The 101,875-nt window shown below is 39.6% G+C and overlaps 3 protein-coding genes and 2 pseudogenes across 6 annotated transcripts; 4 read left to right on the top strand and 1 right to left on the bottom strand.

Moving 5' to 3' along the window:
• The first annotated feature begins 10,661 nt into the window (after window positions 1-10,661).
• On the top strand, window positions 10,662-11,974 carry LOC308703603 (chemokine XC receptor 1-like; annotated as a pseudogene). The gene is made up of 2 exons: window positions 10,662-10,763; window positions 10,951-11,974. The product of its transcript is annotated as a chemokine XC receptor 1-like (transcript).
• A 10,394-nt stretch (window positions 11,975-22,368) lies between these two features.
• Window positions 22,369-24,128, top strand: LOC308703605 (chemokine XC receptor 1-like). Its single transcript, XM_081387261.1, has one exon. It carries the CDS (start codon window positions 22,371-22,373, stop codon window positions 23,370-23,372), a length of 1,002 nt encoding a protein of 333 aa, XP_081243387.1. The 5' UTR covers window positions 22,369-22,370; the 3' UTR covers window positions 23,373-24,128.
• Window positions 24,129-31,972: 7,844 nt separating this feature from the next.
• LOC308702742 (chemokine XC receptor 1-like) lies at window positions 31,973-35,060 on the top strand (annotated as a pseudogene). The gene is made up of 2 exons: window positions 31,973-32,108; window positions 34,256-35,060. The product of its transcript is annotated as a chemokine XC receptor 1-like (transcript).
• Window positions 35,061-39,188: 4,128 nt separating this feature from the next.
• On the bottom strand, window positions 39,189-79,906 carry map7b (microtubule-associated protein 7b). 2 transcript variants are annotated; one of them, XM_081387250.1, is made up of 19 exons: window positions 79,767-79,906; window positions 58,459-58,584; window positions 58,235-58,309; window positions 54,462-54,625; window positions 53,482-53,596; window positions 51,603-51,713; window positions 51,360-51,461; window positions 49,664-49,780; window positions 47,866-48,023; window positions 47,607-47,749; window positions 46,905-47,149; window positions 46,664-46,814; window positions 45,879-46,050; window positions 43,666-43,770; window positions 43,542-43,583; window positions 43,377-43,431; window positions 43,139-43,277; window positions 41,063-41,292; window positions 39,189-40,962 (listed from the first exon to the last, which is right to left on the bottom strand). In XM_081387250.1, exons 1-18 carry the CDS (start codon window positions 79,810-79,812, stop codon window positions 41,076-41,078), a joined length of 2,283 nt encoding a protein of 760 aa, XP_081243376.1. In that variant the 5' UTR covers window positions 79,813-79,906; the 3' UTR covers window positions 39,189-40,962; window positions 41,063-41,075. The 2 variants fall into 2 exon arrangements, with proteins under 2 accessions (XP_081243376.1, XP_081243377.1); XM_081387251.1 differs by lacking the exon at window positions 51,360-51,461 and having other exon boundaries at window positions 79,767-79,856.
• A 5,036-nt stretch (window positions 79,907-84,942) lies between these two features.
• On the top strand, window positions 84,943-97,880 carry ppp1r14c (protein phosphatase 1, regulatory (inhibitor) subunit 14C). Its single transcript, XM_081387268.1, has 4 exons — window positions 84,943-85,259; window positions 94,089-94,172; window positions 95,641-95,673; window positions 96,681-97,880. Exons 1-4 carry the CDS (start codon window positions 85,023-85,025, stop codon window positions 96,753-96,755), a joined length of 429 nt encoding a protein of 142 aa, XP_081243394.1. The 5' UTR covers window positions 84,943-85,022; the 3' UTR covers window positions 96,756-97,880.
• The last annotated feature ends 3,995 nt before the right edge of the window (window positions 97,881-101,875 follow it).

The raw sequence follows: 101,875 nt of genomic DNA, 5'->3' as shown, positions 1-101,875 counted from the left end.
AAACAAAGAATTTAATGATCCAATGACTGACTTTTTTTAATGCTCCAATCAGCAACTGCACACACACGCCACTTTAAAGTTAAATCAAAGTGCTACTGCAAGGTTTGCTGATGCTTCCAAACAAAACATGTTTGCAGCATATGCTACCTGAACCTCAGTGGCAGTTATTTCATCAGTTCATTCTGAAGCAGCACGATGGCAAAGAGGTTTAGTGCAGCAGAGACCCTGGATATTAAAGGGATACTTCAGGATTTAGCATTAAGCTTTGTATTAGTAGAAAACTAAAAGGGTGCTTTCCACCCTCATATCCCCCTGAGACAAGAGATTTATGTATTTTTTGTCTGGAAAAAAAAAAATCGGAGGATTTTCTGGCCAGAGGCTAAAGACTACAGCCAGTAGAAGGCATTGTTCCGCATGTTTTCAGCCCGCCCATAGAGGGTGGGATCTCGCTCACAGAATGTACACACAGTCAGCCGTCTTTCTTTGGAAGCTAAGCTAGCAGGCTTTTGTTCTGTGAAGAAAGCTGAGTATTAGGGGTTACCCATAGACTGTAAAAAATAGGGGTTACCATCCTCTTTTTCCCGGACTTGTCCGGCGGGCGAGATCATTCAAAAAGTCCGGGATTCGGCTTTTGCTTTCTGCGGTCGCCATTCATTGTTTACATGCACACCTTTTGTTTCAGTCTAACAGAATTCATTCCGATTGGTGAATCTGAATGTAGTGTTTACATGAACGCTAAACAAGTGATCGGTTGATGTGCGTTTTACCATTGCTAAGAAAATTCCCGCTCCTCCATGAGAGATGCGAGACCCGGCGCGTCTCAGTAATGACGCCACCGGCCTCGCGCCGTTCTCCCGCGGCCGTCAGCCTCGTCCTGCTCGCCACAGTAAACATGATGAATGGCAACTGTAGAACGCAAAAGCCGAATCCCGGACATTTTCGGCGATCTCGAAATCCCTGGCAAACTCATCACGGAGTCACAATAGTAGCCTAGCCTTGTTGTTTTCAACTGCGCTCTCTTACCGGTAGGCGTGGCCTCCTAGTGCATTCTGGGAGTTGTTGTCTTTCATCCACATAAGCCAAAAATACATTTTCTGACTTTTCTCAGTCTAGAAAGCTCCAAATTAAAAAATTTCTTCACATTTCTTCTACATAAATAACCTATTTTAAATACACATTCATCTTTCCAGATGTGAAGTATCCCTTTAACAGGTTAAAATCGTTATAACAATGGTTTATAGAGTTTAGCCTATATTCAGCCATTGAGTACTACAGCCATCTAGTGGCTATTAATATTATTGCTTTTTTTTGTTATTTTTATACCAACCTGTCACCACAGTATTAGGTTTTTGCTGTCTGAATGGAAGGAAGAGTACATGGAGGAATGGGAGAAAGAGTACATGGAGGAATGTGAGGAAGAGTCCATGGGGAAATGGGAGGAAGAGTCCACTGGGGAATGTGAGCCCCAACCCCCACCCCCAAATCATTCTTGTCGGTTATTGGCTGGAACACTGTTTGTTATGTTTCGTGGTCCAGGCTGGGCCAGTTTGTTTTTGTTGCCATTTGTGGAGGCTGGGCTGTCTACAGAGACCGTGTGTCTTTACAGTGTGTTCAGGGGACAGGACAGATAGCGGATAGTGAGGAGATGTTTGCTGTATGTGACAAAAAAAATTTGGTCTAAAAAACGTGTGACATCGCTTAGAGCACCTTTAATGTTTCAGTTGGTTCTCCACAGAAAACATCTACAAACAGTAAAGAACTGAAACTGGACAAATCTGATCTCTAACTGAAGTTTGTGATGTTGTACATGACTGATGAGGAAACACTGAATCCGGTCTTCAATGAATCCGGTCTACAATGAAAACTCTGACAACTATGACTCAGAATACGACGAGTTGTTGTGTCGCAAAGATGAAGTGGTGAAAGTTGGATCCATTCTCAGTCCACTCTTTTTCTCATTAGTGGTTGTGTTAAGCTGCATCCGTAACGGCCTTGTTGTTCTTAACTCTCATGACCATTCAGCGTTACATGGCAGTGGTTCATCCTCGCTCTATGGTGTTTTAAGCCCCCAATGGCTCCTTAGAGGCAGCTAACCCTACCCTCAACCTTAAACCTACCCATCCCCTCGCTGCCTGGAAGGCGCCGTAGGGGGCATAAAACACCAAACACTTTCATCCTCTGTCTGACTGGGAGAAATGCGAGGCTTTTCAGTCGCTCCCTTTATCGTTTGGATCCTGAGTGGAGCGGTTTCACTGCTCGTTTCACTTCATACCAAAAAATGAAATCCACATTATTCACATCATTGACATCATTTGTGGTATGTTATTTGATAGCCACTGAAAATTTCCAGATACCCGTTTGGGGGCATGTTTACATGTTCATCTCAACCTCAGAGAGATCATCAGCTTCACACTGGCAACATATAAAACACTGGTGGATCTAAACATCACATTGTTCCACATGCAAAAGTTTAATCTAGGCCAGCAAAATGTCAGAATGAACTTAAATTATTTTATTTATGTAATAATACAATTTGTTTTATTTAAATCAGTATTGATTAAAGGCAGTAAAACAGTTGCAATGGTATATAAATACTTCACAATTTACAAATGTTTTGCATTATTACTATAATGAGAAATTGTGAGGATGTGCTTAATTTAAACAAAATGTGAAAAAAATATTATTATTTTTTTGCATTTAATTGTAAGCTAAATATATCATGGATATGTTCCTGATAAATTGCATGAGATTTAAATCACCCAACCACATTAGGAAGAAAATAAAGATCAAGTAGGCCTATACTGTATGAAAGCTTTGCTTCGCACGGACTGCGCAGAGGGCCGTACGTTGGAGTGGAATGAGACGTAATTCAAGAGGCAAAAATCTGTTCAAGCTTTACAAAGAGGGCAGAAAATAAGTTCTCTTCATTTGAACATTAATTATAAAACTAAGCGGAGAGTTCAGCCACTCAATTGCTGGCATAACGAGAGCAAAACTACGAGGTTTCGCCATAAATCTACCCAAACACAACAAACATCATTCTCTCGTCACACATTCCTTATGGTTAGCACTTCACAGGAGCTTCCACGACAGCGACGACACTTTTCTTCAAGTACTAAATGTGCCTTCACAGTCACCGTGACTCCCCAAATGACGGAAGATGTGGTTCCTGGAGCGTACCACTTCACTTACAGGAGCTGATTAAGGAAGGAGAAGCCAAGAGATCGGTCTCAGCTGCGAGGACACGTTTCGTTTTTGCCATTTTAGGTGTCTAAGTGTCAGATGAAGGGAAGTACAGTGAGGGGTCTCCCTCGGACTCTATTTCCTGTGTTGCAGGTTGCACTTCCACAATTATAAATGTTCATATTAAGGTTTTACTAAGGTTTTTATCATATTAAGGCAAAATAAGGTTTAAGGGGACCATGGTATGTCACCCAAAAAAATAAAAAATAAAATCAGTGTTGTGTCCAGACTGACTGACCTGAGAGAAGTGTTTACTGTACTGGGTCCTCCTCCGGTCCCCTCACGTTATGCGTGCTGCCATTCTCTCCGAAAGCCAAAATGGGAACCTTCCTCTCCTCCTCTTCCTCATTTTCCACTTCCTCTCCATCTCCATCCTGACGGAATAGTTTGTTCGCCATGGGAAGCTCTATGACCTCCTCGAAGGCTTCTGTGACACCGCCGTTTTCTCTGAGTTGGGCAGTCACGCTTGCAGTGAAGAAAAAGTCACAGATTACAAACTGTTTTTTTTTTTTTTTTTATAGATCAAGTTCAAGTTTCTCTGATTAAGCATATTGTTGAATTAACTGCTTCTGCTTGTATTCTCATTTGTAAGTAGCTTTGGATAAAAGTATTTACTTAATGAATAAATGCAAACCGTTTTCATAATGTCTGTTAATGAATTATCAAAAGCTTATAAAAAAATAAAGTTGCACTTCCTCCTGTCACCAGTAGAGGACAGTAGAGCTGCAGATCAACATTAGTGTCAGACCATTTTCTACTAAATACAGGTGGTTGGGGCATGCACCTCTGGAAGATTTTCTTTTAAAATAACCCCATGCCTTCTGGCCAGTTTTGTGGATAGAAATGGACATTTTGAGACATAAAAATATGACATTCCATCAACAGATTCAAGGCATGATTATTGCAGTATGAACCTTGAACTGGTCACAAACAGAAACCTTTATTTCTTCACTTAGAAATAAAGGAGAATTGTTTTCACTGAATTCTTTTTTTTCCCTATGAACAGCTATGAACAGAGGCGCGCCTGGAAAAACCAAGATAATTTTTTATTTAAATGTGCTTTTTAAAACTAAAACAAAAAAAATGAATTATAATATATGTTATAATTAATCTGTTTTTGATTTTAAACAAGTACATTTCCACGACGAACAGCTCTCTCTCTCTCTCTCTCTCTCTCTCTCTCTCTCTCTCTCGTGACAATGAGTGAAAAAAATTCTGTACTATTTGAGTACTAGTAGCCTATAGGCCTACTATTAACCAATAATCAGATAACAAGATGGGAGGGGCTAGACAGACACGAGCACATGGCCCAAAATAACAAAACACCTATGTGCAGCACAAGACAGGACAGGCATGTGACATTACCCCCTCCCTACGGAGCGGCTACCAGACGCTCCATTAGACCAGGGCGGGACGGACAGACCAGGGCGGGACGGGAGGGACAGACCAGGGCGGGAAAAGGGGAATGGACCGTTCAGAAGGCCAGGGAGGCACACAAAGTTCGGGAGTCCAGGGCGGAGCAGACAGTCCATCTGGTGGCCAGGGCGAAGACGACAGTCCATCTGGCGGCCAGGGCGGAGACTCTCTCTCGGGCGGCCAGGGCGGAGACTCTCCCTCGGGCGGCCAGGGCGGAGACTCTCCCTCGGGCGGCCAGGGCGGAGACTCTCCCTCGGGCGGCCAGGGCGGAGACTCTCCCTCGGGCGGCCAGGGCGGAGACTCTCCCTCGGGCGGCCAGGGCGGAGACTCTCCCTCGGGCGGCCAGGGCGGAGACTCTCCCTCGGGCGGCCAGGGAACAGGCACCGGCTCAGGAACAGACACCACCGGCTCAGGAACCGACACCACCGGCTCAGGAACAGACACCACCGGCTCAGGAACAGACACCACCGGCTCAGGAACAGACACCACCGGCTCAGGAACAGACACCACCGGCTCAGGAACAGACACCACTGGTTCAGGAACAGATACCAGCGGCCCAGGAACAGACGCCACCGGCTCAGACACCACCGGCTCAGGAAGAGAAACCACCGGCTCAGACACCACCGGTTCAGGAACAGATATCAGCGGCCCAGGAACAGACGCCATTGGCTCAGGCACCACCGGTTCAGGAACAGATACCACCGGCTCAGGCTCAGGAACAGGCACCACCGGCTCAGGAACAGATACCAGCGGCCCAGGAACAGACGCCACCGGCTCAGACACCACCAGTCCAGGAACAGACACCACCGGCTCAGAAAGAGACACCACCGGCTCAGGAAGAGATATCAGCGGCTCAGGCTCAGGAACAGGCACCACCGGCTCGGGCACTGGAACTGGCACCACCGGCTCGGGCACTGGAACTGGCACCACCGGCTCGGGCACTGGAACTGGCACGGGCACTGGAACTGGCACCACCGGCTCAGGCTCAGGCACTGGAACTGGCACCACCGGCTCAGGCTCAGGCACTGGAACTGGCACCAACGGCTCAGGCTCAGGCACTGGAACTGGCACCAACGGCTCAGGCACTGGAACTGGCACCACTGGCTCGGGCACTGGAACTGGCACCACTGGCTCGGGCACTGGAACTGGCACCACCGGCTCAGGCTCAGGCACTGGAACTGGCACCAACGGCTCAGGCACTGGAACTGGCACCACCGGCTCGGGCACTGGAACTGGCACCACCGGCTCGGGCACTGGAACTGGCACCACCGACTCGGGCACTGGAACTGGCACCACCGACTCGGGCACTGGAACTGGCACGGGCACTGGAACTGGCACCACCGGCTCGGGCACTGGAACTGGCACCACCGACTCGGGCACTGGAACTGGCACCACCGACTCGGGCACTGGAACTGGCACCACCGGCTCGGGCACTGGAACTGGCACCACTGGAACTGGCACCACCGGCTCGGGCACTGGAACTGGCACCACCGGCTCGGGCACTGGAACTGGCACCACCGGCTCGGGCACTGGAACTGGCACCACTGGAACTGGCACCACCGGCTCGGGCACTGGAACTGGCACCACCGGCTCGGGCACTGGAACTGGCACCACCGGCTCGGGCACTGGAACTGGCACCACCGACTCGGGCACTGGAACTGGCACCACCGACTCGGGCACTGGAACTGGCACGGGCACCACCGGCTCGAGCACTGGAACTGGCACCACCGGCTCGGGCACTGGAACTGGCAACACCGGCTCGGGCACTGGAACTGGCACCACTGGAACTGGCACCACTGGCTCGGGCACTGGAACTGGCACCACCGACTCGGGCACTGGAACTGGCACGGGCACTGGAACTGGCACCACCGGCTCGGGCACTGGAACTGGCACCACCGACTCGGGCACTGGAACTGGCACCACCGACTCGGGCACTGGAACTGGCACCACCGGCTCGGGCACTGGAACTGGCACCACCGGCTCGGGCACTGGAACTGGCACCACCGGCTCGGGCACTGGAACTGGCACCACCGGCTCGGGCACTGGAACTGGCACCACCGGCTCGGGCACTGGAACTGGCACGGGCACTGGCACCACCGGCTCAGGCTCAGGCACTGGAACTGGCACCACCGGCTCAGGCTCAGGCACTGGAACTGGCACCAACGGCTGAGGCACTGGAACTGGCACCACCGGCTCAGGCACTGGAACTGGCACCACCGGCTCGGCAGACGTGACGTGAACAGGCTCGGCGGCAACCATCTTGTCCGCAGACACTGGATCCGGCTCGGCAGCGGCCATCTTGTCCGAAGACACAGGCTCAGCGGCGGCCATCCTGTCCGGAGACACAGGCTCGGCAGACGTGACGTGAACAGTTCTGGGAAACTCTAGGATCTTGTATAGTATTTCAAAGTAATTCAACAGAGTCACAGCTGCTCTGTCTACCTCAGACTGCACGGGGACCTCCGAGACTGGGACCACCGGAACTGGGACCACCGGACTCGGGATCACCGGAACTGGGACCACCGGACTCGGGATCACCAGAACTGGGACCACCGGACTCGGGACCACCGGAACTGGGACCACCGGACTCGGGACCACCGGAACAGGAACCACCGGAACAGGCATGGAGGAAGTCTTCCTTCTCCTCCTCCGTTTCGGGACCACCGAAACTGGGACCACTGGACTCGGGACCACCGGGACTGGGACCACCGGAACAGTCACGGAGGGGTTCTTCCTTCCTCTCCTCCGTTTCGGGACGAGCGGTGAAGGCTTGCCTTTCTGCTGACCGCCGTCTACCATGGTCCCCTCCTCCTCCAGAGTCCTTTGAGCGCACCTGGCGAAATATTCGAACAAGGAAATTGAAGATTCCTTATCCTCTCCAGAGAAAATTTCACTCCGCTGAATCCACATTATTTGGCTGGTTCGTTCTGTCACGGAATGGATGAATGTGAGACGAGGATTCAAATGCAGAGGAATTTATTAAACGGCAGCCAAGGTACAAACTCAAAAACTAAGATTGCAAAACGGGAAGGAAACACCAGGAACAAGCAACTAGGACAACGAACCAGCACAAGACTACAAACACAAGGAGGCTAAATAGGGGAACAAACAAAGGAGGGTAACGAGACAGACAGGTGGGACAAATAAACCAATAATCAGATAACAAGATGGGAGGGGCTAGACAATAGACACGAGCACATGGCCCAAAATAACAAAACACCCATGTGCAGCACAAGACAGGACAGGCATGTGACACTATATGGTAAAAAACAAACAAAAAAAACAACAACAACAAAAACACACACCTTTATGAAGGAAATTAAACAAGAAACAAATGCAATGTCTCTTTGGTTCTGCCAGATGGCCTGGAGAAAGATTCCTGAATTCTACGTGTGACAGATCGGCTGTTCGTTATGTGACCCTGAAAGAAAAATTGCAACTTCATGTAATTTCGTCAAGTACAACAAACTAAATCACGTTTTAAAAACTTCACTGAAGTGATTACAAAATTGGTAATCTTAGAGTATGGTTAGAGAGCAACTTTGTAACAGAGCAAACCTCAGCCAAACCTGAACTGCCTTAATATAGAGAGCACATAAACTGCCCTCCAAGTGACAATAATACACTCACAATACATTCCAAATATGATCAAAAACTGAAGATTTGTTCTTTGCATACAGACAGGATTTATATTCATTATGCAAAAAGGCACGGCCATAAAGCATTACTTAATTTCTAGGGATAGTTCACCCAAAAATGAAAATTCTGTCATCATTTACTCTCCCTCAAGTTGTTCCAAACCTGTATGACTTCCTTTCTTCTACTGAACACAAAAGAAGATATTTTAAAGAAGGTTGGTAATTAAACAGTTGCTGGTCCCCATTGACATCCATAGTATTTTTATTTCCTACTATGGAAGTTAATGGGGTCCATCAGTCGTTTGGTTACCGACTTTCTTCAAAATATCTTCTTTTGTGTTCAGCAGAAGAAAGAAAGTCATACAGGTTTGGAACAACTTGAGGGAGAGTAAATGATGACAGAATTTTCGTTTTTGGGTGAACTATCCCTTTAAAGCTGAGACCATTGGTGAGGAATCAGGTAAAGTTAGTCTCCTTGATACTTGCCTATTTTCATTGTGCATTAACCTCACCTGCACAAATAGTTGATTTTATGGTAGTGTAAGATATAAACACAGTAAATCACAGAAACGTTTTGGAATATTATGTTAACATTTATGAAAAACACCTCCTGACTCATGAAATATCCAAAATGGTCTGAACTAATAAACGGTCCGTAAAGCACAAACGAGTAGCGCAGTTTCGTTCTGCTTTCATTTTTTTTTTTTTACCATTCGCTGCTGGGCAAATGTTGCGGTCGCGCCAGCGCGACCTATAACAAAATTTGGTCTTACCGGCAGAAAAAAATTAGCCTGGTTCTACCAGACCCTCGTACATTTAATTTGTACAAAGAGTCTGGCCCCTCTCCATTGACAAGCGTTAACTTCATTGAAGGTGGGTACTCTGTTGAAGCAGAGAATGTCTAATGTTGCATTTATAATACAAAATGTACTTACCCAACAGCAGATTTTTAGTAATTCGGCAACACAACAATGCACCCTCAAATCCTGCTCGCCTCGTGGTTGTAGAAAAACGGGAAAATGGCTGCGTTATCGCTTTATCGCGAGATAATATATCATATTGTGGGATTTTGCAATATCGCGAGATTTGCTACAACATCTCGGTGGCACAGTTTTGATGTGTAAAGCACGTCAGTGTACGTCTTTTTTTTTTTTAGAACCTCTTAAAAACTACTTGGGGCACTTAAAGGTATAGCGGAGGATTTTTTTACTTCCGGGTGGAATGCCTATACTATTGGTCCTCCTAATTGTCAATCATTCTGGTGAATCAATCAAACTTTTCAAAAATTGGAGAGGGCGGGTCTTATCTAAAATTCAGAAAGATCCTCCGCTATACCTTTAAATTAATTATTGCAGTATTAACCAAGGTGTAAGCATAATTGCTTTTGCATATTTCATAAGGATTTCTTAGAGGGTCATGATGGACTTTAAATGCACATGTAAAGGACGTCACCTACTGGACATCCACTTAAAACGACTAAAATGCAGTGGCTTTGCAATCACTTAACCACACTGGGCACTTTGTAAATATATTTACTTTGTATACAAATCATGTATTTCATAAAGATAATTCCTGTTTTTTTTTCTGTCTTGCTTGACTAGACGTGTAAAAGACGTCAGTGGACGTCTTCACAACCTTTTAAAAACTACTTGGGCAGTTAAATTAATTATTGCAGTATTAACCATGCAAGGACTAAGCACAGCTTTTGCATATTTCACAAGGATTTCATAGAGGGTCATGATGGACTATAAATGCACGTGTAAAAGACGTCGCCAGATCCTCTCACCCAATACACTATATATTAAACTACATGTAGCTAAAAGTCAAAATAACAATTATACATGCAACCCCATAGAACTGTAGACATGTACAAATGTATCTGAATGCATTTTTAGGAAATGTTCTGTGTTACATATTTTTACCGATTTATGCCGTCCTACAGCGACTATTTTTGGCCAGGGACACGACGTTGCCGTCGGACCGATGTTTGCTGGGTAGTCAGTGGTCCAATACTATATATACTGACTATAGACCCGCCCACAAGTTTGGTTAAGCGAAAAACAGCTGTTCGTCTTAGAAATTTGCTTTTTAAAACTAAAAACAGATTAATAATAATAGTTATAAACAGATTAATTATTATATATGTTATAATTAATCTGTTTTTGATTTTAAACAAGCACATTTCCACGACGAACAGCTCTCACTCTCTCTTGAATGACAATTTGAGTGAAAAAAAAATGTGTGTACTATTTGAGTACTATATGAGTAGGCCAACTATTAGAAAGAGGAAGAGTCTCCCCATCCGGTAACCTATAAATTCAGAAAAGTTCACACCTCTTCCACATTTGATCTGCTCAGCTGTCTTGACGATATACTCAACACAAAAAATAAAGGGGGCAATGCTTTTATTTCCTATCAAATAAGTTTGATTCCATTTAGTTAGAGAAGAGACAGTGGAAAGAGCAGGTAAGGACTAAATGTAAGGCTGTATTTAGTGTTTTCTCACTGGAATAAATTTAGCTAAATTGATTCATATGATTTTCTTCTGTTCTTTTGTCCTAATGAAAAGACATATTTTATTAATGTTTGAGTGTATTTTCCACAGAAAACAGTAAAGAACTGAACCTGGACAAATCCAATCTGACTGAAGTAGTTTGTGATGTTGCAGAACAACATGACTGAAGAGGAAACATTGGATCCTGACTACTATGATACTGACTATGGAGACGAGATGTGTCGCAAAGATGAAGTGGTGAAAGTTGGATCCATTCTCATTCCGCTCTTCTTCTCATTAGTGGTTGTGTTAAGCTGCATTGGTAACATCCTTGTTCTGGTCATTCTGGCACTTTATGAGAGTCTCAAATCCCTGACCAACGTGTTCATCCTCAATTTGGCTCTGTCAGATCTGCTGTTCACTTTTGGACTTCCATTCTGGGCCTCGTACTTCATCTGGGGTTGGACATTTGGAGATATTGGCTGTAAAGCGGTGAAGTTTCTGTTCTATGTTGGCTTTTACAGCAGCGTGTTGTTCTTAACTCTCATGACCATTCAGCGTTACATGGCAGTGGTTCATCCTCTGTCTGACTGGGAGAAATGCAGAGGCTTTTCAGTCGCTCCCTTTATCGTTTGGATCCTGAGCGGAGCGGTTTCACTGCTCGGATCATGTAATAGCAACGTTATACAACATTTAAATAGTACATACTGTGAATATGACAGTGTTGAAATGAAATCTGGAATTGCTTATTTTCAAAATTCTTTTTTCTTCTTTGCATTTCTCATCATGGGTTTTTGCTATGGCAGAATGCTTCGGACAATTACAAAATCTCGGACCAATAAGAGACACAAGACCGTTAGACTAATATTCTGTATTGCACTGGTGTTTTTTATTGGTTGGGCTCCATATAACATTGTTATGTTCTTAAAATCTTTGACCGATCATAAAATCCATCCATTTACAGACTGTACAGTAAGCATTAGACTCGAATATACATATTATGCTTGCAGAATGTTAGCTTTTACACACTGTTGCTTGAACCCTGTGTTTTACGTTTTTATTGGTGTAAAGTTCAGGAATCATCTAAAACTGATTCTGCAGAAGATCTTTAAAAAAAAAAAAAAACTCGATTTCAGTCAAGCCAGATTGGCAAAAAAATATATCGCAGGGTTCAATGTACTAAGAGAAAACTCAAGTACTTTTAGCGAATGCTCTGAACCAACAATGAGTTCTAAGATGATGTGAATGTGTGAATGATGTACATGCACTCTTAAAAATAAAGGTTCCAACAGTAGGTTTTTGCACACATGCCATAGAAGAACCATTTTTGGTTCCCCAAAATACTTTTCTGTGATCAGTCAGTACTTACAAGAACCTTTTTCTCTTAGTGTGAGGAATGTTTTAGTAACCTAAAGAACCTTTTTCCATTTTAAAGGACCTTTCAATGGAAAGGTTCCACTGATGTTAAAGGTTCTTCATGGAACCGAAAAAAAAAAATTAAAGGTGGTATCAGTGATTTCAGGCCCAAAAATATTTTTATCACATTCATCTAATCTTTCCTAACGATCCGCTAGCTGCCCGCCCCATAAGCATGCCGTCAAAAAAACGCGTCTCTGTAGGCAGCCTAGGCTCTGAGATCTGCACACAAAAACAAATGGTTTAGCCAAACACTCAAAACCAAAACAAATAGTGTTCCAACCAATCACTGACAGGGGGAGGGTGTTGTGAGGTTTTGTGCTTGTGCACGGCTGCACGCGAAGTCAGAGCTGAAGAAAAAGCTGGCTCAAAACCTCACAACACCCTCCCCCTGTCGGTGCTGCCTACAGAGACGCGTTTTTTTGACGGCATGCTTATGGGGCGGGCAGCTAGCGGATCGTTAGGAAAGATTAGATGAATGTGATAAAATATTTTTAGGCCTGAAATCACTGATACCACCTTTAAGAGTGTAAAGATTAATTTCACAGCTACTGCCAACATCATTACAATTGTTTAATATGCATGATTAAAATTCAAAAAATGAATTAAATGTTGCCACATGGCAGGAAAATTCCTCTCTCTATCAAGCAGCAAAAGCCTTCAGTTTTGAGAAAATCATGTTTTAAATTCTATGTTCTTCCTTTTTGTGGTTGAAGTTTTCATTTCATTCAAGGTCATATAAAAATATAACTGGAAGTACGTAATGGAAGAACCAATGACATATGTTATATTTTCCTTCAAGTGTTGTCATTAAAGCAGAAATTATTTTCTTAAGAACTTAAATTATATCTTTATACATTTCATTTACTGTATGTGTTTACATTTTTTTTTACTGTATTTGTGTTTACATTACATTATTTCTTTTATGTTTTTGTCACTGCTTGTATGGTATAAATTAAATGAATAATATACAGTAAAAGTACAGAATGAGTCCAGTTTGTGAAGCATCTACCCCTCACTCTTAAAAATAAAGGTCCTTTATTGGCATCTATAGTGACATGAAACCTTTCCATTACACAAAAGGTTCTTTATAGTGGAAACACTTTTTTAAAACTTTTAAAATGTTCTTAACACTGTGAAACAATGGTCCAAGAACTGTTCACTGAATTACTATCAAATTATGCACAGCAAAAATATGCAACAGGTTTCACATCCACTCTCAGGTTCATTACCGCAAATTCTGTTTATTGAACATGTTTTTTCTTTTCTCCAGCAAAGAAATAATAGGGAAAATGTGTCTAAAATCTAAAATAAAGCATGCAGTCAGTGTCACTGGTTGGTTCTACAATGAGACTGGGAGGAAGAGTCCACAGGGGAATGGGAGGAAGAGTCCATGGGGGAATGAGAGGAAGAGTCCATGGGGGATGGGAGGAAGAGTCCACAGGGGGATGAGAGGAAGAGTCCATGAGGGAATGGCAAGAAGAGTCCACAGGAGAATGGGAGGAAGAGTCCATGGGGCAATAGTAGGAAGAGTCCACAGGGGAATGGGAGGAAGAGTCCACAGGAGAATGGGAGGAAGAGTCCACAGAAGAATGGGAGGAAGAGTCCATTGATGAATGGCAGGAAGAGTCCATGGGGCAATGAGAGGAAGGGTCCATGGGGCATTGGGAGGAAGAGTCCACAGGTGAATGGGAGGAAGGGTCCATGGGGCAATGGGAGGAAGAGTCCTAGGGGCAATGGGAGGAAGAGTCACAGGCTCAGCATAAAACCAAAACACCAAAAGTTCAGGAGGGTGGTGGAGTGGAGGCGGTCTTGGGGAGGGATGGAGGGCCATGTGGTTTGGCATTGTTATTTTCCAACATCCAACATTTTATGTTTTTGTACTGTATTGAACTGTCCAACTAAAATACATTTTTGATGAAAAGGATGAGGATGAAAGAGGAAGGTGTCATGGTTCATGAATTCATTGTTTCCTTCTTGTCGCGTTTTATGTTGTTATATGTGTGGGTGTGTGTGGATGGGCGTTACTGACCCATTCAGCTTAATCAGTCTCCAGCTGATTTCACTCACTCACGCCAGCTGCAGCCAATCTACTCTCCTTCTACGCTCACTGTTTTCTCATCTCACTTGTCAGATCGTTGTATGAAGTCCTCTGTGTGTTTGGTCCTGTTCCTGCTCGGCGTTCCAGTTCGTGTTCCGTGTTCCTGTTCGGTGTTCCTGTGGATTAGTTCGTGTCAGAGTTTGTCTTCACCTTCACCAGCGCACTTCATCTCTGCACTCATCTGTCCATCTGACCATCGAAGTCCCTGCGTCACAATCCTGTTCTCCGATACATATTTTTGACTTTCTTCTTTCACCAACTAATAAACACAGTTACTTTCAGCATTGCTTCCGTGTTTCTGTCATGACAGAACAATCTGACGCGCAAATGGAAGCAGCGAGTAATCCGTCAACATCACTGGAAGCCTTTGTCAGTAGCAGCATCAGCCGATTGGATTCTCAGGAGAGAAATATCAACGATACGGCTCGTGCGGTCCAGGCTTTTGTGACGCAGGTGTCCGAGCTCACCCAGCGATTCCAACAACTATGAGTTCCCACTGCGCCACCCACACCGGCCGTTCCCCTCACACCACCAGAGACCCTCTCCCAGTCGGAGCCATGCCTACCTACTCCGGAACCTTATTCAGGTGAACCGAATTTCTGCAGAGCGTTTTTAACACGTTGCAGCATGCATTTTTCTCTTCAACCCAGAATTTTCAACAATGAGCAAGCCATGGTTGCCTTCGTGCTCACACTGCTGACTGGGAGAGCGGCGCTTTGGGGGACGGCGGTGTGGGAGAAACAGGACGCTTGCTGTACCTCGTTCCAGACACTCTCTACAGAAATGAAAAGAGTTTTCGATCGGGCCGTCGCCGGGAGAGAAGCGGCCAGAATGCTTGCAGACCTTCGTCAAGGAGAGAGATCGGTTTCCGATTTTTCGATCCGAGTTCAAGACCCTGGCGGCAGGGTGTCAATGGAACGAGGAGGCGTAGTGGGACATGTTCCTGCATGGGCTGGCTGACCGCGTCCAGAGGGAAATCTACGCCCTGGACCTTCCAACTTCACTCAATGGACTCATTGAGTTGGCCTTGAGGGTAGATGCTCGTCTGTCCCGAGTCGAGCGACGGAGCCTGCCCATCCGGAGTTTTGGATGAGCTGAGAGTCAACGGTCCAGCGGCACGGACGCGGTCAGCCCTGTCTACGATCCCGAGCCCATGCAGGTAGGGCAAGCTCGGCTTTTCTGGGAGAGGAAGGAAAGACGGAGATCCCAGGGCCTTTGCCTTTACTGCGGGGGGGCAGGTCATTACGCCTACAACTGCCCGGTAAAAGGGCCAAGCCCGATAGTAAGTATGAGGCTACTATCGGGTGGGATCTCCGCCCAAAAGATCTCATCCACATCTATGCTCCTCTGAGACTGAGATGGTCAACTCACGATCACGTCTGTCAAGCACTTCTGGACTCCGGGGCTGAGGGTAACTTCATGGATCACACTTTTGCACTTAGACTTCAAGTTACACTCAGACCCCCCACGCAAGAGATCGCTGTACACGCCCTCAACGGACAAGTATTACCCACCATCTCGTTAGCCACAGAAAACATCACTCTCGTCATATCAGGCAACCACACTGAAACCATCTCCTTTTATGTCCTGGACTCCCCCCTGACACCCATTGTTCTTGGTCACCCCTGGCTTAACCGTCACAAACCTCGAGTGGACTGGCAACTTAAGACTATCTCAGCTTGGAGCAGTAAATGTCATGAGTCTTGTCTAGTGTCTGCCTGTCCGTCTGTTTCTGTCTCTGTGTTTCAGGAGGAGACGATGGATTTATCTAACGTGCCTGCAGAGTATCGCGACCTGAAGGAGGTGTTCAGTAAGTCTCGTGCTGCTTCTCTTCCTCCGCATCGTCCCTATGACTGTGCTATAGATTTACTGCCAGGTAAGTCTCCACCTAAGGGCAAGATCTATTCGCTTTCTGCTCCAGAAAGGGAGGCTATGGAGAAATATATTTCTGATTCTCTAGCAACGGGGTTCAATCGCCATTCCTCTTCTCCAGCGGGGGCGGGGTTCTTTTTTGTGGGGAAGAAGGACGGATCTCTGCGACTTTGTATTGATTACCAGGGGCTGAACAATATAACGGTAAAGAATACTTATCCTTTGCCGTTGATGTCTTCGGCTTTTGAGAGGTTGCAGGGAGCGTCGATCTTCATGAAATTGGACTTACGTAATGCTTATCGTTTGGTCCGCATTAGGAAAGGGGATGAATGGAAAACCGCTTTTAACACCCCCAGGGGGCACTTTGAATATTTGGTCATGCCGTTCGGGCTGTCCAACTCCCCAGCGGTTTTCCAGGCACTCGTCAACGACGTGCTGCGAGACATGATCGACCAGTTCATATATGTTTACCTGGATGACATATTGATTTTTTCCTCGTCTCTCCAGGAACACGTTCAGCACGTCCGACGAGTGCTTCAGAGGTTGCTAGAGAATGGACTTTTTGTCAAGGTGGAGAAATGCGCTTTTCATGCACAGTCTGTTCCTTTCCTAGGGTACATTGTTTCGGCTGAGGGAATACGTATGGATCCTGAGAAGATTAGGGCTGTGGTAGATTGGCCAAGTCTAGATTCCCGTAAGGCCCTACAGAGGTTTCTGGGATTCGCCAATTTCTACCGGTGTTTTATTCGCAACTTCAGCCAACTAGCCTGCCTCTGACCGCTTTGACCTCCCCCAGAACCACGTTCAGGTGGTCAGACACAGCCGAGGCTGTGTTTGCCAAACTGAAAGGTTGCTTTGTTTCAGCCCCCATCTTAATTACCCCTGATCCTTTACGTCAGTTCGTGGTGGAGGTCGACGCGTCAGAGGTGGGGGTAGGTGCAGTTCTATCCCAACGCTCTCCCACAGACGACAGGATGCATCCCTACGCGTTTTTGTCTCATCGTTTATCCCCTGCCGGACGTAATTATGACATTGGTAACAGAGAGTTGTTGGCAGTCAAGTTAGCATTGGAAGAGTGGCGCCACTGGTTAGAAGGGTCGGGGGTACCTTTTATCGTCTGGACTGATCACAAGAATCTGGAATACATTAGAACCACCAAAAGATTGAACTCCAGGCAGGCTCGGTGGGCACTTTTTTTCGGTCGTTTTGATTTTACTCTCTCGTACCGCCCGGGTTCCAAAAACATCAAACCCGATTCTTTATCGCGCATTTTTGACCGTTCTGAACGCCCGTCTACTCCCGAGTGCATTTTACCCAAGACCCTATTTGTCTCCACACTCACATGGGAGGTCGAATCAAAGGTCAAGACGGCCTTAAAAGGGGTAACGCCTCCGCCCGGTTGCCCACCGAACCGTTTATTTGTGCCGGAGGGATTACGGTCTGACGTCATTCAGTGGGGTCATTGTTCCAATGTGGCTTGTCATCCAGGAGTTAATCATACTAAGTTTTTAGTTAAGCAACGATTCTGGTGGCCACTTATGGCTCGTGATGTTCATAGTTTTTGTTTTGGCTTGCTCAGTTTGTGCCACTGGTAAGACGTCTAATCGTTCCCCAGATGGGTTACTTCAACCACTGCAACCACTGTCCCTTCGAGACCCTGGTCCCACATAGCAATAGATTTTGTTACCGCCCTCCCACCCTCTCAGGGTTACACGGTAGTTTTGACCGTGGTGGACCGGTTCTCGAAGGCGGCTCATTTCATTCCCTTGCCCAAATTACCCTCAGCCAAGGAGACAGCGTTGACCGTCGTTAAACACGTCTTTCGCTTACATGGCCTCCTGACGGACGTGGTTTCCGACAGAGGACCCCAATTTGTGTCCAAATTTTGGCAAGAATTCTGTAAGTTATTGGGAGCAACAGTCAGTCTGTCCTCAGGGTTTCACCCCCAGAGCAATGGCCAAACTGAGAGAGCCAACCAAGATTTGGAGAGAACGTTGCAATGTTTGGTTTCCAAGAATCCTTCCTCATGGAGCCAACAATTATCTATGGTGGAGTACGCCCACAACACGTTACCAGTATCATCCACAGGCCTATCTCCGTTTGAGTATAGGGTAGGATACCAGCCACCAATTTTTCCCAGTCTGGAATCTGAAGTTGCGGTTCCCTCCGCTCACGCCTTCGTCCAGAGGTGTCACCGCACTTGGACTAGAGCCCGTGAGACTCTACTCCAAGTGGGGGCGCGCACCAAGGCTAAAGCCGATCGCCACCGGTCTAAGCCTCCCGTATACGTCGCTGGTCAAAAAGTGTGGCTTTCAACAAAGAATATTCCTCTCCGCTCCGTTTCTAATAAACTTGCTCCCAAATTCATTGGCCCATTTACTGTCACCAAGATCATTAGTCCGGTGGCAATCCGCCTCAATCTTCCTCCGGCGTACAGGAGAATTCATCCGGTGTTCCATGTATCTAAAGTAAAGCCCGTGTTTCGTTCTCGCATAAATCCGCCAGTCCCGGTCCCCCCCCCCCCGCCGCGACTCGTAGACGGGGAACCATCATATTCGGTCAATCGTAATCTGGACGCAAGGCGGAGGGGACACGGATTCCAGTACTTGATGGACAAGTCCTGCTAGAGACATCCTGGATCACTCCCTTATCGATGATTACAATCAACAGGTAAGGAGGCGTTCCTAGAAGGGAGGGTACTGTCACGGTTCATGAATTCATTGTTTCCTTCTTGTCTCGTGTTATGTTGTTATATGTGTGTGGGTGTGTGTGGATGGGCGTGACCGACCCATTCAGCTTTATCAGTCTCCAGCTGATTTCACTCACTCACGCCAGCTGCAGCCAATCTACTCTCCTTCTACGCTCACTGTTTTCTCATCTCACTTGTCAGATCGTTGTATGAAGTACTCTGTGTGTTTGGTCCTGTTCCTGCTCGGCGTTCCAGTTCGTGTTCCGTGTTCCTGTTCGGTGTTCCTGTGGATTAGTTCGTGTCAGAGTTTGTCTTCACCTTCACCAGCGCACTTCATCTCTACACTCATCTGACCATCGAAGTCCCTGCGTCACAATCCTGTTCTCCAGGACATATTTTTGACTTTCTTCTTTCACCAACTAATAAACACTTTTGTAACGCGTTACTCCCAACATTAACCCTTCAGAGTGGATAAGATAAAAGACCTTCGAGAGGAACAATAACATGTATATTTACTATACAGTATTGTGTGATTATACAATAATAACAACACTAGAAACAACTGCTTTTGTGTGATTATACAATAATAACAACACTAGAAACAACCGCGTTACTCCCAACATTAACCCTTCAGAGTGGATAAGATAAAAGACCTTCGAGAGGAACAATAACATGTATATTTACTATACAGTATTGTGTGATTATACAATAATAACAACACTAGAAACAACTGCTTTTGTGTGATTATACAATAATAACAACACTAGAAACAACTGCTTTTGTGTGATTATACAATAATAACAACACTAGAAACAACTGCTTTTCTGAACTCTGAGTTCGTGTCAGAGTTTGTCTTCACCTTCACCAGCGCACTTCATCTCTACACTCATCTGACCATCGAAGTCCCTGCGTCACAATCCTGTTCTCCAGGACATATTTTTGACTTTCTTCTTTCACCAACTAATAAACACTTTTGTAACGCGTTACTCCCAACATTAACCCTTCAGAGTGGATAAGATAAAAGACCTTCGAGAGGAACAATAACATGTATATTTACTATACAGTATTGTGTGATTATACAATAATAACAACACTAGAAACAACTGTATTGAAATGTAAACAAGCATCAGTGTTCGCGTTCTTTCACACGTTCCTTTAACTTAAACTGTATTCTTTTAACTCAAATCAAAGAGTTCTTTGGAACAGCGTCTGTTGTTGCCATAGAAACTAGACATATAAAAGAAGAACGAACAGAAGTTTCAATAGTTCAGTCAACAATTCCAAGGCGTCAACAGCCAGTCACGCGCAGTATAATATATCAGAACATTTATTCCGAATAAAGGCTGCTTCAGACTGAAGTCAACCTGTATGTGTTACAGCTGGAAGTTTAGTAAATCTGTGATGAAAGTCTTGAAAGTGCTAAAAGAAGCTGATATACTTGGACTTTTGTGAGAATCCGGGAAGATCATTTCCACTTGTTGTTATTATCGTAAAACTTAAAATAATAGCCAAGTCCCAAATAGATGCCTGGTGTGGCTACAGGTTTGGATAAATAAAGGCCGGTCTCAAATAGAAGCCCGGTCTGTTTTTTAGTTTCGGGTTGTATTTAATCTTCTAAAACCCGTCAGATCGTCTGTTTAAGCCAGTTCTATGGAGCAGATTGCACAATCAAGAGATCCCTGCGCATCTGGGTGGGAGCTGTTAGCGCAAGCAAGGCAGGCAGAGTTCTGTTTCTGGCAACTAGTTCATAGGGTCGATGGATATTACCGGTAACTTGTATTGTTCAGCCCATGGCTGTCACATCGTTTCGTTTTTTTATGCTGCCAATAATCTAAAGGGCGTCGCACACCGGACGCGCACTTTGTCAGTTTATGGCAAGCAATATAGTTATGTTTAAGGATATTATGGAATTAAGATCATGTCTGTACTATATTATGATTGTACTGTACAATTAAATACAATTGTTGCTTAGTCTGCAGTCTGAATTCACTTTACCAGATCGTCCGTTAACTGAATGAATTGAGAATATCACCTGAAAATCCGATAACATCAGCAATTTGCATTCAAGCAGCTGATTTCTGTAAATGAATGTAAAACTGAATGTATATTGCAGCACAGGGTGAAGTCAGTATACACATTAATGACGATTTGAGACAATGTACACTAATAGAGAATAATGTGTTCGAATTTGAAAGACGTGGCACTGCGCTTCTCGTCCGGTGTGCAAATCCCTTTAGACATACGGAAATATAGTAGGCTAATTCTGACATTAACTGATCTGTTAAACACAAACACAGATTTGGTAACCTCCTACTGTCATGCTTTCCGTCTATCAGCCTATGCTATTTGGATCTTTATCTCTAGGCCTACACTCAATGAACAACATCTCAACACTAAATCTTTTTAGGTATTTATATATCTCAACACTAAATTAAAGGCCTGTCTCATATAGGAGCCTGTCTCAAATACAAGACGGTTCAGTTCGGCGAGTATTTTGATTGACCTTTCCGCCACTGAGGGCATGATTCAGAGCCAAGATAATTTTTTATTGGACCACTGACTATAGCCCCGCCCACATGTTTGGTTACGCGAAAAAGAGCTGTTCATCGTAGAAATGTGCTTTTTAAAACTAAAACTAAAAACAGATTAATTATAATATATGTTATACTTAATCTGTTTTTGATTTTAAACAAGCACATTTCCACGATGAACAGCTCTCTCTCTCTCTCTCTCTAGTCTATAGTCAGTGGTCCAATAAAAAAAAATAATAATAAATAATAATAATAATAATAATAATAATAATAATAATATATATATATATATATATATATATTTTTTTTTTTTTTTTTTTTTTGGACCACTGACTATAGACTAGAGAGAGAGAGAGAGAGAGAGCTGTTCATCGTGGAAATGTGCTTTTAAAAAAAACTAAAAACAGATTAATTATAATATATATAAACAGATTCATTATTATATATGTTATAATTAATCTGTTTTTGATTTTAAACAACATTTCCACGACGAACAGCTCTCTCTCACTTGAGTGACTATTTGAGTGAAAAAAATTTCTGTACTATTTGAGTACTATATGAGTAGGCCTACTATTAGAAAGAGGAAGAGTCTACCCATCCGGTAACCTATAAATTCAGAAAAGTTCACACCTCTTCCACATTTGATCTGCTCAGCTGTCTTGACGATATACTCAACACAAAAAATAAAGGGGGCAATGCTTTTATTTCCTATCAAATAAGTTTGATTCCATTTAGTTAGAGAAGAGACAGTGGAAAGAGCAGGTAAGGACTAAATGTAAGGCTGTATTTAGTATTTTCTCACTGGAATAAATTTAGCTAAATTGATTTATATGATTTTCTTCTGTTCTTTTGTCCTAATGAAAAGACATATTTTATTAATGTTTGAGTGTATTTTCCACAGAAAACAGTAAAGAACTGAACCTGGACAAATCTAATCTAACTGGAGTGGTTTGTGATGTTGCAGAACAACATGACTGAAGAGGAAACATTGGATCCTGGCTACTATGATACTGACTATGGAGACGAGATGTGTCGCAAAGATGAAGTGGTGAAAGTTGGATCCATTCTCATTCCGCTCTTCTTCTCATTAGTGGTTGTGTTAAGCTGCATTGGTAACATCCTTGTTCTGGTCATTCTGGCACTTTATGAGAGTCTCAAATCCCTGACCAACGTGTTCATCCTCAATTTGGCTCTGTCAGATCTGCTGTTCACTTTTGGACTTCCATTCTGGGCCTCATACTTCATCTGGGGTTGGACATTTGGAGATATTGGCTGTAAAGCGGTGAAGTTTCTGTTCTATGTTGGCTTTTACAGCAGCGTGTTGTTCTTAACTGTCATGACCATTCAGCGTTACATGGCTGTGGTTCATCCTCTGTCTGACTGGGAGAAATGCAGAGGCTTTTCAGTCGCTCCCTTTATCGTTTGGATCCTGAGCGGAGCGGTTTCACTGCTCGGATCATGTAATAGCAACGTTATACAACATTTAAATAGTACATACTGTGAATATGACAGTGTTGAAATGAAATCTGCAATTGCTTATTTTCAAAATGCTTTTTTCTTCTTTGCATTTCTTATCATGGGTTTTTGCTATGCCAGAATGCTTCAAACAATTACAAAATCTCGGACCAATAAGAGACACAAGACCGTTAGACTAATATTCTGCATTGCACTGGTGTTTTTTATTGGTTGGGCTCCATATAACATTGTTATGTTCTTAAAATCTTTGACCGATCATAAAATCCATCCATTTACAGACTGTACAGTAAGCATTAGACTCGACTATACATATTATGCTTGCAGAATGTTAGCTTTTTCACACTGTTGCTTGAACCCTGTGTTTTACGTTTTTATTGGCGTAAAGTTCAGGAATCATCTAAAACTGATTCTGCAGAAGATCTTTAAAAAAAAAAAAAAACTCGATTTCAGTCAAACCAGATTGGCAAAAAATATATCGCAGGGTTCAATGTACTAAGAGAAAACTCAAGTACTTTTAGCGAATGCTCTGAACCAACAATGAGTTCTAAGATGATGTGAACGTGTGAATGATGTACATGCACTCTTAAAAATAAAGGTTCCAACAGTAGGTTTTTGCACACATGCCATAGAAGAACCAGTTTTGGTTCCCCAAAATACTTTCTGTGATCAGTCAGTACAAGAACCCTTTTCTCTTAGTGTGAGGAATGTTTTAGTAACCTTTTTTCCATTATAAAGGACCTTTCAATGGAAAGGTTCAACTGATGTTAAAGGTTCTTCATGGAACCGATGAAAAAAGCAAAAATTTTAAGAGTGTAAAGATTCATTGCACAGCTACTGCCAACATCATTGCAATTGTTTAATATGCATGATTAAAATTCAAAAAATGAATTAAATGTTGCCACTTGTCAGGAAAATTCCACTCTCTAACAAGCAGGAAAAGCCTTCAGTTTTGAGAAAATCATGTTTTAAATTCTATGTTCTTCCTTTTTGTGGTTGAAGTTTTCATTTCATTTAAGGTCATATAAAAATATAACTGTAAGTACGTAATGGAAGAACCAATGACAAATGTTACATTTTCCTTCAAGTGTCGTCATTAAAGCAGAAATTATTTTCATATGAAATTCATTTATATCTATATACCTTTTATTTACTATAAGTGTTTAAATTTTTTTTTACTGTATTTGTGTTTACATTACATTATTTCTTTCATGTTTTTGTCACTGCTTGTATGGTATAAATTAAATGAATAATGTACAGTAAAAGTACAGAATGAGTCCAGTTTGTGAAGCATCTGCCCCTCTTAAAAATAAAGGTCCTTTATTGGCATCTATAGTGACATGAAACCTTTCAATTACACAAAAGATTCTATATAGTGGAAAAACTTTTTTTAGACTTTTAAAATGTTCTTAACACTGTGAAACAATGGTCCAAGAACTGTTCACTTGAATTACTATCAAATTATGCACAGCAAAAAATATGCAACAGGTTTCACATCCACTCTCAGGTTCATTACTGCAAATTCTGTTTATTGAACATGTTGTTTCTTTTCTCCAGCAAAGAAATGATAAGGAAAATGTGTCTAAAATCTAAAATAAAGCATGCAGTCAGTGTCACAGGTTGGTTCCACAATGAGTCTGGGAGGAAGAGTCCCCAGGGGAATGGGAGGAAGAGTCCATGGGGGAATGAGAGGAAGAGTCCATGGGGGAATGGCAAGTAGAGTCCACAGGAGAATAGGAGGAAGAGTCCATTGGTGAATGAGAGAAAGAGTCCATGGGGGGATGGGAAGTGTGGGAACAGGAAAAAAACACCTCAGCAACATTAGCACATAATCAGTACACTCTACAACATGAACACACAAGACTTGCAACAGGGTAGGGGATTGGGGGGTGGAGGTAACCCAGCACAGGCAAGCAGCCATCCGGTCCTGCAGCCATTCTCGGCGCTGGTCACAGACCCGCCTGTCAGACTGGGGGTACATAGCAGCGAAGGCGAGGGATTGGGGGTGGGGGGGTGATTGCATATCTGTATATATATGTAGGAGTTCGTGTATGTGTAGGCCTGGAGAGTCGCTACGCCTGGCATCGTGATCTAGGTGCCTCAGTCCGCAGGATTGTCTTAGCGATACACAGCAGTTGCCATGGAGACAACCTTGATCAGGTCCAAGACAGAGTCAACAGCAGGTGTCTGTGGGGAGTGGGGGAAGGAACGCAAGAGTATCTCACTGCAGTGCTCTTCCAGGGGAGTTGTTGTTCCAACAGCGGCCTTGGCCAAGGCCAGTGCTGGTTGAGGGGGGCCGAAAGCAGATAAGTTTGGGATTGTTTGGTCTTGGGGCGAGTAGCCGCATTCCAATTTACACGACTATTCTCCTGGGTAGGGTTGCACCAGCCGTTCGTAAGTTCTTTCTTAAATTGGAACGTAAAGTCCACACTAGAGGCTTAGGAACTACTAGCTAGTTTGTAACTAACTCTGAACTTAATTCCGTTGCACCATTTGTTCGTAAGGCAGAACGTAGCTAGTAGGTCGTAAGCTCTCCGTAAAGTAATGCGTAGTCGCATAATATGACGTTTAGCCTTGGTTATCCAATAGCAGCCTTCAAATACGTGAGCAGATGTTGTGTTGAAATGCTGTGAATTTCAGTTTATCCTTCATTCTTTTGCCTCACGTTACAAAACGGTAAAAATAAGTTTCCATTAAATACGATACTTGATCATGAATGGCATAAGTGTTTTTATATGTAACATTCAGAAACTGTATTTGAAATGAAATGAATAAGGATCAATAAATAAATATTGATACAAAAAGCATAAGAAATTACGTTTATTGATTATGACTGATATTTGACATGCACACCATGGACCGATGCACACAGCGACGTGCTGTTTAGGATGGGTTAGTGTTAAAGATAGATAGCCTCTAACAAAGTAATCTTTTCACATAATGTTCTCTCTCTTAAAATGTAAGCGAGTGTAAATGTGTCACGTATCGGATGAATATGAGACGAGGATTCAAATGCAGAGGAATTTATTGATGACATGCAGACAGGGTAACAAACTCAAAAAAACCACAAAGCTCCAGGAAACGCAACAAGGACAACGAACCAGCACAAGACTACAAACACAAGGAGACTAAATAGAGGAACAAACAAAGGAGGGAAACGAGAAAGACAGGTGGGACAAATTAACCAATAATTAGATAACAAGATGGGAGGGGCTAGACAATAGACAGGAGAGCACATGGCACAAAACAACAAACACCCATGTGCAGCACAAGACAGGACAGACATGTGACATTACCCCCTCCTTAAGGAGCGGCTACCAGACGCTCCACTAGGGACGGGATGGACAGACCAGGGAGGGATGGGAGGGACGGGAGGGACAGACCAGGGTGGAACAGGAAAGACAGACCAGGGTGGGGCTGGGGAAATGGACAGTTCGGGAGGCCAGGGCGGAAATATCAGTCCATCTGGCGGCCAGGGCGGAGACTTTCCCTCGGGCGGCCAGGGCGGAGACGACCCTTCAAGCGGCCACGGCGGAGACTCTCCCTCGGGTGGCCAGGGCGGAGTAGATCGTGCAGGCAGCCAGGGCTGAGACGACCCGTCGGGCGGCCATGGTGGAGACGACCCCTCAGGCGGCCATGGCGGAGACGACCCCTCAGGCGGCCATGGCAGAGACGACCCCTCAGGCGGCCATGGCGGAGACGACCCCTCAGGCGGCCACGGCGGAGACGACCTTTCGGGTGGCCACGGCGGAGACGACCCCTCGGGCGGCCACGGCGGAGACGACCCCTCGGGCGGCCAAGGAACAGGCACCGGCTCAGGAACAGGAACAAACACCACCGGTTCAGGAACAGGAACAGACACCACCGGCTCAGGAACTGGAACAGACACCACCGGCTCAGGAACTGGAACAGACACCACCGGCTCAGGAACTGGAACAGACACCACCGGCTCAGGAACTGGAACTGGCACCGACAGCTCAGGCACTGGAACTGGCACCAACGGCTCAGGCACTGGAACTGGCACCAACGGCTCAGGCACTGGAACTGGCACCACCGACTCAGGCACTGGAACTGGCACCACCGGAACTGGCACCACCGGCTCAGGCACTGGAACTGGCACCACCGGAACTGGCACCACCGGCTCAGGTACTGGAACTGGCACCACCGGAACTGGCACCACCGGCTCAGGTACTGGAACTGGCACCACCGGCTCAGGCACTGGAACTGGCACCACCGGCTCAGGCACTGGAACTGGCACCACCGGCTCAGGCACTGGAACTGGCACCACCGGCTCAGGCACTGGAACTGGCACCACCGGCTCAGGCACTGGAACAGACACCACCGGCTCAGGAACTGGAACAGACACCACCGACTCAGGAACTGGAACAGACACCACCGACTCAGGAACTGGAACAGACACCACCGACTCAGGAACTGGAACAGACACCACCGACTCAGGAACTGGAACAGACACCACCGACTCAGGAACTGGAACAGACACCACCGACTCAGGAACTGGAACAGACACCACCGACTCAGGAACTGGAACAGACACCACCGACTCAGGAACTGGAACAGACACCACCGACTCAGGAACTGGAACAGACACCACCGACTCAGGAACTGGAACAGACACCACCGACTCAGGAACTGGAACAGACACCACCGACTCAGGAACTGGAACAGACACCACCGACTCAGGAACTGGAACAGACACCACCGACTCAGGAACTGGAACAGACACCACCGGAACTGGCACTGGAACTGGCACCACCGGAACTGGCACCACCGGCTCAGGCACTGGAACTGGCACCACCGGCTCAGGTACTGGAACTGGCATCACTGGAACTGGCACTGGAACTGGCACCACCGGCTCAGGCACTGGAACTGGCACCACCGGAACTGGCACCACCGGCTCAGGCACTGGAACAGACACCTCAGGCTCAGGAACAGACACCACCGGTTCAGGAACAGACACCACCGGCTCAGGTTCAGGAACAGACACCACCGGCTCAGAAACAGGAACAGACACCATCGGCTCGGGCACTGGAACTGGCACCACCGGCTCGGGCACTGAAACTGGCACCACCGGCTCGGGCACTGGAACTTGCACCACTGGCTCCGACTCAGGAACGGACATTGGCTCCGACTCAGGAACGGACACTGGCTCTGACTCAGGAACGGACAATGTGGGTCCGAAAGGCATCTCCAGGATTCTGGCCAGACGCTCGAAGTAATCTGACAATGTCCCAGACGCCACCGGCTCGGGCACTGGAACTGGTCCCACCGGCTCGGGCACTGGAACTGGCACCACCGGCTCGGACACTGGAACTGGCACCACCGGCTCGGGCACTGGAACCACCACCACCGGCTCGGGCACTGGAACGGACACTGGCTCCGACTCAGGAACGGACACTGGCTCCGACTCAGGAACGGACACTGGCTCCGACTCAGGAACGGACACTGGCTCCGACTCAGGAACGGACACTGGCTCCGACTCAGGAACGGACACTGGCTCCGACTCAGGAACGGACACTGGCTCCGACTCAGGAACGGACACTGGCTCCGACTCAGGAACGGACACTGGCTCCGACTCAGGAACGGACACTGGCTCCGACTCAGGAACGGACACTGGCTCCGACTCAGGAACGGACATTGTGGGTCCGAAAGGCATCTCCAGGATTCTGGCCAGACGCTCGAAGTAATCTGACAATGTCCCAGAGGTCACCAGAATGGGTCTCAGGGGTTCATGCTCAGCAGGACTGACGTGGAGTTCAGGCTTGGGTGGACTGATGTGAAAAGACGACTCGTTGGGACTGACGTGCACCATCTCTGTCTGGGCAGACGTGACGTGAACCGTCTCTGGCTGGGCCGAGGTGACGTGAACCGTCTCTGGCTGGGCAGACGTGACGTAAACCGTCTCTGGCTGGACAGACGTGACGTGAACCGTCTCTGGCTGGGCCGTCTCTGGCTGGGCAGACGTGACGTGAACCGTCTCTGGCTGGGCAGACGTGACGTGAACCGTCTCTGGCTGCGCAGACGTGACGTGAACCGTCTCTGGCTGGGCAGACGTGACGTGAACCGTCTCTGGCTGGGCAGACGTGACGTGAACCGTCTCTGGCTGGGCAGACGTGACGTGAACCGTCTCTGGCTGGGCAGACGTGACGTGAACCGTCTCTGGCTGGGCAGACGTGACGTGAACCGTCTCTGGCTGAACCTGAGCCGACCTTCTCCTCCTCCGTCTCTTCGGACGGTTGCATGCAGACTCCAAAACCGTCGATGAAGTCCCTACGATGAATGGAACCAGTGGCGAAGACCTTATACTGGACGAGATCAGTGGTGAGGGATCTGTGCTGGACGGTCCCCGTAGTGATGTCCTTCTAATGGGCGAACCCGACGGTAGATGAACCTCTGGGTTGATGAGAGACCGATGTGAAGAGTGATGCTGGAACTCTCCTCTATCACCTCCTCTCCTACAGCCTCCGCGGGTCCCAGAAAATCTGGCCAATCGGGTTCCCTCAAACCGCTGAAAATCAGCAGGGATCTTAACACTATTAACAGTCACAGTACGGATCTCACCGCCTCCCGACCGAGGGCCGACTGCCCTGATCTCCTCATTCCTCTGAGCACACATGGAAAAATACTTAAATAAGGAGATCCCATTCTCCCTCTCCGCAGGACAAAGTTCGCTCCGCTGAATCCACATGATGGCTGGATCGTTCTGTCACGTATCGGATGAATATGAGACGAGGATTCAAATGCAGAGGAATTTATTGATGACATGCAGACAGGGTAACAAACTCAAAAAACCACAAAGCTCCAGGAAACGCAACAAGGACAACGAACCAGCACAAGACTACAAACACAAGGAGACTAAATAGAGGAACAAACAAAGGAGGGAAACGAGAAAGACAGGTGGGACAAATTAACCAATAATTAGATAACAAGATGGGAGGGGCTAGACAATAGACAGGAGAGCACATGGCACAAAACAACAAACACCCATGTGCAGCACAAGACAGGACAGACATGTAACAAAATGTCTGCATTATCATATATGTATTAAGAATTGAAGTCTGTCAAGTAAAAGAATAGCTTATTGATGCAGTTCAGTGTGTTTGATATTTTATTCCATCCGTTACTCCTGATCGGAGGCTGCCGTAAATATTTAGTTTAAACGTAAAGTTACGCTTCAACTAAGTTTAATGGTGCAACACAAAAATATTTAGAAGTGCGTAAGTCGTAACTTAGTGTCCATTTACGTCAAAACTAGGCTAAGTTATAACTTACGCACAGCTGGTGCAACCGGCCCCTGGTCTATGCTGGTCTCTGAAACGATCCATTTGCCTTTGCAAAGCTGTTAGCTTCTCCGTGATGTTATCCATATTGTGGATCATAGTCCCAGTCTGAGTGCTGACAGCTCTGTCCACTGCTTCAATCATGACGGGCAGCCTTGTGAGGCTTCGGACAGCTGTCACCGTCTTCTTAATTCCTCGATAAATCAGGGCAATGCCTAATCCAATCAGTAGAAGACCTGTTATCATGGTTCCGAATAGGTAGATATCTTCAATGTTCTCCACGGAAAGAGCCGCCAGACACACGACCCGCCACCTCTCCCACGCGTCCATCGTGTAGCCAGCTGCGAACGTTCCGGCAGGGCAGTCAGGTTCCCCCGAACCCAAGCTTCTAGTCAAGAAGATGGTGTCAATTGTGTTGAGAGACCAGTTGATCAAATCCATGATTTCTTAGTTTGGAGAGCAGTGCGGAGAGAGTCTCTCAAAGTACAAGACAGTAGACTAGACGAGACGAGAGGAGCAAAGCAGGAGAGGTAAGGGGAGGAGAGGGAGAGAAAATGTGACCGTCTTCGTTGAGAGCCAAAGAGAGGAGTCCACAGGTGAATGAGAGGAAGAGTCCATGGGCCAATGAGAGGAAGGGTCCATGGGGCAATGGGAGGAAGAGTCCACAGGTGAATGAGAGGAAGAGTCCATGGGGCAATGGGAGGAAGAGTCCACAGAAGAGTCCAACATAAAACCAAAACACCAAAAGTTCAGGAGGGTGGAGGAGTGGAGGCGGTCTTGGGGAGGGATGGAGGGCCAGGCCCGTGAATGAATGAATGAATGAATGAATGACATGTTGGGCCTGGGCCGTGGAGTGTGGGTGGCACTAGCAGTGCAGGGAGCCAGGGCGACACCGCAGTTCAGGGGTCCATGGCGGATCGGCCTCCGCTGCCAAGGAGCTTGGCCATTACGGCTGGGGATATATGGATATAGTTTGTTTATAAGCTGTGTAATTAAAAAAACTTAATCAAAACATAAAATAAATTAAAACAAATTAATTAATTAAAACTACATCCATAAAATGATCCCATGACGGGAACTCCTAAAAGGTTTTATATATGAAGCACCTGACAGAAGCCTGCTTTTCTTCTGAGTGTATTATATTTGTTGTATGCCTGTAATTACGAATGGGTTAAAGATGAATTGTTACTTCAGTTGTAAAGATTTCAAAGCCACTTGAGCTTCCTCTGTGTATATGAGATGAAAGGATCTAGAGGCTGAGGTTTGAGGGAGGATGTATGTCGACAGAACAATCATGCTTGCTTTTTTTAATACACTGATAAGATACATTCTTCTAACTTGGCTATTTTAGGTGATCTAAGGAACATTTCACATCACAATCATCACATGATGATATGTACGTCTTGAGACATACTGCTTCATGTGACCATGGATGTACAAAGTTCATGAAATTCCAGTTAATTTTATACTAGATATTGTTGTGGTAATGTGCTGTTCTGATCATCATTGTGCACTACAAGGTCCATATCATCAAGAATTCAGGTAAGTCATGCGAGTCATTTGACTAGGTTACTCGAATTAAACTGACTTGTATAACTTATCTTTTTCCTCTTATGAAAACGCAGAAAGAAAAGAAATTCAGTGTAACACCATTTCTTTGTAATTATTTCAAAAATGTACATGCAGTTTCTTGGTAAAAATAGTTTCCAAGTAGTTTTTATTTATTTTTTTAGCATACAACGAGCAAAAAAAATTAACCTGGACAAATTGGATCTTGTCAGTTTGTGATTGCAGGACGAACATGACTGATGAGAATACAACGGACAGTGACTACTATGACTTGTACTATGAAGACCAGATGTGTAAGAAAGATGAAGTGGTGAAAGTTGGATCCATTCTCATCCCGCTCTTCTTCTCATTAGTGGTTGTGTTAAGCTGTATTGGTAACATCCTTGTTCTGGTCATTCTGGCTCTCTACAAGAACATCAAATCCCTGACCAACATGTTTATCCTCAATTTGGCTCTATCAAATCTGCTGTTCACTTTTGGACTTCCATTCTGGGCCTCGTACTTCATCTGGGGTTGGACATTTGGAGATATTGGCTGTAAAGCGGTGAAGTTTCTGTTCTATGTTGGCTTTTACAGCAGCGTGTTGTTCTTAACTCTCATGACCATTCAGCGTTACATGGCAGTGGTTCATCCTCTGTCTGACTGGGAGAAATGCAGAGGCTTTTCAGTCGCTCCCTTCATCGTTTGGATCCTGAGCGGAGCGGTTTCACTGCTTGGTTCACTTCATAGCAAAGTTATACCACATTTTAATAATGCATACTGTGAATATGGCAGTGTTGAAATGAAATCTGGCATTGCTTATTTTCAAAATGCTTTCTTCTGCATTGCATTTCTAATCATGGGTTTTTGCTATGGCAAAATGCTTCGGACAATAACAAAAAAACAGACCAATAAGAGTCGCAAGACCGTTAGACTAACATTTGTTATTGTGCTCGTGTTTTTTATTGGTTGGGCTCCATATAACATTGTTATGTTCTTGAAATCTTTGACTGATCAGAATATACATCCATTCACAGACTGTACAGTAAGCATTAGACTCGACTATGCATATTATGCTTGCCGGATGTTAGCTTTTACACACTGTTGCTTAAACCCAGCCTTTTTAGTTTTTGTAGATGCAAGGTTCCGTAATAACTTGCGAGCAATTCCAAGGAGGGTCTTATGTAAAGATTTAAGTCTATGAATAATGTGCTTTGTTTTACTTGGCAAGATAATACTTCAGAAAACTACGTCATCAGAAAACAAGCATTGAAGAAGATTGAAGAATCTGGCTGCAGATTGGATCAAATCATCATTATCGTTATGAAACATTAAACAAAACCTTGTTTTTTTGTGTGTAAAAGCATGTTTTGAGTTCATGCCAGCTTGAATACACAAAAGAAAAATATGTTCTGAATAAAGTGTTTGTGAATTTCTCAAATACTACCACGTACTACCACCATTACTGTAAAAGAAAACTCATGAGAACTGTATGTGAAAAGGCAGATTACGCAGTTTTGTTTTTGTGCAATGAAATGACCAAAATGTAGTTATGACTGGAAAATGACATTTTCTTCTTTCACGTGACAAAGTGTAAATCAATGTGGTCTGTGGAAGGAAGCACAGCATCATCATTGACCTACATAAACAGGAAAATGGAAGATTTGAGATCATAAACTCATTTTTTATGCATTTACTTTTTTATGTTCATAACAAACAATACTGCAGCCTATACCCTGTACATGTGATCCCTGCAACTAATCATCTTCATAAAAACAACATACTTCAACAACTTTTTAAATGAACATAATCATGACATAAATGCATGATTTGAAAAACAATTACAAAAAAGCAGCTGTCAAGCATTTTTATCAACTATTTACTGACATTAATCATGCAAATTCAATCCTGCTGTTGATTCAAAAGCAATAGCTAGAACTATGCGGCCTTTGAATTATGCCGTTTTACTTCTTAACATGGAAATAAAGTGAATAATACGAACACCATTATAAACCTAATAATTTCGAAATATAAACCAAAAGTTTCGAAACGCCCATTAACTGGCAACTACCCTAAAATGTCTTACTAAGGAATTGCTGCAACACTGAAAAAAGCAACAATTAACTTTCATTGCGTAAGTGATACTTTAATTTCATGTTAGAGGTAAAGGGGAATGACTGAGTTTTTCAGTAGAGACACACATTTAACCCTCCCATTCATCATAATAATGCTCAAATATCCCCGTTCAGTTAGCCAGGAGTCATTAGTACTAACAGGACTGAAATTAAGGTAAGAAATATTATTATAATAAGATAAGATTATTCTTTATTATATCTTGTATATCTTTTTTTTATTAAGTAAACAACTACAATGAATTCTAACAACAAAATTAACATTATCAAACAGAGAACATCATGACTGAAGACTATACATCTACTGAGTATGATATAGAAGACCAACTATGTCGCAAAGAGGAGGTAGTGAAAGTCGGATACATTGTTATTTCAGTTTTTTTCACTCTTCTGGTTGTGTTTAGTTGCATTGGTAACCTGCTGGTTCTGGTTATCCTGGTGCTATACGAGAAGTTTAGATCCCTGATAAACATCCTGATCCTCAATTTGGCTCTGTCAGATCTGCTGTTCACTTTTGGACTTCCATTCTGGGCCTCGTACTTCATCTGGGGTTGGACGTTTGGAGAGATTGGCTGTAAAGCGGTGAAGTTTCTGTTCTACATGGGCTTTTACAGCAGTGTGTTGTTCTTAACTCTCATGACCATTCAGCGTTACATGGCAGTGGTTCATCCTCTGTCTGACTGGGAGAAATATAGAGGCTTTTCAGTCGCTCCCTTCATCATTTGGATCCTGAGCGGAACGGCTGCACTGTTAGTCTCACTCCGAAGCAAAGTCTTGGAACACGATAATAATATTTACTGTGAATTTGACAGTATTAGAGCAAAACATGTCTCTGTTTATTTACAAAGCATTTTTTTCTTGATTGCATTTTGCATCATGGGATTTTGCCATTTCAGAATGTTTATGACAATTGTGCAGGCCCGAACAAGGCTACGAAACAAGACTATCAAACTAATATTCTGCATCAGCCTGGTGTTCTTCATCGGTTGGGCTCCGTACAACATTGTGATGTTCTTGAGAATTTTGCAGGATTATGGTTTAACTCCATTTACAGTCTGTAGGGTATCCATTCATCTTGATTATGCATTTTACGCTTGCCGACTGTTGGCTTTCTCACACTGCTGCTTAAACCCAGTGCTTTATGTTTTAATTGGAGAAAAATTCCAGAAACATTTACGGATGATAGTGAAGAAAATGTGTCCAGAATAAAGCAATTCTGCTCTACCCTGACAAGAATTTCATATTTATTTTCTGTTTATTGTGTTTGTTAAAAGCAAGAATTCTAACAATGTACATTACATCATACACTACAGTTCAAAAGTTCCAAGAGATCAAGGAAATTTATTATTTTATTCATCAAGGATGCATTAAACACATCAAAAGTGACAGTAAAGAAAGACATTTATAAAGTTACAAAATACTTTGGTTTCAAATAAGGACTGTTTTTTTTTTTTTTTTTTATTTTACTCAAAGAATCCTGAACAAATGTCCACAAAAACATCAAGCAGCTGTTTTCAACATTTCTGAAGGATATTAGAATGAGGTTACACTTTATTTCAATGGTCCACTTTAGACGTTTTATTGACTATAAGTAACTTTGCAACTACATGTCAACTAACTCTAGGTGTTAGGATTCAGGTTAGTAAAATATGTTGACACAGTTGCAAAATTACTTGAGTCAGTAGAATGTCTTTTCAGCGGAGATCAAAATAAAGAGTTAGCGGATTTACAGAAATGGAGCAAGTGGTAAGTATTTGTGATGATTATGAAGGCCAGTATGTAAGGAAAAGCTGATAAAGACAAAAGCTAAGTTTACATTTCACTCTTCACGTCACCGTTACTTTTGTACATGAGCAGCTTTCTCTACCATGAACGAGATAGGTGAATAAAAGTGTAAATCTGAGATAGTAGACATATATTTCTCTAGGTTGTTTAGTTTCTTTAACTTTATATCGCACCTCTGTGCTGCAGTACTGGGGGTTTCCTCAATATGTCATAGGCTACTCCAGGATTCTCCCCTTCTCCTGCCGTCAGGACGCTTAAAGTAGCTTAATGGACGATAAAATTAAAGCAGACTGACTCTGCATATAAACGTAACGCGCAAAGTTTAACGCTAAGCATTTCCCAGTGAAATAGGCTACTGGCATAAAGTTGGCCTCATTCACACATTTAGGGACCGTCTCTAAAGTTACATACGACGTGGGTCTCCAGGTTTCAATAGCATTTGTATAAGGACCAAGGGGGTAATGTTTCAGAAAAAACTGAAGCTTCCCCGGGGGCCGCCATTGATTAGCAGACCAACACCTGCTGTTAGCATTCCATTGACTCCCATTCATTTTGCCCTCACTTTGACAGCGAATAACTTTACATCTGAGGCGTTTAAAGACTCCATTTGTCCATTATTTATTTCTAAAGAAACATGAAAATGTATAAAAGGCTCCATTACCTTGTATCTTATGTTATGGCCCCATAGAAGCAGTTTTTGTAAAAAATAGGCTAAGCGTCATAACCACCCGACTCTCTGTCGCACAGTAGAGAAATTACCGTATGGACAGGAGGAGAAGCTCGCGCGCAATCGGGGGGACGTAGAGGCAAAATTACAAAATTATTAATCAGAATACTTAGCAAAAGTTTAAATTAAACTAAAAATAAATAAATTAAAACAAATGAATGAATTCAAACTACAGTCATAAAATTATTCCATGATGGGAACTTTTAGGAAAACCTAAAAAGGGTTTTATATATGAAGCACCTGACAGAAGCCTGCTTTTCTTCTAAGTGTATTATATTTGTTGCATGCCTGTAATTACAAATGGGTTTAAGTGGAACAGTTACTTCAGTTGTAAAGATCACAAAGCCACTTCAGCATCCTCTTTGCATGTGGGATGAAAGGACCTGTAGAAACTTTATTGCAGCGTTAATACTTTAATTATATTAAGGACTAAAGAAATATATTTATATATTTGAGTTGATGATGTTCCTAAATCCGAACCGCTGAAGATGCAGTGGCTGAGTTTGTTTTCGAAGGGAATATTCCCCACGATCAACGTCAATGCTTTCATGTTTGCGCGAATCATTTCACCAGACTGCTTTACAAACTAGGGTCAGTATAAAGCTGGATTTGCTAAGAAGCTGCTCCTGAAAAAAGGATCGGTACCAACTATTCGTGTTCCTGCTGAACCTCCAGAAGAACAAGTGAGTGTAACGTTTTATTGACCTTTATATTCATCTTTATATTAATCTTTGCAAATAGCTTGCACGCTTCACGATGAATGTGGCTATTTTTACACATTTAGGGTACATTATGGCATGTTTTCTATGTATGACGTTATCAATATAATTCATAATCCCACGTTTTTAATGAACGACGCGTTGTGGTTATTGTGTTACAAACGGTGTGCGCACAGAACAGAGGGGCGGGGTGAGCAAAGCTCATTATCATTTAAAGACACATGCACTGAAACGGCGTGCTGAAAACAGAGCTGTTTTTGACCAGGTAAAATTAGTGTTTTCTTACAATACTAATGAGAATTTTTAATTAAAGTATATTACAAACTTTTAATTTAGACCCTAAAGAATCATATTAGCTTGTACAAAAATGACATTATATGACCCCTTTAACACATTGATAATATTCAATGTTTAAACTTAGTTATTCTAGCTAGTTGATCAGAGTGATCCAAGTCTGTTCTGATCACAATTGTGCTGTACAAGGGCAATATCATCATGAATTTAGGCAAGTCGTGTACTGTTTTAGCAAAGTCCTAGATGTCACGTATAGCAGGCAGATTAAAATTGGAAGAGTTGGATCTTGTTGCAGCGTTAATACTTTATATTCAGGACTAAATATATTTATATATTTTCAAATATAGTATTCAAATATAGAGAAAGAAAGATTTTATTAAAGGTGGTCTAGGTCTAAGCAATGTTGGGTGAAGTCACTTCTTGTTGACGTTCAAAGTATTGTTAAACGAAATGGAGGCTAGCTCGACCCTCCCTCCCGTGCTTCCTGAAAGTCATGAACCATTTAGAAAAACCAAACTGGATTTACCCACCTGTCCAGCGAAAACAGAGCCACCTGAATTTCGGATTGGAAGCCCTTCTGCCGGCGGAGTTCTCGCCACATCTCGCTTTTCCGATGTAAATTCGGGACTTTGCGCATTCCCTCTCCTTTTCCCTCTTCTTTGTTATTTGTCCATTGGAACGTCGTCGCTTTGGTCGTGTGTTGGCCATATCAAAATATAAATTTTTAACGTTAGTCGTCGTCGTTGTCTAGGACATCTCTCCTCTAACTAACTTCCCTCTTCATGCTTCTCTCTCCTCCACTCCACAACCCCCCCCCCCACCCCCTCACCCCCTCATGTGCACGTGCACTAACCCCCCAACCCCCACCCCCAAATCATTCTTGTCGGTTATTGTCTGGAACACTGTTTGTTATGTTTCGTGGTCCAGGCTGGGCCAGTTTGTTTTTGTTGCCGTTTGTGGAGCCTGGGCTGTCTAACAGAGACCGTGTTTTTTTTTTTCCAATGTGTTCAGGGGACAGGCAGCTAGCGGATAGTGAGGAGATGTTTGCTGTATGTGACAAAAAAAAACGTTTTGGCCTAAAAAACGTGCAACATCGCTTAGAGCACCTTTAATGTTTCAGTTGGTTCTCACAGAAAACATCTACAAACAGTAAAGAACTGAAACTGGACAAATCTGATCTCTAACTAAAGTTTGTGATGTTGTACATGACTGATGAGGAAACACTGAATCCGGTCTACAATGAACACTCTGACAACTATGACTCAGAATACGACGAGTTGTTGTGTTGCAAAGATGAAGAGGTGAAAGTTGGATCCATTCTCAGTCCACTCTTTTTCTCATTGGTGGTTGTGTTAAGCTGCATCCATAACGGCCTTGTTGTTCTTAACTCTCATGACCATTCAGCGTTACATGGCAGTGGTTCATCCTCTGTCTGACTGGGAGAAATGCAGAGGCTTTTCAGTCACTCCCTTTATCGTTTGGATCCTGAGTGGAGCGGTTTCACTGCTCGTTTCACTTCATACCAAAAAATTAAATATTCCACATCATTGACATCATCTGTGGTATGTTATTTGATAGCCAATGAAAATTTCCAGATACCCGTTTGGGGGCATGTTTACATGTTTATCTTAACCTCAGAGATCATCAGCTTCACACTAGCACCATATTAAACACTGGTGGATCTAAACATCACATTGTTCCACATGCAAAAGTTTCATCTAGGCCAGCAAAATGTCAGAATCATACAACCACAGTCCTAATTTACTGTGACAACTTAATTTGTAACACTAGGAACACAAAGCAGTCTTAAGTCACATCCAGATAAAAAGTTTTATTGATTTTCATCATTTGTACATGCATATAGACCGACTTGGTAGGGAGAAAACGCTTCAGTTCTTTAAAGTGGTACTCAGTGCTGTTGATTAGGTCTAGGGCACATGGGTGCTTTATGAGAAGTGCTCTATAAATAATAAGCCTTCACTGAGAAATCTGTCCCTGACGTCTCAGTAAACAAGTTGTGCTTGTTTTAAACCTTCACCCACCATTCTGCTAACAGATTTTGTGCAACATTCATGTATACTTTTTTAGTGTTTGCATATCAAGATTTACAGTTTCTTCATTTCAAGATATTTAATTGATCCCTGCTGCTTCTTTTTTTTTTTTGCATGGTGTCCACTGACCATCCACTGATACTGATCACAACAAAAACAGAGATAGTCTTTTGTTGTTTACAAGATAAATCGCTTCATAATATGTCCTACATAGGATACTTGGTTTTCCATGAGCCCTATGACGTATTGATTGATTATCTGTATCTCATAGGGCCGGGATGGAAACAGCTACATGATGCAGCAGCACTTACAGGGCTGTACCGACAGCATGTGTTACGAGCCTATTGATGAACAGAGGATTTAAAAAAAAAAAAAAACTAAAACAACTCAGCCCTTTAACAACAGCTCTACAAACAAATCCTCAAAACTTCACTTCATCTGATAAGGCAGAGGAAAGACATAGGTAGCAGCATTTCAGATTTATTTATTACGTTATGATTACATTCGAAAGATCTCTTGATTTTAAAGATTAGCTTGTATGGGTTCTACCGATTAAATAGACGTAACCTCTATATTACAAGTTGCTTTCGGGTGTCTGTGATTAATGCTAAACAAAACAACATGGCAAGCAAACCATCAGCTGGGTGAATCTCACAAAATCATATCCAGGTCACATTTCAACCTAAAATCTAATGGGGGGGAAAAGTAATACAATTTGTTTTATTTAAATCAGTATTGATTAAAGGCAGTAGAACAGTTACAATGGTATATAAATACTTCACAATTTACAAATGTTTTGCATTATTACTATAATGAGAAATTGTGAGGATGTGCTTAATTTTAATGAAATGTGAAAAAAAAATTCCATTTAATTTTAAGTTAAATATATCATGGATATGTTTCTGAAAAGTTGCATGAGATTTAAATCACCCAACCACATTAGGAAGAAAATAAAGATCAAGTATGAAAGCTTTGCTTCGCTCGGACTGCGCAGAGGGCCGTACGTTGGAGTGGAATGAGACGTAATTCAAGAGGCAAAAATCTGTTCAAGCTTTCCAAAGAGGGCAGAAAATAAGTTCTCTTCATTTGAACATTAATTATAAAACTAAGCGGAGAGTTCAGCCACTCAATTGCTGGCATAACGAGAGCAAAACTACGAGGTTTCGCCATAAATCTACCCAAACACAACAAACATCATTCTCTCGTCACACATTCCTTATGGTTAGCACTTCACAGGAGCTTCCACGACAGCGACGACACTTTTCTTCAAGTACTAAATGTGCCTTCACAGTCACCGTGACTCCCCAAATGACGGAAGATGTGGTTCCTGGAGCGTACCACTTCAGTTTGGGGAGACAGGAGCTGATTAGAGGAAGGAGAAGCCAAGAGATCGGTCTCAGCTGCGAGGACACGTTTCGTTTTTGCCATTTTAGGTGTCTAAGTGTCAGATGAAGGGAAGTACAGTGAGGGGTCTCCCTCGGACTCTATTTCCTGTGTTGCAGGTTGCACTTCCACAATTATAAATGTTCATATATCTATAATGGGGGAAAAATTTCAAAATAAGGTTTAAGGGGACCATGGTATGTCACCCAAAAAAATAAAAATAAAATCAGTGTTGTGTCCAGACTGACTGACCTGAGAGAAGTGTTTACTGTGCCGGGTCCTCCTCCGGTCCACTCACGTTATGCGTGCTGCCATTCTCTCTGAAAGCCAAAATGGGAACCTTCCTCTTCTCCTCCTCTTCCTCATTTTCCACTTCCTCTCCATCTCCATCCTGACGGGATAGTTTGTTCGCCATAGGAAGCTCTATGACCTCCTCGAAGGCTTCTGTGACACCGCCGTTTTCTCTGAGTTGGGCAGTCACGCTTGCAGTGAAGAAAAAGTCTCAGATTACAAACTGTTTTTTTTATAGATCAAGTTCAAGTTTCTCTGATTAAGCATATTGTTGAATTAACTGCTTCTGCTTGTATTCTTATTTGTAAGTAGCTTTGGATAAAAGTGTTTACTTAATGAATAAATGCAGTTTTCATACTGTCTGTTAATGCATTATCAACAGCTTATAAAAAAATAAAGTTGGACTTCCTCCTGTCACCAGTTGAGGACAGTATATGGAAGTAAAATAATGTCAAATGTTTTTGAAACAAAAAGCCTGTTGAATTGCACTACTTGAAAAAAAAATAGGCATTGCATTAACCATGCTTGCATTTTAATGCATTGTATTTTTAGGGCTTGCATTTTTATGGGCTGAAATTCAACATGGTTGAATATTTAAGCTGTGAATATTTCAATTAAAAACATTTCAAACACATTTTCATTATTAAGAATTCAATAATCCATATTCACCTTTCATATTTCACTTCCAAAATATTCAAACTGTTTAAAAATACAACCTATAATATTCAACAGGCAATTTTCGGTCCATTTTATTTCGCTTCGCTTCCACAAATTCAGTGGTTCAAATTCGACAGTAAATTCAACGGAACTGCAGGAAAAGCAGTAGATTACCGAGATACTATCCATCTGCTGTTAGTCAACCTCACCAGCAGGTGGTGCAAAAGCTTGTGTTGTTGACGAAGACCAGCAACAGTTAGAGCAAGCCATTCATTCATAAAATGAAAATGATTATCTGTGTCAGTATATTTGCGGAAAAGATGATAAAGACACAAAAGCTGTGTTTGTTTCATTCAATAACTTCATTGTTACTTTCCCTGTGTAGCCTACATGTCATCAGCTTTCTCTACATGAACAGGATTATAATCGGTTTCCCTCAATACCTCACACTCGAGGATTCCCCTTCTGTCGGGACAAAACGCTTAACGTAGTTTATGGACTAATACAGTGATATAAAAGACCAAACAGTTTTTAACAGTTTGAATATTTTGGAAGTGAAATATGAAAGGTGAATATGGATTATTGAATTTTTAATAATGAAAATGTGTTTGAAATGTTTTTAATTGAAATATTCACAGCTTAAATATTCAACCATGTTGAATTTCAGCCTATAAAAACGCAAGCCCTAAAAATACAATGCATTAAAATGCAAGCATGGTTAATGCAATGCCTATTTTTTTCAAGTAGTGCAATTCAACAGGCTTTTTGTTTCAAAAACATTTGACATTATTTTACTTCCATAATAGTAGAGCTGCAGATCAACATGAGTGTCAGACCATTTTCTACATTTAACTAGAAACATTTTTCCAAAGTGACTTTGAAATGAGGACAATTCAAAGCAATTTCAATAGTAAACTAGAATAGCACATACCTAATGTACAGTAAGCATCGCAATGTGGGATTTTTCTATTGCTTTCTTAATATAAAGACAAATTAAGGTGCTTATTTAATATAGATAGATAGATAGATAGATAGATAGATAGACAGACAGACAGACAGATCAACAAAAACAATGACAGATAAAACGATAGATAGATAGATATTATTTTAATAAACTATTTTGTATTAATAATTAATAAAATAAAATAAAATAAATATTTATTATTATTATTATTATTATTAATTATTAACTAACTATTATTATTATTAAGAAATACATAGAATTATTTTTTTAATTATGTTTTGTTTATTACATTTTTGGACAGAATGGGAAATTTTGCAAGTTGGAATGAAACTGAATATGTGTTTCAAATCACGTTAACTACTAGGCCTTGCCTTTTTTATGTTTGTTATTATGATTAATTGTGAAAGAAATCTCACCTGTGACCTGAAGTGGGCCGTATGGGTGTGATGAAGCTGGGGTCAGAGAGTCCGTTACTGTCACTGCGTCCGGTCTCAGAGGTCTCCGGAGCCTGAGGGGTCGACACACTCACTGAGGGACTGCTGGATATTGAAATCACTAACAGACAAGAGAGAGGGACATTAATGATGTCAGATTAAGAGGAAAAGGTAAGGTCAGGGAGGAAACACTATGGTGCACATGTACATCACAGCTCACCTGAATCCTGTCCGCTCTGCTGGCTGACATCGCCATTTCTCTGTGGGGTGGCTTTCTTCAAAACATAAGATGTGTAAAACAGAAAGTGTGTTAGAGAAAAAGCCAGCACTTTGAATGAAAGGCAACAATGCCAAAAAAGCAGCAGCAATTGCTTTACATCTTTACCTGATCAGATCGGCGTGTGCGTTTCATAATTTCCTCAAGGCGCTGTGACAGACAAGAACACAATCAGGTAACTTAAAATCCTGTAATTACCTTAAAAGCCACTCAATATAATGAACTTGTTTACCTTCTTCCTCTCCATTCTCTCAGCCTCCTCTTTCTGGAAGTGTTTCTCTCTCTCCAGACGCAAACGCTCTGCCTCTTCTCTCTGGCGAGCCTCCTCTTCTTCTTTCTGAACATACAGGGCCACACAAAACACACTGGCATTTGAAACTGCACGTACAGTATATGCATTATTCAGCATGCATTAACTTTAGGGCTGTCAAACTTAACATGTTTTTGAGATTAATTAATTGAAAAATGTTGGTTAGTTCACATATTACAAAAAAAAGTGGCTTTAGAAAATGCCAATATATTGTTTGTACACCTTTAATTTGACTATATTCATATGTATTAAAATAATTCATATTATGCATTATATATGTATTTTATATTTTAAAAAAAATATTAGAGGCAACTTATATACATACACTACTTTTCAAATGTTTGTGGTCGGTAAGTTTCTTTAATGTTTTTGAAAGTCTCTTACGCTCAGAACAGCTGCATTGATTTGATCAAAAACAACAGTAATATTATCAGGGCTCTCAAGTCTCACGCATTGGGCGTGAGACACACGCAATTCAACCAGTTCACACGCTCACACGCCACACCGTGTATTTCTCACGCTGAAAAGGCAATGCCAACCAAGTTGTCCTGCGAGTTTTATATATAACGTTGTATACGAGGCACAGGCACACAAAGTGAAGTTTCCTGCCGCCAGCATGTATCTCGCAATCCCAGATTGCGTTTGTTACAAGGCAACACAGATGCGCGAACACACGGAAGTTGATGGAACATTGTCGGCCACCGTACGTTCGTTACCAGGTAACCAACAACATCGCATGAACACACGTCGTGATGGAGAAGGTAAGTTGGAAGAAAGCTCGTCTAACATTTTTAGGCTAGAACATTTAATATATAGCCCATCATATACATTATTATTGATGCAGTCAAAAACTCTACAACTACTCTGCAACCAGGCCAGAAGCTTTGGCTCAGTTTGGCTAGCTTACGTTATCTGAAACTAAGGGAATGTTAGTGGGTATGGGAAGGAATGAAGATGTATTTCTTAATTTTATTTTAAATACATTTAAATTTGTTTATTTTATTTTATTTTAAATTATATATTATACTGTATTAATAGTCTTTCTAGTTACATTAAGGCTACATGTATTAAAGCAGAGTGCTCTGGGTAATATTTTATATCCTGTCAAAACATACATTAATCATTGCCATTGCATTTGTATTTTTCAAACACAAAACACATTTCATAAGCTGGAGTGTGTACACTTGTGTACACACACACACACACACACACACACACACACCTTAATAATACTCTAATATGTCATTTGTTCAACATGTCCCATGCACCACACAATAAATAATTATACCATTTCGACTAGACACATTCAAAATGCAAAAAGATTTGTTTTTCCAAACTGTTTGGAGCAATTTGTTATATTTTTTTAATTTTTGTATAACTTATTTGTAATTTTGAAATATAACATTAAAGAGTATATTTGATGTGATGAATTGCTCTGTCATTTATCAGATTTACCAATTGTTATAATTTCAATTTGGGCTGGTTAATTATGAACAATAGGTAAAATTGGGGGGCGGGGACATATGGGGGCGGGGCTTCATTGGGGCTCCTCCCCTAACCGCATGTGATCTCACTCCAAGCTTTTGGTAAAACTTGAGAGCCCTGTATTATGAAATATTATAACAAATTAAAATAACTCTTTTCTATGTGAATATATTGTAAAATGTAATTTAATCCTGTGATCAAAGCTGAATTTTCAGCATCATTACTCCAGTCTTCAGTGTCACATGATCCTTCAGAAATCATTATAATATGCTGATTTGCTGCTCAAGAAATATTTCTGGCCATTATCAATATTGAAAACAGCTGTGCAGCTTAATATTTTTTTGTTGTATATTTTTATTCAAGATTCCTTGATTAACAGAAAGAAAAATTTTAAACATAAATGCATTTACTGTTACTTTTGGTCAATTTAATGCATCTTTTAAAAAAAGAAATCTTATTGGCCACCAACTTTTGAGCAGCAGTGTATATAAATAAATAAATTCCACCAAAATCAATCAATGTTGAATTATCTATTTTCAGCCCTAATGTTGATATGTTATCTTAATAAAGCACATATTGAGTGTTGTGCATTTATTCATCGGTTTGGTGTGATTAATGAATGAGATTGTTGTGTGTATATGTTTGTGTACCTGTCTCTGCAGGCGTTCAGCTTCCTCTCTCTCCCTCTGAGCCTTCTCCTCCTCTAATCGCTTCTCCTCCTCCTCCTCTAGTCTCTTCTTCTCTTCTGCCTGCCGCTGCGCCTCCTCCTCTCTCTTGGCTCGCTCCTCTGCCTTCCTCCGGGCCATCTCCTCCCTGCTGCGCCTGCACGCACACAGGCACATGATCATTCAAAAGATTCTTTCAAAATAAACGAATGTATAGTGCTTTGGTTGTGTTCAGTGTACATTTAGACAACACTGTAGATTACACAACCCTGCAACATATTTGTTGAATGAATTATTACTAAAGCTTTCTCTCAAGCACATCACAGCTTCCCCCAAAATATGATGCATTTCATAGCATTTTTGATTTCAACATCCATTTGTAAGGTGAAGAAGAAAAACTGATACATGATTCCTCTCTTCCTCTGAGCCAGGTTACAACTATCTAATTTTCTCATGCATGACATTATTTTATGCCTAATCCTGATTTCCTGACCCAGATGTTTCCTGCTACATCTGTGGGTGAAGTAAAACTGATACATATGTATCATATCGTATGTGTGTGTGTTTATTCATGATGGTACGTTTTTATTGACATTTTTTATTTTTGAACTCCGCATCATAAAATTAGATAATATGATCAGGATTTTTTTTTTTGTGCAACTCAGCAGAAATATTTGTCAAAATGCAGGGCTGTTTTTGCAACTAGTTTTAGAGTAGCTTCCCCAACAGTGGATATAATAACAGTGCTCATGAATATCTCTCACACGCACCTTTCAGCCTCTTCTTGCTGTCTCTTCTCCTCCTCTTCTCTTTCTCTCTGTTCTCTGGCCTGCCGTCGTTTCTCAGCCAGCAGACGAGATGCCTCCTCGGGATCTGTTGTGCCTGCAGAGGGCCGTGCTGTTGGAGAACTTCCAGAACCTTCTACAAAGAGAAAGAGCCACAGGAATATAATATATAATGCTAGTTCAATCGAACTTGATGGTTCATGTATGGTTGCGCAGTATTACAGACCAGCAGAAGGCTCTGGTTTAGTTGCAGGAGCCTCTGGTTCAATTTTAGGAGGTTCAGCATCCTCTTTTTTGCCCCCCTCTCGTTCTGGGGTAACTTTCGGGCTCTCTGATGTCACTCTGTTGGGCCTGAGATTGCCTGGCAATAAGGAGGGGTTACTAGGAGACAGTGGAATTGATGCTGGGGGAGGAGGAGACCTGGACTTTTTGGGGTTAAACGTCTTCTGAGAGGGTTTAGCAGTGGAGGCCCTGAGGAACAGACCAAAAAAAAAAAAAAAAAAAAAAAAGTATTTAATCAGTGAGGGAAAAGTTTTGGTCCTTTTCATTCTGTCCAGCAAAACTCGCAGCAAATATTATATATATATATATATATATATATATATATATATATATATATATATATATATATATATATATATATATATATATATATATATATATATATATGTGTCTAATACAAGTAATTATAGAAATCAGAAAATGGCTTTAACATAGGATGATTATGAAGTTTTGTAATTATTTTAGTTTTTAATTTACTAACCCTGGTTGACTGTTTACCCAACAACACATCCAAAAATCAAAACAAATTGTGCAAATATTTCCACAAATTTTCAGTATAAAAACCCCTCTTGGTTGTGAAAATTAGATGCATCTTCAGACAGAATGACATATACTCTTATTCCTCATCTTATAAAGGTGCTTATACCTGTTGGGGGATGGATTGGTGACCCTGCTGCGATCACTGACTGGAGAGGGAGATCTCTTGGGTGTGAACAGGCTCAGACTTGGAGTGGGATATGACAGGTTACTCCATGACTTCCTCACATAGTCCTTATCCTTCCTGTCAATCTATACACAGAGGCACGAATCTATACACAGTACTTCCATACTACATTATACAAAGATCAACACGTTGCAATTGCCCTACACAGACTCTTAAGTACATATTTACACCAATACCATACCAGGATATTCTGGGTGGTCTTTCTGCGAGAGCTGCCGTCCGAAGGGATGAACCCTGCTCTGATTGGTCTCTCAAAATTAAGGCCTGCTTTGATTGGTCGCTCGGCGCTGCGTGACTGGATGGACTTGAAGGACATGGTGCTCATTGGGTGACAGGAGGCTGAGCGAGGACAAACGGGGGTCACTGTACCACGATCAAGTTTAACCAACCAGGGTGTATTATGAAAAAATTAAATTGATCCATTATGGACAAGAGGAGTGACAGCAAGTAGGGTGCGCAAAAGAAAAAGGTTAAAAAAGGGATGAATGAGTGGTGGAAAAGTGGAAAGGGAAGAAGAAGAAAGTGTGTATTAGTATCTACAAAGCTCTAGAGTCTAGACAGAAATTAGGCAATGCTGATCATCACTGATGGAGGACAATCTGAGAGCATGTTCGTAATGGCATACTACCATTCAATTTTTGCAGTATGCATTATGTATACTGTTTAATTTGTACATTTACTGTATGCAAAGCATTGCATTTGTCTAAATGTGAACTTAAATTGGAATAAAGCTGCAAAATAACATTGTTAATTTCTAAACAGGACGGCTAACAAATTATTAGGTTGACAACAACGTAGCATACTTTTTGTTTTTGCACTGCAAAGTGTTTCACACACTATTATGAAAACAGCAGGCAGTGAAAAGTATGGCACAGCATGCAGTAGGGTAGTATTTCATTCTGAATGCAGACAATTCAATTCCTCATAGTCAAATGATGATGCAGTTGCCCATTTTAGAAGCCTTTAATTTAATCAGTTGATAACAGAATCCCCAAACAGAGAAAAAAAAACCCCAAACAATTAGCAAGAAAAAGACAGAACATATAAATACACACAAGAGATTAGCATCAGCTCTATTTGTGCACGCACACACACACACACACACACACCAGTTTTAGATGCAGGGTGCAGTAACTGGGCAAAGCTGTTGCAGAGAGAAGTCTGTCTAAAAGAGGTGTTTTGTTTTAAGACATGGGCCTTGCCAGAAACAGCTCACAGTTCTCCAAACTCTTTCTCTGCTCTCTTTCTTTGTAAATGTGTTTTCATACTGAACATCTTGAAATTTAGCTATTGTAGAAGTAAAAGCTACTTTGAAAATGCATCTTGTCAAGCTATAAGCTTCTCATACTTTCTAGCTATTCTACAAGTTACTATCAAAAAGTTTAGTTAACACTGAAGCTATTTACGTTTTCTTAGAAGCATAACAGTAACTCAGATGTTAAAAAAAAAAATAGTATAGCTTTTATATGACAAAAAACAATGTATTTTATAATATTTTTTCTCTTTTCTAGTCACACCTCATCAAAACTTCTCAGAAGACAGCTTGAAAAGCTATACTATTTTTAAAACATGGTTAAATAAGAAACCATTCTACCTCAACACTGGTCAGGTCTGACAGAACGCTTCACTAGCTAGGGTGTAAAATTAACACTTGCCACCAGACAAATGCAGGCACCTTTTGTGCAGTGTCAGATCATTTTGCTCTTGTACTAACCAACATGACAGGAAACCAGTAAGATGTCTCTTAGCTTAACATTTAACAAGAATTTAAAGCAACACATGCACAATTCAATTTCAGGTTTGTAGCATGTTATTTTATACATTTGAATTTAATTTAAAATTAAAAAGGTTGCTGGTTAAATTGGCCATTCACCAGCTGATAGGCAAAAAAGTTAATTTCCCACCCTATCTGTGACCAAAATTAACAATAAAATAAGTGTATTAGATTGTTTCATGCTGTGCAAGTGTTTGTGTTCTACCTGCTTCTCCAGACAAAGACATGGCGCTGCGACTCCTGGCCAGGTAGGAGTGTGTTGGTGTCTGTAGTCGCGTGATCATTGTATTCTCCCATGGGGTAAGAGGCATGCGACGCGTACCTGGACAACACACACATGCACATTCTCAACAAAAGTCCTAAATAAGCAGCTTAAACATGCATAAGTAAAGCACTTGACACACATGAATCCCATCACATGCATTCATAACTTCATATGCCCAGATTAGGCTACCCATTTGCATCATCTGCTGGTGACAGTGAATCATGCATGTTTTAAAATGTTTTGAGTTAAGCGAGACCAACCAATCAAGGAAAAACAGAGTTAGTAACCCTAAACATAACCACCAGTGGAAAGACAACATGAAACTGCAATAACACCCCATTTATTGTCTAAATGAAATAATATTTCAGGTTGGGACTTCGTTTTATCCATTATGATTTGACTGGATTATGAAAAGTCAGCTATGGAATTAATATTATTTTGACCACCGCACATAGCCAGTCGCGCAGCAAAAAACAGTTACTACATTAAATTGCTGAAAACAAATGGTTCCTTTAAAATAACATGCACTGATTAATTGTGAACAATAACATAAAATAAAAAAAATAAATCAATCTTTTGTTTTCATGTTGTCTTTAAAAAAAGGTGGCCAACTGCTGTAGGGAAAAAACATGCAAGAACTAAATATCAAAAACAATATACAGTCAAATGCCAGTGAAGCCCTCAAATAAAGCATGCAACAGTACAACTTTCCCCCACTATGTTTATAGCTTAATGATTATTCGCTAATGTATAAACCCTTTAAAACTTACACAAACTTTAACATGCAATAATGCTGGAAGAGACTGCATGACTCAAGGCTCAAGACTAAACACGACAAATTACAGAACTGCATGATTATAGGTTTGCTATTATTTTGTTTAGAAGCACTTGGTGCATGCAATAAAGTGCAACATATTGAGTATAAACTCAAACATTTTCTCCATATGGAAATAGATTTTTATTTTAACGATAACTTAAAAATTTAAAGACAGACTTATTGTGAGTTCAGAGGTCATTAATCAATGGTATATGCTTTTGTTAAAAGCATACACGCATATTTTTCAGTACACTTAAATTATATTGTTTCTGTAGGTATAATCAACAACTTTGAATATTTTCTAGATCTCATCATTACTTTTAATTTGATTATGTCATTTGCAAATGCTTCATGGGATTAAAGTTCTTTCCCTCATTAAAGCGTTAAGTACACAGTGTTATCTTTGCCGTTTTGTCCGAATATCAAATACTTTTTTGCTACAAATTAAAGTTTGTAATGTTATGATTCGCCTCATAGCTGGTTGGTTTGATTCATGGCTTATAACACTTTAATTAAGTATTTTTTTTTAAATACCAATACCAAAAAAAAAATCAATAAAATAAAAAAATACTCAAGAACCAATGCCACTGAAAAAGTGGGCACTACTGCACTCTATGGTAGTGCCTAGATTGAAACAGAATAAACTTACGTTTAATTCAAGTCACATATCAAAACAAAGGTTCTGTAATTTGTCGTTAATGATCTTCTATTTTTAACTGTTCATTCATGCTTGTTACTTCATTTAGTCTGAAGCCCTGGATAGGACAGGTTTGAACCCAGTTAAAGAGCAAAAAAGACTTCTGGATTTCTAAAATCCACCTGCTAGTTTGTCCTGAGGGATCTTCTCTCTGGATATTTGGGATTTAGATAGCGTTTTTTTAATCAAGCAAGATGACGAGAGAGATGTCCGCTTCTGTAAGGCTTGGACGGTACAGCAAAATCACACAAAAACACATACACAAAAAATATAAATTATGGGTCAATTCAAAAAGGGGATCCTTGGTAAATTATTCATCTAAAAAGGGACTTGTTTGGCTATGAGATTGTGTAAAGATTTTTTACCTCTATCTGGGGAATTCAGCAAGGTGGCCGAGGAAGATGACAGGCGTTTGGAAATGACTGGATCTGTGTGTTTGGACAGATTCATAGTGGAGACTGACCTTCTGTCAGCATCTACAAACACACACAGACAAAAATACAACATGAGATGCAAAACTTAATACAACTTAAAGGCGTAATACAGAAAAATGCACTGAAGAAAGGACTAAAGAAAGATAGAAAATGGGGAAGAGGGCATAAGAGGCTTTACTGAGACCTTTTCTACTGTGTGTATGCTTGCAGCAGCTAATCGATGCTAATATTTAAAAGCTTAGCTACGTGTACTAAAGACTACTGAGGATGACGGTGTGGTGAACAATCGAGTCCGGTTGAAGAGATGAGTCCGAGCTGTGTCAATAGCAGAGGAGAAAGACCGCGAAATTTTAAAATACGACTGTTATTGTGTCACGAAATATAGTTTTAAGAGTTTCTCAGTCAAGAATGTAGTTGTTTGAAGCTCAAATATGTTGTTTATTTATTATAAAAAAAACACACTAACAACAAGAAATGTTTAATTTCACAATCTATAGCTTCGGTTAAATACTAGTATATTAAACATAAGTTAAAATACATTAATGACTCGTTATAACGTAGTACAAACTTCTATAATAAAGTGATTTTGTATTATTTGTAACCAGGAACTAAAGCGATTACCTATAAAACGTGCTTTGAACCAATCGGATTGCTTGGGTCCTAAGCTCGGACTCATCTCTTCAACCGGACTTGTTGTTCACGACAACGGCACTCTCAACCTGCCTTCCATATGTGTCCCAAAATGGACAGACACATTGACGACTTTAAAACTAACAGGACATCTGTGATCTAATATCACCTATATTGATATTACTGATTTTAAAGGGGTCATATCATGGACAAAAGGATGTTTCTTTAAAGACTTAAAAAGACTTTTGATGTACTGAACTAGTCAAGTTTGGACACACCTGAAATGTTCCTCACAAATTTTTTTTTTTTAAAGTGATCTAAAGGCTTAATACTTGAAGTCTGTTTTGTATACAAAATCTTAAAGGTGTAAAAGCAAAAAAAAAAAGCTGTTGGTGCAAAAAAGTGGACTATAAGCAAAAAATGTGACAAAGAGATACATGTCCCCTTTAAAACAGAAACTACAAAATGGCTATGAGTCATCTAACATACTACTGTTAACCAGTTTGTTTGTTTCTGGCTCCATGCTAACTGCTTACGGGAAAGGAAACTAATCATTTATAGGTTATGCTACAAGTTCTAGCTAATGGTGCTAGTCGGCTGCTCTACACTGCCGGTTATATTCACATTGAGAGCGAAACTGCTGCTGACGTGTTAAGCTGAAAACACCATGATAGTGCTCCAGCCCAGCTAGATCCAATGGAAAGAGAGCAGAATCATCAAGACCTGAGAGAGAGAGAGAGAGAGAGAGAGAGAGAGAGAGAGAGAGAGAGAGAGAGAGAGAGAGAGAGAGAGAGAGAGAGAGAGAGAGAGAGAGAGAGAGAGAGAGAGAGAGAGAGAGAGAGAGAGAGAGAGAGAGAGAGAGAGAGAGAGAGAAAAGAAATGCAGAACCATACACAGAGAGAGTGAGAGAGATATTGATGAAGCAGAAAATAAAGGAAACAAAGGAAGTGTGCAGTGAGCTCATGGCTCTGAGTCAGCAAATGTGAGCAGAGAATAAAATAAATGTGTTGTTCTGCATACATAAACCTATTCAATTTATATTTAAACACTATAAAAGGCACTAATATTTGAACTTCAAATCCTGAAAACCAGGCTAAAGTGAGCTTGTATCAGGGAACCACAATTAATCGTAGTAGGTTTTCTACACACCCTGAATAATGCTGTGCACATGTGTGTTTACCGCTGTTGTGTGACGTGCTAGCGGAGATCGTTCCACCCCAGCTCCAGCGGTTCGACTTCGGCCTGGCTCTCTGACCCCTCTCCATGGTCCTCCTGATAACAGCCTCATACCGTGCCTGAAACACACAAGGACATTTTCTTTCCAGAGAACATTTTATTACATAACTGTGAGTTCTGCTCTAGAGTAAATATTAAGGATGGCGGCAATTTCAATCCAATTCGAGCCTGATTCAGACCCTGACAATGTTAATGAACAAGAGGATCGTGCAGAACGGATTTCAAGCTCGGATTTCACAGGACGTTCACAGGACAGATAAACATTGCAATGTGCAGGAACAGTGTTTAAAATAAATTTTATTTAAAATCTAAGTTGTCTTCAGCCTTAGGAAGATCAAACAATAGAGTTTTGGAAAAGGGGTTGAAAAAAAACGCATCTCAGCAACATAGCAGCAGCTTAACCAGGCCTCGTCCCCTTTTTTGCGTATTCTGTGTGGGGGGGGATTATTTAAATGAATAACATTGTGACTCCATAAAGCCCGGAAAAAACACGTTGTAGTTCTTGGAAAGTGGATTCTGTAAAATAAAATATCTCCCTTTGGAGTGGAGTTTGAGCTTTGTAAACTTGCAGATCTTTTTTATGCTCAAACAGCAATATTACACACTAACTAAAGTTGAAAAAGTGGAAAAGCATAATAAAGATAAAAATGCTATAAAAAAAAAGTTATGTTTATTTTTATTACAACAGAAGTACCAGAGGGGCTTAGAGATACTGTAAGACGGCCTTCAAATATAGTCGTGGTCAAACAGGGGCTTGGAGTCTTGCAGTCAAAACTGTTGAGAGCCACTGATGTAATTGTGCTTTAATTATGACTGATGAGAAATATAAAGATAAATAATAAAAAGTAAACGTATAGGGTGTGAATATATACAAAAAGCTGAATAAATTCAACTGCAGAGAAGGGTTTTCCCCGGTGTCCTCACCTTCTCCTCCTCCAGTTTCTGCCGTCGTTTCTCCTCCACAGCAGCTCGTCTCCTCTCCTCCTTCACCCGCTGCTCCTCCATCCTTTTCCTGCGCTCCTCCAGCTGTTTCTCATGAAACTGTCGGGCTCTCTCCTCTCTCTCCAACCACTTGGACCCCCGTGCAGCTGCACACACACACACACACACACACACACACACACACACACACACAATGAATTCCCTTAGTCAAGTCGAGGATTTTTTGCTGGCCCTATAACATATACTCCAAATTCAGAAAGACTTATGCATAGTGATTTGTTTATAATTTCAACTCTAACACAACTTTTCCAGTGTAACTTAAGGAGGTCTGGAAATCACAATTTTTAACATTGTCATGACTACTGGAACACTGAAGGAAGGAAGGAAAGAGGATAGATAATATTATTCCTAAACAGCCCAGATGGTATCTAGATGTGGGAATGCCCTACCAAATACGTTCTGTTCCTGGATGAGGATCCCAAAATGAAAGGGGGATCCCTGATAATGTAAGTTCAACCAGTCATATTTAAGATTTGCAAAGAGGCTGTCATTGAAGGACAGGGCAACACAACTATATTGGACCTCAAAACCTGTAAGAATTGTGACTAATTTCACAGAGATTAGCAGATTATAACAAGTCTTTAAAGGGATATTTACTAAAAAATTTTATCCGTTATCATTTAATCTTGCTGCAGTGGTCGGTCGCCATCCCAATTGTCATTTAGCTTTAATTTAGTTCAGTATCCGGTGATATTGGCAATACCGGTGTTGTCTCAAGTTTATATACTGGTGTGAAAATATATCTTTGAAACACAAATTAAGATATTTTTAAAGTCTTATGGGTTTGGAACGGCAAGATGGTGAGTAAATGATGACAGAATTTTTATTTCTGGGTGAACTATCCCTTTAAATATAAAATGTAATGCTAAAACTATAAGAGAATATGTAATAAATAATAAGAAAGGCAGAAGTTAAAAATCAACATTGTGGATTATCAATTTTATTTGCAACCAAGCACTCCAGTAATCGAAAGCGAGCAAAATTAATCTGCCAATCTCTCTCTGGCCTCTCTGTTTGTGCCTATAACCCCTTACATATAACTGGGTGTCCTGGTAACAACCTTGCCAAGAGTTCACAAAACAACTGCACCTCGCCACAGCAACCTGCCCCTTCAAGTTAGTCATGCAGTTACAAACCGGGAAAACAGACAGACACAAAAAAAAAAGAGCAAAATGTGTAAAAAAGGCAAGATCAGGAAAAAGTGCAAGAAGTGTAACCCTGAGCTTTACATGGTGAAGAAGGTTTGATTTGACAAATGCACATGATTGACACATTCCAGCAACTCACAGAAATAACAAGAACACATGAACATGTAACTGCTTCTTATACTAAACTGATAATTCATTATGACTGAGTGAGTCTCTGATCAAAGGTCAGTTCAACAGTATCCGTGTGTTTGCAGAGTAAACCACTGACACTCCACCATGAAATCAAAACTGAACCCATGTACATCTTAATAACCGGCCCGTTCTTAAGATGCATTCGAGTCAATCAGCAAATGTAATACCTCTGTTAAAGAATATGTAACAAAAGCGAATTGATATTATTCATACGTTTTAGCAGATTGTTGTTTGTTTTTTACATTTTGTGTACTGTAACTGTGGATGAAGCTTGCTAAAAAGCACTACTCATTTATATTATTTATGAGATGACAGTCTTGCATGACTAAACTACATTTCCCATCATTCTCCGATGCAAAACAAGAATTATAAAAAACAAAGCATCACTTACAGTACATACTATATTTGCATCCTTTGTCATTTGTATCTGTTTTGTATGTAGTACATCAAAGAAAATGTGTCTTTGTTAAAGGGATGGTTCAGAGTAAAATGCACTATGCACTCCTTTGCACTATGACCTCGAGCCAAACACTCCCCCAGAAGCTTTTTTTCCCCTTGGTCGAACATTATTAAAGTTAGAGCTTATTTAGAGATATCAGCCAAATGGCTTAGTGCAGGCGCTAATGGATCCTAGGATGTATCTCGTAAATTACCCCACTAATAATGCCCAGAATGGTACCAAACCTCTACAGTAGTACAAATAGGTTCTGTACTCATAAAACGAGGCATTGGAAAGTTTGCAAGTACATTAGGAGTTTATTTAAATAACACTAGCCTGATGGCTAATGCTACCGCTAACCCGGACGTCGAGGTCACTTCAGTGATTTGGGAAAAGCACGTAAAAGTACTGGCAGAAAGCGATGCATAAGGATGTAGTGTAACGACACCCAGTTCCAGGAATGCACTAATATTTTGTTGGTAGTACCAGTTTGCAAGAATTATTAGTTAACACTAATGGCGCTTTTCCATTACCAGTACCAGCTCAACTCGACTCGGCTAGCTTTTCGCTCCGTTTTCCATTGCAGATAGTACCTCCACAATAGTACCTGGTCGTCATAGCGACGCCACAGGAAACTGCCGTGACGTAATCTTCTACGCGACACACACAGGACAATGAAGGAAATCGAGTGGATGCTGTTTTTGGATGTTTTTGTTTTTGCTGTTTTTTATTCAGGATACTCCGTCTGGCGCGTGCAATGATGACGCAGTGAATAGTGACGATTCTCTCTGACCAATCAGCAGTCTGCCGTGTTTTCACGTTACATTTTAGTATCGCCTCAGCTCGCTCAGAACCTCGCCGGAGGTGGTACGAAAAAAAGTACCTGGAAGCAGGTACAGGTACAACTTTTACACAGTGGAAAACCAAACAGAGCCGAGTCGAGTCGAGGCGAGCTGGTATCGTGTAGTGGAAAAGCACCATAAGTTGTCAACACTTTGAAAAAAAAAAAAAATAGGATGTACCAAAAAACTTTTTCAGCAACACCGGGTGATCGCGCGAGATCCCGCACAGAGCACGACATCTATTGCCGCAAGTGACTACCAGTAAAGCAGTGAAGGAGCAAGAAGCGAGAGAACAGCAGGAGAGATCAACGAAAATATATATGCTTTACAAATGCTTGTATTTTCAGATCAACACTTAAAAAGTATTTTGAATATCATCCAGTTATCAATAAATTTCTATGGAGTGTTAAATTCACTAGCTTTTCTCTTACATTTGTGAGTTTTGCAAAGGACTTTTACATGCTTTTCCCAAACCACTGAAGTGACCTCGACGTGCGGGTTAGCGGTAGCATTAGCCATAAGGCAAGTGTTATTTAAATAAACTCCTGATGTACTTACAAACTTTCCAATGCCTCGTGGTATGAGTACAGAACCTATTTGTAGTACTGTAGAAGTTTGGTACCATTCTGGGCATTATTAGTGGGGTAATTTATGGGATACATCCTAGGATCCATTAGCGCCTGCACTAATCCATCTGGCTGATATCTCTAAATAAGCTCTAACTTTAATAATGTTCAACCAAGGGAAAAAAAGCTTTTGGGTGGGGTGTTTGGCTCGAGGTCATGGTGCAAAGGACCCTAGGTTGATTTTACTCCGAACCATCCCTTTAAGAAGTTAAAAAGAGAAAAATTAAGTTGTCAAAAAACTAATAACAGTAAACAAAGCATAACATTCAAATGCAAATCAAATCATGGTAAAAAGTAATCATGATAAAAAAAAAAAAAAGTCCCGTCCACCCAATTGAACATTGAATATATACTGCTTCATTCTGGAATGTGTCATGTTATGGAAGTTAAATGTGTTGCAAAGGCACTCTGACATTGTCTTTAATAACAATGTGTGTGTTTGTCCTACCATTCTGCTTCTCCAGCTCCTCCCTCCGTTCACGTGCGAGTCTCTGCCTTTCATCGATCTTCTGCATGAGAGGCTCTGCAAACACAAGCACACATGCTGGATGAGTTCAGGCAGTAAAGCTGGGAGGTGATGTTTGCATATATACAACTAACAGTAGTGCACAGGCTGTGTGTGTGTGTATGTGTATGTGTATGTGTATGTGTATGTGTATGTGTGTGTGTGACCTGGTCTGGTAATGATCTGTGTTTCTGTTGGGCTGGGAATGGTGTAGGTGTACTGTCCCGAGACAGATGAGTCCGGACGACTCCATGATGAAGACTTTTCATCTGCTCTGGGAAGGTAGTCAGAGCCTGAATGACAGATAGAGGGAAAGGGGAAAAAACCCAAACTGTTTATTCATCAGAAAATACAAAGTACTTTATTAATTTTTGAAACATCTAGGTATATCGATGTCAACTGTATTGGTGCTCTTAAGACAACATATCATTTAAAAAGGGGATATATTAGGACTATAAACCATTTATTAATATTAAATATTACATAAATCATATTACATAATTTTGATCAATAATAAAGTACACAAACTAAATTAATTTTAATATTAATAATACTCTTAATGAATATTAAATTCATTTCAATTCATTTTAAAATATTAAACAAAAATATTTATATTGTTTTGAGATTTAAAATGATTAAACAAAAAATATTAAATTATCATTAAAAAAATAATACAATATATTTGTATTAAATAATACATACATATACACACACACACACACACACACACACACACACACACACACACACACACACACACACACACACACACACACACACACACATATATATATATATAAAAAATATTTTAAAATACTAAATATTTATGATATATATTAAAACAGTAACTTGTAACCAAGAAATGTTTTTACAACTTTCACAAACTGTAAACATACTTTGATTTCATAAAGTTAACATGCCAACCATGGAGAGATATCCAATATTTATACAGCTGTAAACAAACACATACTAGTCTCATATTGTACATCAAATGTATTTTTTTTATTTGCACAGTGATATACACAAGACATAGTGTTAAAGAAGCTGCAAAAAGTCAAAGTTGTTTGCTCTACATGTTGATTTACTTAAGCACCTGAGATCATTCCCCCTCACACACTCTTTTAGGAAGTGACTGTGAGAAGGTTTATGACTTGACAGATCTCAGCCTGAAAATTAAACAATTCCTTGAAAACAGATGCCAAATGGGCTTATGAATCCATGGGTAAACATAAAATATATGGCTTGAGATGTTTAACCATCCACAGACAGAAAGTGTATTTGTAGTGTTCCTATAATCAGGTCTCTCTCTACATCTGCAAGCATCCTGTGACCAGTGACAGATACTGAAGCAAACAGCACATCAGAATCAGCAATCTGGTTAAACTGTTATTGATTCCTGCACTAAAACCAATCAGTCTCCTGCTGTGTGCGTCATCTCACACACCAATCAATAATAGGCCTAGTTATGTTTTCTTGTTATACATTATGCTCGTTTAATCCAAACTTATAATACAGAAATTGCAGGCACAATGTTCCTCAATTCTGTTGAGGTTAGGCATCTGACATATCCCAAATTATGCTTTTGGAAATGAGGCACATTTCTGTAGCAATCGTGAGATTAAAAAGTCATCAGATTGCTGTAAAGGAAGTAGGGCTGCACAATATATCGAAATTATCGAAATATCCCAAATGTATATATCGCGATATGCATATCGCAACAGCTTGCAATAACTGGGGTCATGAACAAAAGACAAAGAGAAAATCACTCACTGCTCTTGGCTGAACTTTTAGCTTTAATAAGAATCAGTAATTCATACAGTGAAAACTAAAACTTATTTTAACATTTAATTATTCAGTTTCTGTTGTTAAATAAACCTAATGTAGGCTTTCCTGAAACCCTAAACCCTGTGGTTTACACTGATGTTAAAATAACACTTCTTATGCTGCAGTAAAACACTGCTGTTCACTTTCAGAAGTTGTAGGGATGTTTTCTTCTCAAAAAAAGAAAGTGAAACCCATGTAGGTTATATAATTTTAAATATATTTTAAAGATAATTTAAGTTTATTTTACACACTTTAAGCATTATCATATCACGTATCGAATATCACATTTAATTAGTTATCGCATTTTTCTTCAATATCGTGCAGCCCTAAAAGGAAGATTCAATGGCAAAAAAGAAAAGTATTGCCATCCTTTACATGACATCACCCACATAACAGCATGTATTATGGCTCCCACAAATACTGATCTTTAAAGAGTGCTACCCATAATTCCACTGTGGGGGAGGAGGGGATAAACAGGCAGATGGCGCGTCTAGACGAGGGGGGAATGGATAAAGGACAAAAACAAATCACAACAAGCAAAGACATAAGTCACTGCATTTTAGCAAAAGTCATTGACGACCATTGGCCAAAAACAAAAACACCCTATTCTACATAATACTCGAAATACACAGGAAAACATGAAGAGTTCATTGACAGAAATGGAATTTTCTGTAAAATGCGGAATGTCACAGAATTTGGCAAATTTTGGATGAATAAATTAAAAGTAGGGCTGAACAATTAATCGAATCATGATCTGTGAATATTAAACTGCAAAAAGCTATTTAAAAATGAATGATCAGGGCTCACGGTTCGGCAAGCATGTTTTTCGCGGATTAACTGCTAAGTTTAACCATCATAGAGTGAAACTCTATCATCTGGACGTGTTTTGTCTTGCCAATTTACACATTCAAATGATTTTAAATACAGAAGAAGAGGCAAAAATCGTGACTCGCGCGCTGTAATCTCTGTGCACAGCCCATAGACTGTAAAGCTGCGTTCACACTACACGCGACCAAGCGACGCGATACCATTCATTTTCAATGGGGAGCGGGCGACTTCCGGCGACACGCGCGGTCGCGACCGTTGGCGACTGGATGGGGCGTGTCTGGTGACGCAACAAAGTTGAGAAATGTTTAACTTTATGCAAATGAAGAGCGACTTTCGCGAGCGACAACCAATAGGAGTGAAGTCAGTGGAGCCGTCACTCTTCAGTGCAGCGTCTGACCGAGGCAAGATGAATGAGAAGTTTATTTTAGCAGTCAGAAACTGTCCAATGGTTTATGATATGTCTCTGTGTACATACAGTGGTACTCGCCGTGCTGACTCCGAGCCCGAATGGTTTCGTGAACTCAGAAAGACCAGTATTTGCCCTTTTTCTGCAGTTAAATAGCCGCGATAGCACAGGGCACTCACTGTTTCTCATTCATCTTTAATATTATGCATTTTATGTACTGATCCCATTTATATTTAGACTTTTCCTTCCAAAATGTTATCTTGTAGCGGCAAGAAAACAGATTTGTTGTCTACAACACGTAACATCCGTGAATGTCACTCACAAACATTACCTAGGCAACCAGAAGTGAGAACGCCCACTAACGACCTCATCGCCAGCCACTGGCGACATGCAGCGATAAAGTCGCTTGTAGTGTGAACGGGGCTTAAAGGGGCATTTCACCCATTTGAACATTGTTTTTTATTTAAAGTGGGTCATATATGTAGTCGAAATGTAAAAGAAATTTTGAATTTGGTGCCTTTGTGACCGAGAAAAGACAAAAAATAACTTCAGGACGCATTTGTATGAAAGACAACAACTCCCACAATGCACCACATTGCACAGCTCCGCAAGCCACTCCCACTAATCCAGAACAGAGAAATCACTCTTCCGTCTACAAGGCTAGCTACCACCAGAGCTTGAAATTCATTTCACATTCACACAAAATGTCTAGTTAGTTGGCGAACTCATATAGTGCATTACTCCTCGTTTGTATTTCTTTCGAAAAGGTGAATTATTGCATGGTACCTGGATGTTCAGTCAGAACATATGCGGTGCGAAACTAGGGAACTAGTTCACAACACAAACGTCCGTGTCCTCGTCTGATTCAGAGATTTCGTCCAGGAGAAATTGTCATCGTTGAAATTCTTTGCCGCAGACGGACTCTATCTCTGTGTTCGTAGCGGTTCGTAGTTGCATAGTGAGATCACCGGCGCCACCAGTCCGCCCTAACTCGAGCCAGTCCGGGCTCCTCGTCCGCGGCAGGCAGGTCTTCTGCCTCGGCTGCTCTTCGCTATAATGCGGCTTGTAAAGGTAGCCACAAACACCTGATTCAAGCATCAGACTTCCGAAATCCTCTTCCTCTAGTCTATATCATATTGAGCACTCTCCTCCGCTATTGTCATAACTTTACATCTGTCTCCACAGCGCCTGTTAGCTTAGCTTCAAACAAGATGGAGGATATTGCTTTCAGTTTCAGAGAGTAAAGTCCCACCCACTGATCTGTAATAGGTCTTTAGCGTGAGCGGGTCCCGCCCACTGGGAAAGATGAGGAACGAGTGCTTGTAGTCTCAACAGAAATCCCCCCTCTTACACTTCCTCCTACAATGACGCAAAATGACGATTTTTGCGTCATTGTAGGAGGAAGTGTAAGAGGTAAATAACGGATTTCTCCCGTCTCAGGGGAAAATGAGAGAGTGTTGCACGACCATTCAATAGTATGACTGGGTTTCTAACAATGCAAAGCTTAATGCAAATGGGTGAAGTGTCCCTTTAAGGCACAGCCGCGCGCTTCGTGCGCACACAGATATAGAGATGCGTTTCAGACAGCGCTCGAACAACGAATTGATTCCTCTTTCATGTTTATTCGCGCTTAAACGGACACAAAATTATGTCAAAATACCCGTCTCGACAAGTATTCTCTCGATTATGTCATAAGTGAACAGTTGAGAAAGAAACCGGATGTGTGTCAGTATATTCGGTCTTAAAGTGACAGCAGCCTAATATTCCTGCTGCTGTCTGTCATTAATGTTAATAAAACAAAATAATACAGCTTTAACAAAGATAAACCTATATTTAATTTCTACAGTAAACAAATATTCAAATGTATTTTACATTTAGGCCTAACTATTAATTTCTGTACCTGAATACTAACTGTTAGTAACTATGTATTTGTTCTTATTTTATTACTGACTGTTCACTTGTCTTTAATAATGTTTGAACTGTATTAGTTAGGCTTGTAGTTTTTGCTGTGGTATCAAAGTACTTAAAGTGAACTTTAAGTAATAAATGAAAAGAAAAGTTACCCCCCCCCCTCCCTTTTTTTTTTTTTTTTTTTTTTTTTTTTTTGCTGATCCATAAAATGATTTGATCCGTAACTCAAAAACCATAAAAATGATCAGAACTGTGAGTTTTGTGATCCGTTGTCTCTAATGTCTCTGAATTCATGAACTGCCTACACAGGCAGCTTGTTATGCGTTGGAGCAGAGCCATTGTGATATTATTCAATCTATTTCCGTGTGCGATCCCTGAGGAGGCGACGGCCGGCACTTGCTCTAGATATCAGGACAATGTTGCTCCTGATTTATCCCAGGCCAAACTCCATCCGACCCAATTTACCCACTTACCGAAAACTTAGGATATCACCTTTCTGAGACAAACAATGGGCAAGGTCTCACATGATTACTGAGGGCAATTTCTGAAATCATTATATTCCAGAAAAAGGGACATTGATGAAATTCTTCATTGTTTGATATTTCACTCAGTCAGAATACACTCAGTTTCTACCAGCCCTGAACAGACACACACAGACTTCAATACTACAGTTATACAATCTAATCTAGAGTCATCAGTTCTCTACTCAGATTTATTAAAACGCAGAATACAGGTTTATAAATCCCTAAGAGAATGTAAAGCCAAAAAATTAGTCTCTCTGTCTCTCTGTGTGTGTGTGGCTGCGGCTCATTACTTATCGGTGAGGGAGACCCAGTGGTGTTTAACCTAGAAAATACCTGACAGTGAATCATAAGCCCAGATGCCCAAGTGATATGGACACTTCATGCTCAAACACATTGTGCTGTGCCACTTGCAAGGCAAGCTTCTTTGTAGCTCATAAAACTGCAAAAGACAATCCTAAACACATATCCTACATCGCTGCACCTTAAATGGTTTGATCTTTGTTGAATGCCTCTAACGGAAGCCAAACGTGGCTGAAATCATCCGATATGTGCACCATCTAAACAAACCTCAGGCTATTGTGGCGGTGAAACTTTAACATGACACCTGTGGGGTGTGTTTGTGTGTACAGCTGATTTTGCCTTGATGTAGCTCGCTAGTAAAGGCTTTTCACTTGATGCATAGCATTTACTCAAATGCCCAAGGGGTGCAAAAACAATCAAATCTCAGAATGAAGTCAATGTTATCTAGTCTATACATTCTTTTGAGATGACAAAAGATAGGATACATAGTTACAATCACATCTTTCCTCTCGAGATTAGACACAAAACGCATGAGCTGAGCCCCTTCCAGCAGGTTTTGGACTTTCCTTTTAGCATTTTCTCTCCATTCCTGCACAGAACATACCAGCTCATGAAACTTTGGTCTGAAGCCCATGCCTGATTAGCTTACTAATCTGTGTCCTGAATGCAGGGCTGAACAGGCCGGTTAAGTATATAGTGACGGCAGAACAGAACAAACAGAAAGATCCACAGACACCAACCATCTACAGCAGCAAACAGCATTAATGAATCATTATCTTGAGGTAGTTACTCAAACCTTTGAACGATTGTTTAGACAACAAATACGCAGAATGCTAACGATGAACAGGGCTCAAGATATGACGGCATACAAGCTTTTAGGGGTGGTATATTTACATACCGTAATATGCAAAATCTCTAATGAGACACTGGTAGAGTCAGGGTTAGACCCATAGGGTTAGGGTAACCCTAAGCTAACCCTAGACTCTAACCCATAGAGTCAATGTGTGCTAACAACACTTCTTGGACTTTGACTCACAGGCTTTGTTTAGCTAGTTAGTATCTCATTGGTTTGACGATATACTGTATATATACAAAGTAACAGCCAAATTAATCACTTTTTTCTTTTTCTTTTTTATTCACAAAAAAAGATTGTCCATAGTGTGCCGAAATGTAGACTATGTAGTTGTAGTCTCCCTTCGGGCTCTCTGATAATCAAATAAGAACAAACAGACAGATATGCAAACTAAAACACAAATACAGGAACACATCCGGTGTGACACTCTATAGCAATAGTCTTGTTTTCTACTCCTGTCAAGGTTGTTCATCTTGGCTCTTGTGAACGGTTTCCATGCCAGTGTGTGTAGCGAAGCAGAACTGCTGGAGTCAGAGTGAAGCTGAGGTCCGAAGACAAAGCATCAGATAAATACTATGTAAATCAGGAGACTGCTTTTGATACACAAGATAATATATGAAGGGAGGAAGAGAAAGAAATACCTGTTAAAACCAAACGCTTGTTTACCAGCTTACTAGACAATGTTGAATGTGTTGCAAAATGAGATGGAAAATGTCCCAATGTGCACACAATCCAGCCGAAATAATATTTGAGATTAGGATTAATGCATCACAAATAACAGTGTGCTGAACGTAGCATTGCAAAGGAATATGGTGTCCAGGAGCGTCTCCCAGGTGTTAGATGATACGACTTTAAGGGCAAAGGTCAGAGTTGAGCCTAGTGTCGCTGAACTTGAGTTCACTTGTTTGTGAGCAGACAGTCTCTAAAATTAAATGCAACCAATAACATGTCTTCTAGTCGGCACATATTTAATCCGGGCAAATGGCAAACATCTTCAAGTTTTAACTAAATTTGAATTAATATACTAATTTTTGAATTATATATATATGGCTGGGCGATATGGCCAAAAATCATATCTCTGTATTTTTTAGGTTGAATGGTGGTATATGGTATATATCTCTGTATTTTCTAAATTTTTCTACTTGGATTAAAAGAAAATATCTGTATTTATTTTTTGTGAATTTAAAAATAAAACAATGTAGGCTCTGGTATATTATGTGCAAAAATCACATTACATTCTAACATTTTTTTATTTTTAAATTCACTACACTAAAAATAAAAATAAATACAATCAAAAGCACAGACTAATTAACCTACATTTGATTACCCCATTACAATAGTCACCTTAGAGTTACTGCTATCATAAAAATACCCTTACTTGTAGGTTTAAAATTCAACATATGGCACATTTATTGTCCAACAACAAATATTTTAGCAATATGTATATTTTAGTCAGAATTATTTTGCTCCTATTCTATTGCGCTCCGTCAGTTTGGCGCACACATGTATCTGTCAGAGCATCTGACGGGCCAAACCGCTTTAAACTATATGTGTTTTATCTTACCAGTTATTTTAAAGCCCTTAATATAAAGCATGGCTCATGTTTAGGACAAATTGGATGATGCACTTTCCCGCATCAGCTATTTTTTCAGATGCGCTGTATGGTAAGGACACAATTTAACAAAACAATATAAATGCAAAATTAGAATTCATGAATATGTAACGGTATTCACGATATAGCAAAATCCATATCATAATAGTCACGTTCAAACCGATATAGCGCCCACCCCTATATAATTATATTAAGAGGCATAATTTCAGTAAGGGGGAAAAAAGCTTTTGGCCTGTCTCCTGAGGCCTCAAAGAGGGTGCAATGAGCAAAATATCAATGCACCGCATTAAACAGTTCATTCAAAGTGGCTGCAGCTAATCATTATTTTGATAATCGATCAGTTAGCCGATTATTTCTTAGATTTTTTTGTTAACCTTTTACCATATGTCTTTAGAGTATCGCAATAATATATTATTGTGAGTTCACTATCGTGATATGTATCGAATTGTGACATGAGGGTATCGTTACACCCCTACTGGCAACCCTTCAGCTGGAGCCTTAATGAAGAGAGGGAAGAGTTCAGAAGAGACTGAAAGGAGAGTGCAAGGTATCCAAACTGAACAGCTACTGTTGGTGGAGTTATTTAATAAGGAAGTTTAAATTATACACACCTTGTAACCAAGCCTTTAAACAATCATGTCTACAAACACAATCCTGACTCCAACAGGACTGAGGCACCTTCTGTTTGATTAACGTTAGCAACCAACTCCACTAAACAGTTAAACTTGATCACTTACATGTTTAATTTTTATGAGAAACATACTGCTACGTTTAGTGCTAGAAAGCTCGACCTTAATAACTTCTGTTGACCTTCATGACCTACACAAGACCAAAGAATCAGTTAACTTCTTTAGCACAGGGGTTTTCAAAGAGGACCTCAAGGTTTAGGGGGTCAACAGAAAACTTAAAGGAGAACTTGGTAACTTTTTTAACTTAATAAAACTGTCTAGAAATCATTTGGATGGTTAAACAACCTGTTCTGGTGATACTGGTGACTTTCCCCGCTCCCCCCAGCGTTCCCAGGCGGAAAACCAACCTTGCAACTTGGGCACTACCGTCCCGGCAAAATAGAAATTGGAAGTCTCGTGAGAAGCGGGTACGAGAACGAGAACGAGCGCGAAACACGAATCGCTTTACGGCAATTCAACATAAACACACACGCATGTATGATGTATTACCAGATTACCCACCTCGGTAGACATAGCTCCACACGATTCAGTTGGCTTGCTCCGATCAAAACAAACGCACATGAGCAGCGGTAGAGAGGGGGAGGAGGCCGCCGCAAGTGAGTTTTTTACGACCGTGTTGTGACATATACGCCCCCCCACAGCTGTAGGGGGAGCTCGTGTGGAAAACATGCGACAACAAAAGGGAAAATCAGCGAAGTGACTAGAGTTCGCTAGAGTTGCCGAGTTCTCCTTTAATTTATTTTTTTAATGCACTTTAACAGCAAAAAAATAACCAAAATATGCATATTCTAAATGAAAAGCATTAAAAAATGTTTTTCAGAAATTAAAATATATATATTTAAAAGAATAATTTTCACAATTACAAAAAATAGCCAATTGTTGTTTATGCTTACGATTTGTCCACACACAATATAAATGGGTCTGTATGTATTAATATAGCCTAGCCATTATATTTTAGGAAGAGTTTCATAATTGGGGGATCTTGGCATTAAAAAGCTTAAACCCCTGCTCTAAGAAACAGTGAACTGCACATCACTGACAGCTCTTACCTTGAATTTCACTCATGGTTTTGGAGAATTTTGGAAAACCCCATGCAAAACTCGTCTACATTGCCAAGGAAGAAATCCTAATCCAATACATCAGACCCAAGCCTCACGCATACACAAAAGTCCAAAGGACGTGACATCCATCAGAGGCTGACGAAAATGTGTGTGCTGATTCATTGACAAATAAAAGAGAGGAATATGTGATGGAGACATGGATTTTCACCACACCCCTTCAATCTGAGACTGATCGAGAGGAGACAGAAGATCCCCCGCTTTGAGCATGTAAAAGTCAGATTACAAATCACAATTGTGTGTGATTGCTGTGTGTGCAGTGCAGAAAAAAAAGCAAGATTAGAGAGAGAGAGAGAGAGAGAGAGAGAGAGAGAGAGAGAGAGAGAGAGAGAGAGAGAGAGAGAGAGAGAGAGAGAGAGAGAGAGAGAGAGAGAGAGATCAGCGATTAGTGTGCAATTCTCCACATGGCACAAGGATAAGTGTGTATGTATGTGTGTGAGTGTGTGTTTGTGTGTGTGTGTGTTTGAGTGTATTGGAGCGGGAAGGCTCAGAGATCTGAGCAGCTTAGCAGTGGCTAATGCTAAGCTTACAGAGAGAGGAAGAGAGAGCATTACCCTCACCAACCAGTACAAGACAATTCAGAAAAAACGCAATTTAACACTATGGGCCCTATTTTAACGATCTAAGCGCATGGTCTAAAGCGCAAGGCGCAAGTTCACTTAGGGCGTGTCCGAATCCACTTTTGCTAGTTTAACGACGAGAAAAATGGTCATGGTCTAAAAGGGTTGTCCCTATTCTCTCAATGAGTAATGGGTGTGTTTTGGGATTTACATGCATTAAACCAATCAGAGTCTCATCTCCCATTCCCTTTAAATACCAGTTGCACTCGCGCCATGACAGATTCACTATTTACGGAATTTAATAGTGGAAAGGCCGAACGCATCTCCAGAGTGCAAACGGATCTGCTCGTGCGCGAGGTAAAAATGCACGAACAGACCATCTACGGGACAAGCCGGATTCCACCATATCTTTGTACACAATAATATTTTTTTACATTGTAATCCTTTTAATTTTAATATTTGGCATGTTTGTGTGCTGCTGTGCGTCCCTGTGTGTTTAATAAGCAGAGTGTACACGCGTTGTGGACCCGCCTATAGGCACACATTAATAACATGCTCTTTAAATAACAAAAAAATAAATATTTTGCCATTGACTTTAGACCAGGTTTCAGTTGGTCAGCGCAGTCTATTTCTGTTGCCTCAAAATAGCAACGCGCCAACAATGAGCCCGAACACACCTCGTTTTCAGACCAGCCCATGGGCGCACAAATTGGCGCAAAGGCATTTGCTATTTAAACAACGTGGCGCAGGACATGAAAATGATAATTGTGTCGGGCTGAAACTAGACTATGACTCATCAAAATAATGTGAAATGACAGTCATTTTGAGTTGGATTTTGACATGGGGATCAATAAAGTAGACCTATCTTTTTGTCTGTAATATTTGAATCTTATGTTGAATGCAGTTTTTCTCTCAGCAAGTGATCAATGACCAGCTTAGACACATTTAGTGCACTGACCAGATTTACTGCCCTTCCTCCCCTGCTAAACAACAGGGTGCTAGTTTATCCAGTGAACACTTTGGGAATTGAACAAGAGAGAAACCGTAGCATACCAACAAAGAATAACAGTGCAGAATAAGGCTATGTTAACATTCAGTATTTGGGGTTGACAACTGCATACTAACAAGCGTGATTCTAGGAATGTCCTGTTCATACAAAAGCTAACAGAAGTAGCTAAAATACCTGTCCTTTCTCAATTATTGTAAAAAAAAAAAAAAAGCTGCACGATTCGGGGAAAGTTGGTTAAATTATTAAATAGAAATAAAATCAAATATTATGAAAAAATAAACACTTTTACTATTTTACTGTAAAATATTTAAGTATTTAAGAAAAATTAAATTTAAATAAATGTATTTTACAGTGGAACAACAATACTAATATTTATGGCTTAATTAGGCCTACATTTCTTCATTTTCAAACATTAAACCATTAAGATTTTATTTTGGCAGAAAACCACTAGCTTCTCTCTTGTTAACAACAGCTGGTTTACAAGTGCTTCTCATGAGAAGTTCTGGAAGATGGTTGGCACATGTTGTGTTCTCAAATGCACATAAGTGACCCAAAGTCACAGCACATGCAGAGATGAGTTCATGTGGAGTACTTTAACTGCATAATGAGGCACTCTAGGACTTTTCCCAATGCACTTAACCTCAGGTTATCGTCGTTCTAAACACCGCTTTTAACCCCGGGTAAAGGAATGTTTCACACTTAGCAATGCTTTTTACCCAGGGTTATGAAACCCAAACACTTATGCAGTGTTAACCCTGCATTGCAGTGCCAAACTTGTACAGTGTGAAACAATGCAGTGTCCGAATGTTACAGCTAGCGACAGACAAACAATCGCGTACTCATATTTGCGTGCTTTGGACAGTCATGTAAACACTGTATTTGTAGGCCATATAAACAGTAAATTCAGCATTTGAGAGAAAAAAAAAGGTCAAATGCTGACTGAAACTGAAAATTTGAGTGAAGAAGAGACCGTTTCATTCTTATCTTTATATTCCGAAATGCCCATTCAGTATAAACCTCAGCAATACTAGGATGCGCAATGCTATAACTTTTATGCAAACAGCACATTGATTTCTGTGCTGCAATCAATGACACTGACACCGCAAATAAGCAAATAAGAACAATAACCCAGGGTTTAGGAATGTATAGTGTGAAACGTCAGCTTACGAATATCCAGGATTAATTATTAACCGCAGGTAAGTTATGAACATTGTGAAACGTGAGGCAGGATAACCCAGGATTTCATTTACCTGGGGTTTAGAATGACCCAGGGTTAACTACTTCAAAAGTGAAAAAGCCCTTCTGAGACACTGGAAACAAAAACAAACAAAGCCACGCTTCACTCTACACGCAGCACATGTAGGCTATTAATTTAATGCACATTGTAGCCTTTGTGATTTGTTAATCACATATCAAAATTTCAGTTTTATTTAGCCTAAGTGTTTGTAATGTCTAGAGCAGTGGTTCTCAACCGGGGGCCAGGGTCCACTAGGGGGCCTCAGAAAACTAGCAAGGGGCCCTCAAAATGACTTAAAATACTACAACTAAAAATCAATTTCTTATTTTTATTCACCCCATCAACAACTGTGTTGTTTTGGTTTTTCTTTTCAGAACCAGGGTTCCCACTGTCTTGAAAAACCTTGATAAATGAGGTAGGCAAATTTTAAACGTGATTTCCATAGACTTGGAAAAGTCAAGTAAATTAGAAAAATTAGAAAAAAGATTTATATATATATATATATATATATATATATATATATATATATATATATATATATATATATATATATATATATATATATATATATATAAACATCCTTATCCAGTAAATCACAAGTAACCGGAAAACTCATGTTGCCTTCAAATATTATTGAGGAAAATGGAGACGAAAGGGTTGAGAGTCACTCACTAGAGCAACAGAAGCATTAGCTCCAGTGAGGCAGCAGCATTTTGAGATCTGAGGGATTTTTGACCCAGCTGAGCCACACTGCAGAGTCTTGTGACCAAAATCAGAGCATGTGAAGAGTCATTCCTCATAGGTTGAAGAGCTAACATCCACATAAACTTGTGTTTGATTTACATTTTAAATGTGAGGTGGTTTAGGCTAATTGTCATTAGAAAGCTTACGTGACTCTTCTATAAAAAGAGAGCTGTCATTTCAGATTTAGAAATGTAAATATTGAATACTGGCATTAATCTACATCCATAATTATTACATACAGCTTTTAGTCTGAACAGCATCCAGCTTTATGTTGAGCCTTCCAGTCAGCTAACCGAGCTGCTGTTTACATTCCTCCTACCGGCGGTCATGTGACCCACCCACAGCCTAGGACATCCAGTCCAACTTGACAGTCATCTGCCACTGTGGCGACAATGGGTGGGGCAAAACAGCCACACCTAACAAAAAAAAAAAAAAACGAGAGCAAAAATCTTTTCCTAATCAGTCGAAGTGGTGCTGAAACACTAGACACTCAAAATGGATAAATGTGTTTTTCGCCTCTTCAGTGTAATAGATATGATGTTAACATGCTCACCATAGACTGACATCATTTTCTGTACTCTGTACTCACAAAACTAACAATGATATTTGTGTTTGTGCACAGATACTAGCAAAAATTTGGCCACACTTTCATTACGCACATTATTCAGGGCTCTAAAATGAGGTTGGTCCTGAATTCAAGAGATTTTGAATTGTATGCACTTTGTATGGTTTTCATCAAGACTAAAATTTATAGATGATGTAACTATTCACGGTTTCAAAGTTTCACCATTTTAAATCACCTTTTAGTTTTTTTGCACTTTTACAATAGTGACATATAGATATATTCAGTCTCTCAAAATAACATAAACAAATGTACTAATTATATATAATTTATCATCATAAGTTTAATTAAGCATAATAAAATATAATAAATATGCACACATCTTTAGCCCTGCACTTCTATGCCGTTATCTGATCCTACCAACCAGTTCAAAGTCAAACATACAACTTTTAACAACAAAAGCTGATACCAAAACATGCAATCAAACCATCTTAATAGGCCAATTATTAGCTTAGCACCCCTGAGGGCAAAACCCCAGAGAGACTTGTATCAGCTTTTTTTAATCTTTCCTATCCTGACCTCCCACATACCTCCTCCTTTCCTGCGTCTCTTGCGACTGCGCTGTCCCTCCTCTTCCTCAGCGATGGTGGAGAGAGACGGGATAGCCGACCTACAAGCCCCCCTTCTCATCCTGAGGGGGGCCGGCATTCTCCCCTCTTCTCCTCTCTATCTCAGTACTCAATGCTGCTAACAGCTAACACCCCACACATCTCCTCTGAATCTACAGCATGCGGTGGGAAGAGTGACAGACACAGTAAAAGCTGCAAGACAGATTGAAAGGAAAGAGAGAGATGAGCCAAAACTCTTCCAGTGCAGCCCAGCTTACTGACGCTCCTGTAATCCACAGAAACGGCCGGCTCTCTTCCTCCTTAAGCCCGAGAGACACGACTGCTCCAGTTGCTGATGCTGATGCTGCCACTGTCTCTCTACAGGTCTGTCTCGCCCTCTCTCTCTCTCTCTCGCTCTCTCTCAGGCCCTTGTAGAGAAAGTAACACAGACTACACTGAAACCCTGCCTTACACATGCACACAGCTCTCTGTTTCCTACTGAAATATTCAGTATGAAGACCAGCAAGGTGATCCAGCCGATTAACGGACACCATGACAGCTATGGCATGCTTTCAAGATCTGATGTGTCATCTAGCTATGGTATCAGTCAAAATCCGATTTTTGTGCATATCCGATTGAAATCCGATCAGATTTAGCTAATGTGAACAGCAAAGAAAAAATAAATAAAAATTATATGAAATGTAAAAATCGTTTCAAGCTACATCCATATGTGGTTTGAAATCCTATTCAAATCGTAATACTGGAAATCCGTTTCAGTCAGACCACTCTGATCGGATTTCACGTGGTTTGTGTGACTTTGTAAAATGTAAACATCAGACTTTGTTATAGTAAAAATGCTGAAAGTCGCTGCCGAAACAATGCTGTGTCGTTGCAAAATGCCAGACGAGCAGAAAATGACAATATAACAGAGACATATTTTGAAACCGGCAGAGACGACAGCGTGGAAAAAAGCTGTGCATACCAGCCTCCGGTTCTGCCGCTGCGTCAGAGGACGCACAGTCCAGTGCACGGCTACACATTATCATGTTGTAAAATTTAAATAAGTGTTCAGTTGTTGTTGTTTTTGCCGTATGCCTACCATGTGACTTCTGCGGAGTGATTTGCTCGCAGCGCCTGAGAAGCCCCGTGGTGAGGAGCAGAGAGTTCGCACAGAGTTGGAGTAAATCACTCCGCAGAAGTAGCAGTGCTTCGCCTTCTGAGAATATAGTTCCCAGTGTGTGTACGGTTAGAAGATGGCTGTGTCCCATGTGACCTTGTTATTTGTACACGCTGTGACTAAACAAATCACAATATGTAAATAGGAAAATGTTAGCGTTATTTTGTCACTTATTGGGAGCAGTATGCTAGCTGGAGCCGTTTACCTCCAGTCTTTGTGCTAAGCTAGGCTAGCGGTGGGTGCGTCAGACAGAGTTACGGCACGCACGGAGATGAGAAGGGTATGTATGGACTTATCTAACTCTGGGGGATACGGTGAATAAGCTAAAGTCCCAAAAAGTCGACATGTCGAAGGCTGAATGCGCAGATCCAATCCAATTCAAAGAGAACAGTCACTATAATTAAAAAACTGAACATATCTGCTTAATAAATCGTGAGCTGAACGAGAGTTGAAGCACAGATCAGCAGCATGAGTCAGATTTCATATATCACGAGAGAGAGGAGCTGACTGACGAGATAATGGCGGAATATTTGGTGTCAAAGCGATATGTAAAAGTGCCTATTTAAGCAAATTTGTCATTGTACTGTGTACACAACTTGTTGTTGTGTTATTCATTAAGAATAATAGGCTAATGATGAACTCACCATTCAAGCAATACGCCCCCAAATTGGCGCTAATTTGAAAGCGAAACTAAAATGCAGGACCTGCGCATTTAACTTTCGCCTTCAAATTACTAGCGATTTAAAAGCCCCCAGTGTTCTCACACGTTGATTAACCGGTGGGAAAATATCCTCATCATCACATCCCTAATACTCACCAAGATGGGAATTTTGACATATTCGTGTGTGCATGCATTTAATAGTTTAGGCGAGAAGAGAATCCGAAGATCAAAGTTCACTTTGCACGCACAGAAAGCCGCTTGAGGAACAGTTTCACTTCCACGGCTTAATGCAATGTCTCCGCTCTCGCCACAAAGCATGTTGCAAATTTATTGTCATTTTCAGACACTTGGTAAAACTGCCAGATCACTGAATATAGTGAAGCAATTTTAGCTGTGCATAGAAAAATTGTCTCACGAGTTCTGCGTCATCTGATCGGCCTTTAAAGAGACCACAAATCAAACTATATTAAGCTATTATCGGCCGATGGCGGTCGGTGCCCAATCAATCGGAGCACCCTTACAGAGTAGTGGGACAAAATGGACTGGAAAGAGATGAATTATAGCCCACTGAAATGATAATGACCCACGGAAATCAAACAACGGTAAATCCAACCACGCTATAAGACGGTCGTCCCAGCTCAAACATTTCAACACTAGCTCACAAATAGGGATGGGAACCGAGAACCGGTTCTTCTTCAGAACCGGTGCCCAGTGAATCGATTCCTTGGAACTGTTAGCATGCCTGCTTAACGATTCCGCTTATCGGTTCCGCTCGTTCAAATGTGACACGACGTCACACACGTGCTGCGTTGTTTTGGTTCAGAACGTAGCAAACACTATGAGCAAACATGGCATCGAGGCAGAAGCGCTCTGACCGCGTCCTAACTACATATGGCGCGACACGCGATAAAAAGTATCATTTTCCATGTTAATTTCCATGTTAATGAGGTTTAACCAGCCGCGACACGCGACGATCCTATTTGAAACGGATCCTATTTTACAGCGACGTCGCGCTGGAACAACAATCTCAAAGTGTGACAATGATAATATCAGGTACTATTTAATAGTGTATAATGTGACTGAATATCATTTAGTGCTCCCAGCTTTGTAGCTGTAAAAACAACAATGGATTAGTCACATCACATCAGATCTTGAAATTAAACAAATGGAAACTAAAACGTTCAAAATGTGATGAAAACCTGTGTATTATTTGACAAAGATTGTTTTAGTAACTCAATAGCCTAATCCACATGAGCACTGTTAATATTCCAAAAGGCACAAGCTCTTCCTTAACTGTTTTCAGTCTGTGTTTTTAGTTTTTATGGCACATAAATGGCAGTTTTATTAATTTTTTTTGTCCGGACCAATGAATGTGAAAATGATCAATTTCCTAATCCTAAGGCACTCTTCTTGATAATCTTTCAAGGCACACACTAGCGTGGCATGGCATACTGGTTGAGAAACACTGCCCTAGGCTATAGGTCCCTGGACTTTACTTTGAGAAGTAGCTCACCTACTTTTAGGTTTGTTCTGAGGTTGCTACACATAATTTGTGTATACTCTGTGCTGTGTCTTCTGATCAGATATTAAAGCGAAAATTAAACAAATTTGTACTTATTCCCTCACCCAATAAGAATCGATAAGAGAATCGATAAGGAATCGGATCGATAAGCAATATCGATAATGGAATCGGAATCGTTAAATTCTTATCAATTCCCATCCCTACTCACAAATGTTCACAAACAAATACACAGACTAGGGATAACAAACGGAAAGTGACTTCTTTGTGAGCTGTGCTTCATACAATGGACCTTTTTGCCAGCTAAAGTTTGCCAATATGCCGCTATAAATGTGACCGCACCTTTAGCAGTGAGAAGAAGTGTGTTTTACATTGTACTTTAAACACTAGATGCGGCTCACATTTGCCCTCAAACAAATGATGCTCAAACTAGGGATGGGTCGGGATGATCGCCTAGTCATCTAACAGTGTCTGAGCATCAAAAGAGCTGCGAGTTTGCTCAAATTGAATGTGATGAGTCAAAAGGATTGGGTACGACAACATCCTTCCATTGTGTTGTATTTGCTGGCTGCATGCAAATCCAAACAGTCTGATTCACAAACAAACGACTAATGAGCCAGTTCTTTTTGTTTGTTTGTTTATTAGATTTTAATGAATTGGAAAAGTTATGTTTTTTAAATCAGTCAAAGAAATACTGAATCCATCAGACAAGTTATTGCTCATGTCCCACTCTTTACTGCCAGTGGATAAGGGCATGTGTGTTTATGAATGAGAAACAGCTGATAGTCAGTTTACAGCCAACAGGTGAATGACACGTAAAGATCATCAACCTACGACCTACTGCAAACTGAAAGCATCATATATGACTCTCACAGCCAAACACAAAAATTGCTATGTATGCAGTAATGAAATACAGCAATCTGATCATTTTTTTCCCCACACACTTACAACCACTATCATCGCTAATGTAACTTTAATCCACTATACCACCAACATAAATAAGGCTATTATAAGTAAATTCTACTCACAATTATTCCCACATATTCTGTTAAGAAACTCATGTGTGATATATGGTATTTAACATATCTACCTGTATAGGAGACACTTAACATGCACTATAGCACTAATCTTCAATGCATGTTGCACGAATAAGCCAATACCTGCTAAACGTATGTGTACCGAATCATTAAAACTGCATAAGCAAACAGATTGGTGTAATGATTGCCATCCACCTTTACTGGCAAACATTAAATAGGCCTACAGTGTTCAAACGCTGAAAGTGAGATTAACAGCTTTTGAACTGCGTGGCCATTTCAGATTAGATCTGGTGACACTGAGAATGCATTTATACTCATGTGTCATTCATTCACGTTGCTTACTGTCCTGAGCAAATAAATGGAAAGAAATTTGCATTAAGCTCTCATAAATGGAAAGGTCTGATTCATTTAGATGCTAACTCATTCAAATATTCAGAGAGGGGGGATACAATTAGCATAGCTACAATGAAGCCGACATCAGAGCTTCCAATAGAAAAGGATGCAGCATCATCTACACCTCATGTTTCAGTCATATTACAAGAACAATTGATTCCATTATGCCCTAATACACAATATTTACTAGAAATTTACTTAAAACATTGGAAACTATAGGCTAGTTAAAGTGTTAGTTCACCTCAAAATGAAAATTATCCCATGATTTACTCACCCTCAAGCCATCCTAGGAGTATATTACTTTCACCAAACACAACCTGAGTTATATTAAGTAATATACTGGCTCTTCCTAGCTTTATAATGGGAGTGAATGGTACAATTTTTTTAAGCCCAAAAAAGTGCATCCATCCATCATAAAAGTAATCCATATGGCACACAGGTTAATAACGGCCTTCTGAATTGAAGCAATCCATTTTTATACAAAAAAAATATCCATATTTATAACTTTAGAAACTATAATCACTGGCCATACACAAGTCTAGTTCAGGCGGAAGAGTGACCTCTGACCCGACGTATCATTTACTCCCATTATAAAGCTTGGAAGAGTCAGGATATTTTTAATATCACTTTGATTGTGTTTGGCTGAAAGAAGAATGTCATATACACCCTAGGATGGCTTGAGGGTGAGTAAATTATGGGATATTTTTCATTTTTGGGTGAACTAACCCTTTAATGCTTATAATGATCAGCAAAGCTGAAAGGTTATGAGCTGATGTTGATAATCTGAAAATAATCAAATATCTTTAGATTTAGCAAATTGATCTATAAAACACTATCATGCAACTACTCTATCACTCGATTTCTGTGTGTCTTATTTTTCTCAATTCATAACAGAGAAGGAGGTGGCACATGAATCTGATCTTTGCCCCTCCAGCCCCAGTAACAGACAGTAACCTTACACTTTAACTAGTAACACTGTTGTTGTCTGTGCCTACAATCAACTGAGAAATAAACCCTGTGAGGTAGAGTTTGGAGCCAGAAAGGGAAAGTAATATCTCTGTTAATAGACAAAATTGGGTAAGGTTCATCTATGAACGGACAGATATCTACCTGACCAAACTATAAGTCTAACTTTATTCATCATAATCTAATATGGTTTACTGACTTAATGCAAAAACAAAACTAGTCCTAAACAAACCATGTCATATCATACAAGCCATACCATTTTTTTTTTATGTTGCCTCAAGTTGCCTTAGCTCATTTATATTTTCAGTAGTTTTTCGAAGTGATATGGGTTGGCTCAGACATATTTAGTCACCAGGATTAAGACGAATAAGACAATTTTATAGATAATAAGAGGGGAATGAAGATTACGCGGGCGAGGTAATTACATTTACAGACGTAATTCACTCAACACTCAACAAACACAACCCATTAAGATAGTATGATTACACCTGGCTATTTTGAGCTGGTTTCGCGATATTTATTTCACTGCACAAATAATACAACAACACAAGTAACAGAGATAAAACATCAGATGTGATCGCGTAGGATACGCGCGCGCACGTAACAGGTGCTTCGCTCAAAACTGCTTCAACGGCATTTTAACGCGTTTAAACTAATTATACAGAGCCCGTGTCACATAAAAACATAAACTAATGGTGATTTCTGCGTGAAAGCTGATGTAAACACCAACTGGCAGTGCTTTGGCTCAGCGTTTAGGCTGATTTACTGATTTAATCCCTTTCCTCTGACCGGCTCGCGCTGCTTCTGAGGTTAAAAAAAGTGTTATTTCGTGACAAGTTTAACCAACCAGCTTTAAACATAGAGGAGAGTTTGGTACACTCGTTCGGAAGCGGGATAGTACTTTAGGACAAACTTTACACTATATAAATAAACTCACCTTGGCTGGAACTCTGACAGACGTCGCTTCCATCCCGGTCCGCCATTTCACCGACGTCACATGAGAGGATTAGATTAGAGAGCGCGCGCTTAGTACAAAAGCCTCTAGCGGACAGGTGCAGAATATAACAAACATCGTCTGTCTATCAATCTTGTCCGTCTGCAAGAGCTTTTTTGCTAATGTTCAATTTCATTCGTTATTTTTATTAGTTGTAATAAATTGTATTAAATACAATTATATGTTTTTTGGTTATTTTTTAAATTTTAAATGAATTTAATTTTAAATTATTTATTTTATTTTGTATTGTATTGTATAAAATGTGTTTAATGCTTTAATTATAATATTTTCATATTTTCTAATTATTCCATCGTTTATATTTATTATATTATAATTGTTTATTTATTTATTTATTTATTTATTTATTTATTTATTTATTTATTTATTTATTTATTTATAATACGTATTTTGACTAAGGCTATTTTAATACAACATTTGGATACCTACAAATATATTAAATATTTTTAATTAAAACACTTTTTTGGTTATTTGTGAAATGTTAAATGAATTTAATTTTAAATTATTTATTTTATTTTGTATTGTATAACATGTTTCATGCTTTAATTATAATATTTTCATATTTTCTGATTATTCCATCGTTTATATTTATTATATTATAATTGTTATTTATTTATTATAATAAGTATTTTGACTAAGGCTATTTTAATAAAACATTTGAATACCTACAAATATATTAAATATTTTTAATTAAGACACTTTTTTGGTTATTTGTGAAATGTTAAATGAATTTAATTTTTAATTATTTATTTTATTTTGTATTGTATAACATGTGTTTCATGCTTTAATTATAATATTTTCATATTTTCTGATTATTCCATCGTTTATATTTATTATATTATTATTTATTTATTTATTTATTTATTTATTATAATACGTATTTTGACCAAGGCTATTTTAATAAAACATTTGAATACCTACAAATATATTAAATATTTTTTATTAAAACACTTTTTTGGTTATTTGTGAAATGTTAAATGAATTTAATTTTAAATTATTTATTTTATTTTGTATTGTATAACATGTGTTTCATGCTTTAATTATAATATTTTCATATTTTCTGATTATTCCATCGTTTATATTTATTATATTATAATTGTTATTTGTTTATTTATTATAATAAGTATTTTGACTAAGGCTATTTTAATAAAACATTTGAATACCTACAAATATATTAAATATTTTTAATTAAGACACTTTTTTGGTTATTTGTGAAATGTTAAATGAATTTAATTTTTAATTATTTATTTTATTTTGTATTGTATAACATGTGTTTCATGCTTTAATTATAATATTTTCATATTTTCTGATTATTCCATCGTTTATATTTATTATATTATAATTGTTATTTATTTATTTATTTATTATAATACGTATTTTGACCAAGGCTATTTTAATAAAACATTTGAATACCTACAAATATATTAAATATTTTTTATTAAAACACTTTTTTGGTTATTTGTGAAATGTTAAATGAATTTAATTTTAAATTATTTATTTTATTTTGTATTGTATAACATGTGTTTCATGCTTTAATTATAATATTTTCATATTTTCTGATTATTCCATCGTTTATATTTATTATATTATAATTGTTATTTATTTATTTATTATAATAAGTATTTTGACTAAGGCTATTTTAATAAAACATTTGAATACCTACAAATATATTAAATATTTTTAATTAAGACACTTTTTTGGTTATTTGTGAAATGTTAAATGAATTTAATTTTTAATTATTTATTTTATTTTGTATTGTATAACATGTGTTTCATGCTTTAATTATAATATTTTCATATTTTCTGATTATTCCATCGTTTATATTTATTATATTATAATTGTTATTTATTTATTTATTTATTATAATACGTATTTTGACCAAGGCTATTTTAATAAAACATTTGAATACCTACAAATATATTAAATATTTTTTATTAAAACACTTTTTTGGTTATTTGTGAAATGTTAAATGAATTTAATTTTAAATTATTTATTTTATTTTGTATTGTATAACATGTGTTTCATGCTTTAATTATAATATTTTCATATTTTCTGATTATTCCATCGTTTATATTTATTATATTATAATTGTTATTTGTTTATTTATTATAATAAGTATTTTGACTAAGGCTATTTTAATAAAACATTTGAATACCTACAAATATATTAAATATTTTTAATTAAGACACTTTTTTGGTTATTTGTGAAATGTTAAATGAATTTAATTTTTAATTATTTATTTTATTTTGTATTGTATAACATGTGTTTCATGCTTTAATTATAATATTTTCATATTTTCTGATTATTCCATCGTTTATATTTATTATATTATAATTGTTATTTATTTATTTATTTATTATAATACGTATTTTGACCATGGCTATTTTAATAAAACATTTGAATACCTACAAATATATTAAATATTTTTAATTAAAACACTTTTTTGGTTATTTGTGAAATGTTAAATGAATTTAATTTTAAATTATTTATTTTATTTTGTATTGTATAACATGTGTTTCATGCTTTAATTATAATATTTTCATATTTTCTGATTATTCCATCGTTTATATTTATTATATTATAATTGTTATTTATTTATTTATTATAATAAGTATTTTGACTAAGGCTATTTTAATAAAACATTTGAATACCTACAAATATATTAAATATTTTTAATTAAGACACTTTTTTGGTTATTTGTGAAATGTTAAATGAATTTAATTTTTAATTATTTATTTTATTTTGTATTGTATAACATGTTTCATGCTTTAATTATAATATTTTCATATTTTCTGATTATTCCATCGTTTATATTTATTATATTATAATTGTTATTTATTTATTTATTTATTATAATAAGTATTAGCTTATTTAATTATTTAGATTATAATAAGTATTAGCCTACGAATAAGAAATTTAGTCGTAGCTATTTTAATAAAAACATTTGAATATCTACAAATACATTAAATATTTTTAATTAACACACTTGGCATGCAGTTACGTGAATGTGTTTCCATCTAGGGATATTGTACCTTTATGTTATTTGTTGGTAAATCAAAGACACCAAAGCTTTGGGAAATGTGAGATATAAAAATCTTGTTGTATGGCCTCTTTAATTTGTAAATACTGCGTAACCTCATGGGACATGGCCACATTTTATTTTAGGATTTTATTCTTGCATTCATTGCTCAATTCATTGTGCTTAATTGTAAAACTGGCCTTTTGAGTAGTCAACAGTAGCCTTGAACGACCTACATTTTTAATGGAACAAGTGTTTATGTGGTTTCCATGTAATATTATGACATATCCAGAAGGTGGCACCAATTTACAGTACATTTTTACACAACTTCAAACTATGTAAAGGGTATGTCCCATCTGGGCCTCCATGATCTGAACATGACTGTTTGAAAAACGACTTCTGTGAGAATTAGCTTTAGGTTTAGGGTTATTAATATATATCTCAGTATAATAAGAATATAAGTCAATGACTGCAAAGTGCACCATGATCTTGATCATGTGAGAGTGTGTGTGTGTGTGTGTGTGTGTGTGTGTGTGTGTGTGTGTGTGTGTGTGTGTGTGTGTGTGTGTGTGTGTGTGTGTGTGTGTTTTGCGCTGAGCCAGTTGTTATTTTTGGGCGTGACATCATTTGACATCACTCTCTATTACACAAACAAATGCATAAAATATCAGAAAAAAACTACTTCTAAGAATTATTCTGATCAGCTTAAATGCAGAACGAACAAAAAACAGCACAATAAGCCGTGTATTTTTGGATTGGATGATATAATATTGAATATCCCCACATAACCTCTAATCCACACACACACACACACACACACACACACACACACACACACACACACACACACACCATGCATTTTGTCAACCAATCCATCATCCTGGCAGCTCACACACAACATGCATCCCACTTGATTATTAGGAAGCATTATAAAGTAGATAAATGAGAACATGGTTGTACTAAATCTCTCCCTCAGTCTCTCTTGTTCTCTTTCTAGAGCAGCACTACTGTTTTGGGATTGGGCCATCTCATTAGTGAGAGTTTCATTACGTTACATAAACCCTGATCACTTTCTCTCCTCGCTGTGCTCTCTATCCCACCTCAGCTCCCATCTACCATACAAACATCTGGATCAACATAAAAGACAGATAACACAGGTAACTCTTTCTCTGAGTTAGGTGACAATATGCATTTGATTTATGTCAACGAGGACCAGTTTAGCAAGAATCCTGTGTGTGACATGTTTGACTTGTTTTCCTTTGTTTTACTTATACTCCACCTGTATGTGTATTGTATTCTGCAGTATCATTTTTAGTATCACATAGGCCCTATATAGTATCAAAGTATCATTATGAAGTAAAATATCAAACCAGTATCAAACTTTTTTAAAGAATGAGTGTAAATGCAATTTCCATCCAAAAAGAAACCTGTGTACTGCATATTACATTTTATATTGTACGCTATTTTACTGTATTGTATTCTGTATTGCTTTTATTATTGCATTGTATATTGCTGCATAGATAGATGGATGGATGGATGGATGGATGGATGGATGGATGGATGGATGGATGGATGGATGGATGGATGGATGGATGGATGGATGTATATGGACAGACAGACAGACAGACAGCGAACAGACAGATAGATAGATAGATAGATAGATAGATAGATAGATAGATAGATAGATAGATAGATAGATAGATAGATAGATAGATAGATAGATAGATAGATAGATAGATAGATAGATAGATAGATAGATAGATAGATAGATAGATAGATAGATAGATAGATAGACGCATGCATACGGCTACTAGATAGAGAGATAGATAGACAGACTCATACATACATACATACATACATTACATACACGGTAGCCTCTATGAATATGCTAATAATTTAATACCATGGTAGCTGTCAAACTATCCATCTGATACTGTCCAACCAGCGCAGAGGGATTCCCGTTTCACCAATACTGTGCGCGTTCTGGCACTCACAGCGTTAACGCGAACGCGCACATTGGCTAGCCATTCCCCTCCCACGCGCCGGTCGTCCTTTAAATGCTCGCGCTGCGCTTTAAATAGCAGGTGTGAGAAACTGTGTCCTGCAACATACACTCCTCAGACACCACCATCATCATCCTCATCGCCACCATCACCGACGCAATGTCCACCGCCACCGCTGAGACGAGCGCACAGCTTCCCCCGGCCGCGGCCAGGGTGTTCTTCCAGCCCGGCGTGGCTGGCGTGGGTTGCGCCGGTTCCGGACCGATGCCACGCGATGACCCGGTGCAGAAAAAGCAGGGCAAAGTGACGGTGAAGTACGACAGAAAGGAGCTGAGGAAGAGACTCATCCTGGAGGAATGGATCATTGAACAGCTGAGCGAACTTTACGACTGTGAGGTAAGACTGCACCAGAACAGGAACTTCATAAAAAGAGCTCGACTTTAATTTAGATAGCTTAATTATTGATAATTAGAATTTTATTGAATGATACTTTAGTTTAGTTTATTGTACATATAGTTTAATTTTGATAATTAGAATTAAAAAAAAAATGTGAATGGGTTATTTTATCTTTAGTAGGCTATCATTTGTTTCTAAAAAAAATTATATGGTGTAATTCAGATTGTAATAGTAAATTAAATAAATGTTGCCTAAATAGTAACATAAATTAATTTTAATATATATTGAATAATATAATTATGTATTGATTTTGATTAGCATTTATGCAAAGCACCTTACAGTAGTCTACAGTCAAGTATTTTGACCTTTTTACTGATTACAGTTCCTTTTTTACTGTATTTTATAATCATTTACATTTTGGCTCTTTTGTGTGAATGCTATCTTTTAGAAACAACAGCAGTATAGATATTTATACCAACATATCACTTATCAGCTAGGCAAAATGATTGGTTATTTTCAGCTTTTGTTTTACAGTATTACTGGTTCAGTCGTCTTGGAGTAACTTGAGGTTAAATGTCTTGAGTACAGTGGCGATGATATGTGAATCTGCTCTTGTGGGGTTCTGACCTGAAAGGTCACAAAGCAAGATTTTTAATCTCAAAGCTACAGTTCACCACCCCCTTGGGTTTATAGGTTGATAAATTGTGTTTGTCTTTGTGTGACCTACATTTGTCTTCTTTAAAGCAGCAATGTAATGCATGGCACTATACAGGAGTCTTTAAAGCGTGGCATCCTTTAGCATCGGTCCTCATTTCAAGATGACAAAATGTCATTCTGCTGACCTCTGTGAGGTGTCTTATTGCTCTTATCCTCTTTTGTTCCCTCTGTGTTTCTGTTCTGCGGCAGCTTGCTTTTTTTCTGCTGATGCTGTGTTGGCCTTAGAGAGACAAGAAAGAGAGAAACCGCTAGTTTGACTTGTGAGGCAGAATAACGTTGACCCTGTTAAAAGCTGGATTCTGTGAGAGTAAAAATAAGGGAATTGATCTTTACAGGAGCACAGATTCTTGAGTAGGTGAGCAAAACAGGACACAAACCTGAGAAAAGTTCTTATTCAAATTATATATATTTTGGATTCATTCAGTTTTAATAATTCTAATTTGTGGTCTCAAATCCGATTAATCGTGATTAATCACATCTAACATAAAAGTTTGTGTATGTATGTATAAATGTTGTTTTTTTTTACTGTATTTTATATTAATTTATCTTTTGGATATGCATATATACACACATATAAACCAACTTTTATGTTCGATGCGATTAATCGATTTGACGGCACTAATTAGAATTAAATAATACATCTGTTTAACATGTTCAGAGGTATTCACCATTTCATTCAAAAATGTGTTTCTCTCAACATCGTCAGATACAAAAATAGTGTCAAATAATTTTTATACTTGAATGGAAATGTTTTAGTTTAAAAAGTTACATTTCTGTATTTATTGGGTTTAGTGTCTATTTTTATATATAAAATGTATTGAGTTTTGGACTGGGGGAAGTTGGTTTAAGGGTAGCGGATTATAGGGTTAATGTAATGCTGTGGTGTTGTTTTTTTGCATGTATCTTCCTCAAAGTAAGCAGACATGCACATATGGTAAATTACCTTTGACATGGTCTCTCTAGACTTTACACACAATCCCAGCAGCATCTTGTGGGTCTTTAGAGTCGAAAATCTTATGGCAGCAGTGTGTTACCATTTGTGCCAAAAAGAGCATTTTATTTGTGGTGTTAATCATAACATCAAATATGATTCTGTTTACAAGATAAGGCATCTAATTAGGTTAAGGATGTGAGCTAATAAAGATGTGTTTACTCAGGTGTACTTTAATGACCTGTCACATTTGCACTATAAACGAGAAGGAAGTCACACATATAGCCAATAACCATTCACAGCTCAATGTCTGGCCACCCATTAATAGCACGTCGCAATGAAAGGCAAAAGACTTCATGTAAACAAAAGCATTCTGAATTAGACTAGCGCATGTCAGCTGCACTAATAAACACTGTGAGAAATAATCTTCAGCAGTGTATTTAGAGCTTTATTAAAAGAGTAAGAGTGAGATTGCTGCATACACAACTAAGATGGCGGAGTTGGGTTAAAGTCATCATGAAATCAAAATCAGTATTTATTATAAATGATTTATCAGTGCACAGCATTTTTTAAATATTCTCATAATCTTTAATCAAAATAACTTCCACGCCCTCTTGCAGCGACATTTTCCTGTCCGAGAAGCCATTTCACTTGGATATTCGTCACGACTTCCATTTCATGTCATCTCATGTTTGTTAGCGCTTATGTAGCTCTCATTATCATCTATACTCCCTTTTAATTGGCGGAGCAAAAATGACCAAAGCCATTTTGATATTCGATAGTTTGTTTGAAATGATTTAAATATGTCTCTCTCACACAGCTAAATAAGTTAAGGGAAAGTGTTTAGCAGGTTTAGCTGATTGGATTTGCGTGCAACTCACTAACAATAACATCTCCATTGTGCAATATGGCCGTTAGGGTTAGTGTAAGGTGATGACACGTTATAGACCTACTTAAGAAAGAGTAGGTCAGCATGGGATTACTTGCTGACAGTGAAGGTTTTCTAGATCTAGAGAAGTTTGATAGAATTCAACCAAAACCCTGAGGCCTGAAACTGATCCTCTAGTACATGAATGCACATGCTTTTTGCAATTGCTTCTAGCAATGCAGACTTGATTGCAAGCGTCGTTGCATTCCCAAATATGTCAAAATACAATTCAAGATGCTATGCAAGCATGCATTGAAAATATCATCATTTGTCCTTTCGGCTGCGTGAGGAACTGCATGCATTGGTGTAAACTACTTTCTAGAGTCGTTGTTCTACTTTAATAGCAGACAGCTTGCTTAGCATGTTACTATAAACTTAGTTTATAGCTAACTACCTGAACAATAACATTTGGTTTAATAGTGCACCCATTTGAAGGCTGCTCTATCACCCCATTGAGTACAATCCAAGAATGCTTTAAGCATTTACAGATTACAGTGTTTGCAATGCATAGATCTAATATTTGAGCTCACACTTTAAAGCATCACTTGACTATGATATCACAGGCTTTCATTCACAGAGCTGACCTCTGACCCCAACCGATCAGAATGAGTGACAGCACAGCGTGGATTAGATGAACTTGGTGGTCATACAGTGAGTGAATGTATCCAACAGAGCGAAAGCGAGAAAAAGGATGAGCAAGGAAAAAATGGTGGAACGTTATCAGGATATTTGGAGGTTAATTTCTGTGACTTTTGGGAGAAGAGGATTGGGGAAAAGGAATTAGAGCAGAAATTAGAGCGGAAGATGAGAGGAAAGTAATGGAAAAGCAGTAAGGAAGAACACAATAGAATTAGAATTGGATCCGTTTAGTGGACGGTAAAACAAAGGAAAATAAGGCAATTTTGGACTTGGAATTGAATCAATTTCATGCCTCGAGTAAAACAGCATGTCATCTCATGCACACACTAACAACCCTCTAAGAAACACTAATAGTGTGTGTTCATATGATCTCTGCATTCTCAGCACCTCAGCTGTGCTTACGAGGCTTACAAAGAACAAATGTAGGACGTTTCTTGTTGCAATTTGCATGTGCATGTGTATCAGAGCTCTTTGATGGGCTTTGCTTTAGTAAAACAGGTCCATCTGGAGTTCATTAGCGTATTGAACACAGAGATGAGGTGGTCTACGTGCGAGCTAATGATGGAGTCCTCTGTCTAACGGAGTCCTCAAATCAATGACGGTCACAAACCGCTGCCTAAGCTGTTTTCTGCAGAGGATTCTGTCTATTTCAGGCACAGGGCAGCGGTTTGCAAGCATGCAGATGCTCTGTGTGAGAATCAAGGATGAATAGTGCTGTGATAGGATGTGAAAGCTCATTCAGTAACACTGCTGTACTAAACATCCAAAATATTAAGATTAGTGCTCAATTTTAATTTTTTTTTATGGCTGGTTTTTAAACTTGAGGCACATTCACACTAAGGACGATAACTATAATGATGTCGCTTTAAAAAAAAAAAATCTAAATGTAAAAGAATAGCAGAGTCCATACCACAAATATAATGATAACGGGCCGGCACTATAAATTATACTGTTGGAATCACTTTGACTTTGGGGGGGGATTGTTAGCCCATAACATTTTATTGTTCAAAACCTGTTTTGTGCAGACCCTGTTTCATTCTGTTTGGGTGTTGAATGTTACAAAAAAATACATACAGTTAAAGCATTACATTTTAATCGTCATAAAGGCAAAATTTAAGCAGAATTTGATTTTTTTTTTCTTATATAATGGGACATCAAATTTTTTATTTGAAAGTTATTTTGCATTATGCACTAAATGGTGCAATCTATCAAATATTGTGACTAAATTCAGTCTCCTGTTAATTATATCAGTACTGAGTCATATACGTTTTTTGAGAATGGCTGCAAAACCCTCTCTCTGTACTGACACACAACACCGCATAAGAAGCAGCGAGATATGTCCTCTGCATTCAGCCCAGTGGGGTTCTGCTAATATGCCCCTGTCTGCAAAAGATACCCACAACCCCCCTCTCTGCTGTCTTTCTCTTCAGCGAGGGGGAAGGGGTTCGTCTTTGATGCTCAACGCCTCAGGGCTCTGTCTGATATCATGGCCACTGCATTGCATTTCACTTCGACTGATTGTATTGATTCAGCGTGTTTGTGTTTTGTATTAGAGACGATCCTGTCTGCATTTGTTTATATTGTATTTTAATCTCCATCTGACCTTGTAGAAGAAGCATTGTACCTTTTTTGTTTTTTTTGTAATTTTGATCATTAAGAAGCACTTGTATGTAAAAAAAAGTATAATAATAATATATTATATTATATTATATTATATTATATTATATTATATTATATTATATTATATTATATTATATTATATTATATACTCTGCCCGGCAAAAAAAGTTGTTGTTTGGATTTAAATGGTTAATGCTTAAGAGTGAGTATATTTATATCATTACTCCAACCTTTAGTGTCATATGATCCATCAGAAATGATTATAATATGCTGAAGGATCATGTGACACTGAAGACTGGAGTAATGATGCTGAAAATTCAGCTTTGATCACAGAAAAAAGTTACATTTTAAAATGCATTCAAATAGAAAAACTGTATTTTTAATAATATTTTAATAATGTTCCACAATATTACTGTTTTTACAGCATTTGCGGTCAAATAAATGCAGCCTTTGTGAGAATATTTGAATGTTTTTTCAAAAACATTTAAAAAATCATAATTCCAAGCATTTGACTTTTTGATAAAAATGCATGATGCAACAATTTTGCTAAGTTCATTTAAAAACTACATATTAGGTCAAAGTTTGAACTCTGGTCCCTTTACTAATCAACTGTATGACTAGAGAAACATATTTTATTTGTATATAATGAATTGTTTTTTTTGTCTTCAGTCATGTTTTTTTCTTACCAGTGAGTGACACTAATAAAACCACAAACGCAGCTGATGCTCCCTCAAAAAATGGGTTCATGTCACTTCTGCCTTGTAGAGAACAATTTTACCATCTTTATTCTGCCAACTGAAGGAGCCCGATCATAAATCATCTGTGACACACAGAATATGCATGCGCATGGTGTTTTATGAGCACATATGTGCGCAGTACAGTAAAATCTGCTTGTTTATGTTGGTATCCAAATGGTGTTATGTGTGTGGGAGTTTGTGTGTGATTTCTGAGCATTGCTGCCGGCGTTTGTGTGTACATTTCGCACTTTCCTGCAAGCCCTCTCTCACACTAACGCCTGTTTGAAATCCTCAGTGGTCTGACATGTCTGCTCTGAGAGGGAGAGAGATTGCCTCCCTCTGCTTTGTGTTTGCAGATGAGACACCAGTCGTCTGCGCTTTCAGGCACCGTGAACAAATGGGTCAAGTGAAGGTGTCTGTGCTGGTTCTGCAGCTCATACAGCACACTCGTTCAGTACCCACAATCCACCTGCAGGGCTTTTCATTCACAATACACATACATTATATGCAAGCACATTTGCACAGCTAGAATGAAAAATGCTTTATACTGTAGTGGCCATTAATGATGGCTCAAAACAATAAAAAAAAAAAAAGCAAGAACTCTTTATAAAACAACTGATAGATAGATAGATAGATAGATAGATAGATAGATAGATAGATAGATAGATAGATAGATAGATAGATAGATAGATAGATAGATAGATAGATAGATAGATAGATAGATAGATAGATAGATAGATAGATAGATAGATAGATAGGAATGTGGTAGGCATGTTGCTAGGATTGTCTGGGTGGTTGCAAAGTGGGTTCTTACTGACTTGGTGAACTGGTGTGAAATACAGCTACTGAAATGATTGTTTGAGGTGGCTGATTGCATCTGTGTCAGGTTATCTTGATTGATGTCGGATCAGTCTGTGATTGATTGGCCATTGGTTTAGCTTTATCTGATTTAGTCTTTGTGGCTGGCATTATCTTTTTTTGCCATTTTCCCAACTAGGACACTCAGGAGTGAACATGTGAACACACAGACACAGACAAAAAAAAGGTCTAAAATAAACGCATGATGTATTTGCTCATCTGACAGCAGCCAGGCGACTGATTGGATCATAATTTTAACAAACGGCTCAATAAGAAGCCAAGCCATGATGTCGTTCTAAAGAATGATTTGTCAAAAACCTCATTTGTTGCGCAAATGAGCGTGTCTGTTTTTGAAGATTTATAGTGTTAATATATTGATTTGTATTTGTCGTTAAATGTAAAAGTGTGTCATAATCTTTCTGAAAATGTCACCCCATTGTAGATTTACATGAACTCACAATATTCATATTTGTGTACATCTTACCGCTAAGATAATTTGATAATATTGAGATCTCTTTAGAAACTCTAGAGAGAAAAAAAAAGTAATATTATCTCACTTTTAAATGTTTACAAACAATTCTAAATGCGGCACTGTCAGATTGTTTTCTTCACATTATGAACCAGAGTGAATTTTTCTACACACACACTCAGAGAGAGCGAGACTCATCCTTATTAACTCTGCAGACCAGCACTAATCATTTTGACCTGCTTCTCGCTAAATCATTCTCTTTCACTCTCCGGCCACTTTATTAGGTACATCTTGCTAGTACCGGATTGCCTTCAGAACTGCCTTAATTCTTCACAGCACAGATTCAACAAGGTGCTGGAAACACTCCTCATAGATTTTGGTCCATATTGACATGATAGCATCAGTTGCTGCAGATTTATCAGCTGCACATCTATGGTGCGATTCTCCCGTTCCACACATCCCAAATCTGCTCTATTGGATTGAGATCTGGAGACTGTGGAGGTTTGAGTTTAGTGAACTCACTGTCATGATCAAGAAACCAGTTTGAGATGATTTGAGCTTTATGATATGGTGTGTTATCCTGCTGGAACTCGTCAGAAGATGATACACTGTGGTCATAAAGGGTTGGACATGATCAGCAACAATACTCAGGCTGTGGAGTTTAATCGATGATCAATTGGCACTAAGAGACCCAAAGTGTGCAAGAAAATATCCCAGCATCATTACACCACCAGTAGCCTGAAGCGCTGATACCAGGCAGGATGGAGCCATGCTTTCATGTTGTTTACGCCATATTCTGACCGACCATCTGAACGCTGAAGCAGAAATGGAGACTCATCAGACCAGACAACGTTCTTCCAATCTTCTATTGTCCTGTTTTATTGAGCCGTGTGAATTATAGCCTCAGTTTCTGTTCTCATCTGACAGGAGTGTGACCGGTGTGTGTCTTCTTCTGCTGGAGCTCGTCTTCTTCAAGGTTTGATGCGTTGTGTGTTCAGAGATGCTCTTCTGCAGACCTCGGTCTAAATGCCTTGAGTTGCTGCCATCTGATTGGCTGATTAGATATTTGTGTTAACGTGCAATTGAACTGCTGCACCTAAATGTTTGTTCTTTCTTTTTTGTGTGTGTGTGTGTAATATAATATAATATAATATAATATAATATAATATAATATAATATAATATAATATAATATAATATACTTTTTTTTTCTTTTTTTTTTAAATACTGTAAAAAAAAATGTTTAAATTGAAAATAAATCAATGCCATTGTATATGAAAAAACTTTGAACAAAATCCTACATCATGCAAAAAACCATTCATGCACATTTGATGAAGTAGAGTAAATCTGGAAAGTAAATCCTGGATTTGTCCTTGGATCTGTCAAGCAAATGCAGAATTGGCTGCAACACTGACTAACTGGCACACAGACAATAATGACGTGTGCTTTCATATTGAAGATGTATATTATTCTATCTCCCTCATTTGCCAAACGAGCCAAGCGATTACCACATGGAAAATAGTCCCCTCTCTTCCTCTCACCTTTAAACAGGGGAGTGTATTTATAGACCTCATCTCATCGTGCCTGTGTGCCTCTGTCTGTCATCACAGTGGCACAGCCTTCAGATTAACCTCAGCTTGTGACTGGAGTGTTTCCTGATGTTCTCGCTCCCCAAATAGCCCAGATGAACATATAATTCACAATTTCTTGGCTGCTGATTTGATCTAGACCACATCTATCCAATCTGTAAGAATTTCTGCTCTAATGAAGGAAAATCAATTACTTGGAGGTCTCTTGGTGGTTTCATTTAAGTATCAGATGTTTGCAGATGTTTATTTAAAACCCAAGCACAAAAGAGATCTCATTTGGGAATTTCTTTTTCTTTTTTATGTGCTTCCACTCACTTACTATGTGTGATCTCTGTTTGTACAGGAAGAGGAAATGCCAGAGGTGGAGATTGACATTGATGATCTCCTGGAGGTGAACAGTGAAGATGAGAGAGCTGTAAAACTACAGGTAAACTCCTGTGTGAGCGTGTGTTTGGAAAATAATGCATTTTTCTGTTAGGGTACGTTTACACGACAACAATGTACTAAAAACGGAAACGCTTTTTTCCTTCGCGTTTTTCGTGTTCAGACGACAACATTGTCAAAATGATCCCTGTCCACACGGATCCGTGAAAATGCATAAAAACACTGTATTGTGCTGCCAGGCCAGTCGTTTGCGATGTCGTTTTTTTTGTAGTTTACATGGAGACGATAACGGTATCGTTTTTAAACAAGTGCACTTTGAAACTAGTTTTCAAAAGTTAGCGTTTTCAGGCCACCAAAATGGCGTTGTTGTGTCACTGAATGGTCAAAATGCATAAGTTTTCCGATTTTGGTTGTAAAAGGTGTCGTGTAAACAGCCCCTTAAACACTGAGTTTAGAGTTTAATGCCAAAACATTGTACATGAATGCAAACACTTTTAGCTATGCTTGGTTTCATGATGTTCTGAAATTTATCAGAATGCAATTCATAATGCAATGTTCATTTCGCATTCCAGCACTTCTGAAAGCGGCGTTAAGAGAATCTTGCTGAGTAATTAGGCTAGTTAAAATTAGTTCTGAGGCCGTATTATCCCTTTTACAAAGTCTTGATTTTGTTTTTGGGCTCTACTAGCATAGGTTTAAAAAATGTGTTATATAATAATATAAAAAAAAAAAACAATTTCACATATTTTGCACTGTTGCAGCACAGTCTGTCAGTAACGGTCTGGGGTGCGTTTCCCAAAAGCATCGTTGGCAAACTATGATTGCAAGTACTGTTGAACTCTATTGGTAGTGACGGAACTTGCGACTACAGTTGGCTTCTGGAAACACACTCCTGTTTAGTTCCTGTCTCTACGAAGCCCCTCTTTCCGTAAAGCGCAATGTGCTCTGATTGGTCGGCTGGACCGGTGTGTTATGATTGGTCAAGTGTGTTTGTGAAATGTCCCGCCCCTTACCATAACCACGAGTTTCAACGCACTACTAACTAACTCAACCAGGCCTCGTCCCTTTATTTTGCGTGTGCCTTGAGCAGGAATTATTTAAATGAGGAATATTGTGGCGTGTTCGCGGAAGAAAACTCAAGACTCGAGTCATTTCAGGGAGTTCGGAAACAGTTACTGATATACAGAATAACTCCCGCCGGAGTGACTTTGTGCTTTGTAACTTTGCAGACCTTTTTCAATGTCAAACAGCGACATTACACACTAAACAAGGTCCTCTTTAAAGTGTTTTTATACTATCTGAATAATAACATCTGCTTTATTGATAGAGACATTAAAATAAACTCTAGCGCCTCCTTGAGGGTTTTTACTGCCACAGTAACACAAAAACGCTATATGCCCAAGCCAAAAATTCACGTTGTGTACGTATGTGTCTGAAAATGTTTGGGTTTCTGAAGTTGTCTGTGTGTGTCTCAGTCAAATGATATCTTCCTTTCTTTTTTTGTCCCTTAGGAATCACTGACAGACTGCTTCAAGCCCACTGATGTAAGTCATAACAGAAAATATAGGCCACCAACCTACAGCTCTGTTCCAAAACATAGTGAGCTGCCTATGTAGACAGCATTTTAAGGAGTATTTTACGTGCATGCCTTTATATACATGCATACATACACATACATACATGCATGCATACATACATGCATACATACATACATACATACATACATACATACATACATGCATACATATGTATACAATCATCTGAAAAGGATACATGCAATGCTGCCTTTTTGGACCAAAAAAATTAAGTCAGTAACTTCTAAGGCGGCATCTTAATCAAAATGCTACCTTAAAAAGCTGCTGCCTATGTAGTCAGTAAGCGTTTGAAACGGAGCCACAAATTCCACACAAACTGAGACTTGCTAACATCTGTATGTTGTCTTTTAATTCATGCTGTAACACACACACACACACACACACACACACACACACACACACACAGCTTTAGGACATGCTAGTGGATTTCATGAGTGTGCACTGACCTGAAAACATGTGTGTGCTCAAAGAATCCATCCAACATTATGAAAATCACAATGCATAAGACAGCAGACACATTAACCCACTGACCAACACACACAGATACAGATGCTTTTAATCCAATATAAACACCCATGTTTACACCCGTGTTTTAGTGTGTGTGTGTGTGTACTATATAAAATAAAGTTATATAAATGTAAAATTACAAAACACAGACACACAGAAGTGTCCTTATCAAGCCATACGTGTTTATATTAGAAAAAAAAGCATCTGTACACACACTCTTACAATCCTCTCTTATCTAATCACAGATGCTTAAACTCTCATGCGTGCTTGTTTGTGTGTGTATTGTGCATCAAACCCAAGCACATAAGATTGTGAATCAAAGACCCCGCAGCATTGTTGCTGACCTACAGCCACAAGCTTTACACAGCGAATGAATGATGCGGAAACATGAGTAGACAAGACTTGAAGAATTTTACTACACACAGTCTGTCTCTTTCTCTCTACGCCAGGTCTTCGTGCGTGAGCTCCTCGGCAGGATAAGAGGAATGAGAAAACTCAGCGCTCCGCAGAAGAAAAGCTTTTAAGTGCTTGTAAATGCCAACGACAATCCAGCTACCTGGACTACAGGTCCCACAATCCATCACTCAGTCTAGAGTCCACACACAGCCCTCAAGGACTCCATATCCCAGGATTCCTTTCTGGCCCAGAATAGGACCCATATCCCAAAAAAGCAACTTTGTTCAGACCACCTTCATTTCAGATAGATCACACAATCAATCCAAGAGTGCAAAGTTCATCCGGGACGCAATCTAAAAACAATCTCAGCAGCCGATCGGGACAGCCTGATGTTCCTGCCCTCAACCTCTCAGTTGTTCTCACAGGCCCGATACATTATTACACTGTTTGGTGCAGTACTACAGCTATTTGTGTGAAACCACAACTGACTAAGCTATTTCATATAGCCTATTAATTATATTTTATATTGTCTTTCTTTTAAGCAAAGTTGGTAAAGTCACAACCATTTTTTTTTTCTTAATCAACAGACTTTTTAACACCTGTTGGCCTTTCCTGCTGATCTCAGAATAGGTTTTTTGGGGTTTTTGTCCAATCACTGTCCTGTATTGATGGCCAATATTCACCAATATCTGGCCAGTTACATTGACTCTCATAATTTTGCTGTCTAAACATTCTTAAGTCATTTTGCTTCTCAAGTAAATGATCTTGATTCAAGATATTGAGTCTTGTATTCTGATCAAAATTAAGTGAATTTATGCTTAAAACAAGAACTAATATCTTAATTCAAAGGGAAAATAAGATTTTTTTGTGACCTCATTGGAAGATATTTCTTTTTGTTTTAAGCATCGCATTGCTTCACAAGTAAATGTATCTTGATTTAAGAATCTTTAGATATTGTACTGGAAAACAAGGCTAAAATATTTTTTTTTGCAGTGAGCAAAAGTGGTCATGAGCTAATTGTGTAATGTTCAGTTTTTAAGTCATATAATTGGCCAGAATACATATCAGTCTGTCATATTACCATCATTATTGTATTTTGATAACGCTAATCTTTCAAGACTGTTGAACTGATTTTTGACAGGTCTCTAAAAAATTTCCAAATTTGGGTCAAATATGGACAAATCCAGCCGTTGGGTTACATTTTTAACCCAACATTTGGGTTTGTCCATATTTGACCCAAAATTGGGTTTAAACAACATGGCTAAAATAACTACTTTCATAGAGTGGATATGATTGTAGAATGTGAAAAGTTTAAAGATTTTGGGCGGGATGTGCTGCCAGAAAGTAAAGAAATAAGGCTATATTCGGAATTAAATACTAGTGAACTATTTATTATGAAGTATTCTAGTATGCTATTGCGAACATAGCCATGCTTCTAAGAGATAACAAGGGCTGCATGACAGTTGATCTTATTAGCAGACATATTGTGATGATGGTTAGTGTTCATCTAATGATCAAGTCTAATGATAGCTGGATGAGGAAGTCTAGTTTGACTCAAGCCATTATCGTAATCACATAAATCTAGGCTTTTATCTCCTTATCCTCGTACGGTTTCACACGGAGGCTGCCAAAGAATATACTGTTAAGTGGCTGAATATTAGTATATTATAAAGTGCTATGGGTGTAAATTGGTATATTATGTTCGGCTATAACGGACATTTAATCTTCATGTCGGTTGGTGTCATACTCATGGGTCAAAATTTGTGTTTGATGGTGTAAGTTGTATAACAAGGAATCCAGGGGAAAAAACTATGGTGCTGTTTAAACTTAACCCTCTACAGCGTGGATGGATGATGCGTTTTGCAGGCCGAGAGAAAAAGTGCAAAAATATATAGAGATTCACTCTTGTTCTGGAAGACTCTTCTATTTTTTATGATATCACAGTTTCTGTCGGCCTGCATCTAGTATCATTGTGGATTTTTAAGAGTTTGACCCTTCTCTCTGAGAAGAACATTCAGGGTTTAGGCTGATCTCTTTATTTTGGTTTATTAAGTTTGTTCTAAAATGTATTTGAGTGTGCGAAAGCTTTATTTATGCATGTTTTATTGGCATGATAGGAACATTTTTTGGATTGCTTACTAAAGCGATGATTTGTCTTTTTATACATTATTACAAGTATTACTCTTATAAATATTAAATTCACTTTTTATTCATTTTTAAGGACTGTATATCTGCGTTCTGGGTGTTTTTAATTGTTTTTCGTTTTTTAAATATATGTAAAGTGTGGTCTTTTTTTGTGCTGTTCTACTTACAATAAAGGCAAAATGTCTGAACTGTTATAATACACATTCATCAGTGTTGCTTAATTTTGTTCACACTCACACAAATGCACAATATCAAACATTGTCATACTACAAGCAGGCCTATTTGTGAAAAACACGCTTGCTTTGGGCTGTTATAGTCACAAATTTGCATCTAATTACTGAACGTGTCACATTAATCCTAAAAATGTATTAATCCGCTTCATTGCCACAGTTAAGGCTGCTCATCTTGTGGCCCCTATCAGGATTCTGTTATCTGTCTGTAATTCTAATGCATTTTCATGCTCTTCTCCAACATATATTCCTTCTGTTTTCTAGAATGTGTATGACACCAGCGATGCAGTTATTATGCAATTAAATTGTTCATGTTATATATGATTAGCTTCTGCTGATCAATGAGATTGCTTGCGCAACATTTAAATAGTCTGGAAATTTTTAGAGGTGTCATGATTGATATATATATTTATATTTGGTTTAATAAAAAGAATAAAAACATAGTGATGCCATTTATGTCAATATGTTAAATACAGCATCCGTTAAAGGGATAGTTCACCCAAAAATAAAAACAATTCTCTCATTTTCTCATCCTCAAGTTGTTCTAAACCTTTATGAGTTTCTTTCTTCTGTTGAACACAAAAAATGTTAGTAACCAAACGGTTTCTGGTGCCCAATACCTTCCATAGTATGATGGGCATCATGGTCATCAATATCTTCTTTCACATTGAACAGAACAAAGAAACTCAATACTGGTTTAAAACAACATGAGGGTGAGTAAATGATGATATTTTTTATTTTTGAGGGATCTATCTCTTTAAAGAGCACCGATACCTTACAAACACATGAACTGTGAAATCGCTTCATAGCAACGCTTCCCCTTTAAATTTCCTGACCCACTTTTTGCAGGCGCGTTCACGAGGGAGACTCGGCGGTGCATGTGAGGAGAATGTCTGATGACAGGCGCGTGCTCTGGCTCTGCGCCCTCCAGATGTGCAACACAATCCATTCAAATGCCATTTAGCTCAATCAACCATCTAGACTGAAAGGGTATCAGGGTTTCTCTGCAAGTAAACGATCCAATCAGGTCTAATTTGATTGTCATCAGTGCTGTTGTCGACCATTATAGCATCATGTTAAGATTGTGATGTGGCTGACTGAAGTAGCTCAGTTAAACTCTCGTCAGCAAATGTATTCTGTAAAAGCATTGGTCAGCATGCTCATCTTCCCCCTACATTTTCCTTCAGACATCTCTGTTGCTCTTTTCGTGCACCGCTGTCCTCTTGGCATGTCTTTTTTCTTCCATCTTTGAATCCCTGCCTTCCTCTCATTCATTTGTTTCTTTAACTCTCTAATATCTAGCATGCCAGTGTTAGTGTGCCTTTGCCAGAGGACAGGAGAAGACAGTATTGAAGCATCTGCTACCCAGCAATGCAATCAGAGATTCGCCATGCGAGGAAGATTAAAAAGCCACATGAAGCATAATTTAAAACACACATTCCTCTCTGCATTTCCCAAACCCATCATGAAGACAAAATATTCATTCATGCACTTGTGCATTTCCGAAAACTGTCTGTCACAAAGAAAGAAAAAAAATCATTAATTGATCAAAACATGGGTTACATTTATCATTAAAAATCAATCAATTTATAATGAATGCGCTTTTTTCTTTGGCATCACGCTGCAGTCAGCCATGAAGAGAGGCAAACACCACAGGGGAGAACACAGAAAAGGACAGAAAGAGGAAGAGAGGACACAGAGACACTTGGTTACATCATTTAACTGGAAAATTTTAACATTTTATTGCTAAATTTCCAAGAAATTATATTTTCCCACCTCAGCCTCAAAGTACCAGAGATGTCACCACAACACACATAGGATATTGTTGGTTTAGAGTGCTATGCAAATATGATTATGATGATATATGTATGATTTTAAATGTATGATTAAATACATATCAGCCATATCACAGGAGAGTGCTGTTGGTAATCCAGTGCAGGTAATCACAGCTCATTATCATAAACACAACATTATTGCGAGTGTGATATTGCTTTTATTCAAGAGACAATAAACAAAAAGCTAATATGAGCAAGTTAAATTTTAGCGAAGAAAAATGAAACAAAAGCACGCACATCAGTCTCAAAAAGGGTGCTCGACTAAAAAACAACAAGTGAAAAGATAAAGTATAAAGTCGGCAACACCTAAGCTCCAAAATTATCAAAAATATTTATTTTTAAGACTATGCGATATAGTTCGATAATGCGATAATTGTCTTAAAAATAAATATTTTTGATAATTTTGGAGCTTAGGTGTTGCCGACTTTATACTTTATCTTTTCACAAGTTACATTTTAGACAATATTTATACCACCAACAAAAAAATAAAATAGTTCCCGACAAAGCAACCGCTACACGTCTCTAAGCAACACGTGGTAATGGCGTTATTGGATGAATCAGTGATTTGAACAAATTGGTTGAGTGAATGATTCAATGACTCGCTAATAAGAGTCACTGGGCTGTGTCCGAAATCGCTTATTTGAGGGTGTGTTCACACTTGTAGTTCAGTTCGCTTGGTTCGTTTGGTCCAGACCAACAAAACAAAACAAAAAAAAGATACCGAACCTAAAGGCATAGGGATATGTTCACAACCTGATCGGTCGGCTTTTATGACGTATAGCCTATTTTAAGACGGAAATTACCGAACATCCAAAACAATGCTGTGTGCAAATGCATTCGTTGTATGTGCGTAGCCCACATATCGTCACCTTCCTAAAATAATTGCCCAAGTAATTTTTTCAGGTTTCTCAGAAAACACAAAAATCTGAACCTAACTTCAGAGGCCGAGTAGACTTTCGTTCTGCTTGATGCAACGGCCATCTTGAAAGTCTCATTGTCTTTTGACTAGGCAAAATAAAACGGCCTAAGTCACACTCT

The sequence above is a fragment of the Scardinius erythrophthalmus genome (genome assembly GCF_964197995.2).
Source record: "Scardinius erythrophthalmus genome assembly, chromosome: 15".
Classification (NCBI taxonomy): Eukaryota; Metazoa; Chordata; class Actinopteri; order Cypriniformes; family Leuciscidae; genus Scardinius; species Scardinius erythrophthalmus.
The sequence above is the reverse complement of the archived record's forward strand: the minus strand, read 5'-3'. Positions and strand labels throughout refer to the sequence as shown.

Bases quoted from the DNA above. Each gene is read 5' to 3' on its own strand.
- map7b (XM_081387250.1), bottom strand. From the start codon at position 79,812: ATGGCGGACCGGGATGGAAGCGACGTCTGTCAGAGTTCCAGCCAAG. The intron at 54,626-58,234 runs GTAGGACAAACA...GTGTGTGTGCAG, and splicing joins GGAGCTGGAGAAGCAGAATG to CTGCACGGGGGTCCAAGTGG. The intron at 47,150-47,606 runs GTATAAGCACCT...TCTGTTCCTCAG, and splicing joins ACCAATCCATCCCCCAACAG to GGCCTCCACTGCTAAACCCT.
- LOC308703605 (XM_081387261.1), top strand. From the start codon at position 22,371: ATGACTGAAGAGGAAACATTGGATCCTGGCTACTATGATACTGACTAT.
- ppp1r14c (XM_081387268.1), top strand. From the start codon at position 85,023: ATGTCCACCGCCACCGCTGAGACGAGCGCACAGCTTCCCCCGGCCGCG. The intron at 85,260-94,088 runs GTAAGACTGCAC...CTGTTTGTACAG, and splicing joins GCGAACTTTACGACTGTGAG to GAAGAGGAAATGCCAGAGGT. The intron at 94,173-95,640 runs GTAAACTCCTGT...TTTGTCCCTTAG, and splicing joins AGAGAGCTGTAAAACTACAG to GAATCACTGACAGACTGCTT.